General features: G+C 40.7%; 3 protein-coding genes and 1 non-coding gene across 28 annotated transcripts in view; 3 read left to right on the forward strand and 1 right to left on the reverse strand.

Moving 5' to 3' along the window:
• The first annotated feature begins 22,186 nt into the window (after positions 1-22,186).
• On the forward strand, positions 22,187-32,209 carry GPR101 (G protein-coupled receptor 101). 6 transcript variants are annotated; one of them, XR_015159425.1, is made up of 5 exons: positions 22,188-22,707; positions 24,832-26,446; positions 28,124-28,154; positions 28,675-28,755; positions 29,581-32,209. XR_015159425.1 is itself a non-coding variant. In XM_086388795.1 (4 exons), exon 2 carries the CDS (start codon positions 24,922-24,924, stop codon positions 26,431-26,433), a length of 1,512 nt encoding a protein of 503 aa, XP_086244921.1. In that variant the 5' UTR covers positions 22,188-22,707; positions 24,832-24,921; the 3' UTR covers positions 26,434-26,446; positions 28,124-28,154; positions 28,675-29,403. The 6 variants fall into 6 exon arrangements, 3 of the variants coding, with proteins under 3 accessions (XP_086244920.1, XP_086244921.1, XP_086244919.1); XM_086388795.1 differs by lacking the exon at positions 29,581-32,209 and having other exon boundaries at positions 28,675-29,403; XR_015159424.1 differs by having other exon boundaries at positions 22,202-22,707; positions 24,832-28,154.
• Positions 32,210-35,420: 3,211 nt separating this feature from the next.
• On the reverse strand, positions 35,421-116,829 carry LOC147341293 (transmembrane 9 superfamily member 2-like). Of its 15 annotated transcripts, XM_086389074.1 has the most exons (17): positions 116,354-116,829; positions 112,622-112,689; positions 111,051-111,144; positions 107,437-107,564; positions 106,291-106,420; positions 96,418-96,545; positions 91,600-91,711; positions 78,277-78,356; positions 75,172-75,268; positions 74,339-74,471; positions 73,238-73,357; positions 72,988-73,045; positions 61,801-61,960; positions 60,415-60,563; positions 57,630-57,741; positions 52,593-52,764; positions 35,421-35,634 (listed from the first exon to the last, which is right to left on the reverse strand). In XM_086389074.1, exons 1-17 carry the CDS (start codon positions 116,540-116,542, stop codon positions 35,567-35,569), a joined length of 1,998 nt encoding a protein of 665 aa, XP_086245200.1. In that variant the 5' UTR covers positions 116,543-116,829; the 3' UTR covers positions 35,421-35,566. The 15 variants fall into 15 exon arrangements, 13 of the variants coding, with proteins under 13 accessions (XP_086245200.1, XP_086245201.1, XP_086245203.1 ...); XM_086389075.1 differs by lacking the exon at positions 73,238-73,357; XM_086389077.1 differs by lacking the exon at positions 57,630-57,741.
• Positions 116,830-141,986: 25,157 nt separating this feature from the next.
• RBMX (RNA binding motif protein X-linked) overlaps positions 141,987-144,179 on the forward strand; it is an 8,759-nt gene continuing 6,566 nt past the window's right edge. For 3 of the 6 annotated variants that reach the window (XM_086389090.1, XM_086389091.1, XM_086389094.1), the window contains exons 1-3: positions 141,987-142,116; positions 143,407-143,535; positions 143,737-143,843. In XM_086389090.1, the coding sequence (XP_086245216.1) occupies positions 143,427-143,535; positions 143,737-143,843 (216 nt within the window). In that variant the 5' untranslated portion in view covers positions 141,987-142,116; positions 143,407-143,426. The remainder of the gene's footprint in view (positions 142,117-143,406; positions 143,536-143,736; positions 143,844-144,179) is intronic. The other 3 variants (XM_086389088.1, XM_086389089.1, XM_086389093.1) reach the window with 1 other exon arrangement.
• LOC147341295 (small nucleolar RNA SNORD61) lies at positions 143,584-143,655 on the forward strand. The gene has a single exon (XR_015159999.1). It is a non-coding gene; the product is annotated as a small nucleolar RNA SNORD61 (small nucleolar RNA).

Here is a 144,179-nt window from a genome sequence, read left to right on the forward strand (position 1 = left end):
CTCCCACTTAGTTACAGATTAATTTTCCCTTAAATATATTTGCAAAAGCTTACTTTTCTAGCCAGGCAGGAAAGAATGCAACATTCAAAGCCATCGTCTGTACAGAAATCCTGGTAAAGAGTTTTAAAGAACTGCAATGTCACAGCTCACCTGGTATTGTTAATCCATGAAAAGGAGAGTCAGCATTGCCCAAGAAAGCTTTGTTAATACTATAACCATCACACACTTAGCCAGCAAAAAAAAAAAAAAAGGAGCAATAGTAGGATTGAATCTTGAGTAGGTTTTATAGAAATGAAGGGTCTGTAAGAGGTTATATAGTGAAAATGATACTGACAAATGCCATAGCAACCAAAACTGCTTGTTGTCTCGTGAAAATAAAAATCTTCCTGATGGTCAGGCATCTGGTGTGTGTCTGTAGATAAGTGTATGAATAAAAAGGTTCCCTCGAAATAAAATCCATTCCAGGGCTGCTAAGACTGTTCAGGGAAAGGGGTAACTTCGATCATGGAACTCTTTTTTTTTTTTTTCAGTCTAATCCTACACAGAAGGTATCAATTTCAGTTTCCGATGAAAACAGAAAGGAGAAATCTGTATTTATGTGAGGATGTGAAGCAGCCACTGCACCGCCTGCCTGCACAGCTGGGTTGTGCTCTCAGGCAGGGCTCTTCAGAAATACTGTATTTCCACAGAATGAGATTTCATTTCCTCCTTTTGCTAAACACTGCTCACAGCCCTCACTCACAGAGTTCTTTCTGGGTCTAACTTCCATTCTTCTTGCCCTGGTTTCAGTGCTTCTCATTTTTCTGGAGATGGTTTTCCTTTTACCTTATTGGTAGATTTGGTAAGTAGATTTGAACCTTATTGGTAGGTTCAGCATCCTGCCACTTTGAGATAAGTCCTTGGCTCTTGAATCCAGTCCTGTCCACTGGTTTATAAACTCAGAAATATTTCCATTCCATCACTATGCTCACCCTGACATTAGTCCCACTTGAACATGAGTGCTCCTCTCTCTCTCTCTGCTAGGAGTCACTGCAATTTGCTATTTCCATCTCAAAGGACTTCTAATGGAACTCTTCTTTCTCCTCTGTCTTCTCCCCTTACATACACACACTTCACAGGATCCACATTCCCAACAAAGTGGAAAGCACTACTATAACTTGAATGCATCCTATGAGCTGTCCACTTGATGAACCCCTCTGATCCTCACTCAGCCTTACAGGTTGTCATCCTCCTTCTCCATATGAGGAAACTGAGGCTGAGAATCAAAGCAGAAGCCTTGCAGCACTAGCGCTCTCAGTTCAACCTGTCCATTTTGAAGGAGATCAGCCCGGGGATTTCTTTGGAAGGAATGATGCTAAAGCTGAAACTCCAGTACTTTGGCCACCTCATTCGAAGAGCTGACTCATTGGAAAAGACTAGCGCTATACACAACTGAAATTCCCAGTTTAACCCCTGGGGCTGCCACAGCTCCCCACCATCGGGCCTGGAGATCAAGGGCAGAGTCTCAGACTCTGGGTGGGGCAGGCCACTCCCTCCATCCTCCCTCCTTGAAAAGTGCTAAAAACACCATGAAAATATCCAGTGGTCCTTTCTGGGAGTCCAGCCTTAGGTCCACCAACCAGCCACATCTCCCAAGAAGACCAAGTACACAAAACAAAAAAACCAAGGCCCCTGGGGCTCTCTGCCACTTTCTCTTGGTGGTCCAGTGCATGTCCCTCTAAACCCAAGGTGTACAGACCTATACTAAGTCCTGAGCAGTGGAAGTGGCCTTCAGTATTTTTCCTGCTATGCCTTCCCAGATTTTCCCCTTGCAGGGAGGTTGCACAGTTACAGAGAAAAGCAAGCAGTTGAACACTGGCAGAAGAAATCAAGTTTGAACTTTGAACTTTGCATATGTGCAACAATAAAATTAAAAATAGAGAGGATAGGTAAGGGGGAAAAAGGAAGAAGAAAAATGTACATTTAAGAAGGCCCACACAATGGCAGTGCTTCTGCAAGCCTTGGGTTTTCTTAAAAGTGACATGCAATTGTTTCTTGCAATTGTATTTCTCTTATCATTTTCTCTCTCCAACCTCTTACAGATCTGCCTTTCACAGAAACACATTTGGTGATGGGTACTGAATTGGAACACTCTACTTGTGATAAACCTGTCCTGCCGAGTTCATATAAAGGGAGAGGGGAGGTGCGAGGAGGGGGAACTCAAGTAAGAGAAGATAATGCCATAATTGAGACAATAGTAATTCTTCTTCTTACCTTTACCGTTAAAAACATTTTAACATTTGAAGGGATGAATACATAGCCTCTCAGGCTCTGCTATTCAATAATATAATTCATTACAAGGGAGCAGAGAGGAATCTCGGTAGCATTAAGAACACCAAGCAAGGGGGAAATGAAGGCCGGTGTTACAAGCCCTATGGCCAAACCCAGAAATGAATGACAATTAGATTGCAGTTCGAAACGCTCAGGCGATCCAGACACACATTTTGAAGCCCATCCATATTTTTCAGAAGGAAGAGGGAGACGACGCCTGGAATGTTGTCTTTCAAAAGTATTAATGATGCACTATAAATTTCGTCCACGTATTAATGATAATTCAGTCCTCATTAAACGCCGGGTGCTGATAGCAACCCACATTTCGGCACAGCAGGCCCTCGCAAATTTATTTCCCTTTGTGAAACCCAGTTTTCTTTAATAATTTGTCGAAACATAGACTGAAGCTGCGCAGGGGTGAAAATCCATTTCTACGTCTGATCAAACTCAGGGTTTTCTAACCCGCAGCGCCTGCGCTCCATGGACCCGCGGGCATCTTCCTGGGTCTGCACATTTCGTGTGGTTCCCAACAGGGTACCAGAGAGAGAAAGAAGCCCCCCTTTCTCCTTGGAGTGCTTCCCCAAACATAAATGGTGGCGAGGGCAGCAGATGGCAGCCTCCAGGGCACTGCGGGATGGGGGCTGGAAGTGGCAGCTTCTGAGCCTGGCGGGCACAGCGGTCCCGAGACGGCGCGGTAGGGACCCCGGCTGCACGCTACTGAAGGCGCTGCCCTCAGGGCCAAGACCGAGCGCCCCGTTTTAAGCACAGTTTTGCTAAAGAAATAAAAGACCCGGAGCGCCACCCCCTAGGTCTGCGTCCTGGGGTCCAGGGGGACCCAGGACCCCGGGGAACGGAGATGGAGGCGCGTGGCGGTGCCAGGGGTCTTCGCAATCACTCTCGGTGATCCGAGCGGGCTGGGGGCTCGGGCACTCCCGCAGTGACAGCTCCGGGACACCAGAGGGCGCCGCGCGCACAGCTTGCTTTCGCCGCGAGCCGGGGACCGGCGGGGACTTGGGGGCCTCCGGGAGGCGAGGGACGGAAGCGAGGCTTCACCTGCCCTCCCGTCCGCCTGAACCACCGCCCCCTCCACCCACGCCCCCGGTAGCGCGCGGCCCCAGAGCTCCCTCTGCAGCCCACAGGGAGAGGCCTGCGCTTCTCGAAACATCGGATCAGGTAACCTCTGCTAACAAGCTGGCAAAACGCAAATGAAGGAGGGGGAAGCATCCATAACACCCACGGGAGCTCAAGCAAATGTCATTTTTAAACGGCTGAGAATGAGCAATTGCCATCAGACCACATCCTGCCGCACCTCGCAAATCCCTTAGCGCTGGCTCTGTCCTGAGGAATGTACCCCACCTCAGAGATGCCAGGTGCCACCCACCAAGGAGGCGTCCGCTAAGGACTGCATCACAGTCATCCGAAAAGCACCTACTATTGTACTTGCCACTGTCGCTCTGAGCACTTGCACATCAATCATTCTATTTAATCCTCAAAACTATCCCACGAGGCATTCTCAGCCTGACTTTACAGAGGCAGAAACTGTAGCTCAGAAGGGGTATAGGATCTGTTCAAGTTCACAGAAAAACCGTGTATTTTTCATGGTCCACACCGCCTCCCTGATGGGGAACACAGCTGGCCAAATGACTGCTTACACAATTCTTCAATCCAGCAAGAAATACTGGAGCTAAAAGGTATGCATATGAGTTTTTAAAAATAACTCAGGCTCTTAATTCCTTTTCACTTGGAAATAACCCCCAAACCTTCCTCTGGTGTCCTTTGAATGCAGTATCTCAGACTGACTGAAGTAAGCCTTCCCCACTTGAGTTAGGAAGTGATCGCCCACACCAGGAGCCATAGTGGCCCCAGACACCCAGAGTCCTTTAGACTCTCAGGCCTGGCTTCTTGCCAACATTTGCAAGATCTGCTTTCTGGGCACAGAATGGAAAAGCATCCAATAAGTGGTCCAGAGGTATCACTAAACACATTGGCATAAACTACTGATGCCAGGATCTTACCTCCTTCCAGAAGCTTTTTCAGCCCACATTAATTTCTGTCTCTGATCTCCTCCTAGTACTTAATGTAGGAGCCACCCTGTAGCGACTTGCTTGTTTCCATGTCCTGTTCTCTGATTCTCTTGTGTGTGTCTGTCTCCACAGAGAGCTGGCAAGAACCACAGGAGCAAAGGCCATGTCAGCACTGGACAACCAGTAGCTCTTGGGGACTTGTGAAACTGAATTAGGGCCACATCTCTACTCACAACATCTATCACTTTCCACCAATTAAACAAGGTGGCCCTGTCTGCTTTTTCGTCTAGTTTGGGGGTTTGTTTATTTGAAACACTGATGCCTGCTGACAGGTAGAGTTTATAAAAAGACAACAGTAATGGTGAAAAGGTGAATTATTTCCTTGGCATGATGTAATGTTCACTGTGTCCTCTCTTCTTGTTTGGATCCCTGTTTCATCTTTCTTTCACAGCTGTATTTTGATAACAGGTACTCACTATGCTATAGAAAACCAAAATACAAATGAATATTAATAGGAGACACCACTGTCTGGCGAATTCCCATCTTCTCCACCATTTGCTAGTAACGCACTTCAAGCAGAGTGCTGTGTAGCAATCAGATGCGCTGGGCTGGATGTCTCTCCCTCTCTCACAATGCAGTAGCCAAACAGGCTGTTACTGATAAGAAATGGAAAGATGGGCGGTGAGGAGGAGGAAGCAAGAACTGATAAGGAAACGTGATGAAAAAGGGGTGCTGGAAACTGGGAAAGCAGCAAGGCAGTATGTCTGTTGTGTGTAATCAGTCACTCAGTCGTGTCCAACTCTCTGCGACCCCAGGGACTGTAACCCACCAGTCTTCTCTGTCCATGGGATTTCCCCAGCAAGAATACTGGAGTGGGTTGCCATTTTCCTTCTCCAGGGGATATTCCCGACCCAGGGATGGAACCCGCATCTCCCGCATTGCAGGCAGATTCTTTACTATCTGAGCCACCAGGGAAGTCCCAGTATGTATAGACAGAACCCCATAACTTGAAAGATGAAGTGCTATGCACTGAATATTTGTGTCCCTCCCCCCAGATTCATATGTCAGAATTCTAACCCCCAATGTGATGGTGTTGGGAGGTAGGGACTTGGGGAGATGCTCAGGTCACAGAGGTGGAGGCCCCATGAATGAGGTTAGTGCCCTTATAAAAGACCCCAGAGAGCAGTCTCATTCCTTATACCATGTGAGGACACAGTGAAAAGAGAGCAGTCTCTGCACCAGGAGGCAGGCTCTCACCAGACACTGAATCTACTGCTGCCTTGATCTTGGACTTCCCAGCCTCCAGAACCATGAGAAATTAATATCTGCTGTTTTTTTTTTTTTTCATTATGGCAGCTCAAAATAATATACAGAGGAAGACCCAAATAGTTGGCACTTCTTGCTAGACCAGGTATGCCACCCAAGCAGCTCCTTTCAAAATGCACACATTTGCAGAAGCTTCAGAGTTTCCAGATCCACCCCACCATGCTGCCTCAGCTTGAAAATGAGTTCCTCAGGCTAGCTAGGTACTTTGAAGTGAAAAGGACAAGGAGAATTTCATTCAGGATCCATTCTAGTTAATAATCCCCAGTGGCTGCTAACATCACAAAGAGTGAGATGACCACACAACACGCATCTCCTAACAGAGGCACATGACACCATCTCTGTGGAAGTCTTACTGAAAGGCAAATGTGAGTCTGATCAAACATCAATCCAGCTACCCATTTACAGGAAAAACAGAGGACAGAGAAACATGTTAAAAGACATCATGGGGATGCAATCAGCAATATCCAGACTCCCAGAAACTCTACATAACAAATGATCTCATTTCTTCAACAAATAAATTGGAGAGCAAGGAGAGAAGATATGGGGAAACCTGTAGATTAAAAAGCTTAAATAGGGGATTCCCTAGCAGTCCAATGGTTAAGACTCCAAAGCAGCAGGCATGAGTTCGATCCATGGTCAAGGAACTAAGATTCTTGCATGCCACACAGCATGGCCCAAAAAAGTCATTAAAAAATCTTAAATACATATCAAGCAATTGCAGTGTGTAGATCATAATTAGAACCTGATTCTAACAAAATATATAACTAACAAAATCCCATAGCATCTGAGAGATGATTGGAAACTTTAATCTCATTGGAGAGCTTAGGGTATTAAAGAATTATTATTAATTGGTTTACATGTGGTAATGGTGGTGTGTCTGTGACTGTTTTTAAGACTCCCATGCTTGATCTAGATCTACATATCCAAGTATTTACAGATGAAATGATAATATCTGAGATTGGCTTCAAAATGTTCTAGGGGTGAATATTTATAATAGTATTATTCATAACAGACAAAAAGTAGAAACAACTCAAATGCCCATCAGGTGGTAAATGGAGAAGCAAAATGTGATATGTCCATACGATGGAATCAATTCAGTTCAGTCGCTCAGTCATGTCCAACTCTTTGCGACCCCATGAATCACAGCATGCCAGGCCTCCCTGTCCATCACCAACTCCCGGAGTTTATCCAAACTTATGTCCATCGAGTTGGTGATGCCATCCAGCCATCTTATCCTCTGTCGTCCCCTTCTCTCCTGACCCCAATCCCTACAATGAAATACTATTCAGCAATTAAAAATGTATGAAGAGCTGATACACGCCACAGCTTCAAAAACATTATGCCACATGTAGAAAGCTAGAAGCAAAACCTGCATATTGTATGATTCCATTTATATAAAATGCCCTAAAAACACAAATATATAGAGACAGAAAGCAAACTGGTGGTTGCAGAGTGCTCAGGGTGAGAAAGTTCAGGAAAATGAGCACAAGGAATCTCTTTGGGGGTGATAAAAAATGTTCTAAAACTGCATGTGGTTATTGATAGTTCTACAACTCTGTATATTGACTAGAAGCCATTCAGTTTTACACTTCAAATGGGTAAATTTTTTAAAATGAGTAAATTCTATAGTTTGTAAATTATAACTCAATAAACCTATTTTGCTTTTAGTGCTTCAGGGGATGGGAGGAAGAAGTGGGTGGGAATTAAATGAGACAAGATCAGCCATAATTGCTTAAGCTGGGTGATGGGTACATGGGGTTTATTAAGCTATTGTCTTTAATTTTGCATATATCTGAGAATTTCCACAATAAAAAATAATTAAAAAGTGAGGGGAGGAAGTTGGAGGAAGTGGAAATTGAAAGTCATCAGGAAGTGAGGTTTCTCTGGAGACCTGCTACTCTCTGCATTTCTGTCTCTCATGTGTCACATTACCTCTCACGGTGTCCCGTGCCACTCGAATGACCAACTGACAAAGCCGCTCAACATTCTCTAGTCCAAATTCCAGATGGCACTGTCTGCATGGTCTGGCTGATTGCCAAGGCCACTATTAGGCCAAGCCCTTGGTGCCAGTCCCGGTAGGATCACTCTTGGGTCAGGTGCCCATTTCTGGTCCAAACAGTGAAGAAAGAAGGAAAGAAAGGAAGGGAGGAAGAAATAAAGAAAGAAGGACATGACTTCCCTGATGGTTCAGTGGCCAAGACTCCGTGCTCCCTGGGTTCCATCCCTGGTCAGGGAACTAGATCCCATGTGCCTCAACTAAAGATCCTGCATGCCACAACTAAGACCTAATAAATACATAATTTTTTAAAAGAAAGAAGGAAGGAAAGCGAGAGAGAAAGGAAGGAAGGAGGAAGAAAGGCAGGAAAGGGGAAGAAAGAAAGACATTCAAAATGATATGCACCGAGTTCCCTGGGGAGGGGGCTGTAGAATAGGCTGTTTGCTCTAGAAGTGAAAGCTGAGTGAGACGCTAGCATGTCCTATATAGACCCCATTCCTGCTGCCCATAGAACATAACAGAAGGTGCTACCTTTCGGGAACTGCCTTTCCTGCATGCAGCTCTAGCAGTTGAGTCTGAAACTCAACAAGCAAGAATGAACGAAAAGTGATGGGATGTACCCTAGTCTAGCATTGGATGGCAAAGGTTAAAGAACAAGTCAAACTCCTCTTAAGGGCCCACGGACGTTAAGTGTGAACCTAAAGAAACTCAGGAAGTCCCCAGCAACCTATAGAGGTCAGTAATTCAGCAGGCCCAGCACCTCTCCTCAACGCCTTTTCTCTGGTAACCTACTCTCAAGAGTTTTCTCCCAAAATTAATTGACCATAAAGATCATAAGAGAGATTTAAGAATTTGGGAGAATGGCATTGAAACATGTAAAATATCATGTATGAAACGAGATGCCAGTCCAGGTTCAATGCACGATACTGGATGCTTGGGGCTAGTGCACTGGGACGACCCAGAGGGATGGTATGGGGAGGGAGGAGGGTTCAGGATGGGGAGCACATGTATACCTGTGATGGATTCATTTTGATATTTGGCAAAACTAATACAATTATGTAAAGTTTAAAAATAAAATAAAATTTAAAAAAAAAAGAAAAAGAAAAGACTTCTGGGTGGCCAGACTTGTGTCTGCCTTCTTGTGGTGGGGCAAGTAAGTGACAGTGAGTGGTCGGTCCATTAGCAGCAGGTCACCCCTGCCACCTCTGAAGAGGCTGATTACAAACATTTCCCTGGTTATTACCCCATGAGCGCACCTCCCACCTCCCACACAAGTGGCGTGTTGCCTTAGGCAGGGAAAGTGCTACATTTGAGCAAAGAAAGCTATTCAGCCTCCAAGCCCCATTGGCTTGTCCTGCTTGAATACATCACAGGAAAAGTAGGACTCTCTGCCTGCTGCAGTTACACTTCAGCTGCCACTCCAGCTCTTTGGCTGGGTCAATGCCAGCCAAATGCTGGGGCAAATTCATGATGCCAAAGAGATACTCAAGACCGCCACAGTGAATTCCAACTAACTGACCCCTTTTCCCTCTGCCTGTAAGTGCCAAAGGAGCATGTCTCTGAAGGGACCAGTCTAGCCAAAGCTGCTGCACAAGCTGCGTATCTTAGTCACTCTCCCTAATTGCTCACCATGGTGGATGTGAGGAGCTCAACACAGCTCAGCCTTCACAAAGGACATTCTGCTTCAAAATGGACCAGACTCAGGTACATTAAGGACAAGTGTGCATGCCCTGAAGTGCTGTTTGCCCAACTCTTAATGTCTACTTTCTGGATCCCAGCTTCCCCCCTCACATGAGCTCCATGGCACACATGAGCAAGCTCTCCTGAAGGAAATCATGATGTCTCCATCAAGAAATAAAATATCAGGATGAGAGAGGTTTGAACTAATAACATTTGCCCTCCTCTACCATTTACTTTTCATTAGGCTCACTGCTTTTTTGTGTCCCTGGCTCTCTAAGTCTATTCATTCCATCCACTAGTCCTTCACCTTCAGTCAAACCATGGCTTTGCATTCAAACATAACTTCACTATTAATTGAGCTTTTACCATACTCTTGCCTGTTTTCTTCATAGATTTTGGCTGCTATAATAGAAAGCAATGGAGTCTCTTCCCCATTTGCCAGCCACAGAAGTACGTCCCAGTGATCCTATATCCACCAGCAAGCCTCCCATCACAGAAAGCACCCTGACTGAGACGCCATGAGAATCTGCCACTTGACGCTCCTTCCCTCTCCTTTGTATTGTTGGTGGGGCTCAGCACAGAATTATTGTCCAAGGGCAAATGACTCCTTCCAGATACAGTCAAGGCTCTGGATCAATTCTGGTGGTTTGCTGATCACCAACACTAGTCCTAGACCATGAAGTCAGAGCATAACCAAGCTGCAGTAGGGGATGCTGAGCTCAGCACAGGCCAGGAGCCACCTTCTAGGGCTGGAGCAATGAACCCGGGATCCTTAGACTCCAGATTACATGGACTTGCCTTCACAGGTCATGAACCCCCTACAACTATATTCAGATTGGTGTGTCTGTATGTGTGTGTGTGTGTGCGTACATGCAATATTTGGTGGACAGGGTCCCCAGCTTTCAGTAGTTTCTCAGAGGGGTCCCTGATCTAAAAACCAAACAGTTTAGCATCACTGTACTCAAAGAAACACTAAGCTTGGTCAGCAGTTCTCCCATGACATTGTGAAGAAGAACAAAAAGCCAGTGTACAGGGCCGGGCATGATGAAACCAAGGATGAAAGTTCAGGGCCATTTTCTTCAGAGCCGCACAGCCCAGTCCCAGCCACCAATCCAGACGGAAATCCTGGCTGCAGGGTTCAGGTATCTCAGTGATCTAAAAATCTTGCCTGATTGATCCATGGACAAGAGTGTGCATTGAAAATGTAGTAATGCAAACTGAATCACTGGGATAACATTTACACATCCCTGTCCTTCCTATGGGCCAGTCCTCTCATTAAAAGGATGAAACTGAGCCCAGGGCGGGGAAATGGCCTACCTACTATCATTCAGGAAAACTGTGACTGAGACTGGCTACAAGCTGGGTTTCTCTGACACCCCCATATTACCACATAGCACCTATTGGTTTCACCTGTCCTCTCCCTGCACCCAGGGCCCCTGTGGAAGACAGAGGCCTATAGTTAGTAATAGATACTGATCAGGTCATTTTGAATAAGGCTTCTAAAATGCTGATCCTGGAATAACCAGAGTCAGCATCCCAGTGGGAGAGGGAAAACCAAAAGAAATCCACCACAGACTGACTGACTTCATTCCAGCAAATGGAACCCTGACCAAACATGAGCATTCCTTAGGAAAGAACACGAAAAGGTTAAGTATGGCTATAACCACAAGAGGGCCGTAGATAGTTTAGAAAGTACCTTATCAAAAACCCAGGGCAATGTGTACCAAGAAGCCAAAATATCAGAAACTTTGAAAGAATTACCTTTGAGCAACTAAGTAGCCAAGTGAGAGAGAGAGGAGCTGTAAGATAAACGCTCCTTCTCCAAATGGAAAGGTGGCTCAAGCAAGGAACAAAGATGCTCTTGAAAAGTGTCACAACAAAGGCACTAAAACTCAGGGGGACCAAGGGAACTGAAAAGGAACCAGAGGAGTTACCTAAAAGCCAAATTTGAGATCTAGCCTAAGGAGAATGCCGGCAAGACAATCAATGGGGACAACTGACAGTTCGGAGAGCAGCCATGCTTGGGAGACCAAAAAGCGAACAAATACCAAGCAGAATATCAGTGGGATGTCTGCTCCCCCGCCCCCACTAGAAGTGTCCAAGTCATGAGACTAGATAGTGGCAAATGCTGTGGATGTCCAAGGCCTACAGAATAGCTTAACTCTGCACCCGTCACTAGGACTCAGGGGCAAGGCGTCTACGTGAAACTAGGTCCAAAGATGCAGCCTATCCTCAGCAAGGGCCCCATGCCAAGACTGCCACATTGCCAATACGAGCTCCATTCATAAAGTAGGGTCCTAAAGAGATCCCAGGGCACAGGCTGGGCAACACATAAGTTTTAAGTCAAAGGATGAGCTCAATGACCATTTGGACAACAGTTTACACAAGATGAAGTCATGCCAGACCAATCTATCAGAAATTTTTAAGCAGTAAAAATACATATGGATTAAAAAGGGAATGTGAAAGCAAAAGATTTTGACACAGTTCCAAACCACCATTGGAGTGCAAGTACAGTTGTATCAGGATAAATGATGGGCACAGGGACAGGAAACAGGGAAGAACCTGATTTTCTCTGAGGAGAGAAGTCTAGACCCCATGTGTACCCCGTGTGTGTGTGCATGCTCAGTCATGTCCAACTCTGTGTCACCCCATGGACTGTACCCCCCAGGCTCCTCCATCCATGGGATTTCCCAGGCAAGCATACTGGAGTGGGTTACCATTTCCTACTCCAGGGGATCTTCCCGACCCAGGGATCAAACCCACATCTCCTGCATTGGCAAGTGAATTTGTTTATCACTGAGCCACCTGGGACACCCTCTAGACATTATGGCCTCCCCTCAAAAAAAACTGATAGAGAGATCTAGTTCATCTGACTTACTCAAAAATTATGTGGAAGAAAGTCAGCCTAGTAAAAACTTCAGGTTTCCAGGCAACACTCAACCCTTTTGAGTAGTAACATGTTAAGATCTTTAGATTAAACTGCAGAAGATGCTGAGAGGCTGAACGAGTGGGCTGAAAAGTAGCAGGTGAGCGTCGGTGTAGGCAAGCACAACATAATGCACCATGGAAAAGAATCCCATTAACCACTCAAAATAACACACGAAGCAATCAAGCCTTCTTTGTAGAATCCTCCGGACATCTGCATCCAAAATAAAAGGGCTAATTCTTCTATTATATAAATGGAGTGACACAGAGGTCATCCAGCTAGAGATGAGGATATGGAGACCGAGGGACAGAGCCAGGAATAGAACCCAGGCCAGAGGACTTCACTGGGAGCATAGCAATCACAGAAGAGTGCATGCATGTGTGCTCAGTCACTTCAGTCGTGTTCGACTCTGTGTGACCCTCTGGACTGTAGCCTGCCAGGCTCCTCTGTCCATGGGACTCTCCAGGCAAGAATAATGGAGTGGGTTGCCATGCCCTCCTCTAGGGGATCTTCCTTATCCAGGGATCAAACCAGCATCTCTTCTGTCTCCTGCATTGGCAGGCAGCTTCTTTACCACTAGCCCCACCTGGGAACCCCCAGCAAAGAGTATTAGCCTTAAAGTATGAGTGGACAGCGGAGAAGGCAATGGCAACCCACTCCAGTACTCTTGCCTGGAAAATCCCATGGACGGAGGAGCCTGGTAGGCTGCATGGGGTCACTTAGAGTCAGACAGGACTGAGTGACTTCACTTTCACTTTTCACTTTCATGCACTGGAGGATGAAATGGCAACCCACTCCAGTGTTCTTGCCTGGAGAATTCGAGGGATGGGGAAGCCTGGTGGGCTGCCGTCTATGGGGTCACACAGAGTTGGACACGACTGTTAAGTGACTTAGCAGCAGCAGCAGCAGCATGAGTGGACAGATGAAGGAGTCTTGGAAACAGTATGGTATAACGGAGGGAGCACAGGTTTTCAGATACATTCTAGCTGTGTACAAATTCAGCAAGTTGCTTAATCTTTTTGAGTCTCAGTTACCTTAACTGTAAGATGGGAATCATGACACATACTTTCCAAGGTTGTTATCAGTAGAAGTATTTTAAAAGTGCTCTACAAAGGGATCTGAAAAGATGCTTAACATCACTAGTCATTACGGGAATGCAAATCAAAACTACAATAAGATTCTACTTCACATCCACTAGGATAGCTATAATCAAAAAAGGAAAATAACAAGCACTGGCGAGGATGTGCAGAAATTGAAATCCCAATACACTACAGGTGCACATGTAAAATGGTACAGCTGTTGTGGAAAACAATTTGGCAGATCTTCAATAAGTTAAAAAGAATCAACACATGACCTAGAAATTACACTCCTAGGCATATGCCCAAAAGAATTGTAAACAGATGTTCAAACAGAAACTTGGACATGAATGTTCATTGCAGCACTATACACAATAGCCAAAAGGTAGAAACAGCTCAAATGTCCATCAACTGATACACAGATAAGCAAAAAGTGGTATATCCATACAATGAAATACTATTCAGTCATGAAAAGGGATGAAGTACTGACACATATTACAACATGCATGAACCTTGAAAACACAATGCTAAGTAAAAGAAGCCAGTCACAAAAGATGACATAGTATATGATTCCATTTATACCAAATGGCAAGAATAGGTCAATTTAATAGATTTGAGACAATAAATAGATTAAGGATTACTTAAGGCTAAGGAGTGAGTACATGGGATGTGGGATAATGGGCTGTTAGCTAAAGGGTTTCTTTTTGAGGTCATGAAAATATTCTAAAATTGAGCATGGTGATGGTTGCACATATCTGTTAATATATTCAAATCAGTTGAATTGTACACTAAATGGATGTATGGCATGTAGTAAGTAAGTAAGTGTTAGTCACTCAGTTGTGCCCGACTCTTTGCAACCCCATGGACTGCAGCCCACCAGGCTCCTCTCTCCATGAGATTTTCCAGGCAAGGATACTGGAGTGAGTTGCTATTTCCTTCTCCAGGGGATCTTCCCAACCCAAGGGTCGAACCCGGGTCTCCTGCACTGCAGGCAGATTCTTTACCGACTGAGCTACATGTAGAATACATCTCAATATAGCTACATAAATAAACAGTATGTTCTACAGACAGTGATGTGTCGGTAAAGGTTTAGCATCTGGCTTTCAGAGAAATAAAGTCGTGATTTGTAGTGTTTGATGATTTCCATGGTAAAAATACTCCCTTGGCCAATTTCAAGTGATTAATGTGATGTCAGTCAACATGGAGTTGTAAGGAGTTGTGTGGCAGCACACCATTATAAAGTATTTGCACTATACATATACAATGGGCTTAGATAATCATGGATAATAGAAAAAGGTGATGAAATAATTAGGAAGTGATGTGTTTTGAGTATTTATTACCTTTTTTAATATAATTCATTTAACTGTACACTTTGCAATTCAATTTTTAACCATCACTTGCAAAATTCCTGATAACACAACAAACCAATACACCAGCTCTCACAAACCAGTACAGATTGTCTCTAGACTGTCTCTACCACACTGTACCACAGAACACTCTTTTTGAAGTTCACATGAGCAGCTTCCAGAAAACTGCCACCTTTTGCATTCCTCTGGGCCAAAGCTCTATAAATTATATGGTCATTACAGTTTGATTTGAAGAGGTTGCTTTCTCCCCCTCTAATGCTGATATCTGAGCATGGCAGAAATATTTTCCTAAATGTGGAAACATAATCCTACTTTCTGTCAACTCCATTTTGAGGCACTTTGGCCACATCTCTACAGCCAACAAGCAATACTAACAGTTCAAGGAATGCACCAGAACATACTTGATGAACCAACTCTCTCTCTAGCTGACCCACAGGCTCTGTGGCTCCCTTCTGATTCTTAACCACCATCAAACTCTGGTTTTTTTCATCAAATTTCCAAGTCTTAATTCAATGAAAAGCAAAATATAAATTTGCATTTGAAAACTCCACAGACCCTAACATTTCATGCAGAGACATGGGAGATTTGAAGTGTTTGGTACTTTGAATATCCAATACTCAGCAACCATACATCAGTTTTAACCACCCAAGTCCTCCACTCACGTGTCATAAAACAGAGCAGGCCATTTCAGTGTTCCTGGCACCTGACGCAGCACCAAAGTTAGGCTGTGAAACTCTAGAGCCTTTAAACAACTTGATTCAAGAAGAGTTTAGTATGGTTCCAAAGATGAGAGGATTTAAATCTTTCTGGCCCTGAGGATGACAGTAAGCTAAGCAGCTATGGAGAGTGGGCTCTGTAGTTACCCATATGCTATTGGGGTGGCTTAGAGCAAATTATTTAGATTCTCTGAGCTTCAGTTTTCTCATCTATAAAATAAGGAATATTAACAATACCCACCTCACAAGATTGTTGGAGAATCACATGAGATAAGGTGTATAAAGTTCCTCATGTATGAGTGATAACACATTTTTAAAAATTGCTTAGGATAGGGAAGCAAAATCGTGTCTCTGCTAAGCATCTGGACTATAAATTCAGAGTCAGTCCTAAATTCAAATTCAAGCCCTGCCTGTTTCTGAGTGACTCTGAGTAAGCCACAGCTTCTGTCTAAGCCTTTGGTTCCCCATATATAAAATGAGGTAAATGATAGCACAGTGTTCATTAAATGAGCTGGGAGAAGTCAAGTGCTAGGTACACTGTTAAATCCTCAGTAAATGAGAGCTGCTAAACTGCCATGAGGGGATGTACACAATTCTGCAAGCATTTGGAAAGAGCTCACATCGTGTTCCCATCACAGAGGGACAGAGGGGCGAGAACACTGATTACTCAAACACAAGGGTATGCTGATGAGAGCCAGGACGTGGTGCTGGGAGGCCTGATGATTCCCTTAGAGAAAGGTGAGTATTCTAATGCTGGAGGTGGGATCCTGGACACCCAAACCATTCGCTTTGGGTTTTTTTCCCCTGGGGACTTATTTTTACATACAGTTTTATTTAGGTATAATACATGTAGATTCAACTGCAAAAATCTAAACAGTACAATTTGATGAGTTTTGAGATAGGAATACACCACGAACCATCAACACCACCATCAAGATAGAGAACATATATGTTATCTCTAAAAGATTCTTCATACCCTTCCCTCTCTCTTCCCCCATCTCAACACAACCACTGATCTGCTTTATGTCACTTAGTTTGAATTTCTGGAATTTTACATAGTAAGGAATCTATATAGTATGTATTCTCTTTGAGTGGCTTCTTTCGCTCAGCATAATTATTGTGAGATTCAGCCATGCTGTTGTATATAGCAACACTTTGTTCTCTTTTCGGGTAAGTAGCCATCACCACACTCAATTTTAGAATATTTTCTTAACCACAATGTGTGAATATACCATTCACCTGTTAATAGACACTGAAGTTGTTTCCAGTTTGCATCTTACAAATAAAGGTTCTATAAACATTCATGTACATCTTTACATGGACAAATGCTTTCGTTTCTTTTAGGAATGGAAAAGCTAAGTCGTATGTTCAGTGTATATTAAACTTTTTTAAACCAGCCAAACTTTATCAATGTGGCTGTTTTATTTTACATTCCAAAAGCAGTGTATCAAAGTTATAGTTGCTCCAAATATCCTTGCCAATTATATGGCAAGGATTTATGGAGAAACAGGAAGTATTGTGATGTGTCTTGGTATGATTTTCATGTTTCCTGTGCTTGAGTTTTGCTGAGGTTCTTAGATCTGTGGGTTTATAATTTTTATTACCTTTGGGAAAGTTTCGGTGATTATCTCTTCAAATAACACTTCTGTCTTCCTAACTTCTTCTGGGGCTCCACTTACACTTATATTAGGCTACTTGAAATTGTCCCACAGCTCACTGTTTCTCTACTTATATTTTTTCTCTTCATTTTGGACAGTTTCTATTTCTATGTCTTCAAGTTCACTAAACTTTTCTGCTGCAGTATCTAATGTGCTAATAATGTCATCTTTGTATTTTTATCTCAGACATTATATTCTTCATCACCAGAAGTAAGATTTAAGTCTATTTTCTATCTTCTCTGTCTCTCCTTGACATACCTACACTTTCCTCTACCTTCTTAAACATACAAAATACATGTTTCAAGTCACTTTACTTTTTTTTGCCCAATTTCATCATTCATGTCTATTTCTATTTAAGGATTTTTCTTCTTATTATGGGTTGTGTATTTTCCTATTTTGCATGCCTTATAATATTTTATTAGATTTCAGACTTTGCAAATTTTACCTTCTGGTATGCTAGAGAATTTTGTACTCCTTTAAATATTTCTGAGCCTTGCTTTAAGTTGCAGTAAAGATACTTGAAAACAGTTCAAGTCTTTTAAAGCTTGCTTTTAAGCTTTGCTACATGGAACCAGAACAAACTTTACACCAAGGTTAACTTGGCTCCACTGCTGAGGTAATCTTCTTTGAGTACTCAGTCTAATGCCCTGAATATTTCGAGTTTCTTCTCTCTGGCTGTCGGGAAACTGAGCTATTCCCAGTCCTATGTGAGCTCTAGAAATCACTCCACCTACCCTTTTGGAGTCAGGTCTCCATAGCTCTCTCTCTGGGAAGCTCCTCTATGAAACATCCCTTGCAAATTCTAGCCACCCTTATCTACCCCCCTGAATTCTGACCTCTGTCTTCTCAGCTTGGGCAGACTTCTAGGTTCATCCTGGGTTCCGAGCTGGTAAACTCTGTCTAGGTGGTAAACTGGGGCAATCGTAGGGCTCACCTCATTTGTTTCCCTTCCTTGACAATCACTGTCCTGCACATCCTATTGTCCAATGTGGGACAACCATTATTTCATATATTTTGCCCACTTCTTTAGTTAGTTAAGAAGGAAGGATAAATCCATCCCCTGTTACTCGTCCATGACCAGAGGCAGAGGTCCAGTTTTCAGTTTTTAAAATAGTTGAGGTGGATTAGTTTGGGGATTTTTAATAACATCAAGATATAAAATAGATGGAATCAGTCAAAACCTGACAGGACCCTTGGAGATTACCTAACACTACCCCCACTTCATTTGGTGGACTAACAGAACTGAGATCAGAGAGGGGAGGGTATCTTCCCAGAGTCACACACCTAATTCTAGCCACAGAATTAGGACTAAAAATCAGGTCTCCTGCTCTTTATTTGTATTCCATCTGGTTATTTTCTGCTGATTTTTTCTTCCAAACCATTTTATTTGGATAGATACAGCTTGGAAATCTAGACCTTCTGTCCTGCCCAAGCCCACTGAGTGGGAAAAATTAGCTCACACCCAGAGGGTATTTAATTTCATGTGATTTTTGCAATCACAATCCCTAGGGTTGGCCTAAAGTGAATACCAGAGCAGCTCATAACACTGAAAAACTTAAAATACCCCCACGGGTAGGCACTCCAGAACAAAACCACATATTTTTCCCCATTGACTTATTATGAACTCACTATGCAGGAAGGAGTGTGACTTAGAATTTAGATTGGCTAATTTAGTCATTTCACCACCTATGGGAACCATGTATCCTACAGAAAGAAGCCATTATCACTGCAACTGCATTTGTCTTACCACAATTTTAGCTATTCATCTGGATTCAAAAACTCTTTCTGGGCTTGGTCTCTGGGAGCTTTTCTTTCTGTCCTGCCTCTTGACTCTTCCAAGAAGCAGCCTAGGATACGCTCCTGCTTTGGAGTCAGAACAGGTTTTACATCTCAGCTCCAATACTTACTTGCTGTGTGACCTTGGGTAAAGTTACTTAACCTCTCTGTAAGGACTAGGAGGGTACTGGCATATATTGATTCTAACGCTCATTTCTCTTCTCATTTTAGCATCTTTGAAATCAAGATGCATATTGCCAGCAGTGGTGTGAAGGTTAAATTTGCAGTTTTTTATTCCTAATAGTATATGATGTCTTGGATTCTAAAAATACTGTATTAATCTCTAACGTGCAGAGTCCCCTCGAGGATTAAATAGGATAAAGCAAGCATACATACAGTGTGGCATGTGGTAGGTGCTGAAGGACTCCTGCACTCCCACTGTTACTGGAACCAATACCTGACTGGGTCCTGGGCCTCTGACTTCCCTCACCTGGCAGTTGGTACATGCGTCGGGGCAGTCTGATGAGGTGAACAAGTCTGGGAAGACCGGGCTGGCACACTGCTGGCTGGTGTTGCAACTTGTGGTTGTCATCAGGCCCTAGAGGCTTTCTAGTAGCTTCCTGCCCTCCAGTTCTGCTTCAATAACACCACTAGCCTGATCTTACCTCTGCTGCTAAGGTGACTTCTGGTGCCATTATCCCAGACTCTCCCTGTCTCATCCCAAAGAACCTCCACAGAATCTAACAAAGCTTGTCAGTCGAAGGGCTCTCCCAAGGCCATCGAAATCAGACCCTGCAGGGCCTGAAGCCAGATTCACATTCCCCAAGGCCCCCCACATACCTCGAGTTGGGATGCTGATACTTGCATGCCTTTGAAATTCAAGGACACCAACTCTGCTCCCGCCTGGAGGGAAAAAACGGAGAAACAGACACCTGAGGATTAATAAACCTCAAACAACTCCCTGTACAGAAAAGTGGCTTACATTTCTTCCTCAGGGCTTCCCCACCTTTTGCACTGTCTCCTGCAGGCAGACTGACTTTGGGTGCAGAGGCCTCATCGCACTCAAGCTCTCCCATCATGTCCCTTGGCACCAAGGGGTGTAGCTGCTGATTCCATGAGCCCACCTCTCTGAGGCACTTACTTCTGACATGTACCGAGAGGTTTTCTCCCTGTGCCCTGCTGGATCCCAGCAGTCCAGGAAAAATCTCAGGACCACAGTGAAAAAGAAGAAAGAGCAGGACAGACTAGACTAGCCTTTGTCTTTGGTCATTTCTCCCAGCTTGACAGTCTCCTAAGTGATTCGAAAATATGGAGTCTGAGTGAACTGCCACATGACAGTTCATGCCACCCAGGATTCTGCACCATGGCCAGTGTGAGACTGGGAATTAATAATTGTGAGTGACTATCATGGAAACTGTCTCCAAGAAAAACAACCTCAGTTATACCATTCAAACTTCAGAAGATAAAACAGGCCTAGCTCCCATCCCCAAAAAAAGACAAGAAATCTACACCAAATGATAGGACTTGAAATCCAAAGAACATCTTGAGGCCTGATTCTACACTTGCCTTGTATCCCTACCCAAAGGCATGGGGTGCAGTGCGGGGAGGGGTGGATCTCCATCCATCCCATCAATCAACTCAGAATCTTGTATCATCCTGGACCCTCCCCAGCACCTCCCCGTCCTTATCCCTCTCCACTGTCAATTTTGCTTGTCTAGGGGTCTATGCTCAGCCCCCTTGTTGTGACCTGTTGAGACTGTCTTGTCTCCTGCCACGGCCTTCTTTGTGCTCTTTCCCCATTCAAAGTCTTGCCCCCTCCACTCCCAACCCCAGATCTGCTTCTAGGAGACCCTAGAAAAACAGAACTCTTCCCACATGGCCCTGCACAGAAACCATCAATGAAAACTGAAAATCGTTTTTAAATAATATATAATCTTATCATACACTAGATGATAACTTATAACACATCCACCTTCATATTCTGAATTCATGTATAAAAAACATATAGGCCATTTTAAACAAAAGTATCTAGCAGACTTCCCTGGCACTTTTTAAGTGTTTAAGACACTACACTTCCACTGCAGGGGGAACAGGTTTGATCCCTGGTCAGGGAACTAAGATCCCGCAAGCAGCTGTGGCACAATCAAAACAAAAAATAGTATCTAATTTTATACTCTGATTTTTTTCACTTATTAAACCTTCAAAAAAATCAATGAACAATAATGGCAAAATACTTGTTAAGATTGCATGGTGAGAACAACAGGGAGTTATATGATGATCCTCATCATATTTGTGCATGTTTGAAACTGTGCATAATAAAATATATCCTCAACGGCCCTCCACGGATCTTGGGATCAAGTCCAAACCGGCATTCAGGGCCCATAAGGACTTGCCTCCACTCCATTTTTCTGGCTCACCTGCTGGCATTCACCATGCTGCAGCCTCTCTTGGCACCCAGCTCTCTGCTGCAGCCCTCTTTGCCCATGCATCTCCTTCTAGAACACATTCTCCCCGTCTGTCATGCCCAGAAGGAGGCTCATCATCCCTTGGAAACCAGATGAAAACAACCCCTCGTCTGGACCACCTTCCTGGGCCACCTTCCTGGACACGACTCTCTTCTGGGAGGCAGAGGGAGTTACAGTCTGGTGTTTGCTGGCCTGGTAAAGAGCAAACAATCGATGTGCATGTGTTTGGGAGAGACCCAGAAAGTCTTAGTTAATAGTGAAGTGAAACTCGCTCAGTCATGTCTCACTCTTTGGGACCCCATGGACTATACAGTCCATGAAATTCTCCAGGCCAGAATACTGGAGTGGGTAGCCTTTCCCTTCTCCAGGGGATCTTCCCAACCCAGGGATCAAACCCAGGTCTCCCACATTGCAGATGGGTTCTTTACCAACTGAGCTACTAGGAAAGCCCCTAGTTAACAAAACAGGTACATTTACTTGAATTTCTGGCAAGTCAGGTAATCTCGCTCGGCTTCTGCTTCTGTCTCTATAAAAATGAAGATAATAGCAGCACTTATCTCACAGGGCTGGGGTAAGGATTCGACGGTATTCTCTGTGTAAACAGTTTTCCCACAGTACCTGGGGGTGGGTGAACCAAGAGACTGACTTATAGACAGACTTCAGTCAAATACTAGAGTGGATAATTGAGCAGCTCGTCTTAGAGGAAATGCTCCCAAGGCCTACAGGAAAGGAACTGCTCTTTAGCTCTTGCTGGGAGCTAGAGCAAATTGTGGCAAATCGGTGATATCAGAGTCACTTCCTCTCAGAGTCCCGGGGAGGTTCATACTTGAGGGAGGGTGGGAGTGAGGCGGGGGGAGGGTCTTCCAAGGTCGAGGCCCCAGGCCCCGGCTAGCTTTCTGCTTCTCTTCGGAAGACGCGTGCCAGTCTCGGGCCTGGCCCTGGACCGAAATCCGGGGGGCTAGTCGGCAGGAAAACCAGCCCCGGTGACGCTCCCCAGTCTGAGTCCCCAGTGAGCTCGGACCGCCCGGGGCGCTGATGCCGGGTGAGCGGCGCTAAGCGGCCCGACGCAGTGCCCCCCGCCCGCCCGCTCCTCCGGACGCCCGCGGCCTCGTGCGTCAGCGGCGCGGGCGGGCGCGGGGGGAGGGGGGCGCCGCAAGGTGAGGGCCCCGCGCAGCCTTAAGACGCCGCGCGCCCCCGCCGCCGCTTAGAGCTCGCAGCGCGCCGCGCCGGCCGGACGTGCGGGCTCGGGCGCCCCGGCTCTCGCGGCTCGCGCCGCCAGGTTCCAGCTAGCGGCCGCCGGCGCCTCGGGAGGCCGCCCGGTCGAGCGCACCGCGTCCCGAGGGACTGGCACGCAGCTCCCGCGGCGCGACGCCTCCGGCAGCAACAGGTAAGCGGCCCCAGCCCTGCTCCCTGCGCCCAGCCGGACCCCCATGTTCTGGCGCCCCGGACGCCCCGTCCACCGCGGGCGTCCACCAGACGCCCCGCGTGGAGTCCCCCCCCCCGCCCCAACCCCCGGCGCGGCCCCTTCTCGGCCAGTCCCTAGCCCTCGCTTTTTCACTCGCACTTTCCCTCGTCCCCCGCCCCTATCGTCTCGATGTGTTCTCATTCTTTCTCACATTCTCTGCTTCCCATCGTCTCTTTTTAATTTTTTTCTATCTCTGTTTCCCCCTGTCTCTTGCCCTGTCTCTCCTTCTTCTGTCTCTCTCTCATTGGCTCATTCATTGACTCTAGGTCTCTTTTCTCTATCATTCTCTCTGTCTCTGGGTGGCTCTCATTCTGTCTCTCATCTTTTTCTGTCTCTGTCTCTTGATGTTTTCTTATTCTCTTTCTCTGTCTGCCTCTCAATCTCTTGGCGCTCTCTCTCTCAGACTTCTCCCCCACCACCTCCGCCTCTTCCCCGGCTCTCCCCAGCTCACCCATCCCTCCACCCGCCACCGCCGAGGCCGGGTGGGCTGGAGAATGCAGACAGGATGCCGAATTGGGGGGCGGGGGGCATCCGCAGTAGGCATCCCCCCTGCATCCAGCCGCTTCTGAGCTGTGAGAAACTAGGAGGTTTATCCGCTAGAGCCCGCGGCGGCCAAGGCGGCAGCTGGTTTCCATGGTAAAATAAAGTCGACAGAGAGATAGGGATCAGAGACAGAGATCCAGCCAGAGATAAACCGAGGTGAGAGATCATCGGAGAAGGATAGTAAGAGAGACTGCACACACACTCAAACATACCAAAAAAAAAAGTGTTTCGCGAAAGTCCCAGAGAAGAGAGTGAGAGACAAAGAAGCTGACTCCCTTTAAGTGCACACGCTGGAAAGAGTCTGAGTAACGCAGAGGCAGAGATAATCAGGAGACACGGAGTAGATCCTGAGGGACACGGGCAGATAGTGATAAGGAGAGAACTTAAGGCGCAGGGAAGACAGAAGCCGCAGGGGGGAAACAGGGAGAGACACCGAGGGGAGAGGATCCGAGAAATTCAGAGCAAGAGCAGCGAGAGATGGGAGACGCTGAGAGACAGAACCCGAGAGAGAGAGACACGGTGACAGGAGAGCTGGAGAGATGCGGAGACGGTCAGAGACACACATTCAGCGAGTGATACTGAACAGGTGCACCGGGGACGCACGGAGATTGTCAGGGAAATAGACTGTGGGAGAAAAGTGGGGAGACAAGACAGCATCAGGGGAAGACGCATAAGCGCACGCACTAGCAAGCGACAGAGACAGTGACTGGCAGAGACACAGAAACGAGAGGGCATCAGAAAGAGACGGAAGGCGAGACAGGGACAAGACCCAGAGAAAGACGACGAGACGCAGAGACGCGCGCGCGCACACAGCCACGGAGAAAGTGCGCTGGCGAAAGCAGAGAGAAACTGAGGCGGAGAAGCTGACCGCGAGTGGGAGGGCGAGAGGGGAGTAACAGAAACGGAGGTGAGAGGAGAAGGACAGACTGGCAGAAGAGACACAGCGTACACGTGCTGGCAAGGGTCTGAGAAATAGGGACAGACCCCAGAGTGAGGGACAAGGGTGAGACAGAGAAAACCGGTAACGCGCGCACGCACACGCACACACACACACACACACACACACACACACACACACACACGAGATACAGGAAAAGTGCGCTAATTAGAGACTCTGGGGAGAAAAAGACAAGTGTACACACGTAAACAGGCAGGGATGGAGCGCGCACGCGCATGCGCTAGCGGGAGGGCGCAGGGAGAGATTTCTGGAGAAACCCAAACTGCGAGACCCCCAGAGAGTGTGGTAGGCGCACGCGCCAGCTGGAGACAGCTGTGGGAGGGGTGTCTCGGAAACCCCCCAAAAGAGGGAGAGGCAGAGAGACCCAGAGAATAAGAGAAGGATTTAGAGAAACTGCCCGGACGCGGGGGAGAGACGGGGGCACGCGCACGGGGTCCCCGGGGCTGGGGTCCTGCAGCGCTGCTGCCCAGCGTGGAAGTACCCACCCCACCCCCGCGCCCCAAGCAGGGGGACTAACCCAGCCCGCGTGTTTCTTTCGTCCCCAGCCTAGGCGCTGAGTGTGTTCCGTGCGCCCCTTCGCCGCCCGCCGGGGCCGGCCCGGCGCCCGCACCTGTCGCCCTCCTGCCCCTGCCGCCATGGCGTCCACCTGCACCAACAGCACGCGCGAAAACAACAGCAGCCACGCGTGCATGCCCCTCTCCAAAATGCCCATCAGCCTGGCGCATGGCATCATTCGCTCGAGCGTTCTGCTCATCTTCCTCACCGCCTCCTTCGTGGGCAACATAGTGCTGGCGTTCGTGCTGCAGCGCAAGCCTCAGCTGCTGCAGGTGACCAACCGCTTCATCTTTAACCTCCTCGTCACTGACCTGCTGCAGATCTCGCTCGTGGCCCCCTGGGTGGTGGCCACCTCCGTACCCATCTTCTGGCCCCTCAACAGCCATTTCTGCACTGCCCTGGTTAGCCTTACTCATCTGTTTGCCTTCGCCAGCGTCAACACCATCGTGGTGGTGTCCGTGGATCGCTACCTGTCCATCATCCACCCTCTCTCCTACCCGGCGAAGATGACCCCACGCCGGGGCTACCTGCTCCTCTACGGCACCTGGATCGTGGCCATCCTGCAGAGCACGCCCCCACTCTATGGCTGGGGCCAGGCTGCTTTCGACGAGCGCAATGCCCTTTGCTCCATGATCTGGGGGGCCAGCCCCAGCTACACAATTGTCAGTGTCGTGTCCTTCATCGTCATCCCGCTGATTGTCATGATTGCCTGCTACTCTGTGGTGTTCGGGGCTGCCCGCCGGCAGCACGCGCTGCTCTACAACGTCAAGAGCCACAGCTTGGAAGTGCGAGCCAAGGACCGGGTGGAGAATGAGAACGAAGAGGGCGGCAAGAAGGATGAGTTCCAGAGTGAGAGTGAGTTCCACGGCCAGGATGAAGGTGAGGTCAAGGCCAAGGTGGACAGCGAGGAAGCCATGGAGGGCAGCAAGAAGGCCAAAAAAGGGAGCGTGGAGACTGGTGAGGGGAGCATGGAGGCCACTGGCAGTGAAGAGGTCAGAGAAAGCAACTCTTTGGTGGCCAAAGGCAGCACCAAAATTCAGAGCAGCAGGAAGGCAGACAAGGGCCGCCTAGAGGTCACCCAGTGCAACATTGACCTGGGTGAAGATGACCTAGAGTTTGGTGAGGATGACCTCCATTTCAACGAGGATGACATCGAGGCGGTGAACATTCCAGAGAGTCTCCCAGTCAGTCGTCGAAACAGCAATGGTGACCCCCCTCTGCCCAGGTGCTACCAATGCAAAGCTGCTAAAGTGATCTTCCTCATCATCTTCTCCTACGTGCTGTCCCTGGGGCCCTACTGCTTTCTAGCAGTCCTGGCCGTGTGGGTGGATGTCCAAACCAAGGTACCCCAGTGGGTGATCACCATAATTATCTGGCTTTTCTTCCTGCAGTGCTGCATCCACCCCTACGTCTATGGCTACATGCACAAGACCATCAAGAAGGAGATCCAGGATATGCTGAAGAAGTTTTTCTGCAAGGAGAAGCCCCCCAAAGAAAACAGCCACCCAGACCTGCCCGGAACCGAAGCCGGCACCGAGGGTGGAACTGAAGGCAAGATCGTCCCTTCTCATGATTCTGCCACTTCGCCTTGAAGTTGGTTCTAAGGTAAACCTTGAACTGTTCACAGAATACAGGAGCAGCTTTCTCTTAAATGGACCATCCACAATCGCGTTAATGCCAACCCATACCATTCCAGGCAAAGGTTCTGCACATGCCCCTCTCACCACAAGGCAGATGCATATATGGAAGAGGTAGGAACTGGGGTCTTCCCTAAAAAGTGTGCCCCTCAAAGAATAAACTTGAGGATTCTGACTGATATTTCTCTCCCTCCCCCCCAAAAAAAAAGTTATTAGGCTCTAAATTTCTTAAAGCAACAAGGGCTATCCAATTTGGACATGTGCTTGGTATTATGTCTGTCTCCCCAGAGCTACCATGTATCAGTTTTTGCTCTGAGGGAAAAGGAAGATGATGCTGGTGAACTTAAGGACTTGTGAGCTCATGGGAAGGGCTCCAGCATATGTTCAACTGAAAGAAAAGCAATGGACCAAGTCATTCACGGAGCCCAGGAAGCAGAACCTGAACGACTGATCAACGTATTAGCCAAATTCTAGACTGAAGAGCCCCCACAATCTGGTGCAAAGACTATTACAGAAACTAAGGGCATTGTGTAGTTAAAAGACCAAGAAGGTTTCTATATCCTCCAAAGGGATCCAGAAAAGTGAAAGAAGATAATAGAGCATGTTTGAAATGGGGAGCTAGTCCAAGGGAGAAGATAGGAAAATCACACATCTGTGGGGCTAAACAGTTGACTTTTCTATAAAATCCTGGGTTTGGGCATGGGCGGAGGCCACAATTGTTTTATGCAAATGGAAAATTGTCTATTGACACTGAACTATTTTCTGTCTCCTATTTGAATAATAGTGGGACAGAAATCACCACTGTTTTACAATTTTCCCTTTGTGATTGAATTGAGATGCTCATGAGAATCCTCCAAATCACCTCTGCCAGTCACTTGTCCTACAAAACTCACACTGCCAATCAAGAGAGATATGTCCACTAGAAATGTCTTTTGTGTCCCTGAGATCATAAACAACACATATGATCTCCACATGGGGCAAAAGTAAGGCAGGATAAATGTTTTCCTTCGTCCAGGCACACCCATGAGTCTTTTCTACCTGTGACCATCTCTGAAACCTGTAAGCTCTCCACAGATGTGGTAGAGAAAAATAAGAGTTGGGAATAACAGAGAGGATGCTTTTTCAATACCTGGCCTATTACCTGACCTGTTCCAAACAATGCTAAATCGAAATATTCAGGTCAGACTTATCCTCATTATTTCTGTCGAAGTATATCACTTTGGGAAAACCTTTACAATATCTAAATCATCCTTAGGGTCAATACAGAGGAAGAAATTTCAAATCCCAAACCCTGAAATCACTTTGAGTGGGTATATACTTGTGTATTTCTGAGGGCACAGACCATATTGACATGACCAAATAACATGGAACCAAAAAATGGTCAAGACAGTGTTTTGATCCTCCTGAATATCACATTAAAGCAACTCTGTGATCAAGTGTTCAGGCAGAAATCCAATGTTAATATGGGTAGAGGGAGAGGAAAGAGTATTTCATGGAAAAAATGGTTGATCAGGTGCTGTATATAAAGACGGCCATATTCAGGGTTTAGTCTCATTCTTGTGTGATGACCATGTCTGTATTAGAACTGAAATTTCTTTCATTTAAAAGCCAAGCTCACTTATATTTTATCTCTTCCTCCTGACAGATTCCAGCATGAGCATCTCAAGGGGGAAGAGGTAAACAGCAGTCAGTGTATTTGGGCTGTGAATAAGTCTGCATGGAATTTGACATTGCCATGTTCAGAATTTAGGAAATAAATTTGGGGATAGTCCCAAATAGCATTGAGCTGACCCATAAATTTGATATATCCATGAAAATCATATTGATTTCAACCCCAGTAATTTGGAACTTGTGGTAATTCAGACAAGACATGGGGGCTAAAGTTTACCTTTGTAAATCATTTATTTTTATACCAAAATGTGAATTAACAGTCATAAATTTATGATACCAATTTATTGCCAAGCTCTTGTATCAGTCTGTCCTCAAAGGATTTCTGGGTGAAGAAATGGCCCATGTGACCAATCCTTCTATGGGGGGAGGGGTTTTGCCTTGAAGATCAGTCATGGTCAAAGGAGTTTGACGTAGTGGTAGCCTGTCCTTTAAGTAGAAATGCTTACCTGGGTAGGAAACAGGTTTTCAAACATAAGTGTCTCCAAATATTTTGTTGAAACTGAACTTCTTGTTTTATTTTTAAAGCGCAACCCCTTCAAAGTGTATCAGAGAAAATTGTTTGCCAAAATCCCAAATCCAAATGGAAGCAGAACCTGTCCGAGTGTGGTAAGTTCACTTAACACACACAACATCCTCCAGGGCACCAACACTCACCAATTTCCTTTTTCAAGTTCCTCTTTTCCCTAATTTAGTCATTGTCCATTCTCATAGCAAATTGGATTTTTCAAAGTCGAAAACCTTTTGAAAATAGGGGACTGGGAAAAGAGGACCTTTGAATTAAGAGCATTCTGCTTTGCTGACATCTTCTTAACGAACAATAGGGCCTCTAGTGAGCTCGGAGATAGCAACTGCTTCAAATTGTATGCTATTTTGAATAAAACACTATCAACTTAATGAGGTTTTACTGCACATACTGTTTTGTCATTTGAAAATCTGAAAGCACACACAGAAGTCATCATTAGCCTCACAGATCCTCGTGTGCAATAGCTTTCCCTAAATGTTTTTAAAGGAGGTGTTCTTCTGCCAAGGCCACTTCATACATGCAGTATAAATCCCATTAAAGTCCAGGGGCCAGACAAACCAGACTTTGAAATGATGTGGTTTCCAATTTAATGATTTCCTTATTTAAAAATAATAGAGCATCCAGTTTGCCAAGGAGTCGCAGGTGCTTTGACTAACACACCAATTTCAACAAGCTTGGGAAGGCAGTAATAAGGAGCAAGCCCCAGGCTTCTGTGACTTTTATGATTGCAAGGGTCCATCTTCTCTATGGCACCACAAATACCAGCTGCTTGGAAGTCCTGTGTACTTCTGGCCCCCTGCCTACCTCCTGCCATTATGCCCACTGCCTTCACCTCCTCCCCCTGCTGTGCTGGCCCTTCTTGAAGCTCTGTGTGCTCACTCACCCCCATTCATCCCCTTCCCACCCAGAGCTGACAGGTTCACAGGGACCCGGGGGCCCATGAAGCAGGGAAGAACAGAAGTAAACAGAGGGACCAGCAATTAAAGGTATTTTTCTGTCTCCTCCCCCAACTCCAGTCCAATTTAAAGATGAGGGGATATCTACTTCAAATTCAGCAGGTAAGGAAAACTGCCATTTTATCATAGAGGGGGTAGGTACCTCATTTCTTATCAAAAAACACCCACTACAACACATCTTAGGGAGCACATTCAATTCTGTAGATACTATCCAATTATTTCAGCAAAAAAAGAAAAACAGTAGAAAAATTACCTATAAAATTGTAAGGTGCCTGATACTGCCTTATTTTCTACATAATTAGCCAATTAAGCTAGGTAAAGTTACTTCAAAAGATTTTTTCATACTACCTAAAGAGTAACATGTAAGATTAAACTACACTTTCTTTTTAGACTTTGCCAAAATGCTCTTAAAACTATCTGAAATATACCATTTGGAAGAGAAATATTATGCATCATCTGGTCATTTGAATGCTCCAAAATAAAACCCTCAGAGGTCGTTAAGATCAAACAAAGAGAGTACCAATGTCAACTTGTGGACTGAATATTTTTTTTCTCATAACTGCCCTCTCCCAGATTTTGAGGGAAAAAAAAAATCAAAAAAGTGTTTTCCCCTCATAATATCTTTTTTATTGTATTCTTCTTTAAGACAAACCCTTGTGCTGTCAGGAGAGGCTGCTCTAAGCAAAATGTCTTTTCCCTCTAGAGCAGACAAACGATTAAAGGAACAGGTGGCTGTGAGCCAGTCACCAAGATAAGGAGAGAAAATCTGGTCAGTCATGGCTTTTAACCCTCTCGGTCCTTATCTCTGTCTCTCCTTCTCTATGGGCCAGACAGGTGCTCCTGGCCCCTCTCAAAGCCCTTCCAAGCTGAGGCATGAGGAGACAAAAGCAGTGAGCCACAAACAACAGATCATAGCTTAGAAGTCAAAAAAGGAGAGAGACCCTTGCCATAAATTCTTTCCAGTTACTTACAATCTCTTCCTCTAAGGCAAAGGCCCAACGTGCTTACAGCAGTCTTCTGCTAAAAGCAGCACTGCTGACTGAAGGAAGAACTAGGAAAGCTAAAATTCACAACTAAAGTTCATTGCTCTTTGTTAAAAAGTAGAGTAAGAATCCTCAAGGTCAGTGAAGGTTGCCAATAGTTGTCAAGTATTTTCATCACTGCCTCTCAAAGCTCACCTGTCTCAACGTCTACACACCAAGGGGAAAACACAGTAACTTGTACACTCACAAGAGGTTTGCTATGGCCGAGAATTCCTTCCTGGATCTCTCTTGTTCTAAAATACACGCAAAAACAAGATTGGTTTCAGTTTGGTGCTTCAAAGTTGAGTGGATTCCCCACCCCTTCATCTGTGCTACAACTTTGATGTTAAAACTTTTGGTATTTTTGTCCGTTTCAGTGGTGTATTCCGTTCTGTAGTAATTCTTCTAAATGTAAGCTATTACTGTATATAAAATATGTGTTCTTGGAGATAAGGTGCTAGATATTAGACTGTACGTGTCTATAGATTGTGTCACCCTCAAAAATGGGTAGTGCGTCCATGTAAAGTTAGTGAATCAAATGCATGCACAATTCTATTTGTGACCCACACCTTGGTCAGTTTCCAAAGTAGAACATAGTATATTTGTGTTTAAAGTTTTCTTTTTAAAGTGTATACTACAGGATGTAGAAGAGGCTCCAAGGTGGAGTGGCAGGAAGTGGTGCCTTTCATTTCTTAAATCCCTGGTACAGTATACGACAGGTGAGAACTGATTCTCGTACAATTGGTCATTATGGCAACTTAATCATCTTGGCTGAAGTTGTCACTGGCAGTTCAACGACACGCTTGGCACTGGCACGCCTGTTTTCCATTCATTGTATAGAATGCAAAATGAAAAAGACAATCCTTTCATCCTTACAAAGCAAAGACCCCAGGACAGGCTATTGGAATCCTGTTAGCAGGATGGAAAGAATGATGTACTCTCAAGATCCAACCAGTACCTGACTGTGAACTGACAGTTTGCATTGAGCAGATCTATATTGTGACCATCTCTCCCCTCCCAGAGCAGTACCACAAACCAGAAAAAGGCTGCTCTGTTTTTTTTTTTTTCTTTGATTGATTGCCTGAGAAGAGCTTAGATGGGTAAATAGATAAAGAAGTAGTGGGACTCCTCCAGGAGTCCCAGCTAAGATGTTTGAGAATTACAATCATATAGCAGCAGCATTTGCATCAGACAAGAAAAGAGAACTATGAGATGAGTTCATTATATTTTAAGAATAAAAATAGTAAAGCTAAAAGCTATATATATATTGAATAATTTCTAAAACTGCCTTTTAATACCAAATTTTATGTGCTGTTTTTGAGACTGAAAGCAGGAGGAAAATGCATTCAGTCAATAAACAGTTTTCTTTAGCATTTTGAATTTGAATTTTTCCTTTTCCTTTTCAAAAAGTATTTGCAATTTAAAAGTGCCTTTTCAAAGGATTGCCAAACTACAATCCTGGGGCCAAGTTCCCACTGGCACAACTTACCTTCAGGTGCACAAAATGGGTGGACTTAATCCTCCTCCCCCCAGCAAGAAGAGAAACCCCTTCACACCCCAGTCAAATTCATACATCAATACTGTTACATAGATCAGGAGTCTCAGAGACTCTGCCCAAGGACAAGGTTTCATATATTGGTTGACTTCAATTGGATCCTTTCTAAAATGGTTACAGCGCATGTTCTTGCTGGACAGGAATAATGGACTCCTGCTTGGGGAATGCAGAGAGATTGATGTTTGTGGTTTAACTAAATATTATTAAATAATGTTTGTGTTTCTTAAATAGGTGCTGTTAATCTGTCCTTGGTATATTCTTCTTAAATATGCTAAATAAAGTCTAATTTTAATGCGTATCTGGTTATTGTTCCGAGCTCCATGGGAAAAACATAAAGGAGGGAGACACATAACCAGTTCTCCATCCCTTCTCTTTTGGTTAAACAGAGGAGACAGGGGAGAAACTAATCAGAGTACATGGTAGAATGAAATATGTGGGCTCCAATATTTTTGCATTGTTTTTCCAATATAAGGAATATGCAGTGGGAGGGGGAGTGGTCTTCAGGGGCTTGCTGGAAGAGGGGATTCTGCTTAGCCCTCCCAAAGTGAGAGTGGTCAGATTTCAAAAATAAACTTATGGTCACCAAACGGGAAAGGTGGGGAGGGATTAATTAGGAGTTTGCGATTAACAAATACACACTACTACATATAAAATATATAACCAACAAGGACCTGCTGTATAGCACAGAAAACTCTACTCAATGCTCTTTTCTAACATATATGGGAAAAGAGTCTAAAAGAGTGGATATATGTGTACGCATACCTGATTCACTTTCTGGTACACCTGAAACTAACACAACATTGTACATCAACTATTCTCTCATATAGGGACTTTCCTCGGTGGTCCAATGGTTACGACTCTACCCTCCCAAATGCAGGGGGCCCGACTTCGATCTCTCGTCAGGGAACTAGATTTCATATGCTGCAACTAAGACCTGGCTGTTTGTTGTTTAGTCACTCAGTCATGTCCAACTCTTTTGTGACCCCATGGACTGTAGCCCACCAGGCTCCTCTGTTCATGGAATTTCCGAGCCAAGAATACTGGAGTTGCTATTTCCTCCAACAGGTGATCTTCCCGACCCAGGAATTGAACCCACGTCTCCTGCATTGGCAGGCTGACTCTTTATCACTAAGCCACCTGGGAAGCCCCAAGACCCAGTTCAGCCGAATAAAATAAATATTTTTAAAAAACTATAATCTCATATAAAATTTTTTAAAAATGGCAAACTGAGGGTGGGTGGTCAGAGTGGAAAAATGGGGCCAGATGGCTTGTGGGGCTCTCAAACGCCAGCCTTATTCCAAAGGCCATGAAGTTGTGGGGTGGGGGTGAATAGGCTTTAAGAAACAGTACTGCCCAGCACCTGGATCACCCCCACTGGGCTCCTGGCCCTGCTGTCCTGCTACTCATGAGCAGGACACCTCCCTTGGCACAATTAAGCCACACACAGACCATTCTCACCACCACCACCACCCCCCCCACACACACACAATCCAGTTCCAACTCACCAGGGTTTATGTAACAAGAGGCAGGACCGTGTTCCCTCAAGCCCCAGTTTAAGAAAATGGGTCTGCCTCTAACACCAACCGTAACATGAAAGCACGGGGCACAGATGAGACAAACAAATATGTCTAAAACTTAAAGAGTCTACTAGTTCCTCTCAAGTCCAGGTGCTTGACCTACTGGTAGCCCTTCTTCTCCAAATCTTATCAGTGGTGGTATAAGGAGCTGCTCCTTGTACCTCTGAAGCAGCCCTACAGAGGTTCAGGGAGCTATCCATGCCCATTTCAATCAAAAGAAAGTGCCCTCCCTTCTCCATTTTCACTCCAAAATTAAATTGAATACTTACCTACATGCTGTATTTCAAGATGTTAAAAGATGGCTGCCTTATTCACACAGTCACCTTTAACCCTGATCTGTGAATGCCCACCAGGCAGTGACCTTCTGCTATAGAAATACTTTTACTAATACCTTCTAACAAGCTACCAGTGCAAGCAAGTGAGCTCAGATAAAACGATCAGGCAGCAAACCTGGTAGGAGCTGAGTCCCCTGAAGCTGGAACAATGCTTAATGCAGAGTATTTAGAGGAGAAGGGGCCTGGTTCCAAGGCATCACCTCATAACAGCTCTTCCTCTCAGGCAGGGTTTAGGGGTCAGCTTTCGATTATGAGACTGAATGCGAGAGGTCTAAGAGGATCTGAAAATCCCACTGTCAAGAGACAACTCTGACCGTCTGTAGCCACTCCTCCCCTCAGTCTGCTCCAGGCCCCAGTCACAACCCTGCTCCTTCCAATATAGAAGAAGGCCTACTACAGGCGACCAAATGAGTTTCTTCTTCCCCAATGCAACTAGTCAACTCTTCCTCCCTCTCCTACTCTCTTTCAGAATGCAGTTCTCTGACCTTGTCCCTCTTCATTCCAGACTCTCCTTCAAGAGCCACACCACCTCTTTGATCCCTGCACACACCAACATGTATTCCTCAGCTTGAGGGCGACTTTGAGAACATTCATGAATTGAAGGGTATGTATAGATGGTTTTTAAATGTTTACCTCAATAAGACAAATATTTATCAATAATATTTACCACAAAACAATGTATGAATTTCATGCCATCTCCCCTGAAACTGCAAGCTCAAAGAATATTTGCAATACAAATTCCCAATATTTAGGGAGTTGTGACACCTGACTATTGTCTAATAGGAGCAAATAAATCCAAGAGAATTGACTTCAAAGATTTGTTATCTACACAACTAAGTCAAGCTTACACACTCTCAGCACATTCTCCAAGGGCAGCAAGCAAAAACAACAGGCAACTAAACAACCACGAATGTACAGATTCAATTGAGTAATAAGACAACAGGATCTGGTATTTCATAAACTCTGTATGCTAAACCAATGGATATTTTTAAGTGATCACCCAGATACAAAGGTGTAATATTGTTTGTACAATCAACTTAAGTTGGAAAATGTCACATTTTACCTAACATTTATTTGACAGTAGTTTTGATGTTCTGAACAGACGAGGAAGAAAAAGAAGGGGAAAAAACCTTCTCAACTGAAAAACCAATGTACTTAAATTAAGAAAAAGTACCTCCCTTGCTCTGATTGTTTTAAATTAAATACCCTTTTATGGTATCATTTCAGGAAAATAGTACTTAGAATAAACCTACTTGCCACCTTGATTTTTCTCCCATACAATCGCATTTTGTGTTACACAAACTGAGGCCAGACAGTGAGATTTTTTAATTGATATATATTTAAAAGCATGCAATTGGAAGCATATGTATCTCTGTAGATGTCCATATAAGATACAGATACATATTCAAAGGCAAGGGTGACGTGCCTTGAAGCCTTTGGCGGGATTCTTTAATCCACTTTCACCACGCTGTAGATTTTAGAAATAAAAATAAAACAGGAAAAAAATCCAACAGTTCCTGAAACAAAATGAGAAAGATCTTTGTTAACCAGACATTATAGAAAATCAAAATAGCTTTCTCAAAAATGCAAAGCACGTCAGTTTGGAGATGGAGTACTGATTCTCTGCATCTCAAGACCTGTACTTTATCCAGTAAAAATCACCAGGCTCTCTTGCTGAGCAAAGAGGATGAGCAGCAGGGCTGGAGGCAGTCACCTGCAAAGGGGTGTGAGAATCCATTTGATTGAACACTGCAGGTCTCTAACCAAAGCAAAAAACAAGTAGCTTAAGTTCTCTATTTCAAAATGGATACAAAAAGGTCCAAGGCTACTTTTCTAACACAAGAAACTTTGTATAACTTGCTTCAATTTGGAAAATGTAAATAACCATTATCATTATGCATAGCAAAATCAGGAATAATCTTGGGACTTCCTTCGTGGTCCAGTGGCTAAGACTCCGCTTCCCACTGTAGGGGGCCCGGGTTCGATCTCTAGTCAGGGAACTAGATTACACATGCCACAAGGGTTCACGTGTGGCAACTAAAGATCCTGTGTACCACAACCAAGACCTGGCGCAGCCAAATAATTTTTTTAAAAGCAGGAGTAATCTATTTACTTATATAATCAGAGCATATATTAGTTTTCTAAATGAAAGTTTTATATTATTAAGCTTGAGAAACATCCCATCTCTGGGGATTTATCCTAAAGAAATGATCCTATAGAGAAAAGAATGTCATGCAAAAAATGTTCATAATACTGATTTATAATATTGGAAAACTACAAACAAGCCAAATGCCCCCAAATGATGGACTAAGATGAAATAAGAGAGGCAGCAGAAATGTCAAATAGAGACTTCCCTGGTGGTCCAGTGGCTGGGACTCTGAGCGCCCCTTGCAGGGGGCCACGGTTTGATCCCTGGTCAGGGAACTAGATCCCACGTGCTGCAACTAAGAGTTTGTATACAGCAATTAAAAAAAAAAAAAAGATTCCATGTGCCACAACTAAGACCAGCGCAGCCAAATTAATTGATTAGTTTAAATTTTTTTATTTAAAAATGACAAATATAAAGATATATAAAGCAGCATGGGCCAATCTTTTTTAATAACATTTATTTATTTTCCTTTTGGCTACATTAGGTCTTCGTTGCTTTGCTTAGGCTTTCACTAATCTTCATTGCGATATGCGGTTTCTCATTGCAGTGGCTTCTCTTATTGTGGAGCACAGGCTCTAGGGCTTGTGGGCTTCAGCAGTTGTGGCTCACAGGCTTTAGAGCACTGGCTCAGGAGTTGTGGCACGGGGGCTTAGTTAATCAGAGGCATGTGGAATCTTCCTCAGTCAGGGATCAAATTCGTGTCCCCTGCACTGGAAGGTGGATTCTTATCCACTGTGCCACCAGGGAAGTCCTGGGGCAATCTTTATAATATGGTATTAGGTGAAAAAAGCCAGGTCTTAAACAACTTCCAGGTTATCACACCTATGAGAACATTACATAAGCTTTAAACCCATAGACTAGAGCACAGCATAAATGAAAGAAGATACTTTCCTATTTTAGAGTGACATGATTATGGACAAATTTTTCTTTAACACAGAATTCCATTGATGTTCATACTATAAAAATAAATTTTCAAATGACCTTAATGTTCAATGACTTAACTGAAGAAAATTCTAATAAGATTTTGATCTAATAAGATCAAATCCCATAGTCTAAGTGGGGCACCATAAGACAAGTCAACCATCTAGAAAAATATCTTAATAGCAAGATCACAGAAAGCTTTAGGCAGGATTTGTTACATTTTTCTATGCCAATTTCTAAATTTAGAATAACTTTCCATCCTATATACCATCATGCCACTTCCCTCCCACTCTTTACAGCTCCTTGTCAGTTAATAGGGTATCAAACCAGTCAATCCTAAAGGAAATCAGTCCTGAATATTCATTGGAAGGACTGATGCTGAAGCTGAAGCTCCAACACTTTGGCCACCTGATGAGAAGAGTCGACTCATTGGAAAAGACCCTGATGCTGGGAAAGATTGAAGGCAGGAGGAGAGGGCACAACAGAGGATGAGATGGTTGGATGGCATCACCAACTCAATGGACATGAATCTGAGCAAACTCCAGGAGATAGCAAAGGACAGGGAAGCCTGGCATGCTGCAGTCCATGGGGTTGCAAAGAGTCGGACATGACTGAGCGACTGAACACACACATGGTATAGTGATAAGATTATGGGCTCTAGAGGGACACAAATGTCCTCTGTTGGTTATTTGTTGATCTTAGGCAAGTGAGAGTCTTGCCAACCCTCAGTTTTCTAAGCTGAAAAATGGGGATGATAATACCTTTTCCTACTTTTGTCTCCCTTTTCTGAATCCAACAACTTCAAAGGTTCATGAGATAACATATGTCTGAATCTAAAACACTCCTGATTTCCATTTGCTGCATATTAGTCCCATAAATTATGAAAATGTCTATGAATTCTCAACTTTTTGATGCTCTACTTAAAATACCAAAATGTGTCCTACCCAAAACACAAAAATTCATCAGCCCTCACACTGTTCTGAGAGCTGACTGAGCTAAAGAATCTGGACTTCAGAGTCACGCAGACGTTTAGCTGGGTGATGTAGAACAAGCTACCTTTCTCCTTTGTTCCTCATAACTGAAAAGGAATCATACTCCCATCCACCCAACAGGCTTGACCTGAGGCAAAAAGGACAAAATACATTGGAGTGTCTGTCAAAATAGGCACTCAAGAAATGATGTTCTGATCAATCACTGATGTTCTGATCTGGGGTTGAAAAGTATGTTCACTTGGGATTTATTCGACTTAACTCCTCAATATCAACTGTAGCCTGGAATCACCTGGGAAGATTTAACAAATACTATTGTCTGGGTCACACCCTCAGCTATGCTACTTAACTGGTTGAGATGCAGCCTGAATGTCAAGATTTTTTAAATCTCCCCAGGTCCTGCTACTATGAAACCAGGGTTCAGAACCTCTGGGCTAGCCTATCTGTCTTCCTTCCTTCAATGTTTCCTTCCTTCCTTTCTTTCTTTTTCTTCCTTCCTTCTCTGTAAACAAACATTAAATATTAAGAAAGGTGTGGAAATTTCTAAGGGCCATTGAACCACACAAGTTAAAAGCAATGTAAAGGAGCAGGCTTCCCAGGTGGCTCAGTGGTAAAGAATCTGCCTGCCAATACAGGAGATGCAAGAGACATGGATTCAATCCCTGGGTCGGGAAGATCCCCTGGAGGAGGAAATGACAACCCACTCCAGTATTCTTGCCTGGAGAATCCTATGGACAGAGGACCCTGGCAGGCTACAGTCCATGGAACTGCAAAGAGTCAGATACAACTGAGTGACTCAGTAACAACAAGGGATCTGGAGAAATTAAAAAAAATTTTCTACAGCTCAATTGCTGGTACTACAACTTAAGGATAGAAAAAGGGAGATGGAACAAAAAGGGAGAAGTATTATACCTTTGATGTCTTTGCCTACATTTGTCCCAGGACAGAGAAAGTACTAAACCAGTACTAGAAATGTCCTAGTTTCTTTCTAAACTTCGTAACCTTTTCTCATTAGGTCAGGAGACACATTACAAAAAGACAAACCAACTACCGGATCTTGAATGAGGCAGTCCAAGACAAGCAGAGAAGCTCATTTTCCCCCATCCTTTCCCTAAATGCAATTCTACAATGAGAAAAACAAAATTCACAGCCTGATCTAGGACTGGCATCCAATACACATTTCCTCCAGGGCCTTCCCAAAGTCTTCATGTACACTTGAAAAAGAAGAAACTAGCTAAATAAAACATTTTGAAAGTCTATCACATTCTATTCAATATAAACAAACCTTTAAAGAGGCTTTCCACAGCTACTGTGGGGACTAAATTCCAATATATATTAATTTGAGAATTGGCACCTGTGACTAAGACATGCAGAAAAGATTTTCCTAACATTGGAATTAGAGCCATTGCACAGAAGAATAAAGAGAAAGCTTATTTGGAGCAAAGGTCTTAGGGACCTTGACTCTCTTCAGCCATATTTGATTCAGTTTTCAGTAAACACTTTCTCTGGGCCTGGCACTTGCCAGGTAATGTAAAGGATAGAAAAAGTGGCTCAGGGACTTCCCTGGCAGTCCAGTGGTTAAGACTTCTCACTTCCACTGCAGGGGGTGCAGGTTTGATCCCAAGAGGGGGAACTCAGATCCTGAGTGCTGTGAGGTGTGGTCAAAATGTAAAAAAGTAGCGGGGGGGACCTCTGGTGGGGAACAATGTCAGTGGCTAATCAACATATTGCTGCTTATATAGAGGTCACAGTCAGAGACTTGGAAAGGACCCTTGACTCCAGTCTTTCTCACTTTCATATTTTATCAGTCACCAAGACCTTCCAATTCCAACTTGGAATTTGTTTGAAGTGCAAATATTTTATTTTACATTCTTACTTAAACACTTCTTTTCACCTGCCTTCATGGCCCAGTGGGCAGTGAATCACTCTCATACATACTTTTCTTCAACTGAATACTTACGTGATACAGAATACAACCACTTTTCCCCTCTCAATTGGTAACCTGTGACATTTTTTGTTTCTGTGTTTACTGCAGAAACTCTTAATAGAGACAATTTAATATAATTTATAAACATATTTTATACTCACATTTGCATAATTGTATAACATAAAAATAAAAATCAGAGATGGTAAATGTAGTTTTCACTGATTCCTTGATTAATTTATGCTTACTTTCCAAGCTCAATGCTCTATCAATAATAAAATAATGCTTCCTATGATCTTTTCTCTAAAAACTTTATTATCACTTCTAGAACATGATTGGTGTTGCTTTTTTATGGGAATCTTCTGAATCCATCCCCTCCATCCACCTGTCCATCTCCATAGCCATCGGGTCTTAAGTCATACTCACTAAATCTCTCATCTACAAAACTATCTCTCTTGGCTTGTCTTTATGGCCAGTCTCCCTCTCAAATCAATTCTCCACTCTGTCAGAGTGATTGTGATATTTCCAAAACACAAATTTGATTGCCCAGCCCCTACTTACAAACTATAAATAGCTTCCCATAGCAAAGGTACTTAAACCCTGGAGAGTATCACAAACTTGTTAAGCAATTAAAAATACAGATAAGCAAGGATTCTGATTCAGAAGCTTTGGGATAGGCCCTGGGCATCAGATTTATTGGTTTTAGTTGGTTTAGTTTAGCCAGAGATATGAACAAATACCTTCATGACCAAGACAATGACGATGATGATTATAATAATGACAATAGCTGTTATTTATTAAATGCTTGGGTTCCCCTGGTGCCTCAGTGGTAAAGAATGCCTGCAGTGCAGGAGACGACGGTTTGATCCATGGGTCAGGAAGATCCCCTAGAGAAGGGAATGGCTACCCACTCCAGTATTCTAGCCTGGAGAATTCCACAGACAGAGGAGCCTGGCGGGCTACAGTCCACAGGGCCTCAAAGAGTCGGACACGACTTAGCAACTGAGCACAGGGAAAAGGAATAACGTCCCTTCCTTTGAAATTTTACCATGATGCTTGAAACTAGAAGAATACTAGCTACCACAGGGCCCAGAGTTAGAATAGGTCTGTAACTACCTGTACTGGGAAAAAATGTTAAGACCTTGAGGTTTTCAATATTCTTGAAAATAGAGAACACTGTGTCCTGTTCATTCCAATAGTACCCGGCATTTTGGTACATAAATATAAGCCGAAATAAAAATGAGCTGGGACTGAAGAGGTAATAGAATTATCCCAAAGATTATACTGGCCTTGACTCCCTGTATTCTAGAATAATGGGGAAAAATTGGAAGGATGTGCCTTTATTTTTTTAAGAAGGGCTGGAAGGGTTGAAAGAGCATGAAAAAGACTTGGAATGGGCTGTTATCATCATCTGTCCCTGAGGGTGATGTTTTATAGCTTTAGGTACATGCGCCTGTCTTCATTGTCCCAATTACAGGAAGTCCACCAGATCTAACAGAAGGCCACAGAGGAGATTTCACAGGCATCATTTGGTGGTTTGTTTGCCCTAGCTTAAAGAAAGTACCTCTTTCTTAAGGAGGATGTGGAGAGTTGTGTTTAAGAGAATAAACAGTGGAGTCAGACCAACCAGGATTTGAATGAATCATAGCTCCCAGACTAAGCTAGCTAAGTGACCTTGAACAAGTCACTTAATCTCTCTGGACCTCAGTTCCTCATCCATGCAATAGGAGTAATATGACTTACACCTCATAATAGTTAGACAATTAGGTGAAAATTGAGATAAATGTATGTTAATAGTTGACACATAATTGACTCAATAAGAAATAAATAGTATTATATCTTATGTTTTCATATTTGCTGTAAGCACCTTGCCAAGCCCATAAAAAGTTTAATAAATATTTGTTGGCTGCTTAACAATTAGCATTAATACATCTTTATTCCTTTCTGATCTTTTGTCCTTTAGAATTTAAATTTTTAATAAGACAGAGACAATTTGGTATAATAAAGCACAAAAAGACCACTATAGCTAATATTTGTATATTAAGATAATTGGACTTTTCCTTCAGTATAGTTTATTTCATCATGCACTGTGTGAGAACATTTTTCACTTCAATTTAGTGACAAAAATATTATACAGTAGACACTCTCAAAATATACTGAACTTTATTTGCTCCTTTTAATTAATAAAAATATATTTAAAGCATAGATACTTAGTGAGAAAGTCAACAGAAAAGCACTCTGAACTTGGCTGATACTTCTGGGTCTTAGAAACTCTTTGCATCATACTGGCTTCAATCACCGCACAGTGACTGTTGATTCAGAGTCTCTGATTCTAAACATGTTCTCTTGAGATGAACAAAACTATATTTGGAAAATAGCATTAACTCCCAAGTAAAAGTGAGGTTCAAAAATAGTATTTCTTACAGTACTATTAACATTTTGGGCCAGATAATTCTTTGTTGTACATCACAGGATGTTTAGCACTATCCTTGGCCTCTACCCACTAGATGTCATCAGCATCCTCCCATCCCAGTCGTGACGATCAAAACTGTCTCCAGATATTGCTAAATGTCCTATAAGGGGATAAATTTGTCCCTGGTTGAGAACCACTGCTCAAGAAAAACAGACTGTGGCTAAATGCAAACATTTATATAAAATGTTTAATTTACTACCCAATGATAATGCCAACCAGGATTTATATTAAACCATAAACTCTATTATCATAATAGAACATAGCAGTTAAACTTTAGGAGAACGAATCTTAAGCGTTAGATCTGAATTGGTTATTCTGATCTTATATCTATTATATCAAACTAGAGATATATTATTTCAATTAATTTTAAGACTTTAACTCATTTGTTGATATCAAAAAGAGAACTTGATGCAAATTTAAAAAATTCACTATCCTCCAATCAAGATCAAGTATCCACATCTGTGCCAACCATCAATCTCCATTAGAGATCTGAGTAAAGCGATCAAATTAGAAGATATCACAGCCTACTTGGTCATGCATAGAGTTCGTTTCTTTAATAACTGGTTTCTTAACAGCTGGTTAAACTAGTGATACTGAAACTAGTTAGGATTTGGGACAAGTCACCCAACTTGAACTGAAGTTTATCTTTGTCTCTACAATGTAACATTTCCCTCCTGGTACCCTTTGGTGACATTATTGGTATAGTGTGGCTTATCCTTCTGCCTGTTCTTTGAATTCTATTTCAAAATGTTATTTACACATCTGTTAGTGTGCTATGTACTGAAAATTGAGTAGAGGAACACCAGCCACAATGCACATCATTTCCTTTGCCTCAAAAACTGAGAGGAAGAAAACAATGGGGTGCCATTTTAGACATACTGAGCTAACAAAAAACAAAACCATTTTAGGGGGGGGGTTGGTTATTGTTTCTATTAAAATAATACTCAATGCCAGCCGAGGCTGTAGTGAAAACAATACAACTCTGCTGATGCCAGAAAAGCATAAAGAGCCATAAAAATATTTATGTTTTTTGACCCTGTCATCCCATTTCACAGACTATCCTAAGGAAATAATTCAAAGTCGGCGGGGGGGAAGGTGGTGGGGGTGGTCAACAGTGAAGAAACAGTTAAGTAATCTTCTCAACAGATTAAACAGCCATAAAAGTGGCAAATATAAAGGATATATAGGAACATACTCAATATTGAAAAGTGATAGCTATGAAGTCCTATACTTCCATTATGATGCCATGGATGAATTCAAGTACCAAAGAGGAATGTGGTGACCACCAGGAAGAACTTCGGATGAGTGCATAATTATTCTAAGTTAGTGTAAAACTCTCGGAGAAGGCAATGGCACCCCACTCCAGTACTCTTGCCTGGAAAATCCCGTGGATGGAGGAGCCTGGTAGGCTGCAGTCCATGGGGTCGCTGGGAGTCGGACATGACTGAGCGACTTTCCTTTCACTTTTCACTTTCATGCATTGGAGAAGGAAATGGCAACCCACTCCAGTGTTCTTGCCTGGAGAATCCCAGGGATGGGGGAGCCTGGTGGGCTGCCATCTATGGGGTCGCACAAAGTCAGACACGACTGAAGCGACTTAGCAGCAGCAGCAGCAGCAGTGTAAAACTCTTCAGTATATTTTACACACGAGTAGATATTGCTAATTTTAAAGTTCTCATTTAAAAAAATTCACTCTCAGAAAGATCTGCCTTTAGCAAGAAAGAGTAATCAGCAATTAAGAACTGTACTTTTGTGTACATCTATATTCTCAAGACTAATTATTTCATTAAGAATGTTTTCCTCAAAAGTGAAACACCATGAGCAGAGGCAATAAGCCTTGCTTCCTGCTGTGAACCTCAAAATATAATGGTGAAATGGAATATAGAGATGCCATTCAAGAGTCTTAGGCAGAAAGGGGTTCTTAAAGAACAGTTGTAGAAAATGGATGTCAAAAGCACACTTGACGATTTAAAAATTTTTTCCTGATATGAACGATAACCAGGATTTACTTTGGGGGTTTTTCATGATTTAATTTTAAAATAGATATGGAGATCTCTTTTCCTCTCCCCACCCCCCGCCATGAAAACTAATTTGCTCTGATTCAAGACAGGGACATAGGAAGATCCTAAACTCACCTCCTCCCATAGACACACCAAACCTACAGCAATACATGAAACAAATTCCTCTGAAAAAAAACCTGGCATAGCAACATCTTCACATAGGACAAATGAGAGGGGAAATTACATCATAGTGGGTAGGAAAGGCTGGGACAATGATCTCACCATAAACCCCAAATCCAGCATGGTGATACACAATTGGGAGGGAATCCAAAACCTGGAGCTTCTTTCTGAGGACCAAAGGGTTCATGCCCTACATCAGGCACTCCAACCTCTAAGACTGGCACCTGAGAAATAAACTCTCCAGACATCTGGTTTTGAAAAACCATGGGGCTCACACCCATGAGACCCAAGCAGCTGATACAAACTGAAGTTTGGCTCTTAAGGGCTCATATGCCATCTCCAAAATATACTAATAGTTCATGCAGCTCAATATATTAAAAAAAAAAAAAAACACCCAATCCAAAAAAAATGGGCAGAAGATCTAAATAGTCATTGCTCCAAAGAAGACATAAAGATGGCCAAGAGGCCCATGAAAAGATTCTCAACATCACTAATGATTAGAGAAATGCAAATCAAAACTACAAAGAGGAATCACCTCACACCAGTCAGAATGACCATCATCAAAAGGTCTATAAATAATAAATGCTAGAGAGGGTATGGAGTAAAGGGACCCTCCTATACTGTTGCTGGGAATATAAACTGGTACAGCCACTATGGAGAACAGTATGGAGGTTCCTTAGAAAACTAAAAATAGAGCTACCATATGATCCTGCAATCCCACTCCTGGACATATATCATATATGTGGAGAAACCATAATTCAAAAAGATATAAGCACCCCAATGTTCACTGCAGCACTATTTACAATAGCCGAGACATAGAAACAACCGAAGTGCCCATAAACAATGAATGGATAAAGAAGGTGTGGTACTATATATACAATGGAATATTATTCAACTATAACAAAGAATGAAATAATGCCATATGCAGCAACATAGATGGACCTGGAGATTGTCATGCTGAGTGAAGAAGTCAGAGAACAACAAATATCACATGATATCACTTCTATGTGGAATCTTAAAAAAAGGGGAAGAAATAAACTTATCTACAAAACAGAAAGAGACACAGATGTAGAAAATAAATTTATGCTTACCAGGGGGTGGAGGGAAATAAACTGGAAGATTGGGATTGACATATACACACTATTATATACAAAATAGGTTAACTAATAAGGACCTACTGTATATCACAGGGAACTCTACTCAATACTCTGTAATAGCACCTATATAGGGAAAAAGTCTAAAAAAGAGGGGATATGTGTATATGTATAACTGATTCACTTTGCTGTACACCTGAAACTAATACAACATTGCAAATCAACTATTCTCCAATAAAAATTAATTTAAAAAATCGAAACTACAATGAAATATAACCTCACAACAGTCAGAATGACCATCATTAAAAAGTCTACAAATAACAAATGCTGGAGAAGGTGTGCAAAAATAGGAACCCTTCTACACCGTGGGAATGTAAACTGGTGCAGCCACTATGGAAACACTATGCAGATTCTTAAAAAATTGAAAATAGATTTACCACAAGATCCAGCAATTCCACTCCTGAGTATTTATCTGAAGAATGCTGCTGCTGCTGCTAAGTCACTTCAGTCGTGTCCGACTCTGTGTGACCCCATAGATGGCAGCCCACCAGTCTCCCCTGTCCCTGGGATTCTCCAGGCAAGAACACTGGAGTGGGTTGCCATTTCCTTCTCCAATGCATGAAAGTGAAAAGTGAAAATGAAGTCGCTCGGTCATGTCCGACCGTCAGCGACCCCATGGACTGCAGCCCACCAGGCTCCTCCGTCCATGGGATTTTCCAGGCAAGAGTACTGGAGTGAGGTGCCATTGCCTTCTCCATATCTGAAGAATACAAAAACACTAATTCAAGCTATATGAACCCCTATGCTCACTGAAGCATCATTTACAACAGCCAAGATATGAAAGCAACCTAAGTGTTTATCAATAGATGAATCAATAAACAGGATGTGGTATATGTGTGTGTAGATACATATATATACATAATATATATAACATAGATATATATACATAATACACATATGTTATATATATATCTCTCTCAGACATTAAAAAAGAATGAAATCTTGTCATTTGACCATTTGGGACAACATAGATGGACCCACAGGGTATTATGCTAAGTAAAAGAAGTCAGACAGAGAAAAACAAATACTGTACATGGAATCTAAAACACAGAACAATTGAACAAACATAACAAAATAGAAAAGAGTCATGGATTTAGAGAACAAACAGGTGGTTGCTGGAGGTAGGGAGTAGGGGGGAGGAGTGAAACAGGTGAGGGAAATTAAGAGATACAAAATAGCAGCTACAGAATAAAGAAGTCATGGGATGAATTGTACAGTATGGGGAATATAGTCAATGATTATGCAATATCTTTGTATGGTGACAGATGGTAGCTAGACTTATCATGGTGATCATTTTGAAATGGACAGAAATATCAAATCACTGTGCTGTATATCAAGAACTAACATAGTGTTGTAGGTCAATTATATTTCAACAAAGAAAGAAACAAATTCATAGAAAAAGAGATCAGATTTGTAGTTACTAGATGTGTCGGAGAAGGCAATGGCAACCCACTCCAGTACTCTCGCCTGGAAAATTCCATGGACGGAGGAGCCTGGTAGGCTGCAGTCCATAGGGTTGCGAAGAGTCGGACACGACTGAGCGACTTCACTTTCACTTTTCACTTTCATGCATTGGAGAAGGAAATGGCAACCCACTCCAGTGTTCTTGCCTGGAGAATCCCAGGGACGGGGGAGCCTGGTGGGCTGCCGTCTCTGGGGTCGCACAGAGTTGGACACGACTGACGCGACTTAGCAGCAGCAGCAGATGTGAGGGGTAGGGGAAGAGGAATTGGTTGAAGGCAGTCAAAAGATACAAAGTTTCAGTTATAAAATAAATAAGTATTAGGAATATAATATACAACATGGTAAGTATAATTAATACTGTTGTACATTATATATGAAAGTTGTTAAGAGTAAATCCTAAAAGTTCTCAGCAGAAGAAAAAAATTTTCTATTTTGTTAATTTTGTATCTATATGAGATGATAAATGTTCATTGAACCCACTGTGGTCATCATTTCATGATGCATGAAAGTCAATAATTATGCTGTATACCCGAAACTTATACAGAGCTGTACGTCAGCTATACCTCAATAAAAAATCTGAATAAAACCAGAAAGGAAAAAATATATACACCCTCCAGAAAGATTTTAGGCTTGTTACTATGCTGCTGCTGCTAAGTCACTTCAGTCGTGTCTGACTCTGTGTGACCCCATAGACAGCAGCCCACCAGGCTCCTCTGTCCCTGGGATTCTCCAGGCAAGAATACTAGAGTGGGTTGCCATTTCCTTCTCCAATGCATGCATGCATGCTAAGTCGCTTCAGTCGTGTCCAACTTTGTGCGACCCTATGGACAGCAGCCCACCAGGCTCCTATGTCCATGGGATTCTCTAGGCAAGAATACTGGAGTGGGTTGCCATTTCCTTCTCCCCCTGTTACTATAGATGTATGAAATTTATTACCAAAAAGTGGACAGAAGATCTGAATAGACATTTTTCCAAAGAAGACATACAGAAGGCCAAAAAGTACATGAAAAGATGCTCAGTAGCACTAATCATCAGGGAAATGCAAATCAAAACCACAATGAGATACCATCTCACACCTGTTAGAATGACAATTATCAAAAACACAAGAAATAAAAAGTTTTAGGGAGGATGTGGAGAAAAGGGGACCCTGTGCACTGTTGATAGGAATATACATTGGTATAGCCACTATGGAAAATGGTATGGAGGTTCCTAAAAAAATTAAAAATAGAATTACCATATGATCCAGAAATTCGACGTCTGGGTATTTATCCAAAGAAAATGAAAACACTTACTGAAAAAAAAAAACCACGTATACCATGTTCACTGCAGTGTCATTTATAGTAGCCAAATTATGAAAACAACCTAAGTGTCTGCTGATGTATAAATGGATAAAGAAAATGTGGTATATGCATACAATGGAATATTATTCAGTGATAAAAAATACAAAAAAATCCTGCTTTTTGTGACAACATGGATGGACTTTGAGGGCGTTATGCTAAGTGAAATAAGTTAGACAAAGAAAGACAAATACTGCATGCTCTCACTTACATGTGCAATCTTAAAAAAATCAAACACCAAACTCATAGATACAGAGAATAGATTGGTGGTTTCCAGAGGCTGGGGGAGGGAGATAAGAATGTGGGCAAAATGGGTGAAGGTGGTCAAAAGGTCCAAATTTCCGGTTATGAAATAAATAAGTCATAGGGGAATGATGCACAGCATGGTGATTATAAATAGCAATACTATACTTATTAGTATTTAAAAGTTGCTAAGAGAATAAACCTTAAAAGTTCTCATTGATTCCAAACATTTTCTAACTGTGTATGACAGATGTTAACTAGACTTATTATGGTAATCATTTGATAATATATACAAATATAGAGTCATTGTGTTGTAGACCAGAAACTAATAAAATGTTGTATATCAATTACACTTCAGTCTAAAACATTTTTTAAAGTAAAATAGATATGGAAACATAGGGTATCTACCCTCTTTCATACACTATGTAATTCAAGAAGAACCATGTGCTTAGCACTATGAAGGATAGAAAATAGGCATAAGATGTGTGGTCCCTGTTCTCAAGAAGATTCCAAGTTAGGTGGAGAGACATGCAAAAAAAAAAAAAAAAAATCAGGAGGATACACGCCTGAACTCAGTAAATGGTTCAGTTTAAGAGATTTAGAAAATATACGGAGCAGGGAGAACAGGAGCCCAAACACCAAGGTAAGTTTAGATCTTGATAAGGAAGTATGGCACTATTAAAGTTTTCTAATAAGATGAATGAAATTATCACATTTAAACCCCCTCAACTCCCCATAACTCCAACAATAAAATCTAAATTCCTTAGTAGAGTTTTTGAGACCATGGCAAGATCTGCCAGTTCCTTACATCTCTAACATCACTATTGCCACCTAGTGAAATCCCCCACCCGCTGCCATGGTGAACTCCTCTGCGCTCTCTGAAGATGTCAAATTCCTTCCCCCTTCAGGATTTTTGAACATGCTGTCACCTCTGTTTGAAACACCTGATTATCCACCTCTTCTTTCATATCATTTCTTTCACAAAGCTCATCAAACCCATAATTCCTTCTTTGTCTGCCATCTATTAACATATAACATCCACAAAAGCAGGGGCCCTTACCTGTCTTGTTCACCACTATGTCCCCAGCACCTAGCCCAGAGTCTAGCGCTGTGTAAGACAGAAAAAGAAGCTTCTGAAGAAGAATAAATAGGGAGGTTGTGATTAACTATAAAGCATGGAAAATGAAAGTGAAAGTCGCTCAGTCATGTCCAACTCTTTGCGACCCCATGGACTAATACACTCCATGGAATTCTTTAGGCCAGAATACTGGAGTGGGTAGCCTTTCCCTTCTCCAGGGGATCTTCCCAAGCCAGGGATTGAACCCAGGTCTCCCTCATTGCAGGTGGATTCTTTACCAGCTGAATTACCAGGGAAGCCCAAGAATACTGGAGTGGGTAGCCTATCCCTTCTCCAGCGGGTCTTCCCAACCCAGGAATCGAACTGGGATCTCCTGCACTGCAGGCAGATTCTTTACCAACTGAGCTATCAGGGAAGTCCATAAAACATGGAAGGGCTACGTTAAGAATTCATGCAAAATAAGCCAAGGAGATCAGAGATTAGAGATGAGGGTCAAAGAGAGAGAGAAATTCAGATGAATCAGTAGGTGGGGGAGGAAGTGCTAGATTCACTTTCTGGGGCATGAACCAACATGACATGCAAATGTTCAGAATATACATGAAGAGAGATTATGGCTAGAGACAGAGATTTGGGAGCTGTCAGCACTAAGGAGATAAATGAAGCCCTGGGACTAAATAAACTCTAAAAGGGAGAGTGCAGAAAGAAAGGACTGAAATGCTGAAGCTGGAACCTTCAATAAAGCCTAGAGTTAGGTGACAGGAAGAAGGAGGGAAACAAAAGAATTCACAATATGGCACAGGAAGAATGCCAATCATGCTAGAAGAATTTCACAGAATGGGTGTGGAGTAGTGTTTAACCAAGAAGCCAAGGAGGATGGAGACTAGGGAACGGCCATTAGGTTTTTGCAAGAGACCACTGAGAACCTTGAAAAGTCAGATATTAGTGACAGAAGCAATTTAAGTGGTGGAGACTACCAATGGGGATAGATGTTTGTCAGCAATGGAACCATTTGGGATGACATTTCACTTTTGAAAGAAGCTGCTGATAATATAAGACTCCCAGAAAAAGGTAGCCTGAGTCAAAGTGTTAGGTAATGAAGAAAACATTAGCCTGAAATCACTGCACTCAATCCATTCAACTGCACATTACACAAATAGAAAAGCCAGTAACTTAAAAGGAGAGAAATCCAAAACAAGACACTGTGGGCAGAGATGGCATGTACACACAGCAATATGGGTGAAATTCACAAACAATCTGGAGAAAAAGAAACCTGACCTCAAAAAAGCCAGACATAGAAGAGTATATCTTGTACGATTCCATTAACCTACAATTCAAAAACAGGACAAGTTAACTGATGCTGTTAAAAGTCAGGATAGTGGCTGCCTTTGGGGAAAATGAGTGGAAAGACGCCCAACAGAGGCTTTGGGTCCATGGATCATGTACTTTTTATTAACATGGCTGTCAGTTATAGAGTGTGTTCAATGCTGTACACTTATGATGTGTGCATTTTTCTGCAGGCATATTTCAGTAAAAAGTTTAAAAACCTCAAAAGCAAACATGAGGAGCCTCATTAGACTAAAATAGTGAGACACTCTCAGGCCTTCTTAAAACCGAACTCATTTTTTAGTTCCCCAACCAGGAATGGAACTCAGGCTCCCTGTAGTAGAAGTGGAAGCGTGGAGTCCCAACCACTGGACCACCAGGTAATTTCCTAAATAGAACTGAGGGATGAGAGGAGGCCTGCACAGTCTTCTCTCTACTGAAGAGTTGAGAGCAGCAGGTACACAAAAAGGACAGAAAGAAGTCACCACCGAGATGCCCAGTTTCTCAGATAACGTTTGCCTGTGTCTTAAGGCTTTGATTTCTGACAAATTTTCATTGTTAATTTTTGCATATTTGTTGAACCTGGAGGGTTAAAAGCATAGGAAAATGCTTGAAATGTTCCAAACTGACCTACACAAATGATGTGACTTGAGCTAAAACCAGAACTTAAGAAGTGAGGCAGGTAGAGGTGGACCACTGCTTCCCTTGGGCTGGCAAGGCCATAAAGCTCTCCAAATTCATTATTTCTCCAATGGGATCATTTTAGAAACCATGCCATTTTTTCACCTGCTTTAAGCATTCATCTAAACAAGAATTGCCATCACATCTGAACCAAAATAACAATCCCAAATGAGTAATCCTGAGAAGTACCCATCTTGTTCCTCACCTATAATTGCTTATATTGACTTAATCTAATTTTACTAATTTAAAAGTTATTCAAGTCAGTTAATTTTTTATGCCTGGAAGAAATTCAAAAGTGATTACACACAACCCTTACTGTGCTTTGGAACACATCCCTACTGTTTAAAAACATTCACGAGAGATGGTCTTGTAGCTAAGTACATAAGGTCCCTCCAGCTCCCCAGGCCTTGCAATCTTTTATCCCCAAAGCATAGAAATGAACATGATGACTTTGTTCCCTCTTCCTTCCATTAATTGTTAATTGATGCTTATTATATTACGGCTATCTCCAAGTCTCTTTGGAGAATCCAAAATACACAAAATGTAATCCTGTGCTTACCAGTGAACAGGAAAAAAATCAAGACCATGATCATCGTGTACCCAAAGTACAAAATGATGCTTGCAATGTCTGTGATTTTAAGTTTAACGAAGAAGTAGTAGACTGCATAAGCAAAAAAATAAACAGCTGTAAAACTGCTGGTAAGAAAGGCTCTCCACCACCAATGATAATCCTGTGAGAAGAGGTAGAAAAAAACAACTTTTTAGATGAAACTCTAACTATACATGGGTTAGTAATTATAATAAGAGGCAACATAAAATAGGCTCTATAGGATTATGGATTAAAAGAAATAAAAGAGGAAGTTTCATAAGAAATCTAATTTCATATGTACAGTCTGACTAATGTACATCCTGCTTGGGGCGCCCTCACAATGATAAACTCTTGGTTTCCAGGGGGACCATGTGTGCCCTCAGGGACTGTACTTCTAATATGCACATCCTTTCTCTCTAGACGCTGCCTCAGCCCTGGAAGGTTTTCACGTCAGCTTCAATTTACTGGCCAGAGTTGTGCTGGGCCTGAATTGATGCCTCAGTTCAGGTAAAAAAGGTTAGTAGAGAAATTTAAGATAGATCTTTTTTCCCCCTTACAGTTTTATTGAGATATAATTGATATACAGCACTGTCTAATTTTAAGGTGTACAATATAATGACTTGACTTAACATATCATGAAATGATTATCACAGTAATTTTACTGAACATCCATCATCTCATATAGATACAAAATTAAAGAAATAGAGAAAAATATATTTTTCCTCGTGATGAGAACTCTTAGGATTTACTATCTTAACAATGGTCATAAAGAGCACACAGCAATGTCAATTATATTTATCATGTTGTACATTACATCCCTAGTACTTGTTTATCCTATAACTGCAAGTTTGTACCTTTCAACCACCTTCATCCAATTCTCCCTCCCCCTAACCCTTGCCTCTGGTAACCACAAGTCTGATCTCTTTTTCTACAAGTTTGTTTGTCCAAGATAGACCTTTATGGTTAATGGGAATTATTTTAACTGGCTAAATTCATGACCCATGGAGTCATGACAGAGGTCAATAATCAGGTTAGTCACACCCTGCCCGTGGGTCCTTCCTGATAATAAAATTACCATAAAAGCACCATGGTCAAGGGCCAAGGGGATAAACTGTGCAGAAAAGAGTTAACATAGCAGGTCTGAGGTTGCCATCTTTAGAAAGGTCTGCTTACAAGGTTGACTCTTGGCTTAATACCTGGGAAGTTAGCATTTAATCATTCCCTGACTGATAAGACTGGTTTTCTATACCTAGACTGTACAAACTATGTGATCCGTGGCGAACACGTGCTGGAAAGTTTGGAGTTGTTAGGCAGAGTGTGCCTGTGTGACTAGGTCCCAATAAAAACCTTGGCTATTGAGTCTCTTGTGGGCTTTCCTGGGCAGACACACTGCACATATACTACTGCATTTTTTACTGCTGCAGAAGGAGCATGCTGGGTGTGTTCCCTCATGAGGGAGAGAAAACACAGGAAGACTTCACATGGGTTTTTTTTCCAGGTTCCACCTGTGTCTTTTTCCCTTACTAATCCTGTTGTGCATCCTTTTGCAGTAACAAACCTTAGCCAAGAACATGTCTATACGCTGAGTCCCATGAGTCCTTCTAGTGAGTCACCAAATATGTGGGTGGTTTTGGGGGCACTCAAACCTTTCTAAGAAATATATGTGTGTGTGTGTGTATATATATATATACACATAGATCTTATACCTATTAATGTTTTATTAATGATTGTTACAGAATTCCTATGACAAAATGTATCATAGAATGAATGAGTACCTAAGTATAATATGTACATAATTATATATCTTTTACATTTATTCCTATAGCTCAAGAAAAAAAATGCTCTAAGACATCATGTATATAATAATCATTCCCGAAACTCTCTTGTTACCTTTAGAAAGTTACATTAAATTACCAAAATAAGAGAGATCTAGAGGATTTAAGAAAATATGTTCACCACTAGCTCAGTTACTCAAAATGACATCAGGAAAAACTGAGGCTGGCATTGGGTAAAAAGAATTATATATGTCCATGGTAACCAAAAGGCAACAAAAAGAAAGAGAAAGGGCCTTTAGCAGCAACCTCAAGCCCATAAAATATAATCCTGGCCTAAGCTACAAGAGGAGAAGGCAATGGCACCCCACTCCAGTACTCTTGCCTGGAAAATCCCATGGACGGAGGAGCCTGGTAGGCTGCAGTCCATGGGGTCGCTGAGGGTCAGACACAACTGAGCGACTTCACTTTCACTTTTCACTTTCATGCATTGGAGAAGGAAATGGCAACCCACTCCAGTGTTCTTGCCTGGAGAATCCCAGGGATGGGGGAGCCTGGTGGGCTGCCGTCTATGGGGTTGCACAGAGTCGGACACGACTGAAGTGACTTACCTTACCTTACCTTAAGCTACAAGAAAATGTTAATTGTTAAAAAGAAAACATCATCGAATCAGATGTTTTATGTCAGAACTATCAAATCAGTTCCCTGTGTTTTCCTATGTTAACTGAATACTATACAGAAATTATAGTAACTAGCCAGAGAGAAACTGCTTTCTCCTGAAAACTTTCTATCAAAGTAGCATTAACTTACTGATGAAAGAAATCAAAAAGGACACAAATAGATGGAGAAATATACCAAGTTCATGGATTGGAAGAATCAATACAGTGACAATGAGTATACTACCCAAAGCAACCTATAGATTCAATGCAATCCCTATCAAGCTACCAAAAGTATTTTTCACAGAACTAGAACAAATAATTTCACAATTCGTATGGAAATACAAAAAATCTCAAATAGCCAAAGCAATCTTGAGAAAGAAGATTGGAACTCGAGGAATCAACCTGCCTGACTTCAGGCTCTACTACAAAGCTACAATCATCAAGATAGTATGGTACTGGCACAAAAACAGAAATATAGATCAATGGAACAAAATAGAAAGCCCAGAGATAAACCCACACACCTATGGACACCTTATCTTTGACAAAGAAGGCAAGAATATACAATGGAGAAAAGACAATCTCTTTAAGAAGTGGTGCTGGGAAAACTGGTCAACCACTTGTAAAAGAATGAAACTAGAACACTTTCTAACACCATACACAAAAATAAACTCAAAATGGATTAAAGATCTAAATGTAAGACCAGAAACTATAAAACTCCTAGAGGAAAACACAGGCAAAACACTCTCCGACATAAATCAAGGCAGGATCCTCTATGACCCACCTCCCAGTGTATTGGAAATAAAAGCAAAAATAAACAAATGGAACCTAATTAAACTTAAAAGCTTTTGCACAATGAAGGAAACTATAAGCAAGGTGAAAAGACAGCCTTCAGAATGGGAGGAAATAATAGCAAATGAAACAACTGACAAAGAATTAATCTCAAAAATATACAAGCAATCCCTGAAGCTCAATTCCAGAAAAATCAATGACCCAATCAAAAATGGGTCACAGAACTAAACAGACAGTTCTCCAAAGAAGACATACAGATGGCTAACAAACACATGAAAAGATGCTCAACATCATTCATTATCAGAGAAATGCAAATCAAAACCACTATGAGGTACCATTTCACACCAGTCACAATGGCTGCCATCCAAAAATCTACGAACAATAAATGCTGGAGAGGGTGTAGAGAAAAGGGAACCCTCTTATACTGTTGGTGGGAATGCAAACTAGTACAGTCACTATGGAGAACAGTGTGGAGATTCCTTAAAAAACTGGAAATAGAACTGCCTTATGATCCAGCAATCCCACTGCTGGGCATACACACTGAGGAAACCAGAATTGAAAGAGACACGTGTACCCCAGTGTTCATCACAGCACTGTTTATAATAGCCAGGACATGGAAGCAACCTAGATGTCCATCAGCAGATGAATGGATAAGAAAGCTGTGGTACATATACACAATGGAGTATTACTCAGCCATTAAAAAGAGTACATTTGAATCAGTTCTAATGAGGTGGATGAAACTGGAGCCTATTATACAGAGTGAAGTAAGTCAGAAAGAAAAATACCAATACAGTATACTAACACATATATATGGAATTTAGAAAGATGGTAACAATAACCCTATATGCAAGACAGCAAAAGAGACACAGATGTATAGAACAATCTTCTGGACTCTGTGGGAGAAGGCGAGGGTGGGAAGATCTGAGAGAATAGCATTGAAACATGTATATTATCATATATGAAACAGATCTCCAGTCCAGGTTTGATGCATGAGACAGGGTGCTCAGGGCTGGTGCACTGGGATGATCCAGAGGGATGGGATGGGGAGGGATGTGGGAGGGGGGTTCAAGATAGGGAACATATGTAAACCCATGGCTGATTCATATCAATGTATGGCAAAACCCACTACAATACTGTAAAGTAATTAGCCTCCAACTAAAATAAATTAATTTTTTAAAAAAGCATTAACTTGATAGCTGCATCAAAATCAAAATGTGTCATTAGGAAAACACAATATAGAAGTGATCTCAAGTTGTACAAACCATGCAGTTAACACTTAGTTTAATCCCTTTCTCAACAGACTTTTTTTTTTTTTTTTTGGTGCAAAGACTCATTTATTCAAGAGCTCTTGTGAACATAAAAATACATAAAGTAGTAGATTAAAAAAGAAGTCATCACATAACAAAGCATTTTACAATCTATTTGGAGAGATTATAAAAATCTCAAAGCTATAGGGGATATCAGAGAATACCTGGCCTCTCTCCTTATTTTTAAGGATGTAAAACTGAGACCCAGCCAGGTGGATTAGCCTAAGTAATCCTAAATGGATTACCTCTAAAAGTTACTTAGAGGTAAAGACAGATTGAGACTGCTGCTGATGCTAAGTCGCTTCAGTCGTGTCCGACTCTGTGCGACCCCATGGACGGCAGCCCACCACGCTCCCCCGTCCCTGGGATTCTCCAGGCAAGAACACTGGAGTGGGTTGCCATTTCCTTCTCCAATCTCAACAGACTTCTAATAATGCAAGTTTAGAAAGCTTCAGATGTACTATTTTCTTATGTCTTTACCTCGGAACACAAATGAAAATAACACAGCAGAATGGTAGCTTCAGAACAAGTAATCAGAAGAATTATAAAGACTAAGAAAAGGAAGCCAAACATGATGTACATCTGATGAGACCTGAAAAGAAAAATGACAATTTTAAAATAAGCTTTAACTTAAGGATACACACAGAAAGATCCATCCAACTCTAAACAGTAAACTGTCACACACTTTTCTCACCTTGAGATTTTCATTCCAGACTTCATCTATTCATGTAATATCATCAAATTCATGTAGTATCCATGTAGTATCAAATATATACGTATATTCCCTCACCTACACAGCTTCAGAATTTGGCCATATTCTCTCTCATCAGAAATAGTATTGCTACTCACCAATATTTGTCTGCTCCTATAATTTAGTTTTCACTTGAAACCCATCGATTTTCTCTATACACAGTTGAAAACATGTTTTCTCTTTAGAAACGCAAATAGCATGCTGCTGCTGCTGCTGCTGCTAAGTCGCTTCAGTCATGTCCGACTCTGTGCGACCCCATAGACGGCAGCCCACCACGCTCCCCCGTCCCTGGGATTCTCCAGGCAAGAACACTGGAGTGGGTTGCCATTTCTTTCTCCAATGCATGAAAGTGAAAAGCGAAAGTGAAGTCGCTCAGTCGTATCCGACTCTTCGCGACCCCATGGACTGCAGCCACCAGGCTCCTCTGTCCATGGGATTTTCCAGGCAAGAGTACTGGAGTGGGGTGCCATTGCCGTCTCCAACCAGCGACTATATTATACAACAGAAAACCACAGAATCAAATTTTGTTTTTGGAGGTCTGTTAACAGGTAGCTTCTCCAAATTGGTCTTTATAGCACAACACACATAATTCTATTAAATCTACTTTCAAACATGCATCTTTAAAAATATCACTGTGTAGATTACATTTAGGCCAAACTTCAAAGGAATGAAGTAATTCCTTTCATTATTATAGAGCAAGCTGACTAAATTGGGATAAGAAATAGACATTTCAAAAAGCCTTCTGAAGAGAAGAAACTGGTGAACTGATCAATATTCCATTTTAAAACCTCATGTAAAATATACCCCTGGGGGTGAGGATGAAGGATGGGGGTTGGGAAGAATCATCTCTAGAGTTCATAAATATATACAAAGTTGTACACAACAAGCACCCTGGTTTCTCATTGAAACAAAAATTAAATCATCTAAAGAATCTTGGCTCAAGCAGTAAAGAATCTGCCTGCAATATGAGAGACCCAGGTTCAATCCCTGGGTCAGGAAGATCTCCTGAATAAGGACATGGCAACCCACTCCAGTATTCTTGCCTGGAGAATTCCATGGACAGAGGAGCCTGGTGGGCCACAGCCCATGGGGTTGCAAAGAGAGTCAGACACGACTGAGCGACTAACACTTCAAATAATCTTTTAGTTTTGCTTTAAAAATACTTTCCCATCAAAAATATCTGCAAAATTTGGTTACTATAAAGGTAACAGATTTTACTGCTTATCTTTCAAACAACTTTGACACAGTGCTGTTTATAAAAGGTGGGCAATTAATGTCTATGATTAAACCTAATTTCCTAGTACATCAAAGCTTTGTCTAGAAGATTCTTTTGGGACAGAAGTGTTATAACATGCACAATTGGTGACTGCATTTTATTTTATTGTGCATTTGCCCCATCTCCAAAAATCCCTCCAGAGTAAATCCCACTTGGCAGCTCCCAAAACCAAAATGCTGTCAAGAATCAGGAAGTAAGAAAAAAAAGGGACTTGGAGCAACTGAAATAGCTGTCACAAAGCAGGGGCACTAAAACTGTAGCACTTTAATCAGAGAGCACTGGTTCTTACTTCACATGCATTTCTATATTGGTTATTGGTGCATGTGTGCTCAGTTGTGTCCAGCTCTTTGTGACCCCGTGGACTGTAGCCCACCAGGCTCTTCTGTCCATGAGGTTCTCCAGGCAAGAATACTGAAGTGGGTTGCCATTTCCTCCTCCAGGGGATCTTCCTAACCCAGGAATCAAACCTGAGGTTCCTGCATCTCCTGCATTGGAAGGCAGATTCTTTACAACTGAGCTACCTGGGAAGCTCCATATTGGTTATTAGAATTCTTAAATTACAACAGATTAAAAGTAGCAGATAAAAAGAGGAAGGCTATAAGGAAAAGGCATCTGACAGCACAACTAACAGTTGACAGAAAGGAAGATAGAAAACCATGACTTATAGCTCAGTACAGATGAAGACCCAAAATCAGTGCTATTCACGTTATTTTTAGCAGAGAAAATAAATGAAATCTTGCATGGGAGGCCAGTATGGAAAAATGATACAAATCAAAGCTTCCCCTTCCATCTTTAGGTACCTCCCTCCAAGGGACACCCCCATTCAACCCCCTGCAAAGTCTCAGAGAAGTATGGTTTGAGACCAACTTTTCTAAGTCACCTGGAAAGGATTAAAAAGAGGCTATTAATTTTCAAAAAGGAAAGCTTTATAGACATTTCCATCCAAAAGTGGCTTTTAAATGTTGTAAATTAAGTCTTAGTTTCCTAGGAAATTCCTTCGGGTCAGATTGCTATTCCCTGGATAAAACAGGGTAGTACATGAAGTCTTACTATACCAGAATTCGACCTCGACATATAGGAAAATTAATTTATTAACAATTAATATTTTGGAGATTAAGAAGATATGAATACCTATGGCTGATTCATGTTGATGCTTGACAGAAAACAACACAATTCTGTAAAGCAATTATCCTTCAATTAAAAAATAAATAAGCTAAAAAGAAGATAATGATACTCACCAAATGCTGTTTAGAATAAAAAATAGTTGGATAAAAATACAACCAAAAGGTAAAACGCCACCGATGATGATACTAAAAAGTGGTCTTCTAATGAAATCCTGGTGAGGAATATGACGAGGAATCTGGTTTGTACCAACCGGATAGTCAAACTGCTCGAAAATAAATCAAGTGAAAATCAGAATGAAATAAAACTGAAGTAAATTTATACAGACAGCATCACAATACACAATCTTAAATCTGAACATTTTCAAGAGCAGTTATATGGGCAAAGGCTAGACCAATGCTCTGCCACAGAAATACTATGATGCAAGCCACAAAGGCAGTAAGTATCCAGTTTCTTATATATGTTATTTGATCTAATGATCTAACATGCCCAAATAGTATCATTTACATTTGTGACCGATATAAAATTATTAATCAAGATATTTTACATTCTTGTTGTTGTTGTTGTTCTAAGTGGTTGAAAACCAGTGTGTATTTTACACTTACAGCACATAATTCAGACTAGCCACATTCCAAGTACTCAAAAACTATAGTTGTTGAGTGGCCACCATGTTAGATAGGACACAGGTAAACAATAAGGATGTTTATCTTTCCTTACACATTTCAAGGGAGATATTGGACAAAACTTACTAGTGACTGTTTCAATGTAAAATAATATATGACATCAAAAAGTTCTCTCTTAGAATTTGTCTAATAATTTATCTCTGAAAATTTGTCAACAGTTTTCAGAAATTTTTCTTTTTCTGCTCTATATGGAACTCCACTTCCTGTTTTGTCTTGTCTGACTTCTCCCATGCAAATTCATGCTATGTCCTCATAATACAACCCTTTTGTAGTGTGGCCTCATTTAGTCTTTTTGGTATACTGTTCCTTTTCCCTATATGTTGAATAGGCTATCAAATATGTAAACTGGGTGAGAAGATACAAACTATTACACAGAGAATGGATAAACAACAAGATCCTACTGTATAACACAGGGAACTATATTCAATATCCTGGGATAAACCATAACAAAAAAGAAAAAAAATCCGTCAACAGAACCCATTTCTTGGATTGTATCTTGGCTTTCTTCCCCCAACTATATAATCTCATCATTTTTCTGACTTTCTTAAAGTCAGCCTTCCTATAATATATCTTTTAAATTTTGCCCATCAGAGAGAGAGGGAAATATAAACAACCCATAAAATGTGAAATACATTAAAGAATGTCTTTTAAAGTGTTACTGTCTTTCATTTAAAGTTTGTAAAAATCTTTTATCCCTAAATGATTATTCTTTGTCATTTTCTCCAATGGTACATCTTCCATTTCCTGTATAGTCTATTCACACTGAGGTATTATTTCAGACATCATTCGATGGTCAAAAGCAGTATTTTAAAAGTTTACCTTTTGGAAACTTCCAACGTATGCACCCAAAAATGTTAATGGCACTGAAATGCCAAACCACAATGCAAGGATTCCTACCAAGGTACCAAATGAGATAGCAGATGATGACCCTTCAATCCAAAGAATTAAATTCATGATAAAGATGTCAACAAAGACCACACTAGGGGAGAAAAACCATCAGAAAATGTTACGATTTCAGGAAAATGTTATAAACATACTTGATATGAATGTTAGAACATTAAACCCTAGAAGAATATTAAATCATTCTGTGTAAACCCAGTTATTGAGTTGGAGCTTAAACTCAATACCATATATATAACAAGATAGCGATTTATTACAGGACATAATTTCTACATCTCATTCATCTTTGCAGCTCCAGAGCCTAGCAGAAAATAAATAGGGTGTGGAATAATATACCATTGAAAAACAATATGCAATAGAGTAAACACAATTAAGAAAATACATATATTAAAACAGATTTTAGAATACTAGACTGAAATGGGCTATATAAAGCCTCTTGTCAAACAAGTATTCATTTAAAACCAAGAGTTTTATGATTTCCTGTAAGAAAGTTCATTAAAAATTATCTTATACATACCTCTTTTTTTTTTTTCAGAGCCTTCCTAACAAAGATTCTGCCATACAATTTCTATTAATAGCTCTAAGTGGTGGGGGGAAATGTTTACTATCATGCAGACATTTTCAGCTTTTTTTTTTTTTTTGACCTTCAGTACAGGAGGTAGAGAAATCTTAAAAGCTGTTTCACATGTAGTGCAAATAGGGCTCAAAGTTATTAAAAGTCCTTTTAAATTCCAGCATAGTGTAAGAAGCATTTTTGGGAATGGTGGCAGTTTGATTTGTTTTTAAAGAGTGTATTTGCCAAAGTGGGGGTGAGAGATGGTAGGAGTGGGAGTTTTGGGATTAGCAGATGCAAACTGGTATACACAGAATGAATAAACAACAAGGTCCTACTGTAGAGCACAGAGGACTATATTCAATATCCTGTGATAACCATAAGGGAAAAGAATATGAAAAGAATTTAAGATGTTATGGAAAAATCTGAACAAACTTTTCGGCCAAACCTGTGCAAGTGTGTGTGACTGAATCACTTTGCTGTACAGCAGAAATTAACAGAACACTGTAATTCAACTATATTTCAATAAAAATTTTTTTTTAATGTATATTGACAAAAACCTACTTGTGTATACAACCTTGTATGTAAATAAGATTTTTTTCCTCTTGATACCACCTCAGAAACTGAGTCTCATTTAAGTAATTTAGTATTTGGTTAGATTATTTCAAGTAGATTTTTGTATTCTGGATTTATAATTTTGTTGACAAAGATTTTGGTGATAAATTTGCAAGTATTTGTTAATCCTTGAGTATAAGAATCTGTTTTTTCTCTGCATGATTTCAATACCTTTAGACCATGAAATTTTTGCACCTTATGTCCCTGGATATGTTCCAGTGTCTCCTGGCTTATAGTCTATGGAACTTGAATAGAATTTGTGTCCTGCTGCTGTGTTAAAACTGTATAAATCTTAATTATGTTGAATTGGTTCATACTGCTTTTCAGGTCTACTATGTCCTTCTAGTTTTCTGTCTATTCATTCTATTAATGTTTTAGAGTTTGATATTGAAACTTCCCCTAAAAATCTTTATTTATCTACTTAAAAAATAATTGTAATATATAGTGGAACTACATATAACTTTGTTTTGTATTTTCCAAGTCTCCTGTAAATGTGTTATACTTCCATAATTTAAAAAATAAAAAAATTTTTTAAAGAATCTGTCTTTTAAAAATAGTATTTAATATTTTACAGCCTAACTAAGTGTAATGGAAATCACTACTTTAAATCTAGGAAATAAGCCATCATGTATCTAAAGATGAATAATTTCAAATGAGCTGATAAGGTTTTTATTACTTTTTTATTTGAAATGTTTTATGGACTGGCTTAATTCTATTTAAAGTTTAACTGTGTGCTTATGGTTTATTTTGTATAAATTTTACAATAAAATAATTTAAATTTTCCCCCAAAATAAAACAAAGTGTTTAAATTCAAAATCAGCAGATCAACCCCTAAGTCTAATGGATAAATCACCAGGCAAGCCCAGCTACTATGCCTGTAGATGTTCCAGACAAGTTTAATCACAGCTACAGGTAAGTATGGGTATCAGTGGTGCGGATGTGAGTGTTTCTGACAGGGATTCATCCCTTCCTCTTTCTTAACATTTATTTATTTGGCTATGCTGGGTCTCAGTTGCTACATGTGGGATCTAGTTCCCCAATCAGGGATTGAACCTAGGCCCCCTGCACTGGGAGCATGGAATCTTAACTACTGGACTACCAGGGAAGTCCCATGAGTGTTTCTGAAAGCCTAAATGATGAGGTTGAAAAGATGGGCAGAAGTTAGACTGTGGAAGGCTTTGAATGTCCAGTTAAGGAATATAGACTTTATCCTGTCAACACTAGGAAGCAACTGAAGGGTTTTTACACTCAAAGCTGTGAGGTATTCCATGCAATTTTCCAGAAAGGTGAATCTACAGCATTCCAAAGGACAAATCTAAAGGAGGAGATACTAGAGGCAAGGAGACTAGATATAAAGTGTTAAGAATCTGTACAATGTGATGATGGTTAAAATGTAAAGAATGTATACAAAAGACATGAAGAATTAAAAGACTTTGGGTTAAAGATGGCACATTGAATGCATATTTAGTTCTGCTCCCTCATCAAAACCCTGATAAAATTATAGCAAAAGGATTTTTTAAAGGCATAAGGATGGGGGGATGTTGTAAAGGGGAGAAGATATTAGCAGCAAAGTTTGGAACCAGAGAGCAGACAAATAGTAACCAAGTTAGTTGGAGTGCGAACCTGTATCCTAAGTCGTCAGTAGAAAAAGCTGAGAGGCAACTCAGTTTATACCACAGAGCTCCAAAAAGGCTTGGGAATTTGTGGTGCCAGGTACCTCTACAGGTAGGGATGAAGGAGTGGCTAAAACCAGAAGGACTGGTTCAAAGTCAGCCTGAGATGTGGACAGACCTGCAGATTCTGTCCCCCACCCCCAACTCTGCAGAACCAAACATCATTTCACGACCCCTGCAGAAGACAGGAGGGTTAGTTCCTTAGAGAAGATTCCTGAAGCTCAGGAAAAAACTTTACCAAGACCATTTAAGATCCTCAGAGAAATTAAAGGAGACATTGCAGCCATGAGACAGGAAGAGAAATTTTAAAAGAGTTTTGAGAAAATGGAAGAGTTCTTGCTGTTGTGTTTTTGTTTTTGTGTCAGCTGTGCCACAGGACTTGTGGCATCTTAGTTTCCCTGACCAGGGATCCAGTCCCCTGCAACAGAAGCACACAGCCCTAACCACTGGACTGCCAGGAAATTTCCTAGAAGAGGTCTTAGGAATTAAAAGTATGACCAGAGGCACTTGTATGTGAAATCTAAAAAAAATAAATAAACTTATTTACAAAATGGAAAGAGACAGACATAGAAAATAAACGTATGGTTATCAAAGGGGACAGTGAAGTGAAAGTTGCTCAGTGGTGTCCGACTCTTTGAGACTCCTATAGTCCATGGAATTCTCCAGGCCAGAATACTGGAGTGGGTAGCCTTTCCCTTCTCCAGGGGATCTTCCCAACCCAGGGATCAAACCCAGGTCTCCACATTGCAGGCGGATTCTTTACCAGCTGAGCCACAAGGGAAGCACAAGAATACTGGAGTGGGTAGCCTATCCCTTCTCCAGTGGGTCTTCCTGATCCAGGAATCAAACCAGGGTCTCTGGCATTGAAGGTGGATGCTTTACCAACTCAGCTATCAGGGAAGGAAAGATGAGGAGAGGAATAAATCAGGGGGTCGGGATTAACATATGTAGCCCACCAGGCCTCTCTGTCCATGGAATTTTTCCAGGCAAGAATAGTGAAGTGGGTTGCCATTTCCTCCGCCAGGGGATCTTCCCAACCCAGGGATTGAACCGGTGTCTCCTGCATTGGCAGACAGGTTCTTTACCACTAACGCCACCTGGGAAGCCCATATATACACATCAGGGAAGTCCTATATACACACTACTATATATAAAATAGATAATCAGCAAGGACCTGCTGTATAGCACAGGAAATGATACTCAGTATTTTATAATAACCTATATGGAAATAACTTTGAAAAGAACATTTATATATATATGTATATATACACATATAACTGAATCACTGTTTTGTACACCTGAAACTAACACACTATAAATCAACTATACTCCAATTTTTTTTTAAAAATGATAAGGTAAATTTAAACCTTAGTAAAAGGTTTGGAAGATAAAGCTGATGAAATGTCTTAGAAAGCAGTTTAAAAAGAGAAAGAAATGAAGAACAGGCAAGAAAAAAAAGGAAAATTAATGATCAACCCAGGTAAATGTAAAACAAGTTACATGGATAGAGTTCTTTCTGAATATCTTTTAGGGATAGTAAGTAATTTGCTGAAGATCAAACAGCTGGGATTCTTACTCAGATGTGTGTGTGTGTGTTTTTTAACAGCAAGCTTTCTCCATCCCACTGTGCTATAATAAAGCGTCTACAGTAGGAACCAACCAGACCAATCGCATCTACCGTCTCCTCCCCAAAACATTTTGTCAAAGATCAGAGACAGGGAATGTGGTGACAGCCACTTGATGCTACACCAGGTTAGGCTTTGAGGTCTACTGTTTAGAGAATCTCTGATTTCAGTCTTCAGTTGTAAATTCTCTCAAGGCCCATTCCAGTTCTAGTATTTTAAGGCTTCCTTCATATTTTCCATCTATTTTCAACTTCTTACTTAGGATCATTGTTTTGGATCCTTCCCCATCCCTCATTATAAGTGATTTTGTCCTTTCTAAACCTTCTTTCATTGTATTCTTTTTTATTCATTTATTCTTTCATTTTACCATTTCTACTTCACCTTTCCTCCTTGCATTTACAGACTCTTCCATTAACACTTTTTTCAGTAGGCATATCTATTCTGCTCTTTAAAGGCTCATACTTTGCTCCTGTTGGAGATATAGCTTCCAGTCCTTTCAAACAACAGCATGTACAACAATAAAACCTCCACCTTATGTCTCATCAGTTTCTGGCTTCTCAATAAGGGAGTTTAGTTTCCCATGATTTAACCATACTTCCTCAAATGTTTTTTTAATACCTTTCTGCTCTAATGAATTTGTTTAGCCGCAATATTCCTCTGCCACATTTTCTAGCTTTGGAAAGATTCATTTTAACTGTTATCTTTCCATAGCCAGAAAAATTACTTCTCAGTTGACAAATCACAACCTTCTTTCTTATATATAAACTCAATTAACCCGTCTCAACGATTTCCCTTTTGAAAGTACACTCTAGAATGCTAATATGTGTTTAACAATTCTGTAACTGTCCTTCCATTTCATGTTTTTATATTCTAAGTATTTCTTCCTTTGTCGATGTCTAATTATTTCTAGACCTTTTCATAGAATCTTAAACAGCAAAACTAGAAGGAAACTTAAGAGGTTACCTGGGTCCATCTCCTACTTGAAACATTTATTCACACATTCATCAAACATTTATTGAGTACCTATGAGTTAGGCCCTGGTGTTCCAAGATAAATAAAACAAACATCCTTGCTCTGAAAAAGCTCAGTCTAGTGGCGGACAGAGATAAACAAATTACAACATAGGAAATACTATAGCAGATAATAGATATAAAACAGTAGGAACACAGAAGAAGAGAGTGACCAAAAATGCTTTGTAGATCACAAAACAATTTCACAATCCATTAGCTCATTTACTTTTCTTTTTTTTTTTCCCTTCCCAGCCTTGGAGTTGGAGGGGGCTTCCTACACCCAGGGCTGACCCTGTGCCCCCACCATCATCCTGTTTTTCCCCAGCTCCCGCAGGACAAAGTCCCAGTCCCTCAGCCTGGTGCTCAGGCCTCTCTGTGGTCCAGCCCTGGCTCCCTGGCCTTCCATCACCCCTCCTCGGTGCCTCTGCAGCTCCAAGCTGCTCAGACTTTCCCAACAGACCAGACTGCTGCTTGCCTTGTGCCTTCGCCCCTGCTGTGCCTTCTGCTTGGGTGCCTTTCCCTCATTTACTTTTCTAAATGACTCTGTGACACAAGCATTACACGCAAGGAAATGGACAATCAGAAAGGTTATAGGACATATCCAAAGTCACTTAGCTAATACTGAGTACTAGAATTCAACCTTCCTTCTTCTAATTTTAAAGTTTGGGTACATGCCCATCAACCTCTGCTGACTCTTCCCTTTCTTACCTACCGCTTTTGGGGCTACATGCAGCAAAATTACATCATTTAATAATTTTACTTTTTTCAATTTCTCTTAGGAAGTGTATGCTCATTAATTGAACTGCTTCTCCATTTAAATTCAAAACCATTTTTACATTGTCCATGTCCATACCATGAGGCACTGAAACTCTTTCAAATTACCACATTTTAACAAATAAGAATCCCAATACCTTAAGATTCTCCCTCTCATCTACTTAAGAAAGCCCCTAAACCTCTTGATAATCACGATGGTGTGATCACTGACCTAGAGCCAGACATCCTGGAACGTGAAGTCAAGGGGGCCTTAGAAAGCATCGCTACGAACAAAGCTAGTGGAGGTGATGGAATTCCAGTTGAGCTATTTCAAATCTTGAAAGATGATGCTGTGAAAGTGCTGCACTCGATATGCCAGCAAATTTGGAAAACTCAGCAGTGGCCACAGGACTGGAAAAGGTCCGTTTTCATTCCAATCCCAAAGAAAGGCAATGCCAAAGAGTGTTCAAACTACCACACAATTGCACTCATCTCACACGCTAGTAAGGTAATGCTCAAAATTCTCCAAGCTAGGCTTCAGCAATACGTGAACTGTGAACTTCCAGATGTTCAAGCTGGTTTTAGAAAAGGCAGAGGAACCAGAGATCAAATTGCCAACATCCACTGGATCATGGAAAAAGCAAGAGAGTTCCAGAAAAACATCTATTTCTGCTTTATTGACTATGCCAAAGCCTTTGACTGTGTGGATCACAATAAACTGTGGAAAATTCTTCAAGAGATGGGAATACCAGACCACCTGACCTGCCTCTTGAGAAATCTGTATGCAGGTCAGGAAGCAACAGTTAGAACTGGACATGGAACGACAGACTGGTTCCAAATAGGAAAAGGAGTACGTCAAGGCTGTATATTATCACCCTGCTTATTTAACTTCTATGCAGAGTACATCATGAGAAATGCTGGGCTGGAGGAAGCACAAGCTGGAATCAAGATTGCCGGGAGAAATATCAAAAACCTCAGATATGCAGATGACATCACCTTTATGGCAGAAAGTGAAGAGGAACTAAAAAGTCTCTTGATGAAAGTAAAAGAGGAGAGTGAAAAAGTTGGCTTAAAGCTCAATATTCAGAAAATGAAGATCATGGCATCTGGTCCCATCACTTCATGGGAAATAGATGGAGAAACAGTAGAAACAGTTTCAGACTTTATTTTGGGGGGCTCCAAAATCACTGCAGATGGTGATTGCAGCCATGAAATTAAAAGACGCTTACTGCTTGGAAGAAAAGTTATGACCAACCTAGATAGCATATTGAAAAGCAGAGACGTTACTTTGCCGACAAAGTCCGTCTAGTCAAGGCTATGGTTTTTCCAGTGGTCATGTACGGATGTGAGAGTTGGACTGTGAAGAAAGCTGAGCACCGAAGAATTGATGCTTTTGAAGTGTGGTGTTGGAGAAGACTCTTGAGAGTCCCTTGGACTGCAAGGAGATCCAACTAGTCCATTCTAAAGGAGATCAGCCCTGGGTGTTCTTTGGAAGGAATAATGCTAAAGCTGAAACTCCAGTACTTTGGCCATCTCATGCAAAGAGTTGACTCACTGGAAAAGACTCTGATGCTGGGAGGGATTGGGGGCAGGAGGAGAAGGGGACGACAGAGGATGAGATGGCTGGATGGCGTCACCAACTTGATGGACGTGAGTTTGAGTGAACTCAGGAAGATGGTGATGGACAGGGAGGCCTCGTGTGCTGCGATTCATGGGGTTGCAAAGAGTCGGACACGACTGAGCGACTGAACTGAACTGAACACATGCATATGGTATACAATATGAAAAGAAAAAGAAACATAGAGAAACAGTGAAAATAAGTATAAAACAGTCTCCTTCACACTCCTGTCCCCCAGCCATGCAGCAACCCACCTAGGGGACAACTACTGTTAACAGCTGCTTTTCAAATAAAAAAAAATACATTTTCATAAAACTGTGATTTGATACTGAACCATTTCATAGTCCCTGTAACCCTGAGCCATGTTATTAGGGACTTCCACTCGAATTTTTTAATTTTGCTGTCTAAAACATCCTTCAAAATTGATCCCATAGAAAACAAGATAAAAACAGCTCATAGTCCACTGAAAATGCTAATTCATTTCCAGACATTAATTGTTCAATTTAGTTAATCAAGCTTAGTGACACAGCATATTCTAATTCTTTTAAATTTTCTATTCTAATGACGTACGTAACTTCTTTTTACAATGAGATGGAACATCTGTCTGATGAAAAATAGGCCATTATTATTCATCTGAAGCCATGAAGGCAGTTTCAGGAGAGATTTACATTTATTTCCTCTCCAGTGCCTAGCATAATGCATTAAATATAGTAAAAAAAAATTTTCAAAAATACAATAAATAAGTTGAATGAGTAACTAAATAATGAAGAGAATAGTAGATGGTTTATTGACTAGTTCTTGCTCACAATATCCCTTGTATTACAATCCAGTATAATGACTTTTGCACAATGGCACTTTTGTGCCAAAGTTACTCAATTTCAGATTCATCTGAGTCTTGAACTTGAAGCAACAAATATTTGAAATATCGTCAAGGACATTGCTTTCTTACATAAAGGTATTAAAGCTCAGGAAAGACCACCCATTCTAGTTCACTTGAAAAGAGTTATAGAAAAAGCAGATGGCTCTATTCAAGGTGGCAAGGGGAAAAGGAGTGCATTGTCCTTATTTTAAATAAATCAAAAACTCTGTGGTACATGTATTTGATGTGCAAACTTGGAATATTCAAGCCTTTCCCTGGAGTTGAAGGGAAAAGCCACACGTAGATAAAACATTATGAGTCTACTGAATGTATCATCTATCACTGCATTGCACTGATGATGGCCTTATACTCAGTCACAGAGCATTTGCTCTCATTTTGTCACTAATTAGTATACAATGTAACTGAATTTATTATGTATAACTTCCATTATAGAATTTCCACCATTGTGACGGGGCTTCCCAGGTGGCTCAGTGGTAAAGAATCTGCCTGCCAATACAGGTGATGAAGGAGAGGTGATGCAGGAGACACAGTTTTGATGCCTGGGTTGGGAAGATCCCCTGCAGGAGGAAATGGCAACCCACTCCAGTATTCTTGCCTGGGAAATCCTATGGACAGCGAAGTCTGGTGGGCTACAGTCCATAGAGTCACAGAGTCGGACACAACTGAGTGACTGAGCATACATATATGCGTTATTGTGACATACTTCTAGAATTAAGGACGTGGGAATTTTACAACAAATAGCAATTAAATTACCACAAAACAGGACTTCCCTGGTGGTTCAGTGATTGGGAATCCACCTACCAGTGCAGGGGACATGGGTTTGATCCCTGATCTGGGAAGATTTCACATACCATGGAGCAACTAACCCCATGAGGCACAACTACTGAGCCCACGCACCTAGAGTCTGGGCTCCATAACAGAAGAAGCCACCGCAATGAGAAGTCTGTGCACCACAATTAGAGAAAGCCATGCAGCAATCAAGTCCCAGTGCAGCCAAAAGACACAATTTTTTTAAAGTTCCATGTAACAATTAAGATATAATCCATGACATTTCCTACAAAAAAAAAAGTCCTCCAGAACATATTAAAGAAAGAATTTTTTTAAATCAAACATGCTATGGATTGAATTGTTTCTCCCAAAATTCTTATATTAAAATCCTAATCCCTACTTTGCTCAATGTCATGTGGCAGTCTGAATGGGAGGGGAGTTTAAGGGAGAATGGATACATGTATATGTATGGTTGAGTCCCTTCACAGTTCACCTGAAACTATCACAATATTGTCAATCACATATACCCCAAAACAAAATAAAAAGTTTTTTTAAAAAAAAAAAAAAAACCCTAATCCCTAATGTGATAGTGTTTGGAAATGGGGCCTTGGGAGAGGGATTAGGTTTAGATGAGGTCATGAGGGTGCAGCCTTCATGATGGCATTGGTGCCCTTACAAGAAGAGATACTGTAGAGTTCAGTGTCTCTCTTTTCCTCTGCCATGTAAGGATGCATCAAGATGGCAGCCATCAGCAACCAAGAAGAGAGCACTCACCAGGACCCTATCCTGTTGATGCCCTGATCTTGGGCTTCCCAGCCTCCAGAACTGTGAGAAAATAAATGGCTGTTGTTTAAGCCACCCAGTCTATGGTATTCTGTTACAGTAGCCCGAGCTGACTAAGATAAAACATATTAAAGAATCTGAAGATAAAACTCAAAACAAGTCAGCACCTTATTGGTGAGGCATTATGGGAAGAGCACTGGTCAGGGATATTGGGTTGGCCAAAAAGTTCACTCATGCCTTTCCACAAGATGGAAAAACCCGAATTAACTTTTTGGCCAAGCCAATACATAGCCTGAGCTCCATTACTGACTTCACGTATGACCTTGAACATGTTGATTCTGCATCTTTAGAATTAGGGGACCAGAAGAGCTCCCTAAGAGCCACTGTGCAGCACCACCCTGACTCCGTCTCTGACCATGACTCTGCCTGGGGTCTGCAGTCACTAATGACACTGCAGTAACAAGGTGAGATAGGAAGAAATAATCACAGAAGGCAGAGACAAGGAGAATAACACAATGTGGTATATAAGCTGCCACTCTAACATGATACATAAGGCAAGATGCATAACTGAGGTGAGCATTTATGAAACCTGCTTCAAAAACAAAGATCAAAATTGAATACTGCAGCACCATCACCATCTCTTTGTACTAAGGGTTACAAAAAGATGAAAAGAATGCAAATATACCAAAAAAGAATGCTGCAGCCACAGAAAAAACAGTGGTCACTCACCTCCATTCTACTCTTCATTATTGTGTACAATGATTTTTCCAAGGTAAAGTATAAGAAAGATTATAATTGTGTAGAGAAAGGAGAACATAATATACTAACCCAGGACACAGCAGTGCCGTCAGCAAGAAATTTGTCTTCCACTTCAGACCTCTAAACGCTGAGGAAGTAAAGGACAGAATAATTACTAGGGCAACTAGATTTAGTCCACTTTACAAATATTTTACAGTAACGAGGACACAATTATATTTTGCTAGGTCAGCTAAAATTCCTGATGCAATTTTTTAAATTTTCAAGCTTTTTAATTTCTATATTTAACACACCAACTTGGAATAATAATAGTAATGCTTACACTTGTACACCTTAGCAGACACGTATCCAGCAGATGCTCCCATAAGGACCCATAACACAACAGAACAGGTCATTAAAGCACCACGATTAGCAGGAGAAAGAAAACCAAGACAGGCAAGAACTAAAAGCACAAAGAAGAAATATCAAACCAGTGACAATGATAGCCTCAAAACACATAAGGCTTTATAATATATTAAAGACACCTTATTAAGACATTTTTATGAAACAGCATACAGGGAAATTCTCTGATGTTACTTACTTAGCTAATTTTTTGACAATCTGTTCTTAACGAAAAGTCTGATCCCATACAAGGCAAACTGTGTTTTCAATTTAGTCTTTAACCTCCTTGTTTAAATCATTAATTATATTATTTTAAATCAAAATCAAAGAGAAGATCGTCCCTTTCCCTACTCCAGTAGTCACTCCCTAAAGAGCAAATCATTTTTCCCCACAAAAATTTCCTTCTGTTTCCTTTTATTCAAGGGGGGGGGCGCGGAACATCACAATGAGACTTGGTCCCAGGAAAACATAACCTTAAGAGCTAAATTTAGAAGTTATCATTGACATCTGAAACACCTAATAAGCCATTTATTTACAGAAGCTTTGTTTGTGAAAATCCCCACTCTGGTTATCAAAAACTGACAAACTCTACTCTTGGTTGATAATGAAGGCAGAGAGAGTTCATCAGCCATTGTAAACCTACTAACGATGCCACTTCATTTATACATTTCAAGACCAGCGCTTAGGCTTGCCTTAGCATTTCAAAATCCTAATCTCTGAATTACAATTCCCTGAGCCCACCTAAAATATGATCTACCCACATGCAAAGCAAGGAACATGTATATTGGACATTACAATAAATTATTCAGAACTGAAGAAACTATGAAAGGTCCTTGATATAGGAACATATTCAGATCCATACCCTTAAAATAAAATACAAATTTTATTTTAAATATACTACAAATACTCATTAAAATATACTATGAAATACACATTTCCTTAAACTTTAGGGTAGAATTTTCAGTTCTTGTGTACACATGAATCAAAGTTTAACCTATGTCAGAATGTTGAAGATGACACATATTGATCTGAGCCTACTCACATAGAGTAATAAATGTCATAATCAAAACTTGTGTTCCTTGACCCAGTAAAATTGATAACAACATTCCAAGCCTTGGAGGTCTGAATACATCTGCATGAACAAGCTTCCAACCGTAATCCTTCTGGATATCTTCCTGCATAAGAGAAAGTCTTTAATAAACGCAGGAGTTATTATGACAGAAAGTTACAAGAGCTCTGAAAGTTAGCAGAAAACTAATTTTCCTCTAAAGACAAACTAATGGCTCATTTTGGATAAAGTAGGTCTCTGGCAGGTATGTGATCCTGCCATACAAATGAGCCATTCTCTAAATTTTGCACTGAAGGGAGTGTGTTAATTATGTAAAGCACACAACTGGCTTGATTTTCATGGAAAAAGCAACATGATTTAACATACAAAAAAGAATTCAACTAATTCTATAGAAATTAAAAATTCATCAATACATAAATGATCATAAAAGTCAGAAGAGTATAAATTAGATAAAACTAAATTTGCCATAAATTATAGTATTTTGCAATGTTTTGTACATATTCTCATGTTCCAAATTAATGAAAATCTTAAATAATGATATTTTGACAGATCAGAACATGGAAAGGTATATAATCAAAGAGTCGATAGCAAATAACTCTCTAATAAACTTACCTATACTTTTTAAGAATCTACATAATACTCTATACTTTGATTCAGCACAATATGCAAAATTACTAGACGTTAAAATGTGTTATATTCAAGGTGCTATACTCTAAGTAGAAACATAACCTTGAGAACTGGGCAAAGCAGGCATTCAAATATTGGCTGAATCAAATATGTGCATTTTTATTTACAGGAAAACAAACCTGATTATATCTGATAATATCTTTGTGGAGAGTTCTTAATATGATCATAGCCACCATTCCAGTTAAGAAGAGAACAATGACAAATGAATTCAAGATACTACAAAATGGAAAGAAGGAAAAATAGAAGTTAAACCTCAAATTTCTTATTTGAACAGTAAAAAAGAAAATTTGTGCACATGTAAAAGACATTCAAATTGTCATGTCAATCAGTTTTCTAAAGTTACATTTGGATCAAAGGCTAATACATTTGGATAATACCTCAATATATTAAATGAACTTAAAGTTCTATCACAAAAGTTCATTACCCATTAAGCAATAGAAGCAACACTATTCTTAAGGTTATTTTACAACTTTTTAAGAGTACATTCCCAAAAATAAACAAGGGGAAATGAAAAAGATCAGGAACGCAAACTTAGTTCCAGAACATGAAACTGAGAATGGAAGTCCAGGAGTCAAGGTTAAATTGATGACTGCCTGACTGTCCTTGGGTAGATCCTTAGATGGACCAAGGCTTTTAACTTTATCAAGTTTCAGGGTAAAGATCCCATGGACCACTTACCTACCAGCTCTTACTGGTTCCAAAACTGAATCTTAAAAATTATGTCCAAATGAAAACCAAGACCTTTAGCCATCCCACCACCCAGCCAAATCCAGACACATTTAAAAAAGTTTCACCAGAATCTCTGAAAAGACCAGCACTGTTGTAGAAAAGTGCCGCTAAGATGTCTAAAATGTCTGTTAAATGTCATAAGTAAATTAGCTCGAGACAGAAACTAAAGTACATTTATTATTACATCATAAATATTAATACTAGAGATTAGCCCCACCATTGATCTGGATGCCCTTTCCTTTCATGACCCCTTTAAAGAAACCATTTTAAAAAATTTTATTTGAAGAGACTCCTTGGAGGTGTGACAAAATGGGACGTGGACTATTGCCCCAACAGAAGATTTTCTAGAAAAGTTAAGATATGATCATTATAATGAGGAGGAGAAGGAGGTAGAGGAGAAGGAAGACTGAGGATAGAAATAGGAGGAGGAGGAGAATGGGAGCTATTCTCACGTTAAAGGCAATAGCATTGTAAATCAACTGTACTTCAATAAAATGAAATTTTAAAAAATAAAGTTGATAACTAATGAGAACCTACTGTTAGCTCAGGGAACCCTACTCAGTGCTCTGTGGTGACCTAAATGGGAAGGAAATCCAAAAAAGAGGATATATGTAAACACATAGCTGATTCACTCTGCTGTACAGCAGAAACTACCTCAATATTGTAAAGCAACTATACACCAATAAAATATTTCTTTAATTAATTTTACTTAGAGGCTAATTACTTTACAATATTGTGGTGGTTTCTGCCATACATTGAAATGAATCAGCCATGGGTGTACATGTGTCCTCCATCCCAAAATAAAATATTTTTTTAAAAACAAAGGCAATGGCAGTATAAGGAAAATCATTACCTCAGAAGACCATACTCATAGAATTATACCCTTCCTTACTTTCATCTTTTGGACTTCCCTGATGGCTCAGACAGTAAAGCGTCTGTCTACAATGTGGGAGACCTGGGTTTGATCCCGGGGTCAGGAAGATCCCCTGGAGAAGGAAATAGCAATCCACTTCAGTACTATTGCCTGGAAAATCCCATGGACAGAGGAGCCTGGTAGGGTACAGTCCATGGGGTCACAAAGAGTCAGGACACGACTGAGCGACTTCACTTTCACTTTACTTTCATCTTTACCTTTATAGTCTTCCTCCATCCAAAACTGCTTTATTATAAGAAATGAAGGGGGAAAGGTACTATGTGTACAGTTTCATCTATTTCTCATCAGCTTCTCTGATCAGTCTCCTAAATTACTAACTGAAGATCCTATGCTCGCTGTCAGCACTTTAGGAAAGCCTCAATCATCACATTCTCAGCTGGTCCATCCTTCAGTTTCATGTTGAAACTATTCCTTCCACAGTCACGAAGGACTTCTAACTCTGTGGTTTGATCCTGTTGAAGATTCCTGAGGAATCAAGTCCCTTCACTGTGATTCCACTAGAATGTAAGCTTCCTGCGAGAGGAAGCCTGGGTGCCTTATTCACTGCCATGTCTGAGCACCTCCCCTAGTGCTTGGCATCCTAATAGGGATGAAAATGAACACCTGGAGAATGAATCGACCTTCACTCACAGACATTATCTCCACACAATTGTCTCATCTAAATGACTCGCCTTGATTAAGTGACCACTTGCAGTGCTTTGGTTTCTCATCTGTAATCTTTTCATCTTTCTCTGCTCTTTTCCCAGTGTTTCATGACATCTTTACCTTCCTCCACTCCAGTTGGTTACTGCTTTTCCTACACTCTACTTTGCTCAGACTTTCTGACCCCACAAATGAAAGCATCTGTCTTGTTCTCCTTCCATCTTCTGCACAGGGTCCACTATCACAGTCCTATCCTGCCTGCTTCCCAGCATGTATTACTCTTTACACGCAGACATGCTATCTCTTGGACATCTCAGCCTTCTTTTTCCCTTGAGCATAAACATTAGTATATTTACAACAGATTTTCCTTTTTGTTTCTCTTTGTGTATGTAGAGAGGTGGGGGAGGAGAAGAAGAGGGGAAATTAGCCAGAGAGAAGAAAAACTGTCACTCAAGATCATCTCTGATAGGGGGTTAGGGGAAAGGGAATTGGGTGAAGTAATTAAAAGGTACAAACGTGCAGTTGTAAGATAAATAAGTACTAGAGATATAATGTACAATATGATAAATATAATTAACACTAATGTACGTTATACTGAAAGTTGTTAAGACTGTAAATCCTAAGAGTTTTCATCACTGAGGGGAAATTTTTTACATTGCTTTCATTTCGTATCTATAGGAGATCACTGATACTCACTAAACTTCGTGTGGTCATCAATACAAGTCAGATCATTATTCTGCACACTTTAAACTTATACTATTATATGTCAATTATATCTCAATAAAACTGGAAGGAACAAAAGATCATCTCTGGTAACAAAATAATTTTTAAAATACACATATGCATATATATGTGTGTGTGTGTGTGTATACATTTCCCACCGTGAAGCTACTTACTCTTTAATTCATAAAGTGCTTACCTAAACCACTGAATGCTGGTATGAGACATAGATTCCAAAATATAATCCCACCTAGAACCCCACCTGATCTGTTTGTTTTCCTAGAAACAAAAATACAAAAATCACATGACCAAATTTTAACTGACCTTTTATTAAAGGTTATAATCCTAAAACAGAAAGTTATTCTGCCTGTACATTCTCCATTTCTTTACTGCTAACTTCATGGAATCATGCAATCTAGCCTGACATTTTCATCTTACTTTTATTTACTGATATCCTATCTCATTTCAGGCTTCCCTGGTGGCTCAGATGGTAAAGCATCTGCCTGCAATGCAGGAGACCCGGGTTCAATCCCTGGGTTGGGAAGATCCCCCGGAGAAGGAAATGGCAACCCACTCCAGCACTCTTGCCTGGAAAATCCCACGGACGGAGAAGCCTTGTAGGCTACAGTCCATGGGGTCACAAAGAGTCAGACAAGACTGAGCAATTTCACTTCACTATCTCATTTCAGAAAGGGACTAGGAAAAAAAATTTAGTTTACTGTTCATCAGAAATAATAGCACCTTTTTGTTATTTTTCTGTCACCCTAAATCCACCCCATACTTCATTTCTTTTTGTCCAGACCACATTTTCATCTTAATTGAAACTTCATAGGCATATATAATGAGAGTCACTGTGGTTTGTTTTTAAATTTAAAAACCTAAAAATAATCAAAAATCCCCATCAGAATAGGAATAAACAAACTATGGTAGTCCATGCTAAGAAATACTATGTAACCATTAAAAAGAATGATGTACATCTCTAGGTGATGACATGTCTATGAAATAGCATTAAATGAAAAAATAAAGGTGGAAAGTACATAGTAAGACACGTATGTACAGCAAGATTCTATTCCCCCTCCAAAAAAAATACATATTTTGTAGATGCAAACATTTTTCTGCAAGAAAAAACAATGGTTATACTTTCGGAGGAAGAGACTAGAAATTAGGGGAAGGGTAGTAAAGGAAGGCAGAATTTTACTTATACATTTTCTATATGGTTTGAAGCCTTCACCACATATAAGTATTATCAATATTATTATTTAAATTGAACTAAAATTTTGAACTATAAGACAACTTGCTTCACTACAACATACCAAATCCACCTCCTGCAAATAGGTTTATTATTATTTTGTTTACTTAGAAAACAGTATTCAATTTCTGTCATTATTTCTTACAGAATATTCTAATATTTTACTTTTGTACTTTAAGTATTTTGAAATGTTTCAGCAACAAACTGATAAAAAGTTTTTTAATATTGTGGTTCTCAATACTTATTAAAACCTAAGAAAATATAATCACCAGTTGTTTCTGCTGATGTATGATCAAACTGAACCTTTCAATAGCTTTCTTATAAAATAGCCCCAATAAATGAATATCTTAAAAGATAATCCCTGATAAACATTTAAACCATTAATGTGGTATTATTACCCCTTAAATTAATGGCATACTCTTAGCAAAAGGAAAACACAGGTAACAAACGGACCAAATATGACTTATTATTTAAAATTTGGTATCTGCACCCATCATTTAAAAAGTGGATATTTGATTTAAAAAAACACAGGGTTTTTAAAGTACCTTTAATATTAATTTCTCATTTTAATTAGTTTCTCATTTAAATGCTTTCTTCTCTGCAATCACCCACTGTGTTTCTTCAGTCTTTTAACTTCATTGAGGCTTTCAATGGCTAAGTCAAAGATCTCTCCTGGTAAATGTCACATTGCACTTGAAATTATGTGGTTTATTTTCAAATATCTTTTGATAATGATTTCTAAAATAATTCCAGTGATAAGAAAACAGACTCTGTATGATTTCAATACTTTTAGACCATGAAATTTTGCACCTTGTTTTATGTCCGTGGATATGTTCTAGGGTCTCCTGATTTATAGTCTATGGGAACTTGAATAGAATTTGTATCCTGCTGTTGTATGAAAATTGTATAAATCTTAATTACGTTAAATTGGTTCATAGTACTTTTCAGGTCTGCTATAGCCTTCTACTTTTCTGTCTATTCATCCTATTAATGTTTGAGAGTTTGATATTGAAGCTCCAACTAAAAATCTTAATTTATCTACTTAAAAATAATTGTAATATATAATGGAACTATAGTAACTTTGTTCTGTATTTTCCAAGTCTCCTATAGATGTATTATCATACTTTTATAATTTAAAAAAATTTTAAATGGGCAGAAAAAATTAATAAAATTAGGTATCTATGTTTTTTGTAAAGTGTGGGGGATGGGTATGAAGAAAGTCAATGTACACTGCTTTTAAAAAAATGGAAATGATGGATTTTAATTGAAATGACTTTTAATTCAACAGTAGACTTTAGCTAACACCTGATGACCCAGTGTTCATGATGAACATCATCTATGAAAGGTCAGGTTGACATTTTGTATCTACTGATGTGAGGTATCATTTTGCAGTCTTCCTGTTGAGAATCCATGGCCTGAGCCTGGTCATGAAGAACCATCAGACAGACCCAGGTTGATGGTCATCCTACAGAATGTAAGGTCTGTACTCTTCAAAATTTTCAAGAATATGAAACATAAGGAAAGACTGAAGAACTGGCCCAGATTGGAGGAGATCAAAAACTAAATATAACATGTAATCCTGGAAAGGATACTGAACCAGAAAGGGGAAAAGTGATATTGTTGGCCAGCTGGCAAAATCTGAATGGATGGATATGAATCAGATGGTAATGTAATGCTGCAATGCCAATATTGATTCCTGGTTTGCACAGTTGTATACTTGTTTTAGGGAAAGACACTCTGGCAGATTTAGGGGTGATGAGACAACATCTAGCTCTCAAAGGATTCACAGAAAGACTAATGATAATGGACACAGAGAGAAGAGCGAATAACGGAGCAAATGAAGTAAAATGTTAAACATTGGAGTATCTAGTTAAAGGGACTATAAGAGTTCTTTGTGTTATTTTAGCAATTTTTCTGTAGTATGAAATTGTTTACTTTTAGAAAATCTGAATTTACAGACTGACAAATTCAGGGATAGATATTCATTGCATGAAAGGATTTGTCTTAGCCATTTTATTATTAAAATATTATTATTATAACAAAGTGTGACTTAATTTGTCAAAATTTGAATTGCATGCATTTCTTCACCAGACTACTGTCCATTGCCTCAAGCAAGTTAACGCATATCAAGCCTTTTAACAAGGAGTGAAATAAGTGAGGGAAATTAAAAGGTCCAAACTTTCAGTTGCATAATAAATGAGTCACAAGTATGAAATGTACAGGGTGAGGAGTCAATGATTATGTAATACCTCTGTATGGCGACAGATGGACTAGACTTATCGTGGTGATCATTTTAAAATGGATAGAAATATCGGATCACTGTTTTGTAACAAACAAGAACTAACATATTATTGTAAGTTAATTATACTTCTAAACCAACAAATAAATCAATCCACAGAAAAAGGGATCATATTTGTAGTTACCAGAGATGGAAGTGGGGAGAGGGGGAATTAGATGAAGGTGGTCAAAGGGACAAATTTCCAGTTATGAGGTGAACAAGTACTAGGGATGTAATGTGCAACATGATAAATGTAATTAACACTGCTGTATGTTACATATGAGAGTTGTTACAAGATTAAATCCCAAGAGTTCTCATCACACGGAAAAAATATTGCTTTGCTATTTCTTTAATTTTATATCTATATGAGATGATGAATGTTCACTACATTTATTGTGGTCATCATTTCATGATATAAGTCAAACCATAATGCTGTACACCTTAAACTCATACAGTACTCAGTCACTCAGTTGTGTCCGACTCTGTGACCCCATGGACCGTAGCCCACCAGACTCCTCTGTCCATGGGATTTCCCAGGCAAGAATACTCGAGTGGGTTGCCATGCCCTGCTCTGGGGGATTTTCCCGACAAAGGGATTGAATCCACATCTCTTGCATCTCCTGCATTGGCAGAAGAATTCTTTACCACTGCAGCACCTGGGAAGCCCCTAAACTCATACCATGCTGTATATCAATTATAGCTCAATAAAACTGGAAGAAAAAATAAAACGTAAAAAAAAGAGGTACTTTCAAATATACATGACGAAGTTTGGCTTTTAAATACAAAGAGAGCCTAGAAAATCTGCAGTTGTTAAATCAAGTAGTTTTTGCACCAAACACTGCCATCTGCTGGAAATAACAGTCCACAACACATACTACTCCTCCATAAGACAACAAGAAATTATTTTAAAATCCTAAGGCATATTTGAGACAAAATGATAAATGTAAAAAGATAACTAAATGGTGGAACCCATTTTTTAAATCCATTTAAAAGCAATTATTCTGCATCTTTACATCCCAGAGTTTCAAAATCTTTTATAAGACATAAAAGCATATGAGGTAGGCAGGTCTTTAATGCTCTTTCTAATGAAATCACAAGCAGCAAAGGCAGAAATACAGACGAGAGTTCTTGATTCAGGACCCAGTGTATGATGGGTTTCACTCAGTAAAAACACCTGCAGGGAATCAAAGAAATCAAGGGGTAAGCAACTAGAGCTTCTTTTAGTCTAGTTGTTTTCAACAGGGAGAACAGCACCCTCTAGGGGACATAATGAAACGATGCGAGGATACTACTGGAATTAGAAGCATAGTAGAATGCCAGACAGGGCATTGGGAGACCCACACAAAAAATTGAGAACAACTTCCAAAAGCCCCATCCACCATTTATGTGCGTGAAAAACTGCTTATGATTATCTGCAGCTAGCTTCTAACTTCATTTTACAATTAAAGTATTTTTGTGTGCTAAATCTTTTCAGTCGTGTCCAACTCTTTGCAACCCATGGACCGTGACCCACCAGGCTTCTCTGTACATATGAATCTCGAGGCAAGAATAATGGAGTTGGTTCCCGTACCCTCCTCCAGGGGCTCTTCCTGACCAAGGGATCGAACTCTTGTCTCCGGCATCTGCTGCATTGGCAAGCAAGTTAATATACATTTATTTTTCCCCCAGGAATGCAATTACCATGTAAATTGAGGGAAAATGGTACTGTTTGGCTTGAAACTTTATTAAAATTGATCAACATCTCAGAAAATCATGGCATCCTTTAGAAAGATGTGATATTTGAGCTACCAATATACAATAGTCTCACATTCATCTGTATTCATATACATATCATATTTACAATGATTATACACATAGGTCCCTGGAGGAGGAAATTGCAATATACTCCAGTATTCTTGCCAGGAAAATCCCATGGACCAAAGAACCTGGGAGACTGTATGTAGTCCATAGGGTCCCATAGAGTGGGACATGACTGAGCATGCGAATACACATAGATGCAAGCATCTAACAATGACTGAAATACATCTTATTAAAAATGGATTTTTTAAATTTCTCCTTTATATTATAGTTGTGGTGTTATACTGATGTCTCTTGAAACTATGTGTAAGACAAGTTTAATTATCTAGTATCTATTAAAATTATTTTACAACAGCAAAGGGAGAAGGATAAAACATTTGTTATTAAAAGAAGATATTAATCTGATAGGGTTGAGCTCCATTCCCTCACTTTACTATGGGGAAACTGAAGTCCAGAAAAGAAAATTAACCTGCTCAAGGTCAAGTATGAGTTTGAAGTAAACCAGTACCAAAACTCTCTGATTCTCAAATTCAGTTATTAGTCTATGGTGCCTGAAAATCAGGAATGCATCTTGCAAAAAAATGCAAGACCTGTGGCTAGGGTCTCAAGCTAGCCCACAGCTAAAGCTTATATAACTCACATACACAGATACATAGCTAAAATTAATGTGATTAGAGTGAAATCAAAAAAATCTTTAATTGGTGGTATAAACAGTAAGTTTTTTAAAGTAAAATATGATGAGTAGAAATATCTTAGCCCAGCATTCAAGGCCATTCAAAATGTGTTTCAAATCTACCTTTCTACGAATACTGTTTACACATAAACGATTAAAGTCTGGGGTGTTATACTGAATCTTTTTGGCCTTTATATACCCAGGACTTAACACCTGGCACCTAGGATGCACTTATTACCTATTGCTGAATGAATAAACAAATGAAAAAATTTCTTTCAGACAAATCTATTCACTGTTCCCCACATACACATGTACATTCTCACTTGGAAAGCCCTTCCTCTAGCCCCCCTCCAAATTCCTAAATTCCAGGTCTTTTAACTCAGTCTATGACCTTTCCCAAAATGCCTTCCTCAGCATCCTTCAAGGACTAGCTCAAGGCCTCTCTCTTAAAAAGTCTTCCCAGCACCTGGGAGTTCTGCCCAGCCTGGGCCTGGATGGTGGGATCTGGCCTCCGCTGCCCACCAGAACCCCAGGGCTTCTGGGAACCAATCCAGCCCCTCCACCAGCCCCCCAGGGCCTCGCCTTCTGGATGCCCCAGGGCCTGCTGGCCTCTAGACACTGTCTTCCTGCCAGAGCCCCGCCCTCCCCTGGGGGCTGTCTGTAAAGCCCTCCCATCCCCACCCTTTGTTTCCAGGCATAGTTCCTGCCCATTGTAAACTCATACCTTGGGGACTTCCCTGGCAGTCAGGGAAGCAAGATTTCACATGTCAAAAAATAAATAAAAAATTAAAATAAACTCACACCATTAAAGTGGTTGTTTTAGGAGCCTGGATTCTGTAGCCAACTTAATCTAGATTTATAATCCTTTACATTTGTGACCTTGGGCAAGTGACTTTATGAGTCTCAGTTTTATAGTCTATAAAATGAAGATTTAAAGGGAATTGCTGGTGGTCCAGTGGTTAGGACTTGGCACTTTCATTGCTGTGGCCTGGGTTCAATCCCTGATCGGGGAACTAAGATTCTGCAAGCCAAGAGGCAAAAAAAAAAAAAAAATGGGGATTTAAAATACCTGCCTTCAGAGTTAAGTATGAAAAATAAAGTTAAACTAGGTACTTTATAAAAATTCCCATGCTAGGCACATAATCATGCATGCCAAGTCGCTCAGTTGTGTCCAACTCTTTGCCACCCGGTGGACTGTAGCCCACCGGGCTCCTCTGTCCATGGGGTGCCCCAGGCAAGAATACTGGAGTGGGTTGTCATGCCCTCCTCCAGGGGATCTCCCTGACCCAGGGATCGAACCCGCATCTCCTGCATTGGCTGGTGGATTCTTTACCACTGAGCCACCAGGGAAGCACCATGTCACCAACTAGAGACATTAATAATACTGCACTAGATTTACACCTTCCCTTTCTTCTAAGTGTAATTCTTATGTCTCCTGCATTGCATTACTGCTGAGCCACCAAAGAAGCCCAGGAACATAATAGATCCTCAAAAATATTTGTTATATAAACAGATGAATAAAAGGTCTTCATTCAAATGTTAATCATTATGGTCCCATCCTTCAGTAACTTCTGAACAAAATCATTATATAAACTATATATGAAAAAGTTGGCTTAAAGCTCAACATTCAGAAAACTAAGATCATGGCATCCAGTCCCATCACTTCATGGCAAATAGATGGGGAAACAGCAGAAACAGTGGCTGACTTTATTTTTCTGGGCTCCAAAATCACTGCAGATGGTGATTGTAGCCATGAAATTAAAAGACACTTACTCCTTGGAAGGAGTTATGGCCAACCTAGACAGCATATTAAAAAGCAGAGACATTACTTTGCCAACAAAGGTCCGTCTAGTCAAAGCTATGGTTTTTCCCATGTTTGGATGTGAGAGTTGGACTGTGAAGAAAGCTGAGCACCAAAGAATTGATGCTTTTGAACTGTGGTGTTGGAGAAGACTCTTGAGAGTCCCTTGGACTGCAAGGAGATCCAACCAGTCCATCCTAAAGGAGATCAGTCCTGGGTGTTCATTGGAAGGACTGATGTTGAAGGTGAAACTCCAATACTCTGGCCACCTGATGCAAAGAGGTGACTCACTTGAAAAGACCCTGATGCTGGGAAAGATTGAGGGCAGGAGGAGAAGGGGACAACAGAGGATGAGATGGTTGGATGGTATCACCAACTCGATGGACATGGGTTTGGGTGGACTCTGGGAGTTGGTGATGGACAGGGAGGCCTGGTGTGCTGTGGTTCATGGGGTCGCAAAGAGTCAGACACGACTGAGCAACTGAACTGAACTTGTGGATAATGGGAGCCAGGTTTCTCAATATCAGAGAAAGAAGTTACAGATCAGCAAGGGGAAAGGGCTAGCACGACCACTGCTATACTGACATACTGATCAGGGAGATCAGTATGAATTCCTATTTATCATATTTATTTTATCCATTTATTTTTATATTTTCCCATTTACAATTAGAAAATAATCTATGGAGTGCTACTTTGTCACTGTGAGAATAACCCAGTTTCTCCAGCACTCAGTCATCTACAGTTTTAATATCCTTTAATCAATTATTGACCTGAATCAATTATTTAGTTGGAGGATAAAAGACTTATTTTCTTTTTTTTCTCCTTACTGCACTGTCTGGCATGTGGGATCTTAATTCCCCAACCAGGGACTGAACTTGTGCCCCCTGCATTGGAAGCGAGGCGTTCTAACCACTGAACCACTGGGGAAATCCAGAAAAAGAGACTTATTTTCAAATTCTGTCATTCCCACTGAAGCCATTCAATAAATGATAATTAAGTACACAGCTTCTCATTTGTCCACTGAAAGCTATGTTATAGGTTCAATACAATTTTTTATTGTAGAGAATTGAACTTTCATTTTCATAATATTAAATTTAAAATAATATAATCTCACCAAGTTTAAATTTAAATAATGCAGAAGAAAATGTAATCATATGGCAAGTGTTTACATTATATGGTTAAGTTAAAAGGGCAGGTTACAAAACAATGTAGCTCATCCAATTCTCACAACCTAATGATACTACTAGTAGCAAGCATTGTTTGAGCTCCTTCTTTGTGTCAGAAACTATACCACGTGCCTTTAGTTATATTTCCTTATTTAAATTTCACACCTGTGATGTAGATAATTACTATTATTGACCCCGTTTTACAAATGAAGAAACTGAAGATCGAAGTGGTAAATGGTAGGCAAGATCTAGTATAGTAAGTAGTGGTAGAAAACAGGAACTCAAACCCAGCTGTCTGATTTCAGAATTCTCTCTTAATTCCATACACCAAAATTTTCATGGTGGTTCTCAGCACATGGTGGTATTCTAAATGACTTTTATTTACATTTTGTGATCTTTCTATATTCTTAAAATGAACATGAATTACTACTATAATTTTTTTTTTACTTAAAACAACTGACAAGGACCTACTAAATAGCACAGGAAACTATATTCGCTATTATGTAATAACCTATAAGGGGAAAGAATCTAAAAAAGAATATATATATATATATATATATATGCGTGTGTGTAACTGAATCTGTGCTGTACACCTGAAACTTACATGATATTGTATATCAACTATAGTTCAATAAATTTTTTAAATTTAAAATGTAAAAATTTCTAGTTTAACAGAATCTTGTAAGGTACGATAAGACACAACCACCTTATACACCTAGTGTGCACATAGTAGAATCTGCAGTGGGATAGAAATGTTACTCCAGAATAGTACTCCATAGTCAAAGAGGAGTCTAAACTGTTGAGTTAGACTCAGTCAAAGGTTTCTCTATTAGGAGACTTTAAAACACTAATGTGGGCTTCCCAGGTGATTCAGCGGTAAAGAATCTGCCTACCAAGCAGGAGTGTGAATTTGATCCCTGAGTCGGGCAGGTCTCCTAGAGAAGAAAATGGCAACCCACTCCAGTATTCTTGCCTGGGAAATCCCACGGACAGAGGAAGCCAGTGGGCTACAGTCCATGGGGTCGAAAAAAGTCAAACATAGCAACTAAAAAACAATATCAAACACTCATGTGCTTTGTGAAGCTACAAAAGCAGACAGTAGGAAGTAGCATTTTCCAAATTTGACTAGCATTCTTGGGAATGCACTTTGGGACATGTTGATATGTACGATTATCACTGGGTAAAAAATTTTAAAAAAACACAAACATTTTGAACCCAAGACAGAAAATAAAGAAACAGCACCATGAGAGATATTCATAACCACTCTTCCTGGTGCCCTCCCCACAACTGTAACAGCAACTTTCTGGTGTTCAGATACAGAATATTGTGGTTAAAAGCAATTAAGTAAAGGCAAAAAAAGAATATTGTGGCTTAGTGCATTCTCACTGTGTAAGTGTACTCTGCACCTATGAGCTACTTTTGCATAAGACATTTGTAAAGCAAGCGGTCCTGTATCTGAGAGAAGGCACAGGAAACACTGTGTGTCTACTACCGGCTAGGAGCTGTGCTAAATATTTTATATGTTTGTTCACTTATCTCTGCTAGCAATCACATGAGGTGACTATTTTATCCCCATTTTACAGGTCAGGAAATATAGGCTCAATGTAACCTGCCCAAGTTCACACAGCTAAGAAATGTCAAAGCCAGGATTCAGACCTTGGGTTTGTCTGGTTCTTTCCATTGTACCACATCTGGAAGCCACAGGCCTTCTAAGCACCTTAAATGAGTTTCAGTGGGAAGGAAAATTCCTCTTCTGAAATAGCTTCCAGGATTAAGGAAAGTTAAAGAACAAGGAGTTAAGATCTAACCCCAAATAAAGCAATTTCCTCAAAACCCCCACATGCTATGCTGCTGCTGCTGCTAAGTCGCTTCAGTCATGTCTGACTGTGTGCGACCCCATAGACGGCAGCCCACCAGGCTCCCCCGTCCCTGGGATTCTCCAGGCAAGAACACTGGAGTGGGTTGCCATTTCCTTCTCCAATGCAGGAAAGTGAAAAGTGAAAGTGAAGTCGCTCAGTCGTGTCCGACTCTTAGCAACCCCATGGACTGCAGCCCACCAGGCTCCTCCGTCCATGGGATTTTCCAGGCAAGAGTACTGGAGTGGGGTGCTGTGGCCTTCTCCGCCCATATGCTATAGCTGCATCTAAACCTGCACCTTAGCTCTTTTGACTGCCACAGTTGCTTCCAGCAGGCAGACAGACCACCAACACCATACCATGTAGGCCTCTGGCTTGAGTCTAAACTTCAGTTTAGATGTGCTTTCCCTTGACATTTCCTGTAAACATAAGCGTTCTTACACTTAAATTTTTTTATTTTATTATTTTTTTCTTCCAGCTTTACTGAGTATAATTGATATACAGCACTGTATACGTTTAAGGTGTACAGCATAATGATGGGACTTAACATATGTCATGAAATCATGACCAGAATAGGTTTAGTGAGCATCCATCATCTCATATAGATACAAAATTAAAGAAATTAAAAAATATGTTTTCCTTAGGATCAGAACTCCTAGGATTTACTCCCAACTTTCATATATAACATACAGCATTAATTATATTTATCATGATGTACATTACATCCCTAGCACTTATTTATCTTATAACTCCAAGTTTGTAGTTATGATCACCATCATTTAATTCCTCCCTCCCCTCATCCCCTGCTTCCAGTAACCACAAAGCTAATCTCTTTCTCTCAGTTTGTTTTTGAAGTATAATTGACCTACAAATCTGTCGGTTCTTGTTACACAACATAGTGATTCAATATTTCTATACATTTCAAAATGATCACCACAAATAAGTCTGTTACCATCCTACACTTAATTTTAATAGCCAATTGATAAGTGATAAAAATGTATAAGAGCTTCCACTCTTCAATCTACTTCTGATAATAGCTTGAAGTCGGAATACTATTTTCAATCACTAGGGAAAGGTTATTTTAATTTCTTCAGGGTGTACTTCATTCCTTTTCCCAGATTACACTTCTGTGTTTCATCCAGAGATTAGAAGACTGGACTATACTTATTGGACTGGTAAATTGCCTGTTTTCACCAATTGTATTTTGGGTAAACTGCAGGATGTAGGATCAAGTAATCCTGACCTCTAGCTGGATGACTCAAAGTACACACACACCTCTCTAACATAAACGCTTCTCATTTTCTTTACAGTAACTCTGTAGGCAGAAAATATAATAGACCTTTAATATAGAAAGCCAGAATGGAATAGTGGAAAAACTATGAGTTTGGGGCCAAACAGACCTGAGTTTGAATATCACTTCCACCTCCTGCTAGCTATGATCTGGAGAAAATTACTTCAGCTCACTGGGCTTCAGGATCCTCATTTATAAAATGGAGATAACCACTCTAGGTGATACATAGGGACAAAAGCAAGGCATCCCCAAACTGGAATTGCTTTGAGAATGAGATTAGGAAGAATTGTGTTATAATGGCTGTCAGGCCATCTATAGAAATGACACAAACCAAGCACAATTTGTAAGTGTTCAAAGAGATTTGAGACCTGATCCCAAATAAGGTGATTAGGGTTTTGTCTCAGGAAAGCACATCCAAAGCTGTAAGAAATAAGCCTTGTATAAAATCAAGTATAATCAAAGCTGAATCAAAAATATGACACATAGTCTTTAAGAAAAACTATAAAGAGAAATACATATACCTACATAGTGATAAAAAGTTTTCCCTATGAAAGGAAAGCCCCAGTGTTCATTTTCTGGAGAAGTACCTCTAATACTGTCCAAGGCTAAGAGTACCTGACCCATGAATATAAACATCTGGTCCATGTGCCATACGAATATCATCTTTTAATACTTGTCTTCCTTTTTCTCTGGGGTCCTATGTTCACCAAGAAACTTTCTACTTATTCTATTCTGTTTATATTTGTTTTCTCATATCTCTTTATCATAGGCAGATGTGCTAACCAGCTAACATGAATGATGTGGTCAACAAGGCATTTAGATTTCTCCAAATAAATTATGAAATTGGTGTTCTGGTTTATAAATTGGATCCTTAGGAGTTTGCCTAGTATGAATCTATCTTACTTTGTTATACTCACAGAATTAAAATTCTGAAGCAAGATTTTTTAAATTGACAGAAACCTAGTATTGCTGAGCATGCTAGGGAACAACCTAGCAACTTTTTTGTGAAGAATTTGGTAATGTGTTATCAAAATGTGTACACCCTGGGACTTCCCTGCTGGTCCAGTGGCTAAGACTCTGTGCTCCCAATACAGGGTCCCGGGTTTGATCCCTGATAAGGGAACTAGATCCCACATGCTGCAACTAAAGATCTTGCATGCAACAACAAAGATCAAAGATCCTGTGTGCTGCAACTAAAACCCAGAGCAGGCAAACAAATAAATACGTCTTTTTAATGTTTACACCCTGTTATCTAAATTCCTACTTCTAGGAATTTAATGCAAGCCTGGTAGGCTACAGTCCATCTGGTCGCAAAGAGTCGGACACGACTGAGCGACTTTATTTTCATTTCATAGGATAGTTATATACTTGATTTGGAAGAAAAAGTAAGATTATGGCATGGAATACTTACTTCAAATTTCACAGAATAAGTGTAGATGATGTTCAACTTATCTGTATAGTCTCCAGGGATTTCCATAGGGGTTCCATTGCAAGTTAGATGGTTTTCATCTACATGTTTGTAGCTAGTAAAAGAGAGGGAGAAAAGAAAGGGAAGGGAATTTTGATATCAAATTGAAATTGTAAATTTCTGATTCATGGCTCTTTGGGCATGTAATAACAGCAGGATGATAAAAATGGGCCTTTCATTATATTCTGCATTTAAAACTCTTTACAATTTAAAGTATTCTTGTTTCTAAATGTCCCTAACATGCAAATAGACTCAATATCCTGCCGAAAACACAACACTTAAGAACTTTCTCTTTGCCTGTGGATAGATTTTTTTTTAATCCTTCTATTAGTAAATGGCTTTATTTTTCATCTTTCATCCCATCCCTCTCTTCTATATACTAAAAAAAAAAAATCTATCTTGTAACCTCAACTATAGTTAGAAAATCAAATAGATGAGACAGAAGTCATATTTATAAGCACCCAGAGATTTGAGGGCCTACTGTGTGTAAAATGCCATGCTTAGCCATAAAAGGGCCTGAGGATATATCTATGTGAACCTTTTGTGTTTGAAAAAGAGAATGATTATTAAAACCCAAAGATGGAAAACAAAAACTAGAGAAGCTTGAAACTAGACAGGACTGGTGAGGCTAGCAAATGCCTGGTCAGAAATAAAGTGACTCTTCCATTTCTTGAAAAATAAAAGAAAAAGGGGAGAGAGAAAAATCAAAAGGAGAAACCATGTTGCTTCATTTATGAATTAGTTAACTCAACATACAGTTTACCCCATGGTTTCTGTCTAAAGATTAATATGCAGTCCTGATGAGAGTATTATCTCTACACATACATGCACAATCAAACCACTCACTCACAGCTGCAAAGGTTATTGGTGTGCACATCTTTTGTATTCATTCTTGTAACCCTACTGTCTCGTCCATATGTGCCCTTACAAGTGTAGGATAAACGTATTCTTTTAAAGCCAAAATACATTTTAAAATAGCTATGAATTAGAGAAATCGTAATTGTTAAGGCTACAGGTCAACATTTCACACTGAAGGGAAAAATTAAATTACTGCATGATAATGCATATCAAGTATGCTCTGAAGTACGGGTCTTAAACCCCGTACAGGGAAGATCTGCATTTCATTTAAGAGACTGTGTGGCAAAAATTCTATAAAGGTCTCTAATCAAGTTAGAAGCCCTATTTTAAACCACTGGCCTTATACATGGATTGTATAAGGCTTTCCAAGCCACTTTCACAACTTCAACTTTTACTCTGAGATGGGAAGTCACTGGAAGAGTCTAAGTGGAGGACTGACACGAGCTGAAATTTAAAAAGGCTCACGTATATGTACGGCTGAGTCCCTTCGCTATTCACCTGAAACTATGACAACATTGTTAATCATCTATACCCCAACACAAAATAAAAGTTTAAAATGAAAAAAAAATAAAAAGGAATGCTCTGAATGCTGTATTGAGAAAAGGTTATGAGAAGACAAGGGTAGCAGCAAGGAGACCAGCTAGGTTTCTGCACCACCCAGGTAAGTATGACGATGTCCTGGACCAGCTGATAGTGCTGGAGGTGATGAGAAGTGGTGTATTCTAAATACGTTTTTAAAATAGAGCCACATGGGTTATTCCATGGTGGTCTCTGGGCTTCCATCACAGGGAGCATGGGATCCATCCCTGGTCTAGTAACTAAGATTCCACAAGCCATATGGTGCTGCCAAAAAAAAAAAAAAAGCCAGAGCCACATGATATACTAAAGGATTGGACCAGATATAGGGTATGAGGGAAGAATGATAAAGAGAAATCAAGGGTGATGTCATGGTTTGGGGGTCTGAGCAACTAGAAGGATATAGTTGCCATCTACTGAGATGGAGAAGACAACAAGAGAAGTGGGTTTGGAGGGAAGATTAGAAGATTATTTGGGGACATGTTAAGTTGGAAATGCCTATTAGACATCCAAGTGGCAAATAGACAGCTAAATATACAGGTCTAGAGACCTAAGAGGGGCTTCCCAGGTGGCATTAGTGGTAAAGAATCTGCCTGCCAATGCAGGAGACACAGTAGACATGGGTTTGATCCCTAGGTCAGGAAGAGCCCCTGGAGGAGGGCATGACAACCCTCTCCAGTATTCGTGCCTGGAGAAACCCATGGACAGAGGAGACTGGTGGGCTACGGCCCATAGAGTAGCAAAGAGTCGGACATGACTGAAGCAACTGAGCACACACACAGAGACTTAAGTGTCATTGTGGTATCTGATGCCAGGAGACAGGGTAAGATCACCAAGGTGAGTATAAAGAAAGAGGCAGAGCTCAAATACTGAGTTCTGGAGCCCTCTGATATTAAGAGCTTGGAGGAAAGAGGGACTTCCCTGGCAGTCCAGTGGTTATGACTCCATACTCTCACTGCCAAGGGCCCAGGTTCAACCCCTGGTTGGAGAACTAAAATCCCACAACCGTGTGGTAAACCCAAAAATGACAAAAAAAAAAGAAAGAGAGGTTGGAGAATTTGGAAGACTGATGAGCAACCAGTGAGACAAGAGAAAACCAGGAAGTGGTAACCCAAAAGCCAATGCAGCAGGTGTTTTAAGGAAAAAGAGATAATCAGCTATGGCAACCATCAGGGAAATTAACAGGGTACAGTACCTGAAACAAAACACAAGACTTCAGACTTAGAAAACCATTAGGCCTAACTCACATCTATGACCTTGAGCAGACTGCCCAATTCTGAAAAAGATGAATTTTAACACAGTCCTTATACTCAGGGGGACCAAATAAATGAGCTTTACTGTGATTAGATAAAAGTTTTATTGCATGCATACATAAGTGATTACCATGAGCAGGATAGATAAATACAGCTCTAAAAAATGATTTTCTTGGCTTTTTTTTAACTCTGTCTGAGCCTGAGAGTATGAAATGTGCCTGTAAGCACTAAATTTGATTTTCATATAGCTGATGAGATTAGCTTCCTATATCATACTTTGTATGTTAACTACCTTTCTACCCAAATGACTTTCAACAGGAGCAGCCATTCTGAGTCAGATCTCACAGTCCATGAACCTAAAATTCTATTCCCACTTATCAGAAGTGACATACACAAAGAAGCATGGGTGATTGCCCTTGACAATTGTTAGCATTCCCTGGCCTCTCTGGGTAGCTCTGTTTATCCTGTTAATGATAAACACGCCCTGATCCTTTTAATCTTTCTTTCATTCCCTATCTGCAATACCTTATGAAATAAATCTTCAAAAAATTTTAACATAGCCACTAATTTCCAAAAGAATATCTTTTTATAAAGATAAATCAGAGTTGGAAAGTACCAGTGTTCTTCATCTTCTGGGGTCTTGTTTATCTAATGAAATATATGGACCCTTTTACCCAGAAAAATACACATCAATAAAAACTGGGTTTGATGCATCAGAATCTATATTCAGTTCAGTTCAGTTCAGTCGCTCAGTCGTGTCCGACTCTTTGAGACCCCATGAATCGCAGCACGCCAGGCCTCCCTGTCCATCACCAACTCCCAGAGTTCACTCAGACTCACATCCATCGAGTCAGTGATGCCATCCAGCCATCTCACCCTCTGTCGTCCCCTTCTCCTCCTGCCCCCAATCCCTCCCAGCATCAGAGTCTCTTCCAATGAGTCAACTCTTTGCATGAGGTGGCCAAAGTACTGGAGTTTCAGCTTCAGCATCTATATTAAAATTAACCCTAACCCCTAATTCAGTGCCCTCCTTTTGTAGATGAGGAAATTGAGCCTGTGAGACATCAAGTTAATGTACCCAGGGCCAAAAGCTTGGTACAGTACATTCTTTAACTATTCTTTCCTTTTGGTCATTAGTTGTGACAGATGGAACAACCTTGGCTAAAATAAAATAGGCTAGTAGACTTAAAAACAATGAAATCTGATCCATCTTGATGAACTTAGGGTTGACTTCCAAAATGGAACCAGCAGATATGAGACTAAAATCCAAATTTCCAAATTCCTTGTTCTGTGTTCAGAAAACTATACCACACTTACCTCCTTTAATATTTCACCTTAGTCTCAAAGGATAACTTCCTCCATCCTAATATACCAGATTTTGTAACATTTTACCCATATCGATCATGATTTGATATACTGTATGATTTATTTCTCCTCCCTCTTTTAATTGAAGAGTACCAATCTTATCCTACAGTTTCAAAGAATCTTGAAGTTAGAACATCATTTGCACGTATCCAGTCTCTTACCCAATGCAGAACTGCCCTTGAAATTCATTAAGTATTCACTTACTAGGGACCAGACACTATGCTGGGTGCTTAATTATGAAATCTCTAAGAGCTGGGTCATCTAGGCTCTTCCTACAACATCTAGGGGTTAACTACTCACTACTTCTTGAGAGTGCTTATTCAACTGTTAGAGAGCTCTAACTGCTAGCAGATTCTTCCTCAAACCCAGCTGATACCTGCCTAATAGACTCCACTGTAACTAGAATTCTCCTCTGAACAAACACAAACCTTAAGGTAATCTCTGTCATATGGCAGCAACTAAAGAAGAGTTAGGACACCCTCAATAAGGCTATTCTCTTCCAGATCTGTCAGTTCTTTCTCACACTACATGTTACTCGCATGCTTACTATAAGTAAAAGGGAATAAAATTGTCTATTTGATTTTTTAAACTTTATGTCTAAGGTTATATCACACATATATCCTAAAAATGAAAATTCTGGTGAGATCTTCTACATTTTGAATTAATTTTTAAATTAATGGAACTAATTTAAAAGATATTCTATAATTACCTTTTGGGCTCAAGTCTAGCAGAAACCAATTTTGAAACATACCAATCTACTTCATTTTCACTGTGATATGTAATGGTAATATCAACGTGGTTGAAGATGTAGTAAGTATTAGTTTTGTTGAATTCAGGCTGCAAAAATATAAAGAAATTTGAAAGAAGTTTGAATGTTTCCTATAAACTCAAAAATATAAATCGTGAGCATGGAATGAAAATGGGATATATTAGTTCTAAAAAACCAAGCTATAAATTAAGAATACTGAAGTGTAAATGTGTTTTTATAAGATTAAAAGTGCAGCCCTGAACATCTGGCCTAAAATTAATATGTTACTTAATTCTGTTGTCTTAAACAGTTGTTACAAAGGAATAATATTGAAAATGTAAAATTCACAAATGCATACATTGCTGGTTTTAACCACACAAAAATATGAAGTAATGCAAATAAACTAATAAAATGTTATAGGTACTTAAAATTTAAGCATATCAAGAGTTTGGCCTTTATTTATGGTTAAAGTAAGGAAACAAGAAAAAATAGAAGACGTGTTGCAGAATGCAAACTGTGGTGTCTCTGGGTAGTGAGACTACAGGCATTCATTTGTCCACTGGTTCTTTAGATTTTTCTGTACTTATCAAATTTTGTATAATGAGGGTATATTTACATTTATAATCAGAGGCATAAAACAGAGGCACCAAAAAGTGAATTAAACTCTATCAGTCAAGTACTCATTAGTTCGTTCCCTAACAGCCACAACTATATCTGTAGGTAATTATCCTACATCAATGCTTCTTAAACTTGAAAGTTTATTCAAATCACCCAGGGATCTTGTTAAAATGCAGATTCTGACTCACTGGGCCTAGGGTGAGACTTGAGATTCTATATGTCTAACAAGCTCCCAGGTGGTGCCAATGCTACTGGTCCTGGAACACACTTTGAGAACCATTGCTCTAATTCAGAAGAAAGAAAACTTCTGACTGCTCTTTTCTGGTAAAAGTGGTTAAGGGAGAGTGAATGATTATTTTTCCATAAGGATGTGGGAGAAGCTTCTGTATAAGACTTATGATGGGTTGGACTATCCCCCAGTACAGTGAAATGAAAGATAATATAACCATACAGAGAAATACAATGCAGCTACAGTAGATCTGCACGTACTGATATGGAGGTATGGCCATGATAGACACTAACAGAAGCAGCACACTGTGCTTAGTCACTCAGTCACATCCAACTCTTTGTGGCCCCATGGATTCTAGCCCTCCAGGCTCCTCTGTCCATGGGGATTCTCCAGGCAAGAATACTGGAGTGGGTTGCCGTGCCCTCCTCCAGCAGATCTTCCCCACCCAGGGACTGAACTCATGTCTCCCGCATTGCAGGTGGATTCTTCACCATCTGAGCTGCCAGGGAAACTCAAGAATTCTGGAGTGGGTAGCCTATCTCTTTCTCCAGGGGGTCTTCCCAACCCAGGAATTGAACTGGGGTCCCCTGCATTGTAGGCAGATTCTTTACCGGCTAAGCTACCAGGAAAGCCCCAGAAGCAGCACAGCATAGGGGTTAAAGAAGTGGACTCCACAGACAAATTGCCAAGGTTGAAGACTCAGGTATGGCATGTACCAGCCTGTGTGATGTTGGCCAAGTTGCTTAACCAATCAGTGTCTTGATTTCTGCACCTTTACTGTAGACATCATAACAGGGTGTGTGTTAGTTGCTCAGTCGTGTCCAACACTTTGTGACCCCATGGTCTGCCCATGGAATTCTCCACACAAGAATACTGGAGTGGGTTGTCATTCCCTTCTCCAGGGGATCTTCCCAACTCGGGGATTGAACCCGGGTCTCCTGCATTGCAGGCAGATTCCTTACCATCTGAACTACAGGGTGCTGGAAGCATTAAATCAACGCATGAAAAGCATTTCAACTACCATGAGGCATAAAGTACTGGATCTGAGAGATAACATGGTAACAAGGTCCTTCAGGATCTGAATCCTGCTTATCTCTCCAGACTCATCTGCTGCCATAGCCTCTACTTAAAATCTGATGTTACTACAAAAGAATTCTTTATTCTGTGCTCTCACAGCACTCAGCTCATATCTGTGCCACTTATATCAGATTGTAGTCGATGTATTTACATGTTTACATCCCCTAGTAAATTGTGTTCCCCATATGATCACAAGGCTAGGAATTTTGTCTGGCTCATTCATTCATTCAACAAATATTTTTGAACATCTAGTACGTGCCAGGCACTTCTCAAACATGTTCTCAGAGCTAATATCCTGTAGATGTTCAAAATACAAAAAGCAGTTTGGGATGGTGCAAAGAGAACAGAATTTGGATCAAAAAAACATTGGCATGAGGGAATTCCCTGGCGGTCAAGTGGTTAAAACTCAGTGCTTTCACTGCCATAGCCTGCGTTCAGTCCCTGGTTGGGGAACTAAGATCCTGCAAGCTGCATGGTGTGGCCAAAAAGCAACAACAACATTGAGATGGAATTCATATTTTGCCACATACAATCTTTTGTATGTCAATTTTTCTGGGCCTTGGTTTTCTTAGCTGTAAAATGGGGCTGCTGCTGCTGTTGCTTAGTTGCTCAGTCATGTCCGACTCTTTGCTACACTATGGACCGTAGCCCACCTGTAGCTCCTCTGTCCATGGGGATTCTCCAGGCAAGAGTACTAGAGTGGGTTTCCATGCCCTCCTCCAGGGAATCTGCCCAACCCAGGGATCGAACCCAGGTCTCCTGCATTGCAGGCAGATTCTTTACTACTGAACCACCAGGGAAGTCCATAAAATTGGGCTACCATCACTTAATTCATGAAATTATTAAGAGGAATAAGTGAGAAATCATATGGAAAGAGCTAGTACAGTACTTGGCACAGAATAAGGAAGTCATTAAAAGATTCCTTCCTACTACATATTAAAATTATGCTTTAAAACTTTAACTAGATTTCCAATTCCCATCTTATTTGGGCCAAATCTCCTGCTGCAAAGCACAAATGATAAACATAACAAATATCTCCTTAAAAGCAACATGAGCATAGGATGTAGCACATTGACCCCTAATGTAAACTATGGACTTTAAGTGGTCACCATGTGATGCATCAATGCAGGCTCATCAGTTGTAATGAATGTCCCACTCTGGTGGAGGATGCTGAGAATGGAGGAGGTTATGTCTGTATGGCACAGAGGGTATATGGGAAATCTCTGTACCTTCCTCTCAATTTTACTATGAACCTAAACCTGCTCTAAAGAAATAGGCTTTAAAATTTAAAAAAGCAACATGAGGTGACAAGAAAGTAAGGAACTACCAATGCCAAATTCTTTTTTTTAATTATTCTTATTTTTTAATTAATTTTTTGGCCATGCCATGTGGCATATAGGATCTTAGTTCCTTGAACCAGGTATCAAACCCATGCCCCTTGCATTGGAAGCCCAGAGTCTTAACCACTGGACTGCCAGGGAGGTCCCAATGCCAAATTCTAAGGGGAAGCAGCAAGCCAGAGAGGTCAGCTGGCTAAGGAAGCACTGATGCTGCTCTTGCCCTGAGGACACCTGCTAATTTGGGCAAACCTGAACTTCGGTTTGGGTAGCTTCCAAAGGAGGAGGAAGGGGCACTCAGGGAGGGCCCTCCCAGATGAGAAGGCTAATATGAAACCCTCTGCACACTAAGCTGAGACCACCTACCCCTTCCAAAAGCAACATACTCAGGATAAAGGTGAGCCAGAAGTGAGCCTACTCCTATAGTCCCAATGGACTATTGGGAAGATGGCCTCAAAGATAAACAGAACCAGATGCGGGTAGGGGGAGAGAAATAAACTGTCCTCAAAAATCATAGATTTGCAGGCTGGATTTACATCATCTAAGTTGCCTCAGGAAGTTTAAATTATGAATTTGCCTTAAGGTGTTCCCGGACTGGTCTTTCCCAAAGACACCAATGTGGAAGTAAATGAAAATCCTCTCTGAAGGAAAGTACTTTGACCCTAGGACTCAAACTCCACAAATACTACTTGAGAACAATGAATATGAAGTCAAAATAACGAAGCATACAAGGTAAAAAGGAATCATGAGCGGGAACTAGCAGAAACAAATTTGTAAAGATTTCAGATCCAGGAATGATAGAGGCAGATTTAAAATTAACCAAACTTAATATATTTCAAAGACATCAAACACAAGTGTGAAAGCATGTGCATAAAATAGATAAGTATAAAATAATGACCTAGCAGATTTGAAAAACAACAAAACTTGTAGAAATGAGAAAGATTATTACTGAAATTTTAAAAGAAGGAACATGTGAAAAGAGAATTTATAGACTAGAAGATACACCAGAAGAACACAGTACAGAAAAAAAAATAGAAAATACAGAAAAAAACTTAAGACATGTAGAGAAGAAAAAAATACTTAACATAGCTTTAATTGCAGTCTAAAAAGGAAAGAAGAAAATATCTGACTATGGCTGAGAATTACAGAACTGATAAAAGGCACCAATCCAGGAAACTCAAGGAATTAACACCACGATTAAAAACACAGCAAAACAAAAATCCATAACCAGATGCATAATCATGAAACTGAATAACACCCTCTAATAAACAGGTGACTGGAAGGTCCCTGGTAGCCTAGTGGCTAAGATTCTGAGCTTTCACTGCCTCAGCCCTGGTTCAGTCTCTGGTTAGGAAATTGAGATCCTGAAAACCATATGGTGTGGCCAAAAAAAAAAAGTGACTAAGAAGTAGGTAGAAATGAAAAGACTATAACAGAAATTCAAACCTTAAATATTAGAAGAATTACAACAATAAAATGTAGACCACATAAAGACTTTTCAAAGAAATATCATATTTCATGGAATTGAAAATGCCACCATTTGCAAAATATCATTTTATGTGCTGCTAAAAAAATACACTGCCAATTAAACTTTAACATGCCATCAACTGGAAGACACATCTTGATTTCATAAATGATAAAATATGGGGAAACATGAGTCTTAGAATCAATAAAATGTGGAATATCAAAATAGTAAACAAAATGTAATATAACAGAACTGAGAGTAAATGTCATAGCAATACATGTAAATGGACTTAACTCAGCCATTAAGAGGAAAAGATTTTTCAGAAGATGCCCTGAAGCAAAACCCAACAACATGTTGTATAAAAGAGACACATCCAAAAGAGATCTGGAAAGTTAAATTGAAAGGATAGGCAAAGTCACACCAAGCAATGTATGCAAAAAGAAAACAGGAGAGTGGAATCTCCTCCTCCAGACATGATGGAAGAACACGAGACTAGATTTACTCTTTCACCTTAAACAATTTTTTCAAATGGTTAAAATATTTGAAAACGGTTTTCAGACCTTGGACAACAAAGAACATTAAGAGAGTGATCACCTAGAGAAGGGGAAGCCTCAAGCTTCCTTCCCAGAGAGAATTTCCAGGCTGTGGTGCAGAGAAGGGGTACCCAAGGAAGCCCCGCAATCTCCCCAGTTGGGAAGACAAAGTTCAAAGTCCAGAGAGGCCAAGGGGGCTGGATTTTGTGGGGCAGAATACCAGAGACAGGGAAGCTGCACAGAGATTTTTGGAGATAAACGAGGGCTCTCTTTCATCAGAGTATTGATCAGTGCATGCGTGTAAGGTGTGCCAGTTATTGATTTATTGCCTCTCATTGCCAAATTCATGCTCTTTGACCTCTGTGAAAATTATCTGGGCCCTTTGAGTATTTTAACTAGGTTTCCTTTGCAAACTGGCACTGAATGAAGCTTTGTCAGTAGAGGGCGCTGCCTAGATGCTGCGAGAGAAAAGGTTTTTGTTTCCTGGTTGATGGAAGCTTACGGTTTCTGAAGCCTCAGCATCCTCTAAGGAATAGTGGATCCAGTTATCACAGTAAAAGAAAAAAACAAAAGACACCAGGTGGAGGGGGATGAACAAGCAGAGCACAGAAGACTTTTAAGGCAGTGAAACTACTCTGTAGGATATTATAACAGTGGACACATGTCATTATACATTTGTCCAAACCCATAAAATACACACAAGAGTGAACCCTAATGTAAACTATGGGCTTTAGGTGAAATGTGTATCACATTAATTAATGTGTATCACATAGTGCTATAGTGTGTATCTTCACTGTGTATCAATGAAGATTCATCAGTTGTAACAAATGTACCACATTCTGGTGAGTGATGTTGATAATGAGGAAAGCTATGCATGTGTGAGGGCAGAGGCACCTGGGAAGTCTCTGTACCTGCCATTTCATTTTTTTTGACCTAAAACTGCTCTAAATAATAAACCTATTTTTTAAAAAGAGACATTATGTGCATCCTGATGAAAGAACACATCACTACCTTATCTTGTCAAAGAGATCAAACCTGAATCTAATCAAGCCACTAGATCCATCTATCAATTTCAAAGAAAACAGGGACAGAGGAAAATGTACCATTGTTTGGATGAATGATACAGGAATAGACAAATGTATAAATCTGTGATAAATCAAATCCAAAGATGCTAATTATAGAATCTAGGTGCTGGGTATCTGAGTGTCCACTATACAATTCATTCAGCTTTTCTGTGTGTTTGAAAATGCTCCCCCCAAAAAGAGAATGTTCAGTCCATGGGGTCGCAAAGAGTCAGGACACAACTGAGCAACTTCACTTTCACTTACACAAGAAAATATTGATAAAAGATATATAAAATGCTCAAGTTTAAACCATAGTGTTGAGAGATGTAGACTTGGGTCATAAAACTGTAAAAGAAACTCAAGGAAGTGATTAGGGTGAAAAGTTAGGATTGTGGTTATTTTAAGGGACGCAACAGAGTTTCAATGGGTAGGATACATGGATACCTTCTGAGGAGGCTGACCAAATTCAATTTCTTGATCTGGCTGACATTTACAAAGGTGTTCCCCTTATAATAGTTCATTAAACTTTATATCTGCTCTGTGTGGTTTTCTGTTATCTGTTTTTGTTTGTTTGTTTTAACAAAAAGGGTTTTTATTAAGTCCATATCCTTTGGAGAGTTCCCTGGTGGTCTAGTGGTTAGGATTTGGCGCTTTCACTGCCATGGCCATAGTTCAATCTCTGGTCAAGGAACTAAGATCCCATAAACTACATGACCCAGCCAAAAATAAGAACCATTCCATATAGAATTTCATCTAGAGTATCAAACACAGACTTTATTTACCCAAATTTCTCCTATTCATTAACTTCTCTCTTCTGCTATTTGCTGCTTTTCCTCCCACATTCCCTATGTCAATGTTTACCATTGTGAAGAATATATATCACTGGGGATATATGAGATAATCTTAGGTAGTAGATGAAAAAACAATCTGTATTCTACTTTTCTATGTACTTGAAAATAGATGAATAAAATATATATGTACACTAAGCCTGTAATTTCTATAATTTCCTTTTAAATAAGTTCTTATAAGTTAAATTAGAAATAAATACATATTTGCCATCTCTTTTGCAGAGCATTGTATTAACAAGCCTCCTAGACTGAGCCACATGACTATTGAGGTCCTTAACAAAACAATAGCTTTTATAAAGCAATTATATTCCAGTTTTTTTTAAAGGAAAGAAAAACTTTTGAAAAATAAAACAATTATTTTGTTACTACTTCTAAACTCTATCCCATTTATCTCAACTTTCTTACCTCGGAGTGATTTCTCTGTGCTCCAAGAATCGGAGCTTCTGGCCTTGGTCTTCTCTGTATTCCACTCCAAATCCTTATGCTTGTCAGATCTAAAGCCATTTGTCTTTATATCTTTACCTTTGCTAGTAATATCTCATAAATGAAATCATACAACCTGTAAAATTTTATTTCTGGCTTCTTTCGCTTATACAAGTTTGAGATCTCTCCATGTTGTGCATGTGTCAACAGTTTGCTCATTTTAATTGCTGAGTTGTTGTACAAGGAATGAATACCCCATATCGTCTTCATTTACTCACCTGCTGAGCGGCATTCACATTGTTTGTAGATGTTAGCTGACATAAATTGTTACAAATGTTTGTGTAAAAAAAAAAAAAAAAAGCCCCCTTTTTCCCAGGATGTCTTTACTGGAGATGGGAGAAGAGATGGAGTTTTCATGTAACTAGGACTTTTAGTGGCCTGCTCTGATATGCTGGAATTCCTGAGACATGTATACAAACTACACCTCAGGCCCCATGAGTCTTGTTAGATATGTCAAGCCTTTGATATTAAAAAAATACCTCTGAAATCTATTAAAGATTAAATATCTATTGCTTTATATATCATGGTCACTATACTTTTTGCTATAGCTATTTTAACTAGCAGTACCAAATATAACTTTCCTTTCTAAATTCATAACAATAAAACTTTAAAGAAATTTTTAAAATTACAGATAAATAATAATTACAAGTGCCTCAGTTATGGCACAAATCACCAAGGTGGTCCCTGAATGACTGAAATGCAAGAAGCACAGCCCCTTTCTCTGGAAAGAAACAATGAAGGGTACCATCATTTAGACTCCAAAACAGAAACCTGGCAGGCAGCCTCTGCTCCTCTCTCTCCCTTCCCCTTCAGCCCATTGCAGATCCACATTGAGTCTCTCCATATAAGACAGATTCTAAGTAGTGCTGCCCTTCCATGACCATTCAGCCTCCAAGGCAGCCCCAAGACACTTCTGTTACCCTAGGACCCAATAGAAAACAGTTTGAGAACCACAAGATAAATTTCAAACCATGTGATTGGGACTTCCAAGCTAAAAAGATCTGAGTTGGAGTCCTATGTCTCCCACTTACTAGCTGTCTGCCCCTAGTCATGTCCCTTACTGTTTCTGAGATTGAATTTTATCATCTGTAAAACAGCAATAGTAGATTCTAGCAACAGGGCTGTTTCAAGGATTAAATTAATCACTGTGTATAGGGTGATATAACATTGCTTCTGGCTCATAATAGGCATTTAATGTGACTTTCCTTACCACTGTATACAGGACCTCCTGCCATGATTGGCTTCTACCTACCCCTGTTTTGAGCTTCATCTCTACATGCATCCCCAAAACTCCAAACCTTATGCTGCAGATATACCCAATTACTCACAGTCCCTCAATCACAGCATGCTATTTCAGACTTCCAATCTCTTGACCAATCTCACACTGATTTCCCTTCTAGAAATGCTCACCCACCCATTCGTCTAACAAATACTTTTTCATTCCCTTAATTATATCCTCCTTGCTCCTTAGTCTCCTACCATAAAACATTTTATTGCATCAGTTTGCTCACAAGTCTATCTCCTACTTAGGACTATGAACTTCTAGAGGGCAAGGGACCACTTGTCTGTGTATCCTCAACCTCTAGCATAAAATGGAGACAATAGTAGCTGTCCCATTCATGTTTAAGTGACTATGCTGCTGCTGCTGCTGCTAAGTCGCTTCAGTCATGTCTGACTCTGTGCAACCCCATAGACGGCAGCCCACCAGGCTCCCCCGTCCCTGGGATTCTCCAGGCAAGAACACTGGAGTGGGTTGCCATTTCCTTCTCCATATTATACCATATTATAATATATATTTATTATAAATAAATATATTATACATTATATATTTATTAATACATTAAAATCTCTTTAGTTTTTCTGTAAGAAAAACTTTTTGTAAGAGGAAGTTAATGTTTAGTAATTAATGTTTTAAAATCTTATTTTATTTGGAAATGACCTAGCTATTTAATAAATTTATTATTTAGTTTAGTACAACTCTAGAAATTTAAGTTATCCCAATCCTAGGAGATTATTTTAGATTATAATAAATATAAATATTTTTAATAGTTTATCTAAAAGTTTTTATCTCATTTCTATATTTATATATATAAAGACTTACCTTTTTTTTAAGTAACTAGAAAGCAAATTGTAAATGAAGCAACATTCTTATATTTCTATAGTAAGTTCTCAATACTTACATGCATGAAGCAAGCATCACTGGGTTCACCACTTTGGGGAACAAAGCATCCTATTGGAAATCCTGTTGTACAGTACTTATTCCCACCATTTATATCACGACACCATACCACTGGCATATTATCAATAATCCTAAATATAAATATTTTTAAGGAAAAGATTTAATAAGCAATTCATATAAAGCAAAACTAACATCATCTTACATATATTTAAGTTCAGATTCTTGTTTATTTTTGTTTTGGCCACACCACATGGCTTGCAAGATCTTAGTTCCCCAACAAGGGATTGAACCCAGGCCCATGGCAGTGAAAGTGCTGAGTCTTAACCACTGGACTGCCAAGGAATTCTCCAGAAGCAGTTTTAAAATCTATTTAATATCTACCTGAAATTATATACTATTTTTTGTGGATTGGCTTTGATTAAAAATCTTAACTTATGGGGAGGAGGTAGGAGGGAGGGCTTAACAAGTAAGAGGTATATGTATACATACAGCAGATTGATGCTATTGTACAGCAGAAACTAACACAACATGTAAAGAAATTACATTCCAATTTATTTTAATTAATTTATTTGTACTCCAATACTTAATCTTTTTAAGAATCTGAACTTAAGGAATTCTCTGGTGGTCCAGTGGTTAGTACTCCACTCTTTCACTGCCAAGGGCCTGGGTTCAATCCCTGGTCAGGGAACTAAGATCCCACATGCTGTGTGGCATGGCCAAAAAAATGAAAAAAAAAAATTTTTTTAATTCTTCCACTCATTACCCATTCAACAACTATTTACTGAACACCTGCCATATGCTAGGCACTAATACATAAATTTGTTTTCAGATAAGAAATAAAAAGGATGCTACATAAAATCTAGCAAATAAAGAAGTCACCCACAAGTTTACCAACTGTCAAACATTGTTTTTCATTCTGTTCTCTTTCCTTGAAGATGATTTTTAACTCCCCAATCAAGATTTCCCCCAATCCATTCCTAAATGCCAGCATATTTTCAAAGAATGCAAACTGGTTAATTACTTTACAGTAAAACTACTAATTTATACTATCATAACATACATTTCTCCAAAGGTAAATAAAACCTATAAAACTGCTTCTGAAGGGAATTGAAAATTTAAGTCATATGATGTCAGATGCCAAACCTACCAGTGATGTTGATAATTCAGTTGTATTCCTTTCTTCAAAAAATCCAGCTTTTTCTTTTGATCTTCCTTTGCTGTGTCATAAGATTTCATACAAACTTTCACACATGTCTCTGACTTGTTAAAGGAAAACTGTTAGGAAAGAAAATTAAAAAATTAAGAGATTGGACTAAGTTGTACAAACCAAATGTCACAAAGTAAGCACTTTATCTTATAGATAAAACTTTTCTTCAGAGATTTCAGTATGCCATGATTCTCAACACGATTTCCTCTACACTTCAGTACACATCTGAAATAATTAAACTAGACACACACTGCTTTCAAGAGAACCTGCCTTCTTCAGTACTATATAAGGTGGGGTATAAAATCCACTGCAGCTTTCTATAAATTACCCTGATCTAGAACACTTCACTTAAAACTTATAATAAAATTGGTTGTAGTGATGGTTATAGAACTCTATGAATATACTAAAAAGCACTGAAATGGACACTTATGAGTGGGTAAATTATTCGGCATGCAAATGATCCCTTAATAAAAGTGTTACCAAAAAATGAGAAGAAAATATTTGAAACTTTTAATATGAAATCTCTTATTTACAAAGTCTGGCTACTGGAGATGAGCAAGGTGAAGTGCTAGTGTTGTTAATCAGAAAACAATGAGCAAGAATAAACTATGAAAATTCAACACCTGATATCCTGAAATCATACAATATTAACCCCAAACTGAGTTGAACTGTCATGTTTCTTCAGTGCAAAGCATAGCATTTCTTGAAAAGGTGCGCTTTTCTTTTAGTACAATGGTACAATTGGGGGAGTGTGTGCAACTTTAATCATCAAAAAGCAAATGCCTGACACACAGACCAATGGAACAGATCAACAGAGAACCTAGGAATTACACCTACACAACTAGGCCCAAGTGACTTTTTTTACAAAGGTGCAAAAGCAAGTAGTGGAGAAAGAATTGAAATTGTTGAAAAGGTCTTTTCAGCAAATGGTACTGAAGTAATTGCACACCTACAGGCCAAAAAAGAAAGAAAAAAAATTTCAACCCAAACCTCATACCTTATACAAAAAATAATTCACAATGGATCACAGACTTAAAGATATAAAGCTAAATTAAAAAACTTCTAGAAGAAAGCATAGAAAAAAGTTTTTAGGCCTGAAGGCTATACAAAGTCTTCTTAGACTAGACACCAGAAGCATGATTCATAAAAGGAAAACTTGATTATTGGACCACATAAAATTTAAAGTATTTGCTTCATGAAAGACCCTAATAAGAAGTAAAACAAAAAAAACAAAAACAAAAAAAACAAGTCACAGACAGGCAGAAACTATTTGCAAATGACTGTTGCAACAAAGGAATCATAACTAGAATACATAAAGAATTCTGAAAACTAAACAGAAAAAGAACAGTAAATGGAGAACTTTAGGGAGCTCTGTGCTGATAGAACTATGCTATGTATTGACTGTGGTAGTAGGTACACAAACCTGCATCACACACACAAATAAGTGCATGTAAAACTAGTGAAATCTGAATAAGCTCTGTGCATTGTCTACTAGTTTTGCTTTCATAGTGTAGTTATACAAGATGTTGTTGCTGTTGTCAGTCACTCAGTCGTGTCTAATTCTTTGTGAGCCCATAGACTGCAGTACTCCAGGCTTCCCTGTACTTCACTATCTCCCAGAGTTTACTCAAACTCATGTCCATTGAGTCACTGATGCTATCTAACCATCTCATCCTCTGCCATCCTCTTCTCCTTTTAACGTGCAAGATGTTACCATTGGGCAAACCTGGGCAAAGTGTACATGAGACCTCCCTGTTCATTCTTTTGTCATTTCCTGTGAATCTGTAATTACTTCAAAATAAAAAGTTGGAAAACAGGCTAATGCCTGATGGTTTCACATATATAGATCAAATTATACACTTTTAATATGTATAGTTTATTGTACTTTAGTTATACTTCCATGAAGTTGGGAAAAAAAGAAGAAAAAAATTAGTGCCTTTGTAATCATAACTGCTCATGAAAACATCCTTACTCTATCCTCACATCTATTAAGATATTGAGGGCAATATCAATGGACACTGAGAGTCCAATTATATCTACTTATATCACCCTACCCAAAATATATAAGAACAAACAATTAAACTTTTTCTCTTTATGAAGCAAAAATAAAATGTGAAAGGCAAAATCATTGTGTGGAACCACCAACTACTGCAGAAAGCTTAAAGAGCATAGAGTCATCCCACAGTATGTCATTGTGCTCAGTCTCTGAGTCATGTCTAACTCTCTATGACCCCATGAACTATAGCCCACCAGGCTCCTCTGTCCATGGAATTTTCCAGGCAAAATACTGGAGTGGGTTGCCATTTCCTCCTCTAGGGGATCTTCCCAATCCAGGGATCAAAATCGCATCTCTTGCTTCTCCTGCATTGTCATGCTGATTCCTTACCACTAGCACCACCTGGGAAGCCCAGTGAAGTATATCAAAGTGGAAGACATCAAGATCCACAGACACCAAAATCTACCATTGCCCAAGTCCCTGATATAAAATGGTAGAGTATACACATATGGGGCTTCCCAGGTGGCGCTAGTGGTAAAGAACCTGCCTGCCAATGCAGGAGACAGAAGACACTGGTTCCATTCCTGGGTCAGGAAGATCCCCTGGAGGATGGCATGCCAACCCACTTCAGTATTCTTGCCTGAAGAACACCATGGATAGAGGAGCCTGGTGGGCTACACTCCAGAGGGTCACAAAGAGTCTGACACGACTGAGGTGACTTAGCATGCATGCATACGCATATAACTTATACACATCCTCCCCTATATAGGTAACCCTTGAACAATGCAGAGGTTAGGGGATCAACCCTCCCTGAAGCTGAAAATCTACCTACAACTTATAGGTGGGCTTTCACATAGACGGTTCCTCTGAATGAGTCCACATCCACAGATTCAGCCAACCATATAGATCATATAGTGGAAAAAAAAATCTGCGTATAAGTAGATTCACACTGTTCAAACTTGTGTTGTTCAAGGGTCAACTATACTTCAGATCATCTCTAGATTACCTACAATACTTAATATACAATGTAAATGCTGTGTAATTAGTTTTAAGCATAATGTAAATACCGTGTAAATTCTAATTTTGCTTTTGGGGACTCTGGAATTTTTTTACCTGAATATTTTTGATTCTCAGTTGGTTGAATCTTCAGATGCAGAACCCTCGGATTTGGAGGGCCGACTATATTAATGCATTCTTCTGGCAACACCAGATTCTACCTCCTTTCCTTTTTCTTTTCCTTTTAAAGCAATGACTCTTTGGTATGACTGTTGACCCTTGAACAACTACAAGTTTGAACTGCCTAGGTCTATTCTTATATGTGGATTTTTTTTCAATAAAGGTTCGACATCCACGTATTCAACCAACTGTGGATGGCAGATGGAAAACTTAACACGTGAACCACAGTTCGTTCAATCTACAGATGCAGAACCTGCCTGTATGGAGGGCTGACTATGGGACTTTGAGCATATGTGGATTTTGTCATCCACAGTGGGTCCTGGAACCAACTTCTCATGGATACATTTTAAAATAAAATTTTAAATAAGATCAACCAAATAACCTCATAAGGAGACGATGTTATTCTTTCTCCAAACAGTACTTGTCCGAGATTTTCAGAAGGACTTTGCTTTTTGAAGTCATGACAGAAATCAAATCTAAAAAAAGAAAAGTTTAAGTAAGGTTAAAAAAATTCAACAAAGAAATCAGTCCTGATCATTTATATAGCTGCTCCACCTTTCATGATAGATTCTGTGTTTCTCTTTAAATTGTTCAACCTCTGATAATTATGAATTCATGATTCAAAATGCTCATGGTACTGCTCTTGACTTTTGTAATGTAGGTAATCACAATCAGAAGGAAACTAACACTATTTTTAGGGTTAAACTTCAAATGACATGTAAGCACAAATAAGGAAATCATGGCTTAAAGTCTGTACTGATTCTAACCTGAGACATTTAGAAACTGTAATTATCAGTTCAGACCAAAAGGGAATTTAAAAAAAAAAGCCCCCAAACACATCCTCACATATTCACAAATCAAATGGTTACTAACTGAAAAGAATCACAACTACCTTTAAGTGAATTTGAATGTAAAATGGTTTACGTAGAAGATAAAATAAATAGTAGGCCTGAGTAATATTTTTAATACTCATACTAACACCCTACATTTACACCTGGTATTTTAATGAAAATGAGACCTGATTTTATTTCTGCTTAATTAGAGGTAGTAAAGCAATACCAAAGGAAACTATGATCATTTTTTTCCAAGAAGTGCATCATTTGTTGTTATTGTCAAATGAATGCTCATACTTAATCTTCAATATATAATAACTACTCATTACTAAACTAATCACCTTCATCCATTAAAATCTTAGTAGAAACCTACCTATTCGATGTTTTAGAAATAAGGTACAACTGCAAAGATATTTTTTCAAGGTTCAAAGTGTAGCAAATTTATAATTTGCCTTTCTTATAAAGAAAAATCAAGAATGGAAACTTCCTAATCTTTTAAGCATTTGTCTTACATTGAAAGTTCTGTATTCTAATCATTTTTTCTGTTACCTTTATTATACCTTTATTATTACCTTTATTATATTATTATAATATTACCACATTTCTTAATATACCCATGGCTTGCATTCACTAACTTTAAAAACTGAAGGCACATCTTAACAGTATTATATCATAAATTAATATAAATTAATATAAATTTTATATATAATATTATATATTATATAATATATTATATTATATTATGTTATATATAATATATTATAATATATTATATACTATATAGTATATAATATATAGTATATAATATAATAATATATAATATAATAATAATAGTATATAATATAGTATATATAATATATAGTATATAATTATATATATAATATATATAAAGTATATATAATATACTATATAATATATAGTATATAATAATATATAGTATATAATATATAATAGCTATAATATATATTATAATATATATTATATACTACAATATATAATATTAAATATATTGTATATTATATATTATATATATTATATAATATATATAATATAAAATTAATATAAATTAATCACAATTATATCAACTATATCAGATATAATTATAATACTTATAACTTACGTATTATATTCATAAGGTAGCACAGACTCTACTGAGTCCAATCTGTTTACATACAGTTCTACTGATGACTGCAAGAAGGAAAAAAAAAACATTAATAATACAAAGTAAAATAAGGTAGCACTTGCAAAATACATAATGAAGTAACTGAAAGGTAACTGGGTTTATTACTCCCACCAATTTATAACTGTATATTTATAAATTTATAACTTAGTGTAGTATAATACATTTATAACACAGTACAGTTATAAATTTTAACACAGTATAGTGATAAATTCATAACATTTCATTTATCTGGCATTATCAGGGTCTCTGAACATATGAATTTTTCAGATACCTCAGCCATTCTTAACTTTTTAAAATCATAGAACCCTTTGAGAATATGATGAAAACTATGGCCCATCTCCCCAGAAAAGCACACACGTTCACCAAATTCCATATTCAGCTTTAAGAGGCTTCATAGGGACCCTAGCATCCATGGAACTCAAGAACTTGAAATAATTAAGCAACCTGCATAAGTGCTTTTTTTTGCATTATTTTAACTATTTTTATAATTATTCTAAAATACACTTCACTCTTTCCTATCTTAAACAGAACATTATGATCACAATTTAACCTTCCTTGATGACTCAGGGTCATTTTGAGCATCAGCCATTGCACTTGCTTTGACTCTATGACATCTTCAGTATCAACTGAAATGAGAAGAGTTATTTGCCCCAAAACTGAATGGCAAGAGATGACTACTCACACCCCCACTACCCACACTCCCTCAACTCTACCAAAGAATATAAACTTGTTTGTAAAGATTTTATGTCTCTTTCCTTATGGCTGTTGCTGTCATTAACATGTATACTCTGATTTTATTTTGGTAAAAAAAAATGCACGTGAACTCTCATTCACTCCTGGTTGGGAATGTAAAATGGTATGGCTACTTTGGAAGACAGTTTAGCAGTTTCTCACGAAACTAGATATACTTTTACCACATGATCCAGGAATTTTGCTCCTTGGTATTTACTCAAAACAGTTGAAAACATGTCCATACAAAAAACTTACACACAATGTTTATGGCAGCTTATTCATCATTGTCAAAATTTGGAAGCAACCAAGGTGTCCTTTAGTAGATGAATAGATAAATGCACTGTGGCACATCTAGACAATGGAATATTATTCAGCAGTAAAAAGAAATGAACTAGTCCACTATGAAAAGACATGAAAGCGACTTTAATCATATTACTGTGTGAAAGATGCCAAGCTGAAAAGGCTACATACTGTATGATTTCAACTATGTGACATTCTGGAAAAGGGAGAAGTGTAGAGACAATAAATACATCACTGGTTGTCATGGGTTAAAGGGACATTAGGATGAGTGAGCAGAGAACATAGAGGATTTTTAGGGTAATGAAATTACCCTGTATGATATTATAATGATGGATACACATCACTATACATTTGTTCAAACTCATAGGATGTACAATACTAAGATTAAACTGTAATGTAAACTATGGACTTTAGGTGATGATGTTATTCAGTGCAGGTTTACCAACTGTAAGAAATGTACCTCTGATTGGGGATGTTAATAATGGGAGAGGCTATGCATGTCGGGGGCGGGGTGGGGGTAGGGGGGGCAAGGCATATGGTAACTGTATATACTCTCTGCTCAATTCTGCTGTGAATCTAAAACTCCTCAAAAAAATATAGTTTATTCAAAGTATAAATGTGCACTGTTGTTCAGTCGCTCAGTTGTGTCCGAATCTCTGGGACTCCATGGATCGCAGCACACCAGGCTTCCCTGTCCTTCACTGTCTCCCAGAGTTTGCTCAAATTCCTGTTCTCTGAGTCTGTGATGCCATCCAATCATCTCATCTCACTATGCAATTTCTGCCTATCTGAAATCAAGAGGCCGGACACTATCTGATTTCAACCAATCGGAAATCAAGAGGCTGGACACTATTGAATTCGGGAAGTTTGGCATGCTAAACATAAAATGAGAGACTCACCAAAGGAAAGAAGGTACAATCTCAGAATCAAAAGTAGAACACATTCAAGGAGGCAAGTAAATCTAAAAAGAGCTTACAAAAAAGAAATTCCAGACATTTGATATGGTTAAAGATTATATTATTTTTGCTAGGAAGTCTGCTGAAATAAAGAAGAAAGAGACAGGACTAGGCATTACCAGTCAGAGAAAAGGCAGGTGTAAAATAGTTTTTAATGACATTTCTTACTTACTGTACTTGGCAAGATGATGGCTCAAAACACTACTATCAATACTTCTCACAGGAAAAGGCAAGCTCCAGGTTTTAAGTGCAAATTTGCTGCACCAAGACCTGGTCTCTAAAAACCCCAACTTTCAATTTGTTAAGTCTGTAGTCAAGCCACACCTAGCACTGTTCTTAGCTCTAAAGCCTTTGCGGTTCCTTCTACCAAAACATTGCGCACACACTTGACTGGCAACTTGAGATCAGAAAATAAGTCTTACTATTGATTAATACTTTTTGAATGGATTACTTGCAAAAAAAAATTTACAGTGAGTTTCTAGTTTAAAAAAATAAGGCTGCCAAGGAAGGAAGTCAAAATTTATCAGGGGGACGTGTGGAAGAGGAACTGAGCAAGAAATCTCTGGCTAAAGAAAACTCATGATGATAACGGTCACCACTTATTGAAAGCTTACCATGTGCCAGATGTTTTTGTCAGTGCTTTTCATACCTTGTCTCGTTTTATTCTCACAAGTCTGAGAGGTAAATATTATCTTGCTTTTTGCAGAGAGGGCCCAAGGGAAACCAACATGAATTAACAAGAATTAAACAGGTAAAAGTCTGAGACCACAGGAGTGAGGAGTGACACACACATGATGTGACTATACGTAAGATCAAGTGAGAAGTGTGTCTTGAAAGGCAGATTGTAAAAAGGGGACAACAAGAAGGGGAAGTGGGGGAGAAGACTATACGTAGGGGAAGAGGAAGGAACCACCGGAAGAGGAAGGGACCACCGAGACGGAGGGGGAGGGGAGGAGCTATGAAGGGGCGGGGCTATGACGGGGAGGGGCTATGATGGGGAGGAGCTATGGAGGGGAGGAGCTATGGAGGGGAGGGGCTATGACGAAGGAGGGGCTATGATGGGAGGAGCTATGACGGGGGCGGGGCTATTACAGGGAGGAGCTATGGAGGGGCGGGGCTATGACGGGGAGGGGCTATGACGGGGGAGGGGCTATGATGGGGAGGAGCTATGGTAGGGAAGGGCTATGACGAAGGAGGAGCTATAACGGGAGGTGCTATGACGGGGGAGCGGCTATGACGGGGAGGGGCTATAACGGGGAGGAGCTATGGAGGGTAGGTTGGAACCACTTGGGAGGGGCTGTGAGGGAGTAGGCAGGACCAAGCAGGAGCAGGAACTAGGGGGGAACCGAGATAAGGAAGGGGCGGGGCCAAGGGGAGGGCGGGGGCAAAAGGGAGGGCGGAACCTAGGAGAAGAGGGGAAGGGAGGGGCTGAGCTGAGAGGGAGGGGACCGGAGGGGAGGGGCTGAGCCGAGAGGGAGAGAAAGAGGATCAAGGGAAAAAGATAGATCCGGATCTGCCAAGTGCGAGGTTCTGCGATCGAGACCCTGAGACACACCCACAGAGGGGGCTTAGGCATTCCGGGTAGAGTCAGATAGCTCTCAGCACTGGTCGGCCCCGGTGTGCCTGATACTCCAACCCGAAGCCTTCCCCTCACATCTCACTTCCTCCCTCTAGTCCTCACCTGACAGTAATTGGTCTCTCCGTTCACTTCGCAGAAATTGACTGGCGCCAACCCGGGAAGATAGAAAGCGTTGGAGCTGGCGGTCTGAAGGCCCAGGATCAGTCCCAGCACCAGCAACCCCCTGAGCCCGGGGAGGGTGGGCCATAGGCTCCAGGGGTAGGTTCCCATGCAGAAACAACGGATACTCATTTAAGTAGCCGGTTCTGCGCTTGGGGACACACCCACCGCGGGCGTGATTGGACCCACTGGAAAGAAGAAGCGGAAATGATGAGGAGAACAGAAAGGACAGAAGAAAGCCCAGACCAGCTAGTGAGACTTAGCACTCTGGGGAAGGCCAACTGTTAAGGCGAGATACTGGCTTGGAACTCGGTTGCTACGCGACCTGGCTGCTTTTATGAGCTCGCGCGCGCGCGCGCGCGCGCGCGCGCCGTACGCATGCGTGATGGTCCTGCTGCATCTTCCCCCGCCCTCCCCCCTCCCAGCATCACCCCCTCCCCTCCCTCCCAGCATCCCCTGCGGAACACGTTCCCGCGGTTTGGGCGACTTCTCGCGCGCCTCCTTCAGAGGTTCCTCGCAGAGTTTGGAGGGAGGGTGCAGGGTGGGGGAATGGTTGCAGAGGTGGGGATGAAGTCTGAGAGATTTCAACTTTCCAACATCCCAGAGTCTGGCATCCTCTTGACTTTGCCTCGCAGTACCAGAGTAGCAGGGTTACCGGGCGGTAAGCCGCCCAGCCATCTTCAGGTCTTGCTGCAGGTGGGTGGAAGGGAGAAGACAGGAAATTCCTGGACCTTGTTGCCCGCTATGATTATTATTACGGGCTTGAAATGCAGCTAATCCAAAACTGATGTTCTGTAAGTGTACATTGCATGTTACTGTTGTTCAGTCGCTAAGTCATATCCCAGTCTGCAAGCCCAGGGACTGCAGCAGACCAGGCTCCTCTGGCCTCCCCTATCTCCCGGAGCTTGCTCAAGTTCATGTCCATTGAATCCGTGATCCCATCCAACCATCTCATCTTCTGTCGTCCCCTTCTACTCCTGCCCTCAATCTTTCCCAGCATCAGGGTCGTTTCCAATGAGTCATCTCTTCACATCAAATGACCAAAGTATTGGAGTTTCAGCTTCAGCATCAGTCCTTCCAATGAATAGTCGGGGTTGATTTCCTTTAGGATTGATTGGTTTGATCTCCTTGCTGTCCAAGGGGCTCGCAAGAGTCTTCTCCAGCACCACAGTTCAAAAGCACCAATTCTTCCACACTCAGCTTTCTTTATAATCCAACTCTCATATCCATACATGACTACTGGAAAAACCATAGCTTTGACTATAGGGACCTTTGTCAGCAAAGTGATGTCTCTGGTTTTTAACATGCAGTCTGGGTTTGTCATAGATTTCCTTCCAAGGAGCATCTTTTAATTTCATGGCTGCAGTCACCGTCTGCAGTAATTTGAGAGTCCAAGAAAATAAAATCTGTCACTGCTTCTACTTTAACCCCTTCTGTTTGCCATTAAGTGATGGGACCAGATACCATGATCTTAGTTTTGTTTTATATTGAGTTTCAAGCCAGTTTTTTCCCTTTCTTCTTTCACCCTCATCAAGAGGTTCTTTAGTTCCTCTTCACTTTCTGCCACCAGAGTGTTATCTGTATATCGGAGGTTATTGATATTTCTCAGGGCAATCTTGATTCCAGCTTGTGCTTCTTCCAGCCCAGCATTTCTCATGATGTACTCTGCATATAAGTTAAATAAGCAGGGTGTTAATATACAGCTTTGATACTCCTTTCCCAACTTTGAACCAATCCATTGGTCCATGTCTGGTTCTAAATATTGCTTCTTGACCCTCATACAGGCTTCTCAGGAGACAGGTAAGGCGGTCTGCTTCTCCCATCTCTTTAAGAATTTTCCACAGTTTGTTGTGATCCACACATTCAAAAGCTTTATCATAGTTAATTAAGCAGAAGTAGGTGTTTTTCTGGAATTCTCTTGCTTTCTCCATGATCCAACAAATGTAGGCAATTTGATCTCTGGTTCCTCTGCCTTTTCTAAACCTAGCTTGTACATCTGGAAGTTCTTGATTCACATACTGCTGAAACCTAACTTGAAGGATTTTGAGCATAACCTTGCTAATATGTGAAATGAGCGCAATTGTACGATAGTTTGAATATTTTTTAGCATCACCCTTTGAGATTGGTTTGAAAACTGACCTTTTCCAGTCGTGTGGTCACTGTTGAGTTTTCCAAATTTGCTGACATATTGAATGCAGCACCTTAACAGCATCGTTTTTTAGGATTTGAAATAGCTCAGCTGAAATTCCATCACCTCCACTAGCTTTGTTTGTAATAACGCTTCCTAAAGCCCACTTGACTTCACACCCCAGTATGTCTGGCTCTAGATCAGTGACCACACCTTCATTGTTATTCGGGTCATTAAGACCTTTTCTGTATAGTTCTTCTGTGTATTCTTGTCATCTCTTCTGCTTCTGTTAGGTCCTTACCATTTCTGTCCTTTATCATGCCCATCCTTGCATGAAATGTTCTCTTGATAGCCCCAGTTTTCTTGAAGAGATCTCTAGACTTTCCTATTCTATTGTTTTTCTCTACTTTGCATTGTTCATTGAAGAAGGCCCTGTTATCTCTCCTTGCTATTCTCTGGAACTCTGCATTCAGTTGGGTATATCTTTACTTTTCTCCCTTGCCTTTCCCTTTTCTTCTTTCCTCAGCTATTTGCAAAGCCTCCTCAGACAATCAGTTTGCCTTCTTACATTTCTTTTTCTTTGGGTTAGCTCCAGTTACTGTCTCCTGTACAGTGTTACAAACCTCCATCTGTCATTCTTCAGGCACCCTATTTACCAGATCTAATCCCTTGAATCTATTCATCACCTCCACAGTATAATCATATGGGATTTAATTTAGGTCATACCTGAAAGGCCTAGTGGTTTTCCCTACTTTCTTCCATTTAAGCCTGAATTTTGCAATAAGTAGCTGATGATCTGAGCCACAGTCAGCCCCAGGTCTTGTTTTTGCTCACTGTATAGAGCTTCTCCATCTTTGGCTGCAAAGAACATAATCTGATTTCACTACTGACCACCTGGTGATGTCCATGTGTAATGATCTCTTGGGTTGTTAGAAAAGGGTGTTTGCTATGACCAGCGTGTTCTCTTGACAAAACTCTGTTAGCCTTTGCCCTGCTTCATTTTGTACTCCAAGACCAAACTTGCCTATCATTCTGGGTATCTCTTGACTTCCTACTTTTGCATTCCAGTCCCCTGTGATGAAAAGGACATCTTTTTTGGTGCTGGTTCTAGAAGATGTGGTAGGTCTTCACAGAACTGTTCAACTTAAACTTCTTTGGCATCAGTGGTTGGGACATAGAGTTGGATTATGGTGATGCTGGATGGTTTGCCTTGCAATGGTACATTGCACACCAGGCTTCAAAGACTTTGCATGATAAAAAGAATGCAAAACCTCCCCAACTTCATATTGATTACATGTTGAAATGATAATATTTAGGGTGAAAGTCGCTCAGTCATGTCCGACTCTTTGCAACCCCATGGACTGTAGCCTACCAGGCTCCTCTGTCCATGGAATTCTCCAGGCCAAAATACTGGAGTGGGTAGCAATTTTCTTCTCCAGGGGGTCTTCCCAACCCAGGAATCGAACCCAGGTCTCCTGCATTGCAGGCAGATTCTTTACTGTCTGAGCCACCAGGGAAATATTGCATTAAATAAAACATTAAAATTAACTCCATCTGTTTCTTTTTTGTGACTTAATTTTTTATTGAACTATAGTTGATTTACAATGTTGTATTAGTTTCAAGTGTACAGCACAGGGATTCAGTTATATATGTGTATATATCTATTCTTTTTCAGAGTTGTTTCCATTATAGGTTATTACAAGATATTGAATATAGTTCCCTGTGCTATACAGTATGTCCTTGTGTTTACTTTATAATAATAATGTGCATCTGTTAATCTCAAACTCCGAATTTGTCCTTTTCTTCATTTTTTTAAGTGTGGCTACTAGAACATTTAAGATTATATATGCTGTTGGACAGCACAATCTGGGGAAGGAGGAAAAAGGGAGGGAAACTGAAGAAGAGAGAGTAGAAGGAAGGGGGTTGCTCTTAGATTCTGAAAGAAACTTTTCTTTCTCTTAGGGCAGGGATCTTATTTTGCAGCCTCTGTCAGAATCCTTACCTTCTGCTCCTTGTTCTGTCTTTTAATGCAAAGTGTCTGTATTTGCACCTAGAGAGTATTGTAGGTGCATGCTCAATCTTGTCTGACTCTTTGTGACTCCATAGACTGTAGCCTGCCAAGCTCTTCTGTTCATGGGATTTTTCAGGCAAGAATACTGGAGTGGGTTGCCATTTCCCATTCCAGCGGATCTTCCCAACCCAGGGATTGAACCTGCATCTCCTTCAAGTTTTCTGGATTGGAGGTGGACTCTACTGCTGAGCCACCAGGGGAAGTATTGTAGGCATCACAGGACAAAAATAGAAGAGCATATTATTTTCCCTCCTTGTGTCTCAAGAGTTTTGGAGAACAGAGGTCATTTGTTTATGTTGAGATGTGTGTCCCTGGCCAAGGGCATTTCTGTGCAAGTTCCCTCACTCCAAGAGTTCTGCATCTTCTGCAGATTGGCAGGGGCGATTCAAGACCAAACAAAGGCAGCTAACTGGCCAATAGCAGAAGCTGGTAGAAATTTTAGCGAGGTAACTCCTGGACCCAAGAGGTAGGAAAGGTTGTTGGGGAAATGAATGGAGAAAATGTACTAATGATCAGAATTAGTCATGTTGTTAGTAAAAGGATTAAACTTAACCAATAAAACTGGAGAAGCCCCTGTAAAGATTTGAAAAACAGGATAACCCAGCAGGCCGGAACTGCTGCAGCCTGGGCAGCCTGCCAAGTGCCTGCGGATTCTGCTAACCCGGGGGGGGGTGGTTCTGGGCACTGCCTGGAGGAGGGGTGCCCCCCAGGTCCTCTACAGGATGCCTGCCCCTGCCCCTCTGCTCACTCTCCAGAGAGATTCTGAGAAGCAGGAAAGAGCAGTGGTCAGCAGATTACCATCCTCACCCTCTACAACTCCAATAGTGCCATCAAGGTTTTCCATTAAAGCTCCCTGCCACGCTGTGTCTCTTAACCTCTAGAAGTGAAGCATCACAGAAAGCTATGTCTCCATTCTCTGCAACAAGACATAGCCCTCCTGGTGTTATCAGTGTGTGATCATCACCAGCCCCAGCCTTCTGCTGGACCCGGAGATACAGAATATTCTCTGTGCTGTAGAGGCTCTAGGAATTTGTATTCTGCCTCTTCACTCAATTGCCTTGGAAGACTGACCTAAGAAAACATTGGTACAATTTATGCCAGAGAATATTTTGCTTGTATTTTCTTCTAGGTGTTTTATGGTGTCATGTCTTATATTTAACTCTCTAATCCATTTTGAGTTTATTTTTGTATATGGTGTTAGAGAACGTTCTACAATTATTCTTTTAGCTGTGCAGTTTTCTCAGCACCACTTATTGGAGAGACTGTCTTTTCTTCTTTGTATATTCTTGCTTCCTTTGTCAAAGATTAATTGACCATAGGTGTGTGAGTTCACTTCTGGGCTCTCTATTCTGTTCCCTTGATCTATCTGTATGTTTTTTGTGCTAACACCACACTGTTTTGATAACTGTAGATTTATCTGAAGTCTGGGAGGATTATGTCACTTGCTTTATTCTTTTTCCTCAGTATTGCTTTGACAGTTCTGGGTCTTTTATGATTCCACAGCATTTTTAGGATTATTTGTTCCTTGGGAAAATGCCATGGATAATTTGATAGGGGTTACATTAAATCTCTAGATTGCTCTGGATAGTATGCCCATTTTAAGGATATTAATTCTTCTAATCCAAGAGCATGGGATATCTTTCCATTTCAAAGAAATTAGTTTCTTAATGTAGACTATGCCCCAAACTCCAGGAAGACATGGGTTCTCTCTCCTGAGCCATGATGAATATTGGTAGAAAAGTAGAGCATGAGCACTGTACTAATTGTATGTGCTTACTTGTCTCTCTGCCTCTACTGAAAGTAAGCTTCTTGAGCACAGGATCCATTTCTTATCTTCAAATCCGTAGCGCACATCTGGGCCCTTTGTAATTCAGAATAAATGAAAATATGAATTAATACATGAACTCACACTGTCACAGACATTTTGTGTTTTACCTTATTTGGAAATCAAAAGAGGATGCAATCAAAGGACAGATAAGAGTAAGTATAGATAAGAAGGATAATACCCCCTTTATTTATGTAACAGTAGAGTTTGCAAAGTTTGTGCCCATCCATTACTTCAAGTGATTAAGAGGTAGGCAGGGTATTTATTTAATGTGAAGTAACTGAGACCAGGAGAAGTTAATTTGCTTGTCCAAGGTCACACAGATAATCGATGACCAAGTCAAGGCTGGAAAACAGGCCTCCTGATATCTAATATAGTTCTTAAATTAATGGAATTAAAAGAAAGTGAAGGAATTCTCTGATGGTCCAGTAATTGGAACTCCATGCTTTCACTGCAGGGTCCCCAAGTTCAATCCTTAATTGGAGAACTAACATCCTGCAAACCTTGTGGCATTGCCAAAAATAAAGAAATGTTTTAAAAGGGAGTGAAAAATGTTTGGTAATAAAAAAAAAGAAATAAACTCATTTTATAATGTAGCTGTTACATTTCCAGCTACATTAACTAAGAATGTTCTGGAAACAAGCAGGTAAAGGATTGCTGCTGCTAAGTCACTTTAGTCGTGTCCGACTCTGTGCGACCCCATAGACGGCAGCCCACCAGGCTCCCCCGTCCCTGGGATTCTCCAGGCAAGAACACTGGAGTGGGTTGCCATTTCCTTCTCCAATGCATCAAAGTGGAAAGTGAAAATGAAGTCGCTCAGTCGTGTCCGACTCTTAGCGACCCCATGGACTGCAGCCCACCAGGCTCCTCCGTCCATGGGATTTTCCAGGCAAGAGTATTGGAGTGGAGTGGGTAAAGGATTAAGCAAAGCATATAAATATCAGGTTGCTGCTGCTAAGTCGCTTCAGTCGTGTCCGACTCTGTGCGACCCCATAGAGGGCAGCCCACCAGGCTCCCCCGTCCCCGGGATTCTCCAGGCAAGAACACCGGAGTGGGTTGCCATTTCCTTCTCCAATGCATTGAAGTGGAAAGTGAAAATGAAGTCGCTCAGTCGTGTCCGACTCTTAGCGACCCCATGGACTGCAGCCTACCAGGCTCCTCCATCCATGGGATTTTCCAAGGAAGAGTACTGGAGTGGGGTGCCATTGCCTTCTCCGAAATATCAGGTTAGGAGCTATCTTTGACAAAGGCACATAGATTTAACCATGGGATTTGTGAAATGCAGTGTCACTCAGACAACATTGTAAAGGGAGAGAAACACAAGGAATGGCACCTCACAAAAGCAGATGCTTCAGGACACATTAGTGAAAATGTATAAAACAGACCAATGCAACTATTAGGTTTTAATAGTTATTTTTCCCCATGTTTCTAACCATGTGGAGTTAAAGGTATCCAAGCTACAATCCCCATCCTCTTTCCAGTTCACTTCAACGTGCCCATACCAAAATTGAGTAGAACAAAGGAATACTGGGATCCAGCAGAATCATACTCTATTTAAGCCATGTTTCTAAATCAGCATATTGGAACATCAAAAAGAGAACTAACCTGCCATGGTAGGTCAGTGTGTCAGCTCCAGAAACTACAGCACATGTTTCATAGATGGGGCAGATTAGCTTATTCCTTGGGCTTCCCACCTTGGCTCACTTTTTCCTTCCCCATTGCCCACAGTCTAAATATGTTTCTCTCAAAACTGATAGTACCAATGTGATCATGTCACACTCCTCTTTAAAATCATTTACTGGGGCTTCCCTGGTGGCTCAGTGGTAAACTGCCTGCCAATGCAGGAGACACAGGTTCAATCCTGGATCCGGGAAGATCTCACATAACCACGGAGCAACTAAGCCCGTGCGCCACAACTATGGCAGAGTCGGTGCACTGGAGGGAACCATGGCAACTGAGCCTACGTGCCGCAGCCACTGAAGCCTGTGCGCCCTGGAGGCCGTACTCTGAACTAGAGAAGCCGCCGTGATGAGAAGCCCGCACACCACAGCTATAGAGTAGCCCCCACTTACTGCAACTAGAGAAAAGCCCACACAGCAACAAAGACCCAGCATAGCAAAGACCCAGCACAGTAAAAAAATAAATAAATAAATATAATTAGAATCCCTTACTGAGCAAATTAATGCAATATGGGGTCCCAGATTGGATCCTGCTGCCCGCACGCGCGCGTGCACACACACACACACACACACACACACACACACACACACAAGGACATTAGTGGGAAAACTGGTGAAATCCAAATAAAGTCTGTAGTGTAGTTAATATTAATAGTATTGTACCAATCTTGATTTCTTAGTTTGATCATTCTACCGTGGTTGTGTAAGAGGTTCATGTTAAAAGAAGCTCAGTGAATACGTATATGACACCTTTTTGTACTATTTTTGCAACACTTTAGTAAATCTAAAATTATCTCAGAATAAAAAATGGAAAAAAAAATCTTCTCCTAGCTCTTCATTACCCTAAGAATTAAGTACAAATTCTTTGCCTTTGCTCAGGAAGACATGCATGACCTAACCCTTCACCCCCACATACGTACATGCTCCAGCATCAAAATTTAGTGCAGGGAAGGAGGGCGGAGGGCGGAGGGCGGGGGGTGGGGGGAAGGATGGGAATTTCACTCCCACAGTCAGGCCACTCTCTGATTCCACTCCAAAAAACTACTTTCAGTTACATGAAAAGGCCATTCTCTCTAGCCTCTGAACAAATTGATCCTTGCTGTTTCTTCATCTAGTAGGCCCTGCTGATCCTGCCACCCCCTCTTCCACATTTTGCTTGGCTGAAATCTTGTTTGTATATTTCTTGGAAAGTTACCTTTCCTAGCAAATCTTCCCTGAAAACCCGCCCCCCTACTCCACATATATACCACTCCCTCCCCACGGATACACCACAGAGTTGGATTAAGTGTCCTTTATATGTGCTCCCACTACACCCTATGCGTTTTTGCGATTTGTCACTTTTACACTGTATTATAGTTCTGTCTCCCCCATTAATCAGTTGTTGACTCTGGGTCTTCTCCTTCTAGCCACACCTACGACTTTCATACAGCAAGGCAGACATTAAAATAGCTTAATTTGACAGGTTTAAAACTTTGAGGATTAAAAAAAAAAACTTTGAGGATTGAGTTTTCCCTTCAAGTAATTATTCGTATAGTTTATATATTCTATGATATGGTGAGAACGGAGAGGTTTCCTTTTTTTCCTTGATACTGCTGAGTTTCTGTGAGTCATATTTCTGCATCAATATTAATTTATTATCCAAAGGGTACACTATATCCCTTTATTATGGGGATCATTGAGAAATGATCAGCGCAATAAGTCTAATTTAGCTTCTATCACTATACATACTTCATCTTTGTGATGAAACTTTTAGGATTTACTCTCTTAGCAAGTTTCAAATATGCAATACAGTGTTATTAACTATAGTCACTGTGTTATAAACACTACACCCCATGGGACTTATTTTATAGCTGGAAGTTTGTACCTTTTCGCTCCCTTCACCTATTTTACCCCAATCCTCCACCTCTGGCATCCACCAATCTCTTCTCTATACCCATGAGCTCAGTTTTTGTTCTTTTATTTTGTTTAGATTCCACATATAGATGGCAGCATGTGGTATTTATCTTTCTTTCTCTGCCTCACCTCACTTAGAATATCTCCCTCAGGTCTATCCATATTGTCACAAATGGCAAGATTTCCTTCTTTTTGTGGCTGAATAATATTCCATTTGTGTGTTGCATGCGTGACTGTGTATCTATCTGTCTACCACATTTTCTTTATCCATTCATCCATGGATGATGAACACTTAAGTTGCTTTCCTGTATCTTGGCCATTGTAAATAATGTTGCAAAGGATGTGGGGGAAGAGGCAACGTATCTTTTCCAGTTACTGTTTTCATTTTCTTTAGATAAATACCTAGAAGTACAATGACTGAATCATATGGTAGTTCTATTTTTAATTTTTTGAGGACCCTCCATATTGTTTTACATAGTTGTTGTTGTTTAGTTGTTCTGCTGCTAAGTCGCTTCAGTCGTGTCCGACTCTGTGCGACCCCATAGATGGCAGCCCACCAGGCTCCCCTGTCCCTGGGATTCTCCAGGCAAGAACACTGGAGTGGGTTGCCATTTCCTTCTCCAATGCATGAAAGGGAAAAGTGAAAGTGAAGTCGCTCAGTCGTGTCCGACCCTCAGCGATCCCATGGACTGCAGCCTACCAGGCTCCTTCATCCATGGGGTTTTCCAGGCAAGAGTACTGGAGTGGGGTGCCATTGCCTTCTCCGTTTAGTTGTTCAGTCGTGTCTAACTCTTTGCAACCCTATGGACTGTAGCCCGCCAGGCTCCTCTGTCCATGGGGATTCTCCAGGCAAGAATACTGGAGTGGGTAGCCATTTCCTTCTCCAGGAGACCTTCCTGACCCAAGGATCGAACCTGCATCTCCTGCATTGCAGGTGGATTCTCTACTGCTGAGTCACCTGCAAAGACTGTTTTCCATACTGGCTGTACCAATTTCTTTCCTTCCCTGATAGCTGAGTTGGTAAAGCATCCGCCTGCAATGCAGGAGACCCTGGTTCGATTCCTGGGTCAGGAATATCTGCTGGAGAAGGGATAGGCTACCCACTCCAGCATTCTTGTGCTTCCCTGGTGGCTTAGCTGGTAAAGAATCCACAATCAATGCGGGAGACCTCGATTTGATCCCTGGGTTGGGAAGATCCACTGGAGAAAGGAAAGGCTACCTACTCCAGTACTCTTGCCTGGAAAATCCCATGGATGGAGGAGCCTGGTAGTCTACAGTCCATGGGGTTGCAAAGAGTCAGACACGACTGAGTGACTTCACTTTCCTTTTCCTTTGTACCAAATTACATTCCCACCAACACTGCATGCTCTTTTCTACATCCTTGCTAACATTTGTTATTTCTGTTCTTTTTGATAATAACCATTGCAACGGTGTGAGATGATATCTCTTTGTGGTTTATTTACTTCTTTATTTTTGACTGCACTGGGTCTTCATTGCTGCAGGCGGGCTTTCTCCAGTTGTGGCAAGAGGGGGCTACTCTCTGTTTATGGTGCATGGGATTCTCACTGTGTTGGGTTCTCTTGTTGCAGAGCACAGGTACACATTTGGGAGAGTACTGAATGAGAAAAGAAGATGATCTAGGGCAAGTCTTTACAAAAATTCAATGAATTTGTGGTCTAGTAGAGAAGGATAAGGTGCAGGGTTGTTAGAAAAAGAGCAAGCAGAGAGGTAGGCGGAAAACCAGAACGTTAAATATAAAAAAGTTTAGAAGTCAAAGGAAGAGAGTGCTTCAAGGAGAGAGTGGCCAAGAAGAAAAAAAAAGGCCAAGTAAAAGAGCAGAAAACATCTTTATCTTTTTGATGTGGTGACACAGATGTCATTGGCAACATGAAAGAGAGCTATTTCAGGGAAATGATCTGGATAAAAGCCATATTGGAGTCGGTTGAGAATTGAGTGAGAGGTGATAAAATGGAGTAGTTGGTATAGATAACTCTTTTTTGACAACTCTTTCTTTTACTTGATTTTTAATTAAATAAATAATATATAAATATATTTTCCTTTTAAAAAAATTAAAACATTACAAACAAGACTAAACTCCTCTTTGATCACTGCCACCAATCCTGGTTTTCTTCTCCATCTTTCAGAGGTAACCATAGTTATTTGTTTGGTATGTCCTTCCTGGCTTTTTTCTATATATTAATATATTACTGTTATAGGTAACAGCATAATTTAACAAAGTTGTTGTTCAGTTGCCAAGTTGTGTCCGACTCTTTGTGACCTCACGGACTGCAGCACACCAGGCCTCCCTGTCCCTCACCATCTCTCAGAGTTTGCCTAGGTTCATGTCTATTGAATTGGTGATGCCATCCAACCATCTCATTCTCTGTCGCCCTCTTTTCCTTCTGCCTTCAATCTTTGCCAGCATCAGGTCTTTTCCAATGAGTCAGCTGTTTGCATCCCTCTTCATGGATCACTGCCTTGTCGTGGGGAAGGGGCTTGTGTAATTCAATGAAGCTATGAGACACTGAAGATGGACAGGTCATAGTGAAGAGGTCTCACAAAACATGGCCCACTGGAGGAGGGAATGGCAAACCACTCCAATATTCTTGTTGTGAGAACCCCATGAACTGTATAAAAAGGCAAAATAATAATAATGCTATGCTATGCTATGTCACTTCAGTCGTGTCCGACTCTGTGTAACCCCAGAGATGGCAGCCCACCAGGCTCCCCCATCCCTGGGATTCTCCAGGCAAGAACACTGGAGTGGGTTGCCATTTCCTTCTCCAGTGCATGAAAGTGAAAAGAGAAAGTGAAAAGAGAAAGTGAAGTCGCTCAGTCGTGTCTGACTCCTAGCAACCCCATGGACTGCAGCCCACCAGGCTCCTCCATCCATGGGATTTTCCAGGCAAGAGTACTGGAGTGGGGTGCCATCGCCTTCTCCGACACCTGGGAAGCCCATTTATATCAATACATATATTATATAGTATAATATGATATATGGAATGAACTACTTCATTTTTTAAATAAATGCACCACAGATATCACATACTATATTATAATTTATTTGACATTCTTCTACTGATAGTCTTTTAAGTGCTTTTATTTTTTCCCCCAAGTCACTCACAATTCTGCAAAACACTGCCTTATATACACTGACTTTGTCAAAGAAGGCAAAAGGAAGAGTATGCTCATTTAAATTTCAATAGACACAATTGCAAAACCAAACTGCCCTCCCTCCCAAATGACTGCACCAATTTTCCCTCCCATCAGCAGTGGGAGACTAGTAAGACTACTGACTACCTCTTATCCCACATCTGCAGCAACTCTTTCAAGATATTTGGCTGGGGAGGGAGTAAACTATCCCCTGGTAGCTAGAAGGGGGTGAAAGATTGGAAGAGAGAGTTTTGTATATGAGAAAGGCAAGAGTATGTTTTTGGGTTTTTTTTTTGTTTGTTTTTAATTCATTTTTATTGGAGTATTGTTGATTTACAATGTTGTGTTAGAGCATTTTGCGGGGCCCTGCTGTGAGGCATGTGGGATCTTAGTTTCCCAACCAGGGATCAAACCCCTGCCCCCTGCAGTGGAACCACTGAGTCCTAACTGCTGGACTGCCAGGGACATCCCAGAGCATGCTTTCATGTGCATGAGAAAGTTCCAGTCGAGAAGGAGAGGTTGCATATACATGATGAAAAAGAGACAATTAATGACATAACATTCCCAGGAGAGCAGAGGAGGACATTATCCCAAGAAGAAATAGAAGGAATGGCCTTACGTGAAAAAAGGCATCATTCTTCTATTGCATTGGTTCTCTAACTGGATTGAGCCTCAGAATTCCCTGGCAACAACAAGAGCAAAAGACAAACAAAACAAAGGTAAATAAATAAAACAAAATTCCCTGGAGAGCGTCTTAAAACTGATCACTGCCCCCTCCTCCACCAGAGTTTGTGATTCTGTAGGTTTGGAGGTGGGATCTGCAAATCTGCATTTCTAACAAGTTCCCAGACAGTGTTGATTCTGTTGCTCTGTTCTGGCGGATTAACTACACTTTGGGAACCACTATCCTATGTAGCAGGAGGAAAGGAAGACAGGGTAGGTGAGGAGATGGGTAGATACGTGTATTTGGCCAGCAGAAGATGAGGGAGTTCCTATCTAATGGCTTCTATTTTCTCTGTGAAATGAGAGTTGTGGTCAAGTATTGAATGTTTGAGGGCAAGTAGGAGGTGGTGCTTGGGTAGGAGGTTAGAGAAGAGTGGGGAAGGTTATAAAAAATGGTTGCAGAAGGCAGGTGAGTGGATTGACCAAAAATATGTAATAAAATTACTAGGCAATACTGAAGTCTCATTTGGGGTCTGTGATCATGAATTTTACAATAGGTCCAACCTGCCCAATTATGTGACTTTTTCCAGTAGCCATGGAGAACATAAATTATCAGTTTTACTCAAGACCAAGGTTTTGCCACTCTAATGACTCAAGGAGACAAACAGTAGCTCAAGCTGGAAGCCTGACACCACCATTGATTTCTCCCTCAGTCGCAGTGCGTCATCAAAATTAATAGTTAACACACAATATCAATTGTGCTTACTGTACTTTAGAAAATGTGGTAAACATGCTGTGTATATTAACTCATTTCATCCTGACACTTCCTATAAATACCATTATTATCATCATTTTGTAGATGCACACACTGAGTGAGGCGCAGAGAAATTACGGATTTGCCTGAATCCGTCCTGCAGGTTCGATCCCTGGGTTGGGAAGATCCTCTGGAGAAAGCAATGGCAACCCGCTGCAGTATTCTTGCCTGGAAAATTCCATGGGCAGAAGCCTTGTGGGCCAAAGTCCATAGGATCACAAAGAGTCTGACACAACTGAAATGACTTAGCATGCACACATGCAACTAAAAAGTGGGAGAGCCAGGCTTCGAACCAGGCATTCTAGCACCAGGGGTTAGTTCTTAGGTAGACTATTCTGCACTGTTTCAACTTCCCATCTATCATATATATACATATATATATATATGTATATATATACGTGTATAGGCCACATCACAGGGCATGGGGGAATCTTAATTCTCTGATCAGGGGTACATTAAGCACTGGACAACCAGCAAATTGCTCCAACTATCTTTCTGATCTCTCCACTTTTCATCCTGTCCACAACCCCTAATCCATGCCACATCAGAGCTCATGCAGCCTTAAACTCCTTTACCAGCTTCCATGCTTTCCACTGAAGCTCATTCTCCATGGAGCTGCCAGAGTTATCTTTCAAACTAGCAGTCAGCTCCAGTGCTTCTCCCAGACTGAAGCTCTCCAGTGGCTCCCATCGTTCTTAGCATACACTCCACAAATACTCACTATGACTTATAGGATCCTGGGTGATCTGATGCTGTCCTAACCTTCCAACTGGATTAACTGTCATTGTTTGCCCTAAATCACCATAGTGACTTCCTTTAAGTGCTTCATATACATCTCATTCTTTTCCTCAGCAGGGCCTTTGCACATGCTGCTACAACAATCTAGAATGTTCTTCCCATGGGTGGTTGCTTCTCATCCTTAAACTCTCAGCCTACATGACACTACCCCCAGAGACATCTCCTCTGGCTATTGCAAGTCTCCTCCCATGGCACACACATTAAAAAAAAAAAAGAAAGATCTCTATTGTTGCAGCTGATTCACAGATGTTTTCACTACTTATTGTTTGTTTTCTTGTTTTTCTCACAACCTCCTCCCCAACTAGAATGTAATAGAATGTAAACTTCACGAGGGTGGGGACCAAGTACATTTTAGTCACCACTGTGTACCAGTTTCCTACCATAGTGATCAACAGAGTATGTACCCCGTGAATATTTGGCAAGAGAATGAGTTAATTAATTGGAGGTATCTGAGTAGTAATGTCACTCAGGAAGCTGAACATTCAGGTTGAGGAGCCAAACAGAGAGATTTGCCACAGAAATATAAATGCTGAGGCAGAGAGTTCCTTAGTGGCTAAGTGGTTAGGACTCTGCACTCCACTGCCAGGGACCCAGGTTGGATCCTTGATCAGGGAACTAAGATCCCTGAAAGCCTCCTGGTGCCCCCTAAAAAGCAAGCAAACAAACAAAAAACCCTTGAGACCACAGAGATATTACTGTAGTGGGCTTCCTGGGAATGGATGAGATTACTTAAGGGGTGAGAAGAGAATGAAAAAACAAGAGCATGTGTCAATGAGACTGAAGAAACTGTAATATTTAAAGATGGACTGGAAAATTCTTGAAGAAAATATTTTTCAAAATGAAAGTTTTTGTTACAATTATGTTACATGTAATTTCTAATTTGTTGTTATTTAGTTGCTCAGTTGTTTCTGACTTTTTGTGACCCCATGGACTGTAGCTCGCCAGGCTCCTCTATCCATGGCATTTCCTAGGCAAGAATACTAGAGTGGGTTGCCATTCCCTCTTCCAGAGGATCTTTCTGACCCAGGGATCGAACCCCTGTCTCCTGCATTGGCATGTGGATTCTTGACTACTGAGCCACCAGGGATGCCCAATTTCTAATTTATAATATATAATTACAAATATTGATTTACTGCAGCTAATAAAGCTGATAGAGTTCCTTATTCTCAGTTATTTTTTCATGTATACATTTAGTTTTTGTTTTTTTAAACCACTTGGCTAGTGGGATCTTAGTTCTCCTGACCAGGGATTTAACTTTTGCCCCCTAAAGTGGAAGTCCAGAGTCTTAACCACTGGACCACCAGGGAAGCCCCCTTAGCTTTTTTAATTCTAATAAAGTTATGAAAATATCAAAGGCTGTTGAGAACCATGGTTGAACAAAGTTAGTTTGCAGTTTGAAAAAAAAGAATCAGTGAACCATCCAAGCAATTTGAGAATGAACGAATGCTCTTATTGTTAAGTGAATCAGTGTTTTCATTCGTGCTGTCTGGGTTTCATGTCAAGAAGTCCTTTAGGTCTACCTTCAAAATATATCCAGAATCAGACAACTTCTCCCCACCACCAGCAGCAATGCTGTCCCAGCACGCAAGGCCTTATTACAGTAGCTTTCACTAGGTCTCCCTGCTCTCAGCCCTGCTCCCATGAAAGAAAAATATTGCCTGCCTTATTATCAAACAAAAGATGCTGTGATCATCAAGGCATCAGCCACTGCCACCGTGCAAGGGTGAGACTGGAGGGAGCCCCCAAATGTGCACCCTGGGGGACTCAGGATGGGAAAGAATGGGGTACCAGCCCTGGATAGTTAAGGTGCATAGTAAAAGAATGATTTCAATGAGTCCAGACTCTTGTATCTTCCCATACAAAGAAAAAGCACTAGATTCATTAACCTGAAATGTCTGGTTTTCTTTTAATTAACAGTAATCTTGTGATTACTGAAGTTGAAGCTCCAGTACTTTGGCCACCTATGCAAAGAGCTGACTCATTGGAAAAAAGACCCTGAGGCTGGGAAAGATTGAGGGCAAGAGGAGAAGGGGGTGAGACAAGATGGGATGGTTGGACGGCATCACCAACTCAATGGGCATGAGTTTGAGCAAGTTCCAGGAGATAGTGAAGGACAGGGAAGCCTGCTGTGCTGCAGTCCATGGGGTTGCAAAGTCGGAGGGACATGACTTAGGGACTGAACAACAACAAAAAATCTTGTGATGTTCCAACTACCTGGGTTTTTGTCGCAAAAACTACTATATATCCTGGCTCCTCCCTTATCTCTTTGGAGCAGTCCCTCAGAGCGATCTGAGAGGCTCAAGTCCTCAAAAATTCCACCAAATAAAACAAAATTCTCAACTTTTAGGTTGTTCATTTTTCTCAGTTGACACTCCCTACACTGTCTGCTGCATACAGCAGCAATGTAATCCTGTTCTGGGGTAAGACAAATCTGTCCTTCCTCTGGTCAAAGCCCTCCAGTGGCTTTTGATTTTAATCCCTGGTGGCTCAGTTGTAAAACTTCCGCCTGCTAATGCAGGAGACACAGGAGACTTGGGTTCAATCCCTGGGTCAGGAAGATCCCTGGAGAAGAAAATGGCAACCCACTCCAGTATTCTTGCCTAGAGAATCCCATGGACAGAGGAGCTTGGCAGGCTACAGTCCATGGGGTCGCAAGAGTCAGGCATGACTGAGCAACTAAACAAAAAGGTGAAGGAGAGCAGAAATGGGCACATCCAAGTCAAAAATCCTCTTTGCCATGAGGATTATATTGAGATGACTACTAAGAAACAGCAGGGGGCTTCCCAAGTGGCTCAATGGTAATGAATCCGCCTGCCAATGCAGGAGACATGGGTTCAATCCCTAGGCTGGAAAGATCCTACTTGCCTGGGAGCAGCTGAGCTCCTGTGCCACCACTATTGAGACTGTGTTCGAGAGCCCAGGAGCTGCAACTACGGAGCCCATGTGGCACAACTACTGAAGCCTGAGAGCCTTAAAGCCTGTGCTCCCCAACGAGGGAAGCAGTGAGAAGTCTGCACACTGCCCGCAACTAAAGACTAAGCCCAAGCAGCAAAGACCCAGCACAGCCAAAAATAAATAAATTTGAAGAAACAGCAGACACAGGAAAAGTTTTTAAAATCATGAAGAAGTTGCCCTTTGTAAGAGACATTTACATTTACAAGGAAAATCTCCATTTGTAAGTGTCTTTCTCCCTATGCAGAAGAAACAGAAGGATAATCTTATCTTTAGAAACTCTTATCAATAGAGAGTGGAATATTTGTGATTTGCATCACAATCATATTCTTGTTTACTGTGCTTGGCTTGATAGTCTTAGGTATCTGGTTCCTACAACATCTGTTTTAGCTGACGAGGTATTTAAAATGGTGGCTTGAGTGGAAGGGGGAGGGCCAAGATTGGGGTAGAGGATAAAAGGGACAAACCATTGGGTTAGCCAAAAAGTTACTTTAAAAACCCGAACAAACCCATTTTTCAGTTTAAAAACTCCAACGAACTTTTGGGCCAACCCAATATTGTGCACAAAATAAGCTACACACAACATTGTAAAGCAACTATACTCAAATAGAAACTTTTGAAAAAATATACTACTGTTGGGCCAGTGTGAGGAAAGCAGGAGAGACTCCATCTTGAAGCCTGTCATCAATCTTAAAGACAGGATGGAAATGGGGCCTGAACCTGCCCAAGAGTGAGGAAACTGTTGCTATTGAAAACCAGGTCTCCTGGAGACATCCCACCCTACAGATGGCAAACGAGACTGTAGTTGAGTCAGGCTGCCCCTGTTAGATTAACCATGGAGACATCCCTTCTTAATGTATAATCATTGTTGTCCATGATTGAGTTTTACAATAAAGAAGTTGCTAACATGTAACCAGTCACATAGAGGGGTGTGGGGGCGGGGGTTATAAAACTGGCCTCTCAGAAACATCAGGGTCCTTGTTGGGAACTGATTCCCCTTGGACCAGCTGGTGTAATAAACTGTACTCCACTGTCTTGAGTGTCCTCCGAGGTGTGTTTTGCCACTCCGGATTCCACAATACTACAAGGATATACTGTGCAACACAAAAACATAGCCAATATTTTACAATAACTATAAATGGAGTATAACCTTTAAAACTTGTGAATCACTATATTGTACATTTGTAACATATAATATTGTACATCAACTATACTTCAATTAAAAAATGAAATAAAATGATGGCTTGAGTCATTTCCTGAATTACTCAGTTTTCCTGGTTATCCTCCATGTATACGGGAGGTATGCATGTTATTAAACTTGTTTCTTTTTCTCCTATTAATGTCTTTTTATTACAGTGGGAGGCAGGGACATCTCAACCAAGAACCTTGAAGAGTAGAAGGAAAATGATTTTTCCTCCCCAACAAAGGCAAAGTCTCTACCAATGGCCTACAAAACCCTCCACGATCTGGCCTTAGCCTTGTGCTCTGCTATTTTTGTGTTCGTTCACTCAGTTTCATCCATACTGATCCCTTTGCTCTTTTTAGAAGGGGGCAGGTATGCTTCAGTCTTTCTGGCACACTCTTCCCCCAGATGGCTTATTCCCTCCTTTATCTTTACTTCAATGGCACATTCTTGGTTGACGCCAACTCAGATCCACCCTTTTAATTTTGTATCCTTTCATTCCTGTACTCCTGACACCCTTCCCCTGCTTACTCTGTTCTATTTCTTTAGAAGAGGTGGCAAGAATACACAGAACTATACAAAAAAGATCTTAATGACCTGAATAACCACAATGAACTAGATCCCACATGCTCCAACTAAAGATCCTGTGTGCTGCAACTAAGACCCAGTGAAGCCAAATAAGCAAATAAAAACAAAGAAAAAAAGAATATATGGGTGTTCCCAGTACCATTTGTGAAAAGACTATCCTTTCCCTGTATAAATTGTCTTTGCACCTTTGTTGAAAATCAAATATATATATATATATGTTTTATATGTATGTTATATATATGTTATATATATATATAATATTTATTATATTTTTACAGTCTGTCTATTCAAGAACATTTCATGCAAAGATGGGCAAAATAAAGGACAGAAATGGTATGGACCTAACAGAAGCAGAAGACATTAAGAAGAGGTGGCAAGAATACACAGAAGAACTGTACAAAAAAGATCTTAATGACCCAGATAACCACGATGGTGTGATAACTCACCTAGAGCCAAACATCCTGGAGTGCTAAGTCAAGTGGGCCTTAGGAAGTATCACTACAAACAAAGCTAGTGGAGGTGATGGGATTCCAGCAGAGCTATTTCAAATCCTAAAAGATGATGCTGTGAAAGTGCTGCACTCAATATGCCAGCAAATTTGGAAAACTCAGCAGTGGCCACAGGACTGGAAAAGGTCAGTTTTCATTCCAATCCCAAAGAAAGGCAAGGCCAAAGAATTTCTTTCATAGCATCTTTCATTTTCAAACACATTATTTATTTGATTTATTGTTTATTGTCTAGCCCTCCTCACTAAAATATTAGCTTCAGGTGGTCAGAGACTATTGTCTTCTTGTTCACTGATGAATTCTCAACAATCAAAACAGTGCTGAGGCACAATAAGCACTGAATAAATATTTGCTAAATGAATGAGCAGATGGATGTTCCTCATGACAAGATTATAAAAGTATCTACCCATTTTTCCTCTGGTACTTCAGTGGTTCTACATTTTACATTTAAACCTTGGAGCTGGAATTTATTTATTTATTTATTTGGAATTTATTTTGGAGTAAAAAATGTGGTCTTCCCTGGTGGCTCAGACAGCAAGGAATCCACCTGCAATGCAGTAGACTCAGGTTCTATGTCTGGGTTGGGAGGATCCCCTGGAGAAGGGAATGACAACCCACTCCAGTATTCTTGCTTGGAGAAATCCATGGACAGAGGAGCCTGGCAGGCTACAGTCCATGGGGTCACAAAAGAGTCAGACACGACTGAGTGACTAACACTTTCTTTCAAAAAGTGTGGTATGAATCTATTGCAGGAAGGGGGACCACTTCAACGGCCCAAGCGGGGGCTCTTGCTTATCACTCAGGAATTGTCTGAGGAGACACAGATGCTGTTTTCTTGGGAAGGGGTGCCTGGAAGGAGAGCAGGAGGGTAAGGGAGCCCAGGAGAACTTCTCTGCCACATGGCTTGCAGTCTTGGGTTTTATGGTGATGGGATTAGTTTCTGGGTTGTCTCTGGCCAATCATTCTGACACAGGTCCTTCCTGGTGGTGAATGCATCCCTTAACCAAGATGAATTTGAGCAAGAAGGATCCTGGAAGGTTGGTAGCACTTATAGACTGGCGTCTCCTTTTGACCTTTCCTGAATTCTTGTGGTTGCTGGTGGCTTGTCAGTTCTATGTTCCCTGCCAGGACCTCCTGTAGTAAAACAACTCATACAAATGGTTATTGTGGTGTCTGGCCAGGGTAGGGGATTTAGGTCAGTGGTTCTCCTAACAAATCCAGATTTCTTTCTCCCTTCCAAAGGCTCTCTAATTGCCTTGACACAAGTTATTGAAAATGCAATCATCTTTCCAGCCCCCACCATTTTGAGATATTTCTTATGGTTTGCTTCAGTTCCTTTTTAAGGGGGTATGAAAGGTGAAAGCGTTAGTTGCTCAGTTGTGTCCAACTTTTGGCAGTAGCCCACCAGGCTCCTCTGACCATGGAGTTTTCTAGGCAAGAATACTGGAGTGGGTTGCCTTTTCTTTCTCCAGGGGATCTTCCTGACCCAGGGATCAAACCAGGGTCTCTTGTATTACAGGCAGATTCTTTACTGTTTGAGCCACCAGGGAAGCTCAAGTATGAAGCCTGGTTAAAAGTCATCATCTCCTCCACTGTAGAGAAAGATACAGTAGAATTGTATCTTCACTCAACCTTCCAGTTACTCTATATCAGAGCTGTACACTGGTTACAAAGTTTTTTTTCCTTGCTTGTTGTAGCAAAGTAGGCTATCTTCTGGAAAGTGTCTTGGAAAGCCTCCCAATTTTTAATCACATACAATTCTTCCCTCCCTTCCTCCTTGTTTCATGCCAGATAACAGACATTTTTAGAACAAGTGGCAAGATATCTTTCTGTAATTTGGAAAACAGGCATAACTGGCTGCAGAGTGACCTCACATTTGCCCTTTCTGTAAAAATGCAAGGCTGACAGGAGAGCTTTCCTTTAACTAACTCATCACAAAGTGACCCTTAGCTTGATGACTGAAGGTTATTTCTTAACCATTTAATGGTTTGAAGCTTTTAAAACTATGGAGTGTTTTTGTTTTATTGTTGTTTGTTCAGTGAAAAAAAAAGTGAGCCCTTTTCAGGTGAATTGGGATTTGAGACAAAGGCCATCAGTATTCATTAAATACTTACTATACACCCATCTCATACTAAGTACCACGGAGGATAAAAACAGCTTGTTGTTCATTCATGTGTGCGTGCTAAGTTGCTTCAGTACGACTTTTTGCGACCCTATGGACTGTAGCCTGCCAGGCTCCTCTGTCCATGGGATTCTCCAGGCAAGAATGCTGGAATGGGTTGCCATGCCCTCCTCCAGAGGATCTTCCCTACCCAGGGATCAAACCCATGTCTTTTACATCTTCTGCATTGGCAGGTGGATTCTTTACCACTAGTACCACCTGGGAAGCCCTGTAATTCATTCAGTCAATATTTATTTAGCACTGATTATATTCCAGGGATACACAGGGGCACATTTAATATCACTTGACTCAGACCATCAATCATTGAGATGACATCTGGAGAGAAACAAATGGGGCAAAGGAAAAATCAGAGTTAAGAAAACTATAACCACATTTAATGATAATCCAAAGGAGTAAATAGGAAGAAAGAAGTAAAGAGAAAAATCTAGAAGATCCAGGAGAGGGAAGGATGGGCTTCAGAGATTCATTTGGGGCAGTGTGAGACTTGCTTACCGGACTGCCTGTGGACCAGAGTTGCTAACCCTCAGTCTGCCCACATCCCTTCTCTCTTGGAACTACATCAGCAACACCCTGCTTCCTGCCCCTCCCTTCCCCAGCACAGCCACGGTGATCTCTTAAGATGAAATCTGATTACCTCCACTTCTGATCAGATCAGTACACCCTCTGCCTCCCTCTCCAGCTACTTGCTTTGTCCTCTCTGTTTCACCTCTAGATTCTAAGCTACAGCCATAATGATCCTTTCTTACAGATTCTTTAACTAGACATGCCCCACCACATCTTCCTCTCTCTTGCGGTCCTTTGAAGTGCTGTCTACCCTAGTCTAGAGCACTCCACTCCCCACCCCCATCCCCATATTCCTGAGCACCAACCACAAAACCTGCGTGATCTGTTCCCTTCTTGAGACCCAAGGGGACAAAGCCATCTATGGTAGAGTCAGCCCTGTTTTGCCCTAGACTGGAAGAGACCCTGTCATCCTCTGTCTGGATCTGAGACAGAGAGAGTGCCTGCTGGCCTCAGGGGGAGGGATTTCTGCCTGGAGGTGCAGTTCTGCCTGGAGGTGCAGACTCTGCTTCCTGAGCCATACATTTAAGTGTTTTATGCCAACCTGGCCAGTTCCCAACTATTGGCAGAGATAATAATATATATAACTTATTCTGAACACAAGTAGACGTGACTTTTGCTTTGCTTTTTCTTATTTGGCTGAGAAAAGAAAAAAAACAACAAATATTCTTATGCTACTGAGCACTATTCCCTCCGTTAATGTTAATAACTCAGAGCTGGTTCCAAAGTTCCTTGGGGGTTTTTACCTATGACCTGAGTTGAGCATCATTTACTACCACCTCCCTGGCATAAACCATAATTCACCATGGCAGACAGAGCAACTGTAACTGTGTAGAAGAAAAGTAACAACTGTTCACAAATTCTATCCCTCCGGTGAGATAAACTGGTAACATTTTAGCCTATTTCCTTCCAGTGTCTTCCTCTCCACATGTATTTTTTGATACTTAATACTGTGCGATTGGGGGACTTCTTTTCCCCATTATAGTCTCTTCTTGGTGGTATCATTCATTCTGATGAGTTTTATTACTATTTCTAAAGCAACAAATTTAGCCCTGATCTTTACTCTGCACATCAGATTTTTCCATCCCCGCCCACATCCCCAAACTTGCTCCTTTGCAGCTGTTTTAGCAAATGGCCACCCCTTACTAATACCAGATATTTACTCATCCATAATGACTTATCCTGTTTTTCAAATTATACCTCAATGCTTTTCCATCTGATTCATGAGCAAATCCTGTCCGCTGCTTGCCATATACACCTGCCACAACCCTAATTCAAGGCACTGTCTTCTGTTTCCTGGTCCATTTGCACAGCCCCATTGTTGTCCCTACTTCCACACCTACCCCCTGCAATCTTGTAGTGGGTTTGAATGTTCTGCCTGCCTTGGCTCCCTCATATAATGCCCCTTAAATTCTGGTCACCCTGGATCCCTTTTTGTCCCTTGAAACATGCAAGGTCTTTCACTCTACTTTGTGCTTCTTTTTCTGAAAAGCTTCTGATCCTCCCCTACCCTCCAGCTTACCCATGGAGGGTTTCTTTTCTTCCTTCAGATCTGACCTCCAAAGTCACTTCTTCAGGTAGACCTTCCCTGAGGGTTAGATCGAATTTGGTCTCTTAAATATTGTCCATCAAAACACCGAGTTTACTTCCTCCCTGGCACTAATCACAGAATGCAATTGTTTTATTTATTAATTGTATTTAAATTTCTTCTTCAGTTTTTAAAGAAATTAGCAAATCAAAAACGTTTATGATCCCCTCCGCGAGTAGGATTGACAGGTAAAAAGGAAATCTCCAGTTAAATTTGCATTTCAGATAAACGGCTAATAAGTACATCATATTGAGAGCTATTATACTGAAAAAAGTATTTGGTATCCGAAATTCAAACCTGAAGGGGTTTTCTGTATTTTCACCTGCTAAATCTGGCAGCATTACCCATGAAGCGCATTGACCTCGTCTTGCTTATTCTGGGTTGTACCCTCACGGCCAAGCCCAGAGCCTGCCTGCAATTTACTAGGTGCTCAGTAATTGTTCTATAAAACGGGTTATCTCCCCGCTGTTTAATACAGGTTTTTTCCCCCACCTGACATTTATCAGAATTTTCCCCATTCACCAAAAATTCTTGTTAAAGGTATTTTGGGGAAATATATTTTATTATCTAAACTTCTTTGTTTTTCCTTTCTGCAAAACTGGCATAGTTCTACCCTCGTCATGTTGTTTCGAGAATTAAATGAGTTAATGGGTGTAAAGTTTAGCACCTTGCCGGGACCACTAGAACACGCAAAAAATTTGAATTCTTTATTATATGCAGTCCGTGAACCATTTTAGAAGAAAGCAAAAACGCGGGTTTGTGGAGCACCGGTGGGGGCTGGGAAAACGGTTAGAAACTGGGGCCGGCTGACGAGACGAGGGCCCGGGAAAAAGGGAGGAGCGAAGAGTGATTAACAGCGGGGGCAGCCAGTGGGGATACTGGGAACCGCTCCCCCTCCCTACACGTTTCAAATTCTAAGCCCCGCCTCCATCCGGGTCCTTGAGCCTCGTTCCCGGGCCGTATAAAGTTTGCTGTCTCCTTTGTTCGCCCTCGTTGCGCAGTAGTGCGAGCGCCTTACAGCTTCCGTTCTGAGGATCGGTTGCCCTCCCGCGTGCCGAGCTGCTAGGAAGCCGCTGTTGGCGAGCTCGCAGGAGCTTGAGACCGTCGTCACCTCTCCAGTACGTGAGTCCTTTTCGTTACTTTGTATCTTGCGTCCATTTTTGCCACGTTACAATTTGGGATTATCTCCCTGGAGATGAGGGTGGCGGGCGCCATTTTAAGAACCCGGAGGTGCCGACCTATTTAGGCAAACCTGGGAGTGTCGACGGGAAACCGACGCGGGAGGGGGGGCGCTTCGTAATGTGCCTCCCCGGAAAGTTTGGCTGTTTCTCCTGCAGGGGTGGGGGGTGGCGGAGGTTAGACCGGAGCGGGACGAGGAGGGACCGCGCTTCCTCCGCCGATATCTGCGTGGGGATGGCCCTGACCTCGGGCAGGCACGTGCACTTTTGCGCGGGGTCCTTGTTCATTGGCGGGCCTTGGAGAGGAAGCCCTTTGAATTTTCTGAAGCGCCGCTGGTGGCAAAAGTTACTCCCTGACCGGGGGAGGTTGTTCTGGGCTCAATCCAAGTGTCGCCATTTTGTATTTTCCACGCGGTTTTTAATGACGGGTTTTAATTGGGTTCCACTGCAGCCTTTGAGTACTGGGTTACAGGGCGCGCTTCCACATTCCGTTATTTCGTATGAGATAATACTGACGCTTTTTAAAAGTCGGTAATGTGAGCGGGGCAGGGGCTGTTGACGGAGAGTCATAACTTGGTTAAAACTTTAAATTGCTGCTTAGATTTATTAGGAAATCGTATTGAAAGGAGCCAGAGTTCTTGGATTGGTCAGAGGGACCTGCGTTTGGTCTGTGACCTTGACTGAGTAGGTTTTTAAAAATCACTAGGGTACTTGGGATGGGATAATTGAATTTTTTAAGGCTTCCCTGGTGGCTCAGCGGTGAAGAATCTGCCCGTAACACCCAGGGTTTGATCCCTGGGTGGGGAAGATCCCCTGGAGAAGGGAATGGCTACCCACTCCAGTATACTTGCTTGGAAAATCCCATGGACAGAGAAGCCGGGTGGGATACAGTCCATGGGGTCGTGAGAGAGTTGGACACGACTTAACAACTAAAGAACAACAATTGAATTTTTAAAATGCAATAAATATAGTGTTTAAAGTAAAATGCGCTTTTTGAAGTGTTGTAGTTACTTAAGACTGCCAGAGTGGATTAAAGATGCAGGAATTAAGTTGGCTTTATAAGCCAGTTTATTAAACTGTCACTAAACTAATTACACAGGTTTTCTGGTGAGGCTTAAGAATTGCTTTCCGTGTATTATGTTAATGATTTTAGTAAACAAAAAATAAGCATGATACATAACATTGGGTAAACTTGAACTTTTTTTAAGGGAGGGTAACTTTTTTTTCCCAACAGATTTTAACCAGGGGGGAAAAATGGTTGAGGCAGATCGCCCAGGAAAGCTCTTTATCGGTGGCCTCAATACAGAAACCAATGAGAAAGCCCTTGAAGCAGTATTTGGCAAATATGGACGAATAGTGGAAGGTGAGTTATCTGAAAATGTATGCAGGGTTATTATAATTAAAAAGGTGAGCTATGATGACTTTGATTGCATTGATCACATGAAATGATAATGTGCTTTGTCCTCTAAGAAGTTCTGAGCTTGCTTTCTTTTTTACAGATTAATTTTTGTTTTTCCTTTTCAACTAGAGTAACACTTTTTTCCCCCTGAAAACTACTTTTTAGTTCTCTTGATGAAAGATCGTGAAACCAACAAATCTAGAGGATTTGCTTTTGTCACCTTTGAAAGCCCAGCAGATGCTAAGGATGCAGCCAGAGACATGAATGGAAAGGTAAGAGTGTCTTTAGGATACAATGTTTCCTAGTACTGTAAAATAGCACATTGTTACCCAAGTCTGGTGTAGGGCTGCTCTTGAATTTGAGTATAAACCTTTCCATGACCCTGCTACAGCACCTTGTAATTTCAGAAGGACCTTTTGTACTCAGTGTATTCTTAACAAAAAAATCGTTCAGTTTTAAATGTTATGTATGATACTTTGTATTATACTTCGGCTTTGCTTTTTGGTTATTTGTCTTAATAAGTTGGTAATTGTTTCACCTTGTTAAATTTTAGCAACTTTACCGATTACTTAACGTTTTAGTTCAAATAATATCTTAAAACTTTGAAT

Source organism: Bos grunniens, chromosome X (assembly GCF_055505025.1).
Source record: "Bos grunniens cultivar Pamir isolate PY7600 chromosome X, Bosgru_T2T1.0, whole genome shotgun sequence".
NCBI lineage: Eukaryota > Metazoa > Chordata > Mammalia > Artiodactyla > Bovidae > Bos > Bos grunniens.

Excerpts from the sequence above, each read along its gene's own strand:
- GPR101 (XM_086388794.1), top strand. The coding sequence starts at position 24,922 with ATGGCGTCCACCTGCACCAACAGCACGCGCGAAAACAACAGCAGCCAC.
- LOC147341293 (XM_086389074.1), bottom strand. The coding sequence starts at position 116,542 with ATGAGTATCCGTTGTTTCTGCATGGGAACCTACCCCTGGAGCCTATGG. Across the intron at positions 112,690-116,353 it reads GAGAGACCAATTACTGTCAG|TCATCAGTAGAACTGTATGT; the intron begins GTGAGGACTAGA and ends TCCTTCTTGCAG. Across the intron at positions 78,357-91,599 it reads CTTATTCTGTGAAATTTGAA|GAAAACAAACAGATCAGGTG; the intron begins GTAAGTATTCCA and ends TTTTGTTTCTAG.